Source organism: Zosterops lateralis (genome assembly GCF_965231275.1).
Source record: "Zosterops lateralis genome assembly, chromosome: 26".
NCBI classification, from domain to species: domain Eukaryota; kingdom Metazoa; phylum Chordata; class Aves; order Passeriformes; family Zosteropidae; genus Zosterops; species Zosterops lateralis.
The window spans coordinates 2,145,235-2,272,468 of NC_139786.1; the positions used below are offsets into that span (position 1 = coordinate 2,145,235).

The 127,234-nt window shown below is 47.1% G+C and overlaps 7 protein-coding genes across 9 annotated transcripts; all 7 read left to right on the forward strand.

Annotated features, from left to right (window-relative positions):
• The first annotated feature begins 543 nt into the window (after positions 1-543).
• SIKE1 (suppressor of IKBKE 1) lies at positions 544-5,019 on the forward strand. The gene is made up of 5 exons (XM_083878267.1): positions 544-739; positions 854-959; positions 1,222-1,364; positions 3,155-3,268; positions 3,683-5,019. Exons 1-5 carry the CDS (start codon positions 581-583, stop codon positions 3,761-3,763), a joined length of 603 nt encoding a protein of 200 aa, XP_083734393.1. The 5' UTR covers positions 544-580; the 3' UTR covers positions 3,764-5,019.
• A 1,446-nt stretch (positions 5,020-6,465) lies between these two features.
• CSDE1 (cold shock domain containing E1) lies at positions 6,466-27,371 on the forward strand. Of its 2 annotated transcripts, XM_083878592.1 has the most exons (20): positions 6,466-6,572; positions 9,897-10,340; positions 13,836-14,034; positions 14,686-14,795; positions 15,130-15,222; positions 15,751-15,848; positions 15,990-16,071; positions 16,404-16,532; positions 16,691-16,816; positions 17,535-17,747; positions 19,451-19,591; positions 19,679-19,837; positions 20,159-20,266; positions 20,891-21,066; positions 21,469-21,581; positions 22,226-22,345; positions 22,553-22,731; positions 23,673-23,836; positions 24,921-25,053; positions 26,284-27,371. In XM_083878592.1, exons 3-20 carry the CDS (start codon positions 13,836-13,838, stop codon positions 26,329-26,331), a joined length of 2,391 nt encoding a protein of 796 aa, XP_083734718.1. In that variant the 5' UTR covers positions 6,466-6,572; positions 9,897-10,340; the 3' UTR covers positions 26,332-27,371. The 2 variants fall into 2 exon arrangements, with proteins under 2 accessions (XP_083734718.1, XP_083734719.1); XM_083878593.1 differs by lacking the exon at positions 15,130-15,222.
• A 1,578-nt stretch (positions 27,372-28,949) lies between these two features.
• NRAS (NRAS proto-oncogene, GTPase) lies at positions 28,950-33,888 on the forward strand. The gene is made up of 5 exons (XM_083878373.1): positions 28,950-29,121; positions 29,814-29,992; positions 31,101-31,260; positions 32,480-32,603; positions 33,261-33,888. The coding sequence occupies exons 1-4, from the start codon at positions 29,011-29,013 to the stop codon at positions 32,597-32,599; spliced, it is 570 nt and encodes a 189-aa protein (XP_083734499.1). The 5' UTR covers positions 28,950-29,010; the 3' UTR covers positions 32,600-32,603; positions 33,261-33,888.
• Positions 33,889-39,399: 5,511 nt separating this feature from the next.
• AMPD1 (adenosine monophosphate deaminase 1) lies at positions 39,400-49,750 on the forward strand. Its single transcript, XM_083878372.1, has 15 exons — positions 39,400-39,531; positions 42,271-42,445; positions 43,148-43,313; positions 44,583-44,745; positions 44,928-45,147; positions 45,510-45,639; positions 45,904-46,098; positions 46,303-46,434; positions 46,517-46,680; positions 46,791-46,917; positions 47,329-47,492; positions 47,830-47,950; positions 48,376-48,549; positions 48,984-49,094; positions 49,552-49,750. Exons 1-15 carry the CDS (start codon positions 39,510-39,512, stop codon positions 49,705-49,707), a joined length of 2,220 nt encoding a protein of 739 aa, XP_083734498.1. The 5' UTR covers positions 39,400-39,509; the 3' UTR covers positions 49,708-49,750.
• Positions 49,751-50,231: 481 nt separating this feature from the next.
• Positions 50,232-75,072, forward strand: DENND2C (DENN domain containing 2C; the record flags this gene model as incomplete). The annotated part of the gene is given in 20 exon segments (XM_083878265.1): positions 50,232-50,300; positions 56,429-56,476; positions 56,478-57,352; positions 58,839-58,987; positions 59,511-59,623; positions 59,973-60,140; positions 62,736-62,832; positions 63,478-63,522; positions 65,133-65,314; positions 67,246-67,355; positions 67,830-67,899; positions 68,221-68,298; positions 69,044-69,184; positions 69,822-69,970; positions 70,345-70,522; positions 70,854-70,895; positions 71,823-71,928; positions 72,652-72,891; positions 74,335-74,421; positions 74,933-75,072. Coding segments are annotated over 20 exon segments (2,979 nt in total). The 3' UTR covers positions 74,965-75,072.
• A 615-nt stretch (positions 75,073-75,687) lies between these two features.
• Positions 75,688-79,386, forward strand: BCAS2 (BCAS2 pre-mRNA processing factor). The gene is made up of 7 exons (XM_083878306.1): positions 75,688-75,795; positions 75,877-75,969; positions 76,243-76,313; positions 76,921-77,082; positions 77,752-77,802; positions 78,333-78,413; positions 78,949-79,386. The coding sequence occupies exons 1-7, from the start codon at positions 75,703-75,705 to the stop codon at positions 79,076-79,078; spliced, it is 681 nt and encodes a 226-aa protein (XP_083734432.1). The 5' UTR covers positions 75,688-75,702; the 3' UTR covers positions 79,079-79,386.
• A 1,238-nt stretch (positions 79,387-80,624) lies between these two features.
• On the forward strand, positions 80,625-119,970 carry TRIM33 (tripartite motif containing 33; the record flags this gene model as incomplete). Of its 2 annotated transcripts, XM_083878554.1 has the most annotated exons (20): positions 80,625-81,093; positions 91,968-92,086; positions 92,903-93,050; positions 95,220-95,352; positions 98,129-98,245; positions 100,448-100,562; positions 101,479-101,625; positions 102,848-102,965; positions 104,196-104,440; positions 104,680-104,844; positions 105,675-105,875; positions 108,147-108,279; positions 109,028-109,091; positions 109,394-109,553; positions 110,272-110,618; positions 111,057-111,180; positions 112,132-112,206; positions 113,101-113,253; positions 114,945-114,995; positions 115,078-119,970. In XM_083878554.1, 20 exons carry the CDS (start codon positions 80,625-80,627, stop codon positions 115,288-115,290), a joined length of 3,297 nt encoding a protein of 1,098 aa, XP_083734680.1. In that variant the 3' UTR covers positions 115,291-119,970. The 2 variants fall into 2 exon arrangements, with proteins under 2 accessions (XP_083734680.1, XP_083734681.1); XM_083878555.1 differs by lacking the exon at positions 114,945-114,995.
• Positions 119,971-127,234: the final 7,264 nt, after the last annotated feature.

A 127,234-nucleotide genomic window follows, 5' to 3' on the forward strand; every position in this document is an offset into this window, starting at 1 on the left:
CGGCCTTGGCCCGGCCTCCCCCGGGCTCTCGGGGCACGGGGGGCTCGGGGGAGAGGGGCACAGCCACCGGGACAGGCGGCCTTGGGATGCGTGTGCCGGGGGAGGAGCGCGGAGTCCCCTCGCCCCAAAATACCCCAAAACATCCCAAACCCAGCGAAGGCTCCGGGCTCCGAGCATCCCCCAGGACCGTGCCGGGGGAGGAGCGCGGAGTCCCCTCGCCCCAAAACATCCCAAACCCAGCGAAGGCTCCGACCCGCCCCCGGGAACAGCAGGGGCAGCCCTGGCTCCGCCCCCGCCCGTTGGCCCCGCCCCTAGACCGGCCCATCTGTCAGTTTGCCCCGCCCCCAGGCCCGGCCGTGGCGCTCTAGCGCCCCCAGGCGGGCCCTTGGCAGACCGGCGGGGCCCGCGCCTGCGCACTGGCGGCGCCGTGGCCGCGGGCGGAAGCGGCGTCCCGGGCCCCGCGGGTTCGCGTCCGCCCGCGCCCGGCGGCGGGGCCGGAGCGGGGCCGGGAGGGGACAGCGGCGGCGCCGGGGCCGCCAGGGACATGGGCCCGCCGCGGCGGTGAGCAGCGCCGCCCGCCATGAGCTGCACCATCGATAAGATCCTGACGGACGCGCGGACGCTGCTGGAGCGGCTGAAGGAGCACGACACGGCGGCCGAGTCGCTCATCGACCAGTCGGCCGTGCTGCACCGGCGCGTGGCCGCCATGCGGGAGGCGGGCGCGGGCTGCGCCGACCAGGTGAGCGACCCCCGCGGCTCGGCTCGGCTCGGCCCGGGCGGGGCGGCCAGACCCACCCCCGTGTCCCGGTAGGCCCCAGGCGGCCGCACCGACCCCCGTGTGTCTCCTCGGCAGGGCCCGGGCCCCGCGGCGGAGCCCCCGGACCCGTCCCGGCTGCGGCCGCACGTGGTGCTGGCGCAGGAGAACACGCAGATCCGCGACCTGCAGCAGGAGAACCGCGGTGAGCGGGGCCGGGGCGGTGCTGGGGACGGGGGCGGATCCCGGCGGGTGATGTACGCAGGGGCCCGGGGATGTTGGGCGGGGGGCCCGAGCCGGGGATGTGCCGCGTGTCCCGGCGGGAGGGTCTTGTCAAGGAGAATCGCTGGATGCTCCGGTGGGTCCTGGCTCAGGGGGTCTCCTCTGCCGGGGATCCGGGCAGCCCCAGCGCAGGGATGGGGAGCGATGGGGCTCCTGCCCTGGCCGTGACGTGCTGTGCCCTGCAGAGCTCTGGGTCTCGCTGGAGGAGCACCAGGACGCGCTGGAACTCATCATGAGCAAGTACAGGAAGCAGATGTTGCAGCTGTTGGAAGGGAGAAAACGGGAAGACGCAGAACCAGTCTTGAAAGCCCATCAGGCTAATTCTGGGGTAAGGTGGGATGGAACAGGAGAGTGCTGAAGACTGCCTGTCCCTCGCTCACTGTCATGCAATCTTTGTTTACATTCCTGTAATGGCTGTGCCCCAAAATACATTTTCTCCGAATCCTGACTCTCTTTGGTGGTATTTTTCCCGCTGTTCCTTTCTGAGCATGAAGGTTGTAACAGCTGTCCCAGAGGACCCTGAAAGGCACAATCCCTTCACAGTCCAGGCAGAGGCTTTTTCTTCCAGCCAGGTGGTGACTTCCCTGGGTTAAGCTTAATGTACCTGATTCTCTTTAGTGAAATCAAGGATGTCCAAGTTATCATTCCTGTTCAGTAGCTGTAACAAAGGGGAAAAATTCCTCCTAAACTGAGCTGTGTATGTTTAGTTCTTAAGAGATTTCACCCCCTGATGTTTTTAAATCCAGACACTCTGTGCAGTGGCTTCAAGTGTCCCTTTGTACACAGTGGGCTCAGTGATTACAGAACTCTGAGATGTGGCTGCTGTAACTGCTGCCTGTTTCTTATATTGGTGTCTGTTAACATCAGAATAACGTTAAATTTCCATTTAAAGCCTCAGAATTGTGTTAGGCATTTTTTAAAATGCTGTTTTATCTGAGTAGAGAACAGCAGGTCGGTTCAACCCAGTGACATCTCATACTTTGTAGTTTTTGCATTGGAACTGGAGCCAGCCTGGCTTTTCTCATGTGTTTCTTTGCACTGAGATGTGGCAACTCACTGGTTCTCCTTTCTGAGTTGCTTAACTCCTCTGAAGGTAAGTGGTGTAGCTACATTTAGTTTCCAATGCCTCCCTGAGGGCAAAATTTGCTGTTTATCAAGGTTTTACATTTGAACAAAACTTGCCAATGCAAAGCTGAAAAGGCTCTGGAGGAACCCTTTGAGGGATATCTCTTGTCTGTCTCAATGTCCAAGCAAAATCTTCTGTACTTCAGATTAAGTCCTTGAGTTTTTTTCCTTCCCACCATTTGGAGAACAGTAACAAACTTCTAATGTCTTTAAAAGAACTATATTCTTAATATAACCATCTTCCTGTTTAGAAAAATAATAGTTTAGAAAAATAATCATCTTTCTTCCCAGAAGTCTCCTATGTTCTCCAGCTCTCTTCTGGATGCTCTGATTTGTTTACATACTTTCTGAATAATGGAGTTCCAAACTGAATTCTCTGCTCTGTGATACATTTATCTTCCAGAGGCAGTGTGGGCACTTGAAGAGACTCCACCCTGTTCATTATGTGCTGTATTGCTTTTCAAGCAGAGAATGTTGCTCCATATTGGAATTTGTCAGTGGAGGCTCTGGTCTTACTTGCTTTAGTTTTAGTTTTATGGCTTGATGTCCTTCTGAGATAAGGCTGTTTACGCCACACTCGAAATCTTCTTTGCTTTTATTTTTGGTGTCTTTATAAAGTCAGTCAGGTTTTACAAATAAAGCAATATAAAATTTGCTGCCTACTAATCATGTTCACATGAACCTGAATCTGCTATCTCAGACCTTGGCACACTTGAAATTATTTCCCTTTAAGTCAGGGTGCCTTATCTTGCTGGCTGCTGTGTCTCTGTTCACTGTTTTCACTGATAAAGGAGTGCTGATAAAGGACAATAAAGTACAAGTTCTTATCCTTAAGTATACAAGACTTGCAAGTGCTTGGGAGGAAAGGATTAAAATTCAAAGCAGAAAGAGAGTCCAAAATCAGGAAAAGGGAAGTAAGTGATTTAGAAGGGATAAATTGCGACTGTTGCTTTTGCCTGAACTTACTGAGTGTATTAATTTTGTGTCTTTCAGGAAATTGAAAGTCAAATAGACAGAATATGTGAGATGGGAGCTGTGATGAGAAAAGCTGTTCAAGTGGATGATGAGCAATTCTTTAAAGTTCAGGAGAAACTGGCTCAGTTGGAGGTAAGAACAGAGCCAGATGCTGAAGATAAATCGAGCTTTGGGGGTCTCCAGACTTTCTCTGGATTTTCTATGTTTGTGTCAAGGACTTAAACACTAAAAATGTGGGGATAGGGTGAGGAAATGCAGAACATGATTGTTTATTTTCAAGCCAGTAATGTTCATATTGTATTTATATATCTATATATATAAATAAATAAAGCCGGAAGAACAGAAGTTTTAAATTATGTGGTTCCAATGTGCCAGCACTGTATTAATGCTTGCATTACAAACTGTAATGTACAAACTATGTATCTGTGAAGGAGTGGGACTGTTTAAAGATTAGCATATTTTAATTACAAATTAGCACCTTTCTGTGATAGTCCTTTAGCTGTGAATTAGCTCACTTCTATTTCAGCAAAAATGTTGATTTTGCAGCTTGAAAACAAAGAGCTGCGTGAGCTGCTGTCGATCAGCAAAGAGTCCTTCGAGGTGGGGAGAGAAGATCTGCCAGACTGAAGCCAAGGCCACAAAAACCTCATCTCCAAAGCCTTCAGAGACTGTTATGAAACTACCTGACAAAGATTTGTTGTTTCAGGTGTTTCCTTGTACATTTGTTTTATCTTTAAAGTGTGTGGGCTGTTTTCTTTGCATTTTTCTGAAGTGTTGATGGCAAAAACATGCACCCTTCCCTGTCTTAGTACCTGCAGCACTCGGATGCTTAACACTGAAATATTTGATGTGTCCTCCCTTGTGATGGTTCATTTCCTCTCCCTTTGTTATTTCCTATGAGCTTTAGTTAATAATTCCAGCTGTGCAGATGGCTCTTAAATCCGCCTTGTCTGTAGCTAGAGAACATAATGCAGGTTGTGATTATTGTGCTTGATAGAAGGAATAGGAAATGATTGAGAAAAGAGTGTGAGGGGCAGGGATGTGGTTTGCTTTGGCTGCACAGAGCTGGGCTCTGCAGAGTGAGTGACAGAGGGGCTGGCCTGGCTTTGTCACCTGGCCTGGCTTTGTCACCTGGCCACTGCTGAGAGCACCTGAGAGAACAGCAGAGCACTTGAAGGAGTCACTCCTATTCAGAGCAAACTTTACCTTGTTTCAGGGGTGAAGATTGGACTTAACAACCCTTCCTGCCACGCACATTTTTGAAGGATTAATCTTTTTTAATAGATAGACCTGTCCCAGCCTTCCCAGTGCTCCCAGTTCTCAGCCAGCCCTGCTCTGTTGATGTGCTCAGAGCCTGCAGGTCAAAGCTCTTTGTCCTCCCACAAGTTTGGGTTGGGGCAGAGGGGGTTCAGGTCCGCCTCCAAACCAAACCAGCCCCACACACACAGGATTTTAATGTCGCATCACAGGTGAGTCTGGTTCCATTAGCTACTGCAGGGCCTGTGCTGAGTGGAATTAGAGGTGCAGAGTTGTAGGAGTTTCTCAGTAGGGTGGTATTTTTAATGACACTTTTATATAAAAGATTTGTGTTCTACCTGTGATTGAAGAATAATCTTCCGAGAATGGTAAACATCTTGTTTCCACTATTAGCTTAAATTTTTAATGCCACTTTTTCCCCAAGTGAGACTTTTGATAGATGCAGAAAGTGACTCGTTGCTGTGCTTACTTGAGGGACAGTGAACACTGGAGATGTTGTTAACATTTGGAATACCCAGCCAGACTGGTAGATATAAGGGATTTCTCTACAGGAGTGTTCTTGTATAAAATAATTTTCTATTAGAAATTGTTCAGGAGGGAATAAAAAAACCCAATGGGAAATACTTTCTCAAGTGTTTTCTGTTTTGTGACTCCTAGAGGAATTCCATGCATATTCTCAAGCCTTTTGCACCTGAGTGAAATATTACAATAACCAAAATGTTGGCTTTTCACTTTTTTAATTAACATCATCCAGAATGCCTGTGATGCATTTTTATCTTCACTCTCTCAGTGAGAGTAACATCCCTCCAATTAAGTCCTTGCTGTGCAGCCAGAAAAAAAAAGCAGAAACTAAATAGCTGTTGCTTTGATTGAGTTTATTGTTAATTGGTAGCAGGCAAAAATTGGCAAAGGAAGTTCAAATATGTTAACAGAATATTCTGAACTGGAAGGGACCCACAAGGATGGAGTCCAACCATTGCTCTGCACAGAGCCCAAAATCCCACTCTGGGAATCCCTGGAGTGATGTCCAAACTCTCCTGGAGCTCTTGCTGTTTGGGGAAGAGCCTTTCCCTGATCTCCACCCTAAACATTTGCTCCTGTCCCATTGTAGATCTGGAGCTGGAATCTGTGGCTGTAAATGGCCAGTTGTACATGGTTCACAAGGACTGCTGGGCATTTTCAGAACTTGATCCACTTGTGTTGGACACTGGACTGGAGCATCAGGACTGGAAATGCTCTGCCTTGTCGGCAAAGCGTCTCCCCCTGATTGTTCAATCCTTCAGCACCATGGGAGCTTCAGTGAGCACAAGGCTTGTGTCCATCCCTTGAGCTCTGCCTGCCCAGCACCAAGGCGTCCCCTCACAGGGCCTGGAGCGCCCACTGCCCTGGTCCAGGCCGAGCTCTCCCTCAGTCGGGGTTTTCTTTCTACCCTTCAGACATCCCCTCTCAACCAGGGTTTTCTCTCTTCCCTCAGCCGGGGTTTTCTCTCTCTCTCCCCTCAGCCGTCTCAGTTTCTCCCTTCAGGTCCGGGGTTTTCTGTCTCCCCTCAGCTGGGGTTCTCTTTCCCTTCACTGGGTTTCTCTCCCCTTTATTGAGGTTCTCACTCTCCCGCGGTATTGTGTGTGCCCTCAGCCGGGGTTCTCTTTCCCCTTACTGTGTTTCTCCCTCCTTTATTGAGGTTTTCCCTGTCCTGGGGTTTTCTGTCTCCCCTCAGCTGGGGCTCTGTGCCATCAGCCGGGGTTCTCTTTCCCCTCTCCAGGTTTCTCTCCCCTTTATTGAGGTTCTCCCTGTCCCAGGGTTTTTGTGTCTCCCCTCAGCCGGGCTTCTCTTTCCCCTCTCCGGGTTTTTCTCTCCTTTATTGAGGTTCTCCCTCTCCCAGTTTTTTTTTTGTCTCCCCTCCTCAGCCGTTTCTCCCTCCCCGGGCCGCGGGGGGGCGCTGTCCCCCGGGCGCGTGCACGCGCCCCCCCCCCCCCCGCTCACATCGCCTGTGGCGCGTGCCCGCGAGCGCCACCCGCCGGGCTCCGAGCGCGCACGCGCGGCCCCGCCCCTTCCCCCCCGCCCCCTCCCCCCCCGCCCCCCCGTCCGCGGGCGGCTCTCGCGAGAGCGCCGTGATTTCTCTCCTACGTGCCGTGCCGTGCTGCTCATGGCGGCGCTGGAGCGGGGGCGCTGAGCTGTTGGGGTGAGTGCGGGCCGGGCGCCGCCGCCACCCACCGCCCGCCCCGGCGGCTTCCCGGCGCCGCGGGACCCTCGCCCGCGCATTCTCCGCCCGCACCGGGGCACCGCGCCGGGAGAGCCCCGCCGGGGTTGCGCGCGGTGTGTGTGTGGGGTGGGGGGGGTGGTTGGGGGGGGTGCGGCCTACTAGGCCGGCGGTGCGGGGATGGAGCGGCGGCCGCGGGGTGCGCGCCGCTCTCCGCGGGGCTCTGCTGACCGCACCGCCGAGACCGCGCCGGGACCGGCCGTCCGGGGAGGCGGCGGGGCTGGCGGGCCGTGGCAGGAGGGGGCGGCGCCGCGGGGGCTCCGGGCCCGGCGGGCGGCGGGGCCGTGCGGGCGGAGGGGCGGCGGCGGCTCCCGGCGTGCCGCGCGCGGCCCCGCCCGGCGCAGCGCGGCCGCGGCCCTTTGTGTGCGGGGAGCGGCCGCCATCGCCCCCCTTTGTGTGCGGGCCGGGCGCTCCCCCCGGCCCGGCCCGGCCTGCCCTGCCCGCACGGCCCTGGCGCTGTCACCGGCCCGAGCCGCCCGCCCCCGCGCACGGCGGCCCCGCTGGCCGCGGCCCCGGCGCCGCCCCTCGGCGCGGCCGCCCCTCGCTCCGCCGCCTCCATCTTGGTGCAGCGCAGCCAGCGGGGCCGCGGGAGGGACCGGGGCCGGTTCTCTGCCCTCCGCACCGATACCAGCGCGGGGCTCGGCTCCCGACCCTTTAAAAATCCGGATATTTCTTTTAACTACTTTTCTGGTTTTTATTTTTTCTCCGCGCGTTGTTTACAGATGTCCTTGGTGGTTCTTTATTTCTTTTTTTTTTTCCCGTCATAAATGTATTTTTTCCTGACGTGAAAAGGACTTCACTGCTGTGCTGGTGGCTGCTCTCACAGCTGTCACACACTGCCTGGGCCGGTGCTCGGCGCTGCTCTCCAATATCCATCTGAAAAGAGATGGAGGAGCCTGATCTCCACGGATCTGTGCTGTATGTGCGCGCTGAAATGACAAAGTTTTATCTTCATTAAATTTTACCTCATAGACGGTCATTTCTGGAAACACTGTGTTCTGATACACAGAACGCACATCTTTGCAGTTGCCTGTTTTTGTGAAGAAAAGGGGAAGCAGAACAATGCTGTCATCGGGCAGGTTCCATGCGGGGCTCTGTGGGTGCTGTGCCTGTGGGCAGCTCCGTGTGACTCCGCTGTCATTCAGCGGGATCTGCACATGAAAGGCCTCAGGAGCAGGGCCCGGCTCTTCCCTGTCTTTGCATTAAAGCCTTTTCAGCTGGAAATAAACAAATGCAGCAGGGCAGTGAGACTTGGGGGCTGGGCAGCTGCTCAGGGTGTTTACCATTTGGAGGAGTATTTATAGTAGGTGAATTAAAAAGTAAAGAATTTGTGGCAGATGAGCACAGTGAGATTTCTTTTTGCTTAGTGAGCTTTTTTTTTTTTTTAATTAATAACTCAAACCCATCTTGTTATCAGTCACACTGGGTTTTAATGGAAAAGTTTATGCCTTTACTCCATGACTGATAAAATTAGCTTTAGTCTTATCTGATCAGATGAGATATTTTGATTATTAAATGAAAAAGTGATGTATTTTATGGCCAGAAAAATGATAAATGTAATATGATATGAGTTACATCTCTAGGAGAGCTCTAATAATATCAGTCTAATTAAATGGGAGATAAGAATGTGAGAAGATTCCAAGTGTCTGTGCAGTTCCTGGGATGAAATGTGCTCATTTGAGAGCTGAAATGCTGCCCCAGAATAACACTGTCCTGACAGAGATTGTGGTAACAGTTGCCCCAGTGTAATGCTGAGGTGAGGGAAAAGCAGTGATACTGTTATCTCTGCAATAGCTTTGTGTCTTCTGTTTTATGGTATTTTATAATCTAATCTTTCAATGCAAACCTTTCACACCAGATTTGAGCCTTCACCCAGTTTATTCAGCCTATTTAATGGTCTGACAGGAAAACTCATTTCAGCTGGAAATTCTCAGTGGCGGCTGAAGGAGATGCTTCAGCTGGGGGAAATCACTGAAACACAAACTTCTGTAAAACTGGAGATGAGTTTGCAGGTTTGGGGTTCTTGCAATAGCTGCCCCCACTCAGCATTTTCACTGGGGTGAGAGTTTGAAGTCTCTTTGCAGTCAGATTTCAGTCATTTAAACTCTTTAAAATCACCAGAGGGAATTCAGAGCTCAGTATAAGCTGTGAAATTCACTTTGCTGCTACTCTGGAGAAAATAGGCTTTGTCCATATTTTTTCTCTTTTAGTGTGGGACTTGCGGAATGGTTTGGGGGACAGTTGTGCTCTGATGCTTTTCATACCTTTAGATTTCTGCAGAATTCCACTGAGTATGTGAGGTCAGAGCTGTGCTGCTTCTCACCCGCTTTTGTCCACAAAAACATCCTCCCTTTTTTTTTTTTTCCCTATCTACTGAGTAAGCAACAAACTCAAAACTTGATTTCTTCTCAAGGAAAGCTTCTATCCCTGTAAGGTTTGTTTTGTGTGGTAGGTGGCAGTTTGCTGGAACTGCTTTTCTCATGAACAGACAAAGTGGTGCTGGAAACTTGTAGAGGGAATTAACTGGTTACTGGTGCAGAAAGTCTTCTCGCTGGTGTCAGCTACACAAATATAATTATACTTTATCAACATTGTACAAAAACTGTTTCAGAAGTCCAGAGAATGGTTCTGTGTTATTTTATATGCGGTGTCTGTACACAGAATTGAGAAGTTTGTTAATTTTTATAGAATTCTAAATATGCTTCAGGTATCAGCAGTCCTTAATCTTTGCAACAGAAGTAACCAGGAAATTTTAATGCCATCAATATATACATCGTATTGCTCCTCTGAGGATCTTTGTGAGCACTTACATAAATTAATGGCATAATTTAATAAGCACCCATATAAAGTCATTGATGGGAGGACTAGGGCTTGCTAATGGGTGAAATCCTGATGATCAAAATGAAGTTGTGTTTTAATGGTACACCCTGGGACCTTCCCTGAGATGCCTAAATGTGTCTGAAGAGTTCAGAATTGGAAATACCATCTCACTGGCTTGAAGTCTACCAAGTAAAACTGGAAGTGGGAATGCCAAATGTGTTTGTAAAACAGCTTTTCCTAATGTGAATTAAACCTACTGTATTAAGGTAGAGGAAATGCTGTTATTAATAAGACCTAAAAGTGATGTGTGAGGGGGTTTGGTAGTAGATGGTCTTTAAGGTCCCTTGCAAACCAATCCATTCTGTGATTTAATGAGAATTTCCTTCAAAGTGATACTTAGTGTGTGTGTCTTTCTCCTTTCTCCAGTATGAAGTGGAACAGAACAGAATTTACCACCTGAAACTGCTGCTTCAAGTTCAGATCAGGAAAAAAAAAGAATATAAGTATATACCACATTGTAACAACTCAAGACCAAAGAAGAGGCAACTTAACACTGAAGAAGATACAAGGCTTGATCTGAAACAAGAAGTTTGTGCCTACTCAACAGCTTCAAAAGAGCACGTCCCGACGCTGCTATAGTAGTCTTTGTTTTCTCCAGTGCTGTAGTGAAACTGCCCAGGGCAGCAGCACTTGTATTCTCTAGAGCCTGATAGATCACCTTCTTTTGTTATCTTTTTCTTTCTCTTTTTGTCTCTCTTCCTTTTGTTCCCTTTTATAAAATAATAGCAGTCTTCATCCTTAGAAACTTGTGCTGAAACAGAAGAATCGGCAAATACTACTGAAAGTGCAATATTTGAATATCACTGCGAGGTTGGTGCACGTGGACAAAGTTATTTGTGTGTTGTTGAACTTGGTTCTCACTAAGGTTTTAACAGAAGGGGGTGGGGGTTGGTTAGATTGTTTTTAATAGTTCTTAGTAATAAATTCATTTAATAGTGAGGCCTTGGAGCAGCCTGGGATGGTGGGAATGTCCCTGCCCATGGCAGGAGGTGGAACAGGCTGGTCTTTAAAACCCCTTTCCCACCCAAACCATTCAGTGCTTCCATGATTCTTTGCTGTTATGTTGATTTAGCATGGTGAATTCATAGCACCTGCAATGTGGTTCTATTTAGCAATATTTATAACCCTTAAAAGCTGATTATTGGTGTTTCTTCTAATAACAGTAACTTTGTGGTTCCAATCCCTTTTCTCAAATAATTTATCTTTAGTCTGTTAGTCTTACAGCACAGGTATTTTTTTTTCTTCCTCTGAATATATCTTTTGGTAAGGTTAATATTTCATATTCCAGTTATAAGATGTAGGAATTTGACAATTATCTGGAAAGGCTGCTGATACTTTATAGTATCTTTGTACAGCAAATTTTAGTGCCACCTGAGGAATCTTTGTTTGAGCTGAAGCTGTCAGGCTTTAGAGGAGTGATGAGGAGTTCTTTGTGCTGCTCCTTTAATCTCAGGCTGTTCAAACCATGTCATGTAGTGGTAGCCTGAGCAGGAGGTGAAGCACTGTGGCTTTCTAACTCCAAGAGAGGCTATTCTGAGCTAAATTTTAAGCTGGATTCTTGTCATTTTCTCTCCCTGGTGTACCTTTAGTCCATGTTTGAGGCAGGGAGTCTGTCTGTGGCTTCCCTTGTATCAGAGGTGAGGTGACCATTTGGTGACTCACAGGAGCCTTTGGCTCATTCCAGCTCCCAGAATGGGTTAATGCTCTGGTCTGTAATTCTCCTGGGAGAAGGTATAATAACATATCATTTTCTCTTCCCCCAGCCATCCTACTTGCAGGACCAGTTTATTTTTGAAAAGTATTTCAAACTCTAGGATAGCTTAAAACACTTCAGCTGTGGTGTTCCCACAGGGACATTTTCTTGTGTGGAGTGTCCTGGGATTGCCTTCCTCAAAAGATGAGAATTGTTATCTTGGGATGATGCTGACAGGAACTGGTCACTAAATCTTAGCAGCTTTTTTGTTAAATACTCAGAGAAATTATCTCCTTTAAACTATAATCCAGTGCATAAAAATATGTGATTGTTGTGGCTTTTGTCCTTTGAGCAGCTTAGGCTGGACAGGAGGGGAAAAAGATCTTTGCTGAGGCAACAGAGAGGTGGTGGAACCTCTGTCCTTGGAGGTGCCCAGGACTCACTGGACAAAGCCTTTTTGGCAAGAGGCCTTTGAGGAGGGATGGGCTGGAGTTCTCTGTGTGTCTCTAACAGGGTCTTGTTTTTCATTCGTTATTTTCTGCCATGGCTGTATTTCATGAGTTGAACATGTTGAGGGTATTGGTTTATGCCAGTTACTGCAGGTTGGTTGGGTGAGGATAAGAGGGCAGCATTGATTGATTGATTGATTGGTACTAATTTTTAAGGGAAGGAAAAGTGAGATGTAGAGTGAGGAAATAAGCAATGCATGTTACAGAAATGATATCACAGCAGTTCAGAGAATTCTTATAGAGCCTTGTGTGGTAACACTGTACTGTGAAAGTGCTGAGCAGTGCTGTGGGATGGAGACCATTACACTGTCCTGGGATCCATTGCCCTCCTCATATTACCCTCCCACCTTCTGTTATTTGTGTTTTTCTCCATCTAACCCATGTGGGTCTGAACCAGAAGGGGGGAGAAGACCTCCTCCTCTTGGAGGTAAAATACTGTCAATCTTTACTTTGTGTGCTTGTTTCCAATTTATTTTTTAAATATCTGTCTCCAAGACCAAAGATTTCTGCCCAAGAACTTCACAGCAGGTGTTTTTTGGTGCTCTTTGATCACTTTTAAACTGATTTCCAAACAGCAGAATAAGAATGCTGTGCCTTCTAATCCATTGAGTAACTCACTGGCTGTGTTAGAGTGAGAAACATGACCCTGTTACAAGTTGCTCAGGTGTCTTTTATCTCCACTAAACACATTGCTGAGTAATTTTTAATCTCTCTGCTTGTTGCAGCAAGAAAGCAGAGAACTGATATGATCTCACTCTGTTTCCAAATTAAAACCTCTGGAAACTGACAAATAATCCTGTATATTTTAAGATGTATATTGACTGTTTGGAGAGAAGAGGGTTCCTTCAGTTGTCTCTGTGGAATTGCAGTGTTTAGTGAGGTGTAATACATTTTGTCAGATTTAATTGCTAACCTGTAAGTCCAAATGCCCTGCTTAAATAGGAGGCTTGTACATCAAAAAAGCCAATGAGTTGGTAAAGGGATTGAGAGTGTTTCAAGGGTGAATCTGTGACTTGAAAAGAAAAAAATACCCCAAAACATAAAATGTTTTAATAGATGTCAGTTAATTTAGCAGTTCATTACACCTATAGTGCTATTTTCAAATTTTCTGTGTCCTTCTAGCACTTGAGCTTCTATGCCACAGGAATGTTAAATTCTGATTATTAATTCCATAACTGTTTAATTACTTAATACCACTTTTTGTTATGAAAGACTGAACACATGAACTAGGGAGAAACTATGCAGGGATTTTGAACCTAATTGTGTTGATTCAGAACTGTTGCATTTTTCTAATCACCTGTTTAATTTGGAAGAGCAGATACTTCAGATATTTTCAGGCTCTGGTGTGAAACAGTGAATGTGGGAGTGCTTTGAGGTGTAATACTTGAAAAATGCCAGAAATCTGTTTTGTTCTAAGCAAGCTTTGTTTTGGTGTTACAATTCTGGCTTGTTTTATAAATATGTTGCCTGTATAAATTTTAAGGATTACTGTGTTAGAAAAGCTCAACTCTTTTGGTGGTTTTACCCTGTTTTAAGAACAGAGTAAAACTTAAAAACAAATTTTAGGACTATGTCAGTAACTTACACAAGGTCTTTGTGTTGATGCCTTGGGAAAGATGACCTGGAACAGAGACTGGACAGAGGTAGAGAATAAAGTAGGGATTTATTGAAAGGCCTTTAGGATGCACCTTGGGCAGGACAAGAGCCTGAACAGGGCTACACCAAAATGGTCACAAAATGGACCAGTCATGAGATCTTAGATTTTAATAAGTTTTGGTCCATTTGAATATTGGGGTTTAATTGCCCAATTACAGCTCCAGGTTATGAGCTCTCATCCTTCTTGTTACTCCCTTCAGCCCACTGTTGTTTATGTTTTTGGGCCTGAAAGTTGTCCTTGGTGTGCAGCAGCAAAAGGATTTGTTTTGTCTCCCTGCTCTGTGCAGAGTGACACTGACTGAGCTCAGAGCTGCACCCCTGGGCACCACAGAATGTAAAACACATGAAAGCTCAAACTCAAGGCATCACTGTTACTACATTGTGGGTATGTGAAGGGAGGAAGCTGATGCTCAATGTTGTCCTTTGCCTGTGCTTTGTGTGGCCCAGATGAGCTTTGATCCAAACCTGCTCCACAACAATGGACACAACGGGTACCCCAACGGTACTTCGGCAGCGCTGCGCGAGACCGGCGTCATCGAGAAGCTGCTGACCTCGTACGGCTTCATCCAGTGCTCGGAGCGGCAGGCCCGGCTCTTCTTCCACTGCTCCCAGTACAATGGAAACCTGCAGGAGCTCAAAGTAGGAGGTACCTGAGCTTTGGCACCAGCACCAGCCTCTGGTGCTGTCAGAAAATGCTCTTTGCTGCTTCTGGGGCTGAACTCCAGTGAACGATTTCACTGCTTCTTTCCCGGCGCTTTGTGATACAAACTGCTGTGGAAAAGGAAAAGGTGCAATGTTAGGTCAGACTTGTCTAGCTGAGATGGAGGCAAGTGCTCAGAGTGTGGGAGAATTTACCTCTTCTAAATAGTTCCCTCTTGCTCCCTCTTTCTTTGTTTTGAATCAGTTTGAGGATGGCCAAGTGTTTTTCAGCATGAGGAGGCTGCAACTTCATGCTGATAAATCACCGTGAGAGCGAAGTTTCTAAACACTTTCATGTCCTCTGTTATGTTGTCTGAACTTCAGTGTGGAGTCTGCTGTGCAGTGAGCAAGGCAGGGGGAGGGAATTGCTGTGGAATTACACCAGAATAGTTCATTGACAACAGGAGATAATAAGCAGAAAAACCAGAAAAGTTTTGGAAATTGTGTCCTTCCTTGGTAACAAAAGGACCTGAGTTGCACTTGATTTGTGTTTGGCTACAAGCAGTGGATTAAACTCAGTCATTTAGTGATTTTTTGTAAAAAATCCCCATTCCCAGACAGAACTCTGACAGCATTGCAATGTTTGATTGTCTTGCAGATGATGTTGAGTTTGAAGTGTCTTCTGATCGCCGAACTGGAAAACCCATTGCTATTAAACTGGTGAAGATAAAGCCAGAAATATTACCTGAAGAACGAATAAATGGACAAGTTAGTGCCTATTTTCTATTCCTGCATCATTTCTATCCTTTAGGTTAATTTAACATAGATATTAACTACCTTCAGTATAGTTACACTGAAATATATTTCAGTGTGCTCTGGGTAAAAATTCAGAGTTTCACTTTACTCTGACTCAGTTCAGCCTCTTACTTGGCTCCAAACATTTCTTAGAGCCACGAGGGGTTCTGTGAGATTGAAAATTTGCAATGTGGCATTCCCTGCTGAGTATGTAGTAGAGGATACTAAGATTCATTTTATGTACAACAAAAACCACTCCTGAAATGACTAGCAATGGATTTTTTTTTTTTTTTTTTTTGACTGGTAGGTTGTGTGTGCTGTTCCTCACAATTTAGAGAGTAAATCTCCAGCTGCCCCGGGTCAAAGTCCAACAGGGAGTGTTTGCTACGAACGTAATGGGGTAAAGCTTGCGTATTTTACTTGAACTCTTCACTGATCCATCACTGTGGTCTATGAGAAAAAAAAACAAAAAACAAAAAACAACAAAATAAAAAGCAGTTTAATGTAGGCAATTAACACTGCACTGAACTCTGTGCAGTTTTTGGCCAAAAAAAAAAAAAAAAAAAGCATGCTTTAGTAATTACTACAAAAAAAATATTATTTAGACAGTTTGCTTGCTTATGTCTGTGGAGAACTTCCTAGAGCCAAATAGATGTTCTCTTTTAAACTTATCATGTGTCCTTATCTTGAATTTTAACCTTTAGAAATTGGCCTTTAAAGATGGTCATGTACAAAACCTTTCAAGTTAAGCTGCTTGTTACATACTCACCAAAAACAGCACGATGGAAAAAGAATGTTTTGCATGCCGTGTTTATTATTGTTGATTTTTCTCACTAAATTAAGCAATATTGTTGTTAAAATTGTGTTAATCTTTCTTTGAAACAGCTATTCTGCAAATAGAGTAATTTCAGTTAATGTTAATTTACAGGAAGTATTTTACCTGACTTACACCCCAGAGGATGTTGAAGGAAATGTACAGCTGGAAACAGGAGATAAAATAAACTTTATAATTGATACAAATAAACAGTAAGTTGATTTTTCTTTTTCATATTTTGATTTAGTAGTCAGGCAGAATTTATACCTATTCCAAGAACTATTATATGAAATGCAATCTTAATTATTGTTTCAGTTTTGAATTTACAGGGGTTTTTTTTTATTTTCCTCTAGTACTGGTGCTGTAAGTGCTCGTAACATTATGCTATTAAAAAAGAAACAAGCCCGCTGTCAAGGAGTAGTCTGTGCCATGAAAGTAAGTGATTTTAAGTTCCATTTGAAAATGAAATGCAGTTTTTGAAGAGTGCTGTTCAAAGTAATATTTAAGTTGTTAACAGCTTGGGCTGTGGGTGTAAATTGTGTGAACTGGTTTAAACAGCTCATCTTTGATGCTGTTGCTCTTCTTAACAAAGAAAGTTCCATTTATTTCTATTTCTATATTTCTTGTGGCAGTCAGCTGTGTACACCTGTGAATGCTGTGCTGGGATTCAGAGTCTGTTTTGTGTTTAACAGAACCCATCAAATGATTTATTGGTGTGTTACAATAATGGACAATTAAACACTTTTTTTTCTTTTTTCTGTTCGCAGGAAGCCTTTGGATTTATTGAGAGAGGTGATGTCGTGAAGGAGATATTCTTTCATTATAGTGAATTTAAAGGTGACCTAGAAACCTTACAGCCTGGTGATGATGTGGAGTTTACAATCAAAGACAGAAATGTAAGACGAAATCCAGTAAAACGGAAGCCAAGGTCCTGGGGAATAACTGCTCAGCTCTCTGCTTTCTCCAGATTTAAAAAAAGGGGGAGGAGGTTCATTGGGAAATTCTGTTACTTTCTGTCTTTTCTTTATATGTTTGACTGATTTTGTGCTCTTAGGGTAAAGAAGTTGCAACAGATGTTAGACTGCTGCCTCAAGGAACTGTCATTTTTGAAGATATCAGCATTGAACATTTTGAAGGAACTGTAACCAAAGTAATTCCAAAAGTACCCAGCAAAAACCAGGTGAGTTTCAGTAGTTAAATAAATTTGTGTATTGCTGGTTTGATTGTATTGAATTCCAGTCAAACAGTTGTTCCCCTCTCCCAGTACCTGTTTGTTGCATAAGCATCATGTCAGAGTAAAGATTTACTCTTTTTCTTAATTTCAGATCCAAAGAGGAAGAGTTAGGGTAGTAGTACATGATGGACTGTGTGTTTTCTTTAATGCTTCAAATACTTGCTATACTTTTTGTGGGGTTAGGACATATCCTTAAAGCAAAAGACATGGGAAAAAGGGAAAAATATTTGCTGGGATAAGCCAGATCTATGGATTCTTGTGAGCATTAACAATTAATGAGGCTTTTGGGCTGTAATGTTGGACTTGGAAGAGTGTTCATGAGCACTTTCACTGAGGTTTTAAGTGAGTCTCTGTTAGTGTGGGAAGATTTGGGGTGTTTTGAAAACTTAATAAAAAAGAACTTGCCTTTTAGAAGTATTGTGAGTATGGTTATAAACTTCATCCTTGAAATAGAGAGAAATCCTTCAGCAGGACATGGCTGGGGCTAAAAAAAAAACCTTTAAGCCAACCAAGAGCTCCAAAAGCCACATTACATTGGGCAAATTCCAGATGAGGAGTGGTGGAAATGGACCAGAGCCCAAGCCCAGCAGGATTTATCAGGAGCTTTGTGCTGTTGGCTCCCTGTTGGTGAACTCAACCTTCCCTTGTGTTTTTCTGTCCCCAGAGTGATCCATTACCTGGCCGCATCAAAGTGGACTTTGTGATCCCTAAAGAGCTTCCCTTTGGAGACAAGGACACGAAATCCAAGGTGACCTTGCTGGAGAGTGACCACGTTCGGTTCAACATCTCCACGGACCGGCGCGACAAGCTGGAGCGCGCCACCAACATCGAGGTTCTCCCCAACACTTTCCAGTTTACTAATGAAACCAGAGAAATGGCAAGTATCCATCTCTAAATGTTTCCAGTTCTCGAGGGGAAAGTGGAGGTGTAACATGAGTTGGGGGCTGTCTACAATAAATACAAAAATCACTCGTGTCTTCCGTTGCCTGCTCTGAAATCCACCTCTCGTACCCGCAGTGCAAGCAAGGTGAAAAATTCAGAATTGATGCTCTGCATCTTTGCCTTAAAATAATAAAATTCAGAATGAATGCTCTCTGCATCTTTGCCTTAAAATAATAAAATTCAGAATTCTCTCTGCATCTTTGCCTTAATAAAATTCAGAATTAATGCTCTCTGCATCTTTGCCCTAAACAAATAAAATCTTAACTATTTTTTTAACATTTAAATGAAATTCTGTTAGGAAATTACACCTTAACTGGCTCTCCTGGTTGGTTGTAGCAGATAGAAGTAATGTGGTCTTGAACTGGCAGTTTAAAATTCACATGCTTGGGTCTAAAGAGGTGACTACTCATCTTCCTTAGGAAAACTTGAACACCCTGGGACTACCCTGGTTCAGGTAGTGAAAAGTGTAAATAATTGAAGGAAGGACTGTGAGCAGCTTTTGTATTTGAAGTTTTTTGACCAATCTCTATCTGAGGGTCAAGCACAAGGATGGTCAAGAGTTCTTTCAGTACAAGAAACTCTTTGTGGATTACAGGGACTAAGATGGATGTGCTAATGGGTATTACAGAATATCTTTCATTCCTGTAACTTGGAATGTTGGTTCAATTCCAAGTTGCTTTGCTTTGCAATTTGGAGTTCAGTTACAGTGTTGTCACATTGTGCTGTGAATTATTGTCCCTTGGCTTTAAAAAAACCCTTGAGTTTTGATTTCATCCTTTGAGATTTTGGGTTTCTATCCTATAGACTTCTTATATTTCTGCTCTTGCTACCTACACCTGCCTGCCTGAATTGAGCTGTCACGGGAGTAATAAGTGCTGGCAGCTTCTAGGAGGGTTGATTGGATTGCTGGGTTTTGTGAATGTTCCTAAAAGTGGAAGGTACCTTTGCACTGTCATGCAGATCCTCTAAGCTTGTCCTGAGACTTGCTAAACTCTGTATTAACTGGGTTCAAGGCAATATGTTAATGAATTCTACCTTAATTCTGACAGGTTCTGTTAGTAAGGTTTGTGTTTTTGTCAGTATGTTCTGTTTATCACTCAGCATTCCATCTCTAGTGGTTGTCAGGAAGGGCACTAAACTCCTGTGTCACATGGGAGTGTGTTCCCATAACACACCCACGGGTATGGGAGTCTTGTTTAACCGCTTCTCTGTCGTTCCTTCATTTGTGACTGGAAATCTGATGGTTTGTCTCTTAGACTTTCCTCTGAACACTGATTTTATTTCCTGTTTTTATAAATGGTTGTATGTTTTACATGCTCCTATAGGAGATACAGTGTTTGTAGAGCTGCCCCACTGTGTTCCCTGTGTTGTACTGGCAGGTTCTTTAATTTCAGTCCTTGGTAGTGGCTTAAGTGAATATTCTTCACTTTTCATCATAAGTTAACTTCAGGATTGAGGTGGGAAGAACCTGTCTGCATTTCAGGTTGAGCAGGGCCATGAGCACCAGGCTTTGCAAGGAAGGAAATTGCTTAAACCAAGTGTTTTCCCAGGATTCAGGCCCTCCTGCCACGTGGAGCAGCTGCAGATGGAGGCCACAATCCAGGGATTAAACTGTAATTGTTGGTTTGGCTGTTGCAGGGTGTGATTGCAGCAATGAGGGATGGCTTTGGCTTCATTAAGTGTGTGGACAGGGATGCTCGGATGTTCTTTCACTTCAGTGAGATCATGGATGGAAATCAGCTCCATATTTCTGATGAAGTAGAGTTCACCGTCGTTCCTGTAAGTGGGATTAAAACTCCTGTAAAATCTCAGCGTTTAAAGAAACAATGCACAGTTTATCTGTAACCTGATGGATTTCTTCCCCAGGATATGCTGTCTGCCCAGAGGAACCATGCCATAAGGATTAAAAAGCTTCCCAAGGGCACAGTTTCCTTCCACACCCAGTCAGAACATCGCTTTGTGGGCACTATAGACAAAGAAGCCACTCCAGCCAAAGCCACTAGCCCAAATAAAGGCAAAGAGAAGGTAATGCTACATAAGATTCTAGATAGAATTATTTAAGATTAAGTTTCATGTGAGGAATCTCTTACTGTTTTGTTCTGCTGTTTTAAACAATGCCAGAATACTTAAAAGTTCCAATAAATGCTTCCTGGAACAGGTGGCAATACTTTCATTGCCTTTTAAAATACTGTCTCATGTAATTTAAAGCTCCTTATCCAGAGTTTGGTTGTGTTTTTGAGCAGTTAATGTAAAACTAGTGAGACTCCAATGGGCTGTGCTTGAACTGTGTGTAGGAAACTCTTCTTAAGAGACACTGATTGCTGAATCCTGATCTCTTGTTTGCAGGAAGCTGAAGATGGAATAATTGTGTATGATGACTGTGGAGTAAAACTGACCATTCCTTACCAGGCCAAGGATGTGGAAGGATCTACTAATCCCCAGATAGGAGATAAGGTAAGAGAATTAAGTGTACTATTGGGAAAGGCTGTTCTGGGCATTGTGGGGCGTGAGCTCCTCTTTGCCTTTACTTGGAACAAATGGGGGACAAGGCATGTGTGTGATATCACCTGGAATGTTGTGTTTAAATGAGTCAAAAAATATCCTCTGGATACTGAAGAGGGAGAATATTCCCTCATGAGCATATTAGCCTGAGAGACAATGGAAAAGGGAAAAGCTTGGAGAATTGGGAAGAGCAACAAAATCCTCAGGAGCCATTCTGGTTATTGTCTCTAAAAACCAAAATGAGTGAACTGAGGCACATCCCAGTGTGAGCAGTGTAGGGAAAGGAGGGGATCCCCAGGGAGAGAAAGGCTCTCATGTTTCAGGGGTGAAAAGCTGGGTGTTGGAGGCTGGGTTGCCTTGCAGGTATCCCAGGTGTGGTGCAGCTCCCTGGAATGTAGGAAATGTCAGTGACTGATGTGGTTATGGGAAAGCAGTGACTAGGTAATTACTTTCCTGGAGAGCCCAGGTGCTGCTGCAGAGCTGCACAGCTTCAAAATGAATTTGGGTGTTTTTTGCTGATGGTCATGATTTTCTTTGCACGTTTCTGTCTGGTATTGACCCCCATGTGTCCCCCAGGTTGAGTTCTGTGTGTGTGAGGTGAAGAGAACCGGGCTGCAGACGGCTGTTTCTGTCAGGATGTTGGGACGCAACTACAGCTCCAAGAGGCTCTTGGGATACGTGGCAGCCCTGAAAGATAACTTTGGGTTTATTGAAACAGCCAATCATGACAAGGAGATCTTCTTCCACTACAGGTGAATGGCAGTTTTATTATTCATGTGTCTCTTTGGGGGGAGTGGGAGGGTGAGGAGTTTTGTTGGGTTGTGAGTGTTAAATCCATTTGCACTTTACACACACACACACTATATATATATATATATTATATATGCTTAGATATCTGCAGTTTTATTTATCATGTCTGCTGGACTGGTTCAGGCTTTTCTGTTAGTCAGCTGTGCTGGTGTTCTGTGCCTCTAATTCCCAGGCCAAGAAATCCAGTTGTGTTACATATTTGAAATGCTCACTTTCCTCAATGGAGATTCCTTGTGAAGTAAATGAGGGATTAAAATAATTTCCAGTAACTGATGTGGATGTTGGGTGAGCATCATTATTGTCATGTAAATAAAAGAGAACTGTTTATCATTCTGTTCCTGTAGTGAATATTGTGGTGATATCGATAGCCTGGAACTTGGAGACACTGTGGAATACAGCTTGTCAAAAGGCAAAGGAAACAAAGTTAGTGCAGAGAAAGTAAACAAAACACATGCAGGTAAGGCTGTTACCTGGTGCTTTCTTGCCTGCAGGGCTCTTGACATGTGCTGAGGGGTAAAGTTTGTTAATGATCCATTTACAAACAGAGCTGAGAGCAAGAAGATGCTCAGTGTGGGGTCACTGGTTCCCTGAAAGCTGCTGCCTGTGTTTGCAGAGAACACACAAGCACAGGCCAACAGTTGTGTGCACAGCAGCAATTCTGTGGAGCTTTAGTGTCCTCAGCCCTCCTCAGCTGGGGGTTATAAGGAGAGGCTGAGTGGCAGAAGTGGCCAGATCAGTACCTGCACTCACTGTGCTGTTCCTCACAGGGGAAAGGTGGCAGGAGCAGGGCAGATGGGGGAGGGTATTAAGGACTTGGGGGTGGGGGGAATGCATACTTTAGGATTATTGAATGAGTAAAGTGAGTAGGGAATGCAGTGGAAGAAAAGTGAAACACTTTGATTTGCTTTACAAGCTTCCTGACCTTAAGTTTCTTGAGAAAAACTGTTCTACTTCCATATATGAAACATCAGTATGATTTTGATTCAGTTTTTTGCAGCGCAAAATGTTGAGTCCTGGTCAATCTGAATCACTTATTTAAATCAGTTTTAAAATAAACTGTGATTAAAACATCTTGTTCTTCTATTCTCTGTCTCTTTTCAGTGAATGGTATCACTGAAGAAGCTGATCCAACAGTTTACTCTGGTAAAGTAATTCGTCCCTTGAGGAGTGTAGATCCCACACAGACAGAGTACCAGGGCATGATTGAAGTCATGGAGGATGGTAAGATTGGTTCCTTTTAATTGTTTTTTTTTTCACAAGTGCACAAGTTGAATGCACTGTAAATAGAGCTGTTGAAGATTTTACTGACAATACAAACTGTATCCACACTGCTAACTAAGCTGACTGTAAAAGCAGCATTTTTAATATTGGAAATCTGAAATCTGGTGGTAAAAGCTTCTGAGTTCTGTCTCGTCCTTTCCCCCTTAGGTGAGATGAAAGGGGAGGTCTATCCCTTTGGAATTGTTGGCATGGCAAACAAAGGTGACTGTCTGCAGAAGGGGGAGACAGTAAAGTTCCAGCTGTGTGTGCTGGGTCAGAACGGGCAGACCATGGCTGTGAACATCACCCCGTTCCGCAGGGCCACCGTGGAGTGCGTCAAGGACCAGGTGAGGGGCACTGAGCACCAGGGCCACGGGGATGGGGAAAAGCTGCTCCTGCTGGCACAGGGCAGCTGAGAACCACCTCAGCACTGGATTTCAGGGAGTTGTGCCCAAACAGTTTGCTCTAGGGAGCAGGTGTAACCCAGGTTGTGCCAGGCTCTGCTGTGACTTGAGTAAAGGTGAGCTCAGAGCCTGGTTTGGTGCTGAACCATCAGAGCTGCTGGGCAGCAGATAATTCTGAAGATTTGGGTTTGAGATGTCATAGAAATTGCTCTAACTGGTTTCTACTGCACAGAGTATTTAAAAAATGTTCAGAAAAATAAATAATAAAACATGCACATCCTTTGCTTCTGGAAGAAGCTTCTTCACAGCATTAAGCAGTCAGTGATTACAGCTCACCTGAAACACAAAGGCTGATCTTTGTCCTCGTTGCATCCTGGAATGATTAAAAAGTTAAATGCTGCAAATGCTGTCTGTTTTCACAGATACTGTGCAGCACTAATCTCCAGTCATTTATGGAGGGGCTGGATGGGTATTCCTGGCTTATTACATGAATAGAATAAAAAATAGAAATAAATGGCTTCTTATCCCAGTGACAGGCCAGAGTGGTTGCTGATGTGTAACTTCATAGTGGAGTCTCAGAGCTTGGGGCACTGCTCTTCTCTGTTTAATACTCTGCCAGAATTTGGGGGGAGTTTTCAGAACTTGTTCTATAGACTTTAGGGTTTAAATGTGACTTTACAATGCCAGGAAGAGTGCCTGGATTTCCAGAAGCATTGTCTCTAGACAGAATGTTCTGATCACTGCAAAAATTGCATTTTCACTTCTATTAGGCACCACAGTTTTGAAGTTTTATTTAAAAGTAGTTAAACTACAGTGCTGAGTAAATTACTGCATCTGTCTGGATGCAGAGCAAATCAATAACCTTGTGCTGTGTTGCTTTTCAGTTTGGTTTCATTAACTATGAAGTCGGTGACAGCAAAAAGCTCTTCTTCCATGTCAAAGAAGTCCAGGATGGTGTGGAGCTCCAGGCTGGGGATGAAGTGGAGTTCTCTGTAATCCTGAACCAGCGCACAGGAAAATGCAGTGCCTGTAACGTGTGGCGTGTCTGGTGAGGCTTTGGGATTGAAGGGATTGTCCCTGGCACGGTGTCTGCATCCCAGCAGGGCCCTGCAGGCTGGGCCTGCCTCAGCTGGATGTTCCTGGAGCAGGAGCTCTGTGTTCCAGCTGCCTGCAGGGAGAGCTGCACCTCAGAGCTCCCAGCTCTACCAGGGCATCCAGTGCAGGCAGCAGCAGCATTCCCAGCTCCTCCTAATTATAGATGGTTGTTTCTCTTTCTACCCTATTCTTAAACTCCCCCTGTAGCAGGAATTTGGATACTGCCTTGCAAGTGGAAGTTAATGATAAGGAAACTGATGGCTTTCCTGTGTGGGTGCAGCAGACTCCGCAGTGCTGCCACCACCTCATTCTTGAAGAGCAGCTTTAATTTTTAAATAGAAAACTTGTCTTTTAATAGCTCTTCTTTTTGGCATGACATTTCTTACAAGAGAAGGGTTTAGGGCTTTTTTAACTATATACACATTTGAAGAAAACTGCATAATTTGTATTTTGTTTAAGCTTGAGATAGCACTTCAGCAGTAATAGAAAACTAATGATTGTCTCAAAATTCTGTGTTCCCATCGTCTTCAGAGATGTTAATGCTCTGCTATGATATGCTGGCAACTTGCAAGCCTTTATTATTGCAGTTAAATTATAGAGTCTGAGTTGGGTTGGAAGGGAGCTTAAAAAACCATCTCATTCCACCCCTGCCCTGGGCAGGGACACTCGCCACTCTGCCAGCTTGCTCCAAGCCCCATCCAGCCTAACCGTGGACTCTTCCAGGGATCCAGGGGCAGCCACAGCTCCTCTGGGCAATAGAAATGCAGGAAACACTGGTTAGGTGTGCATGAGAGTAAATACAAGACCTCTACTCCCTAAAGAACACACTCTGGAGAGCGCTGAGCTCCTGCTAGTGCAGAGTCCAGCGTGCACAGCAAGCTTTGGGGCAGGGCTGGGCCATCAGCTGGGTCTGCTGTCACACAGCATCATTTCTGCAGCCTGTAACTGCTATACCTGACTGTGCTCAAGGCCTGTGAGAGCCTGGGGTGCCCTGCCCAGCCCGGGGCTGACCCTGCCCTGTGTGTGCTCCATTGCAGCGAAGGCGCCAAGGCCGTGGCTGCTCCGCGTCCCGATAGACTCGTGAACCGCCTAAAGAGCATCAACCTGGACGACGCCAACGCCCCGCGGCTCACGGTGCTCCGCCAGCCCCGCGGCCCCGACAACTCAAAGGTACTGCCAGGGGGGCTGCAGCTCCTCTGAGGGCTGGGAGCAGCCCTGCTGCCTCTGCTGGTGTAGGAGTGTCCATGGATGGCAGGGAGAGGGAACTCTGCAGAGCTGAGATGTTCTAGAAACACGGGGGTTTATTGCAAGGGTTGTGGGTAAAAAGGGCTTTGCCTTCAGTCACCAGCCTGGGCTGGAGGGAACCCCAAAGAGAGAGGGAGAGAGAGAGATAGGGTATGAGGTGAGGGTGGTAAAAAAGCTAAGAGGGGTAAGAGAGAGGTAAGAAGAGTGCAGGGGTTAGAGCAGTAAGAGAGAGAGATAAGTGAGGTAGAAGAGGTAGACCAGAGCAAGGACCTTGTTACAATACATTATATCTCCTTTTGTGCTGAATATTCTAATTTACAGTGACCAACCGGCATGAGATACAAAACCTACAGACTTTGCCTGCAGCCCATGAGAACTGCTATGTCACAATATCATGCTGTATTCTAAACTCTAAAGACTACTTTCTTATGTACCTTTTCCCTGATGCCTTGGCAGGGTGGAGAGGGGCTGCATTTTTGAGTCCTTTTGTTTTCTGTCCTTCAACCCATCTCCAGCTCATCCCCGTCTTCCTGCCTGCCGTGATCACTTCTCAGAGCTGCCCTTCATTTCTATTTCACTCACAGGTTTTACATCTCCAATATTTCTTGCCAGGCAATCATATCCACAAGCCCTTCCTGTCCCATCTTTCCCAACATTGGTTCAAGTCTGCTTCACAGGCTCCCTTTCCAAGTGTGATGCCAACCTGCCTCTGCTGTTGGAGCTCTGTCACATGGAACAGCCCCGTGCCCTTCTAATTACTGCTGCCTGTGTTGGAGCCTTTCTGTCTTGCTTTGTCTTGGCTGTCTTAGTTTGCTCTCCATTTATAAACCTCAGAGGTAGCAAGTGAAGTCCATTTACCCAGATGTGGCTTTCACACAACGTTCTGCCACTTCTTGATAAGCAGGAGAAAAGTGTCTGGAATCTCTCCAGTGTTTTGGACTACAAAGAACATCCCACAGAACCTGTTTTTCTGAAAACAAACATGACTAATTAAAAAGGTGCTGCTTGGGTGGAACAGACCAGGCTCTGCCTCAAAGCCCAGTGGCAGTGCCGGGTTCACAGTTGGACTCTATGATCTGAAAGCCCTCCTCCAGTGTAAATGATTCCATGACTGTGTGATGCTGGAGCTAAAAGCTTGTTCTGTTTTCCTTGCAGGGATTTGGTGCAGAGAGAAAGATCCGCCAGGCTGGTGTTATAGACTGATCCCAACCCCACGGCGACGTTGGGCCGCGCGGTGGGGCTGGCGAAGGGTACTGAATATCTCCCTGTTCACCCCTTCCTCCAAATTCTCAGAAGCTATTCCACCAGTTTTAACACCTTCTCATGTTATGTTTAAAATTAAATTTACGAAACCATTTTAAATTTCTGCACAGTTGCATTCTGGAGAACTTTAAAAGGTGGCGCCTTATAGTATCACATTTTAGAAGCTTGTTTTGAATGGTGCATTTAACGCAACTGGTAACTGCAATCTCCATTGCCTCTGTGAGTAAACATAGACAGCTCTGCTCGGGCAGACCTTGTGGAATTCTGCACTACAGTTATTATGCTTTATCCTTGTTTTTGGCCAAGGTTTATTATGCCTTAGTGCTCAGTTGCATTATCTTCTTTCCCGAGTGGAAGGAAAGACTCACTTAAAGCTCACTCTGCTCAAATTCTGAGGACCATGTGAGGGTGGAATAAGTTCCCTTTCTATCTGATCTCCACAAACATTCAGATACCTGGAGTTGATGGCCAAATGTTACAGTGTTTTTCCTAGTTCATTTAACTTGACTCCTTTTAGCCAGTCCTTAGAACTACTCAGTGCAAGTCTCTCCCAGGGTCGGTGGATTTTGTAGTGTTCTGGAACAGACAGTGCAGAATTTCATAAGGCTGAGGTGTGCCATCAGTGTGGTAATTTAAATATATTTAAAACAATGCACAAATCTGCTGCTGCTTAGAACACTGCAGCTTCTAAACCCAGTTTCTTTTACTGATTTAAATTAAAAAAAAAGAAAGAAGTTGTGCCTGAAGTGGATACATTTTTTTTTGTTCTTTTTGCAGCCGGCACCCAGTGTACTGTAAGAGAATAAATACTTAGGCTTTCCATAGCTGTATTGAGACTTTCATCAAGGTGAATAGTTGATGTCTGTGTGCTTTTTTTTTTTTTTTTTTGTTTTTTTGTTTTTTTTTTTTTTTTAAATTTTGTTTTGGTTTTTGGGTTGGTTTTTTTTCCCCTCCCCTGCCCCCCTCCCTCCATTTCCCCAGTCACACTTTATCAAGCAAGAAAACTGAATGATTGGTCTAAGTATTACTTTAACCAAAAAGATCAGGAGTTACTTTTTGGAATAGAGGGCAGTACTGTGGTTTGGTTTGGGTTTGGTTTTTTGTTTTCTTTTATTTTTTTTTTCTTTTGGTTAATTTTTCCCCCCCCTTTTTTTTTTTTTTTTTTTTTTTTTTTTTTTTTTTTTTTTTCATGTTACCTCTATTCTCAATTTAGGGTTTTCTTCTCTGGGAGATGCATTATCTTTGTAAAACAAAACATTGCTTTCTCCAATTTTTTTTTTCTGTTAATGGCAAAGAATGGAAATAGAATAAAGTTTTACTGATTTTGAAAAAAGCCTCACTGTGCTCAGCCTCTTCTTTCCTCACTGGGGGCTGTGTTGGACCTGAGTTGTCCCATCACAGGCTGGCTCCTGATTCCTGAGAACTGCTGCCTCCAATTCTCACACCACCCTGGGGGATTTCTGTGTTTTCTCCCAGTTGGCACAAAGCAGGAGCTTCCAGGGAAAGGCCACAGCAACACTCCACTGTATTTATACATTATAACAAACAACATTCACTGGTTACAAATTCCATCACTGCTAATTAGCATCCAATCCTGTATTTATGAGTTTTGTGTCTCCCTTCCCCTGTTTGCAGCAAGGGTCAGTGTTCAGTGATCCCCAGTGCTGGAATTAATTCTCTTTCCCCAGTTCCTGCTCCCTCCTAACCCTAACCCTAACCCCAGCCCCTTCCCCTTGTGATTCTGCTCTTACCCTGAACACAAAACATGAGCCGAGTGCAGGATGCTCACTGACACTGCAGTGACTCACCCAAACCTGCCCAGCTCCAGCTGCTCATTTAGAGCTTTAAAAAAGCACCAAATCTGACTTATCAAACCTCGAGAGGCTCGGTGTCATTCCTGATCTAAAAACCACGGGCTGTGGGCTCGGTGTCCTTCCCCATTAACCCCCCGGTGGGAGCTCCGGGTGCGGGGCCGGGGCCGTTCCCCGTTTAAAGCCCCGCGGTTCGGGTTCGGAGCCGGTGCCGTCGTGTGTCTGTCCTGTGTCCCCTCCATGTCCCTCCTGTGTCTGTCCCGTGTCCCTGGCGTGTCCCGCCTTGTCCCTCCCGTGCCCCGTGTTCTTGCCGTGCACCTGCCGTGTCCCATCTCCCGGCGTGTCCCCCCCATATCCCGCCGTGTCCTGTGTCCCCCCGTGTCCCTTGTCCCATCTCCCGCCGTGTCTCTCCCATGTCCCGCCGTGTCCTGTGTCCCCCCGCGTCCCTTGTCCCATCTCCCGCTGTGTCTCTCCCATGTCCCATATTCTGCCGTGTCCCTCCCATATCCCGCGTCCCGCCGTGTCCCATGTCCCTAGTGTGTCCCGCCGTGTCCCTCCCGTGTCCCATGTCCTCCCATATCCCGCCGTGTCCCGTGTCCCCCCTCCAATATCCCCCGCCGTGTCCCCTGTCCCGCCGTGTCTCTCCCCTGTCCCCTGTCCCGTGTCCGGTGTCCGGTGTCGCGCCCGTGTGGCGTGTGCGGAAGCGGCGCGGGCGGTGACGCGCGGGCGGGAGGCGGAAGCGGCGCGGGGCGATCGCGGGGCGGCGGCGGCGGCGGGGCCGGGCCGGGCCCGGCGAGGCCGCGGGGCCATGACCGAGTACAAGCTGGTGGTGGTGGGCGCCGGCGGCGTGGGCAAGAGCGCGCTGACCATCCAGCTCATCCAGAACCACTTCGTGGACGAGTACGACCCCACCATCGAGGTGAGCGGGGCCGCGGGATGGGGATTGCGGGGGGAACGGGCCGGGCCGGGCCGGGCGGGAGCGGGGCCCCCTCAGGGCCCGGCAGCGCTGCCCGGCCCGCGGCCCTGCCCCGGGATTCCCAAAAAACACCCAAAAAGGCCCCCCCGGGTCTGGGCAGGGCGTGGGTTCTGCTCGCTGCGAGGGTGTTTATAATTTTTTTTTTTTTTTTCTCGTGTTGAGGGATTTCTTTATTTCTTTAAAGTAACAGGAGTTCTGTGTTTTGTAACAAAGGGTGAGAGGGTTTAGAGTCTCGTTTGAAATGGGTTATGTTGGGTATGGTGTAAAATGTCATATTTTGGGGAATATATAAAATATTATTGGTTTAGATATTGGTAGTTTTTCATTAGAGATGGATGAGAATCACAGAAACGAGGGATTTGGGATATCCTGGTTTGGGTTGGAAGAGACCTTTAAAGCTCATCTCATTCCACCCCCAGCCCTGGGCAGGGACACCTCCCCCCATCCCAGGCTGCTCCAGGCCCTGACCTGGGACACTTCCAGAGATCCAGGGACACCCCCATCCTCTGCAAAACAACCAGAAAACCTCCTCTCTCTGTTTTAATCATTATTATTTTTAGTTTTGCCCCATACACACCCCGGGCAGGGCTGGGCAGGGCAGGGCAGGGCTGACCCCACACCTCCCTGTGCTGCAGGACTCATACAGAAAGCAGGTGGTGATCGATGGGGAGACGTGTCTGCTGGACATCCTGGACACGGCGGGGCAGGAGGAGTACAGCGCCATGAGGGACCAGTACATGAGGACAGGGGAGGGATTTCTCTGTGTCTTCGCCATCAACAACAGCAAATCCTTCGCCGACATCAACCTCTACAGGTACAGCTGGGGCTGCCCCACCTGCAGGGACATGGGGACAGGATGAAGCACTGAAGTGTCTCAGTGAAAGCTCAGTAATGGATAAATATTAAATCTCCCTCTTCTTGCAGAAGGTTTTGTCACTGTGTTTTTGCATTGTTTACAGGAGATGCGGTTTTTTCAGTCCCTTTAAAGTTTTTAGCTTTTATTTCCCCATTCACTTTTAGCTTGAGAGAGTTTCTGGGCTGGGCCAGCACAGGAATCACTTCAGACTTGTCCTGACTTCCTTTCAAGGACATGTCCTGACTTTCTTTCTTCATGTTGATAAATAACATGGAGAATGCACAGAATCACAGACAGGGATAGGTTGGAAGGGACTTTAAACTCATCCAGACCCAGCCCTGCCATGGGCAAGGACACCTTTCATTATCCCAGGCTACTCCAAGCCTCAATGTCCAACCTGGCCTTGGACATTTCCAGGGATCCAGGGGCAGCCAGAGCTTCTCTGGGCACCCTGTGCCAGGGCCTCACCCCCACCTTTAGTCAGTTAAGGCTGGGATGGGTTTTAGGTGGGGTTTTTTTGTGTTAATCATACCATCAATCCATATAAATATCTCCAAGGGGTGCCAAGAGAACAGTGTCAGACCCTTCCATGGTGCCCAGGGACAGGGCAAGGAGCAATGGCCATAAACTAAACCACAAGAAATTCCAATTTAACATGAGGAAAGATTTCTTTCTCTGAGGGTGGCAGAGCCCTGGAACAGCTGCCCAGGGAGCTGTGGAGTCTCCCTGTCTGGACACAACCAAAACCCACCAGGGTGTGGTCACCTGTGCCAGGTGAACCTGCCTGGGCAGAGGGGTTGGACTGGGTGATCTCCAGATCTCCAGAGGGTCCTTCCAGCCCCAGCTGCTCTGAAATTCTGTGAATCAGATCCCATTTACAGCTACAGAATGTCATCTCTGAGAAAATGGGTGAGAAAATGGACAGAAGATGAATGTACAAAGTGCTTGGCCATCCTGCTGAGACCCTGCTCACCTTTAATGTGTTTTTGTGGCACAAGGTTGTTTGATCACTGAACTAAACTAATTTTTATGTTTAGAAAATAGTTCCTAATTTTTTTTTTTAAAGAGAGCAGATCAAGAGAGTGAAGGACTCTGATGACGTGCCCATGGTGCTGGTGGGGAACAAGTGTGACCTGCCCACAAGAACAGTGGACACAAAACAGGCCCAAGAATTGGCAAAAAGCTACGGAATCCCCTTCATAGAGACCTCTGCAAAAACGAGACAGGTGAGAGGCTCCCCCTGGGGCTGATTTCTTCCTGGGAAAGACAGGAATGATGTTTTCCCATCTGCTTTTTGCCTTATTTACAGGAAAAGCATTTTTTTCAATCCCTTTTACAGTTTTTACCTTTTATTTTTCCACTCATTCTTAGCTTGAAAGAGTTTCTGGGCTAGGCCAGCACAGGAATCACTTCAGACTTGTCCTGACTTCCTCCTCAAGTGGGTTTTGTTGATAAATAATATAGAGAATAAAAAAAAAAATCCCCTGAAGCTACTAACTAGGGAAGAAATAAACTCGAAATAATAAACATAACTAAAACCAATAAATTCAGAGATAGAGAGACCCGCAGTGGTTTTGTGGAAAATTAAATAACAAGAAAAAATAACACAAGCCCAAAAAAAAAGTTGGAAAAATTCACCTTTACTATCAAAACATTCAGTAAATACAACCACCAAAAACCCCTCTTAATAAACCTCCAAAATCATAAAAAAAAACTCCCAATAAGAAACAAATGCCTGCAAAATAATTCCTAAAAATACAATCCTTATGTCTTAAATAAAAAAAAATATTATAATAAATAAATACCTTCTTATAAAATCTCACTGAACACACAGAAGGAAAAGAAGTCCAGCTACTTTCTACTGCTTCAAATTATATTAAAATTTTGATTGCAGCCAATTCCAGCCCCATTCAGTGCTGGCAGGAGGAGCAGCAGAATTTCTCTCTGGGGAGTGTCAGAGACTGAGCTCACTCACCCCAGACCTGCTGTGCTCTCTTGGCTCATTAATAAAATCCAATTAGCAGATTATGATTGCAGCCAGAATTCCCCAGACTGGACTAATGGGCTTCTCCAAAGCCTCCCTGGCCATGTGGGGCTGCAGCAGGGGAATCAAGGTGCAATCAATTATTGAGCAGCAGCCAGAAAATCCTAAAGAGCTGAAGTCTAAGAATTCTAAAATTAGCCAAGGAATAGTTTGTTTCTTGTGTGGAGCCTCCTTGAGGTTTCCATGTTTATTTTAGTGGTTTTTACCCCAGGAGGAGTCAGGAGTGTAAGGAGAAGGTTTGGGAAATCCATTACATCCTTTTAGGAGCCACAGGATAAGGTGGGTGCTGCTCTTCCTGCAGAATTGTGTCTTTCAAATCCATTAAAGGGCTCTGGGGTGGGCAAATCAGTGATTTCAAAAGCTTCAAGGGGAGAAAACACCTGAGCTTGTGTTTGATCCAGGGTGTGGAAGATGCTTTTTACACCCTGGTGAGGGAGATCCGGCAGTACCGGATGAAGAAGCTCAACAGCAGCGAGGATGGGAACCAGGGCTGCATGGGACTGTCCTGCCTTGTCATGTGAAAAGGTGAGCTCTTTCTGCCTCTTTGCCTTCCAGCAGTTGGTAAGTGTGGTTTAGAAATGCTGGTTTGCTGTAGGAAGGGTTTTCTCTTATAGAACCTGTTGGTTCACAGAGATTTGGATCCTACAATGCTCAAAAAATGAAAAATTCCCTTCTAAGTTGGGAAGAGCATAAAAAAAGGAATTTTTGTTCACATCACCCTTTTGGCTGAGGGGTGGGTGGAACAAGATGATCTCTAAGGCTGCTTCCAGCACAAAATATTCCATGATTTCCACCCATTTCGGTGGTGTGACTTTCTGTGTCATTCCTTTCTGTCCCCTTCCTTTGGGAAACCATTTGGACTGTTTGGGGAACGTGTAATTCCTGAAGAAACTCCTTGAAATGGGAGTTTTTGCGCTCCTGAGTGAGTGACTCCTGCACTGCTGGGTTCCTCTGGAACCTGCTGATTCCAGGATTAACCAAATAAAATGGTGCAAATAATGAGATCTGAGTTCCCAGCTGAGGCAATTCCTTTTAACAATTCCCTGAAAGATGTTGCTCACAGGTCTGAAAACAGACAGAGCCGCTCAGGGCTTGCCCTGCTGCACTGCACACCCACCCCAGAGCAGGACAGAGCTAATTAGTGTTAATTGGATGTGTTTTCTCTTGGCTTTTCTGTTCCAGATGCCAAGAAAACGTGGTTCAGGTGCAGCTGCTGGACGAGCCTCGATCTCCTGTGCTGCCTCTCCTGCTGATCTCTGCAGTGTTTTGGTGCCAGGGACAGACTCTGGGCACCAGAGTTAATTAGCACAAGGTCCTTTTCTGTGCTCCATCTGAAGAGAACATCCATGGCATCTACCTCCCTGCTCAGCTCATGGAGCAGCAGCACCTCTGGACGTGCTGGGATTCTTTTTTCCTCACTGTGTTACCTGGGTTTGTTCAAGAAGAAAAAAAAAAAAAAAACAACAAAAAACCAGTCACAAAAGTGAACTATAGAGACTAAATGCTGTGAAAAAAAAAAAAAAAAAAAAAAAAAAAAAAAAAAAAAAAAAAGATGACACTTTACCTCTAGAGTAAAAGCTAGAAGTGCTGTGTGTCCCCTGTCTGTTGGAGCCCGTGCAGTGCTGTCAGAGGAGTGGCACAGAGTGATGTCACACGGAGTGGTGCCACCAGGAGTGTCCCTGTCCCCTCTCAGCTGGGGCTGTCTGCTCTCTGGGCACCTGTACAGCAAAAGTGCAACATCTCCAGTGCCAGGAGTGCCACCTACCTGATCCTCCATGTCTAATAAAAAGGAAAACCTTTCCTAACTTAAGTGCCTGTTTGCTAAGAAGATTTGAAGTTGTCCCTTGGGTTGAGGAAAAGCCCAAGGACTGGAATTTCTTTGGGAGCTCGTTGTCTCAAGCAGGCAAGTGTGGTGTGGGTGATCTGTGCCTGCCAGGATCCTCCAGCAGGAATTTGGAGGCTGGAAGGTCCAGCAGGCACTTGTGAGACTCTTGGACAAGGGAGGGGACACGCTGCATCTGTGTTTTACTTCTCTTTGTGGGTGGAACAGTTTATATTCTGTATTGTTTTCCTGCAGCATTCAGATCTCTTCCAAGTTGGACCAAACCTGTCAGCTGTTCGTTTTTTAACATGAACTGCCAACATTTCTGGGCAGCTCCTCACTAATTAATCTGGTAACTGGAGGTTGCTTTGGACAGCTGCTATTCAGCTCTCTCTGTAACTTGCAAATTGTTTTTGTTTTTTTTTTTCTGAATTATTTTCTTACCACAGACTGTAAAGAATCTCTTCAAAATGTCTCTAGACTGTAAAATGTAGATGGAGTTTCCTTGTCAGGGAAGGAGTGTGGGGGGCTGGAGGTGACTCTGCAGAAAGTGGTTTCTCCATCCCTGGAGGTGCCCAAGGCCAGGTTGGAGCAGTCTGGGATAGTGGAGCTGTCCCTGCCCCTGGCAGGGGTGGGATGGGATGAGTTTTAAGGTTTTTTAAGGTTTTTTCCACCCCAAACCATTCTGGGGTTCTGTGGTGAAGGGGAGAGCTGCCACAGGCACCTCCTGATTGCAGCATCTTGACAAAATAAAATGAGGAAGGAGATGAGTTCAGGGATTCACAGGAGGTGTGGGACAGGCTGGTGGGAATTCTGGGCTCTGACAGGAAATGTGATTTCTCACAACCTCAAAAATCTGAATTCTTCCTGAACAAAACACCCTCCCCTCATTCCCTGTGTGCACAGGAGTGGTCACTGCTCCAAAACCTCCTTGCACTGCCCTGGTCCTTGTGCTGTGGGGCTGAGTTTTGCTGCTGAGCTCAATTCCAGCTCTGGGGGAGGAGAAGGAGCCCGCAGCCAACAGAGGGAGCGTTTGGTCAGTGCCAGAGCAGCAGAGCAGGGAACTGCAGGGGAATCCGGGTCAGGTTGTCGGTGTCAGTCACATCTTAATTTGGAGTGCTCGATTTCAGAGGGGCATTAGGAATCAGTAAACAGAGAGAGAGGAATTTTTTTAATACTCCTTCACTACTTACAGTCTTAATTCTCTTCTGGGAATGGAGAGGCTCAATCTGCATCACATTTTCTTGATCTGTGATAATCCTTATAAATACTTTTTTTTTTTTTCAATTTATTTTAACTTTGACTGACGTGATTGATGAGAATTAAACCCACAAAAAAAATTAACATAAAATATTGTTTTCCAGCAACGTACACACAGTGCGGGGGGGGCAGAATTGTGGGGACCATTGGAACAAAATTGGAACAAAACTCCTGGGAAATGAGAAAAAAACTTTTTTGGGATGCACTGTGCTCACATGGAGCCAGCAGGGAGTTTGTGACAGTGACATTCTGTCATCCAGGTCCCTGGATTGGGGTTTGGTTTCTTGGGAAAGGCAGGAATTGGTTTTCCTGGCCAGCAGGATTGCTCAGAGCTCAGCTGCCTGTGGCCATGGGAAACCTCTGCCGTTTGATGTTTGAAGGCTGTGGGGTCAATCTGGGGAATTATTTGGGTGGAGGTTGATCATAGCAAGGCTCCACAGTGCTCAGCATTGCTCTGCTTGGCGTTAAAATGGACCAGCTGGAGCTTCAAAAGCTGGGAACTCTCAGAAATGTGTGGGAACTGACTGGAAAATTCATTTCCTTCTCTTTGCTGTTCCCTTTTTCTTAGTCTCTATAAAACCTGAAAAGGGAAAAAAAAGCCCTGGTGAGGATAGGTCTGTATTAGTGTCATTTTTGGAACCTTTAGAAAGGTTTTTAGGAATTTTTTTTTTTCAGTTTTTAGAATGCTGCAGAGCTAAGCTGCACAGGTGATACTCCCAACTCCATCAGTGTAGTTCCAAATCCAGCAAAAAATACAAAATCAGGTTGTACTAGTCAGGAGTGTGAACTGAATGGTGGTAATTTGTCTCACAGAGAGCTCTGGGTTTGGTGGCAGCCAAGAACTGGAAAGACAAAAAAACCCCTGTGAACTTTTGGGAAAATGATTTAGAAGGTTTTGCACAAGGCAGTTCCCTGGAAAAGGTGGTTTAATAGATTTGCTCCAAATCCTGTTATTTACCACAGCACAACTCTGCACTGGTGCCAAGCTGATTTCACTGCCCTGACTGCACAGGACAGACATGAACATAAAATACTAAAAAAAAAAAAGGGTAAAGCTCTTGTTCAGAACTTCCAAGTGCCAATGACTGTGGTGGATGTTCCTGTTGCTGTGGCTGAGCTCAGCCCTGCAAAGAGCCCCTGGAACTCTGGGGATGTTCCTCTCTGTGCCCCATTCCTCGGTCTGGTTCAAACAACTGCTCAGATTCTGTCCCTTGGCCTTGCCAGGACTTTGGATTTTAACCAGGATATTTCAGCTGCCATCACTTCTAGGACAGCTCAGAGTTAGAATTGGGTTTCAAGCAGCCTCAGGCCTGTGGGGGAAGGAAAACAGTGGAAATTTGAATCATTTTCTGACCTGTCTGTGCTCCTCAAAAACCCCAAACCTCGAGTGTGTAACCCTCAGGATGGTTGGGAAATGTTGGCATCTGGACTTTTTTAACCCAAGGGCTAATTTGTTGTTACTTTGTTTAATTATTTGCTTTCAATAATGCATCTCTTTTTGGTTGGAATCGAAGTAAATTATTTTGCTTCTTAAATAACTTTTTTAAAAGAATAAACTTTGAATTCTTTGGTTGTTTTCTTTGGGTTTTGGGCGTGGGATAATGAGTGGATGAAGAGGTTTATCCCAGTGTCTGTGGGGTGAGATTTACTCCATTCTGGTCCAGAGTCCAGATTTAATGACTTCACCATTCTGCATCTTGCAGCTGCTGACTCTGTTTGCAGAGTGGGGTCCCTCATGCTGATTTATATTAAAAAAAAGGAGAGGAGAAGCTTCTTTGTTTGATATTCCAATAGCAAAACCAGCTATTAAGTTACTGCTGTGCCCAAATCATGCTCTGTTAGGTTTTTAAATTGCTTGATTCAGTTTTCTAAAATTGGCACAATTTGCCTTCCCTCCTGCAAAGAAGGCAAATTGTGTCAGACCACACAGTCACTAAATGTGCTTCGAGGGTATTTCTCCTCAAAATCTCGTGTCAGGCATCTGAAATTTGGGAGTTTGCAGCCCTGGGGGATCCCTGCAGAGGATGAGGTGGGAACAGGAGAATTTGCTGAGGGTTTCCCCAGTGCTGGGTGAGTTAATCCAAGGCCCAGCACAGCCAGGAGTGCCCTGGTGAGATCCACCTCATCCCCTGTCTGTCCATACTCCTCCTCTTCAGGAATTTAAACCATTTTTCTCACTGTCTGGGAGCTGCTCCTGTGCTGGGGATGCAAAGCCAGGAGAGCTGGAGGAAGATCCTCCTCAATGCCCCAAAAGTGCCAAATTTCTGCCACCTCCAACCACCTTCCCAAGGGCAGCTCAGGGGTAAGAGGGTTTAGAGCCACTCCAAAGCCTCTGGGTGTGAATCACTCCCTTTCCAGCTGAAAAAAGAGTGGGAAGACAGGCTGTTTGTGTCAGTCCTTGACTTTGCACAGGCCCTGGCTCTAACTTTAGCTCAGCGTGCCCAGCCTTGACTCAGATTTCCACCATGAGCCCACCCAAGCTGACCCTGAGATTAAAAAAGCTGAGGGATCAAGAGTCTTCTCTCAGGAAGATGACCTCTGTATCCTAAAGGTTATTTGTGGTTTCAGATGTGAATCCCAAGAACCCAAGGAGGGTTAAGGGCAGAGGTAATCCTTGTGGGAGAACAAACAAGCTGGAGACAGATTTTTATGGGCCTTGAGTGAAACAGCTGAACAATAATGTGGTGTGGAGACTTTCAAACTTGAGGATGGGTGAGGGCAAAAAGAATTCTGAAGGTTTTATCAGCATGAGAGGGAGACCAAAGCTGTTCCAGCATCCCAGCTCTGCCCTGGTGCTGCAGCTCTGCAGGTTGGAGGGGGGGAAATTGATATTCTTGGGGAATAACAGGGAAGTGGGGGTGAAAGTCCATAAATTCTGGAGAATTTCTCAGTTGTCACCCAGATTGTTTTGAAGTTGTGCCCATTAAACAGTGGGTACATCTCCTCCAGAGAGGTCCTGGATGCTGTGGGGATTATCCCAGCTGGAGAAACTGTGCCAGGTCCAGCCTCACCTCACTTCACTGCCTGTGCCACAAGATTCCTGGGCTCCTAAGGGCAAAATCCATGGCTGGTTATTCCCAGCTCTGTATTTTATTTTATTTTATTTTAATTTGTGCAGGTGACTCTCTCACCTATTCCAGCCTTCTCCTTGGGCAAGACCTTTCCAAATAGCTGTTCCTGCAAAACGTGGCACAGGAATCCCTTGGATACACATGTAATTCCAAATTATATAGGGATAAGGTTAGGGTTAGGGTTAGAGTTAGGGTTAGGGTTAGGGTTAGGGTTAGGGTTAGGGTTAGGGTTAGACAGCAGTGTCTCAGCTCTCTGTTCCAGGTGGTTTTTCTGTTCCCTTCAATGCTCAGGCCAAAGCCACCCTTTAAACCACAACCAGACTGTGCCCAAATGTTTGTCCTATTCCAAGGGCAGTTTTTCATCACCATCAAGAATCGAAGCACAAACAAACAGGGAAAGACTCATTTTCACACCAGAACTGTTTTATCCTCCCGAACTGTTCAGTTCCACCACTGGAGTTACCACCAGGAGTTATCCTGGCAACACACAGGACACAACAAACTCTGGCCTTTCCCTTCTCACAGGAGGTGTTTTCCAGCTGCAGGTGGGATCTGAAGAAGGTTTGAGGACACCCTAAAGGAGGATACAGGACACTCTAAAGGAGGGTCCAGCCCTCAAAGCCAATATTCCACGAACAAAACTGATTATCAGATCAATGTTACGACACAAAGCTTGAAAAGGGCAGTTCCTGTAAAACTCAGGATCAACAAACTGTGACCCCTTGCACTTTCCTTTTATTTATTGGATTCAGCTGGGAAGAAGTGAGGACATCTGGGCAGCCCCGTTGGTAAAATCCAGGCTTTCAAATGGATCCCTCCTTCAGGAAAAATCTCTGAATAGTTCAGGTGAGGGGACATGATTTGTACCTCTCCACAGCCCCTGCTCTGATTTGAGAATTTCCTTTAAACCTTTGATTCAGCACATCAGGTTTAGTCTCTCTTAAACTCCACAGAGCACATTAGAAAGGTGCAGCCGCTCTGGAAAGCAGAAATCTGGCCAGACATGAGGAGACACCCCACAAAATGTAAAATGCAAATCTAACATAAAGAAAAAAGATTAATTAAACTTGAGCCCTGCTTTCACCTGTTTCCGTGCAAGGGCTTGTGGCTGCACTTTAAATAGTCCCACAGTTGATCTCCACTCTCCTTTTAGAGTGGGAGAGTCTGATTACAGGGAAGGGAAAGCAGTAAAATTAGTGTTGGGCTGCCGGGCAGTCACTTGGCCCCTCGTGCTTGGGGACTCTGGGGTGTTACTGAGGCTCTGCAAACGCTGCTACAATGTCCCGGGTGAGAATTCCAGGTAGGTCTGAAAGCCAAGTGTGAGCCAAGGAGCCACAGGGCAGGTTCCAGCCTCACAGCCTGGAAAATTTGGATGTGTGGTGTCCAGGGGACCTCACCGGGGCCTTTTGGGCATTTTTCTTCCTGCTTGGAGATGTTTTTGGATAGACAAGAAATTGCGTTATTGTTTAAATCTTGCTCTGTTTGTACTGAAGGAAAATATTGTCTCTCCTGTGCAGTGTAATGGGTCCTGTAATGACATCATTAAATCCCTGGGGAAGGGCTCAGAGGGACTTCAGGAATCTCTGGTCAACCTGGTGAGGCTCAGACTGGGGAGCTGCAGCCCCGAGGGGATGAGAGCAGGAGCTGGGCAGCAGGACAGGGCTAACCAGGCTCTGCAGGACAGTGCACAGGGTTATGTGACTGTGGCTGCAGAGCCCTGAGTGATAACAGCCCCAAACAGCCCTGACAGGAGCGTGTTTGGAATTGCAGGGCTGTGCTGTCAGAGAAGCTGCTGTTAAAGCCTGGCCCTGCACCACCAGTGGGAGGCTGTGAACCTTCCCGAGTGTAATTTCCATCCACTAAAGAGATGAAAGGTCAAAGCAAACATATCTGAGATGCTCTGTTGGCAAACGAATCCGTGGAGTCAGGATTCCTCAGGCTGGGCTTTGGGAAGTCAGCACCTGCCTGATGCCAGAGCTGCAGCCTGAGCTGCCGCCTCAGAGGGAAAAGAGCAGGGGCTGCACCCTCAGAACTCTGCTGCCACCCTGTCTGAGCAGCACTGAGGAGCTCTGGGGGTGCAGTGTCTCAGCTGTCTGACCCTCCTGGGGAATAAGGGGAGCTGTGACCACAGGGGGATGAACTCGGCATCTCTGCAATGACCACCCGTCCTGAGGGCCACAAAGGAGGGAGAGGCAAGGGCAAAAAAAGAGCAAAGCCTGGTGCTCCAAGTCTCTGGAATATCTGCTTGCCTGGTCAGCAGGAGAAGGCTGAGCTGCCCTCCCTGTGTCCCTGCAGGTGCAGGGAGAGCCCTGCCAGGCCAGCTCAGCACAGGCTCTGGTGCTGTGCAGGATCTGGGATCTGAGAATGCTCCACCTTGGGCACTGCAGGGAAAGCAGGGACTGTGCCAGGCAGGAGCTGTGCCAGAGCCAGGACTGGGGTGGATGGGTGGGATGGATGGACCTGCAGGGGGGTTTGGTTCCACCCTGAGGCATCACCAGGGCTCTGTCGTGGGACAGGCAATGCACAACTTCCCTCTTTGTGCTCCTCAAAGTGACAACTTCTTCTCTGCCTTTTCCTTCCGGCACCTAAAGGGGACACAAGAAGGCTGGAGGGACTTCTCACAGGACAAGGGGGAATGGTTTTAAGCCAAAGGAGGGTGGGTTTAGATGGGATATTGGGAAGGAATTCCTCCCTGTGAGGGTGGGTTGGCCCTGGCACAGGGTGCCCAGAGAGGCTGTGGCTGCCCCTGGATCCCTGGAAGTGTCCAAGGCCAGGCTGGATGGGCTGGGGGTAGCCTGGGATAGTGGAAGGTGTCCCTGACCATCAGATGAGCTTTAAGGTCCCTTCACACCCAAGAAATTCTATGGTACTTTTTAAAGTGGAAGACTTTGGCTAAACTTGTACTTTGCTAATCCCTTTTTAAAGACTGATGAAGTGCTAAGGCAAAAGGGCTCAGATTTTGAGGGGCTGACCACAACAGCTTTTATTTTGTCTCTGTTTTATCTCAAACAGCAGAACAAAAAGGTGAGTATTGCTGGGTCTCTCTATGCTCTGCTGTGTTACTTCCTAGACATGATCACTGGAACCAAGCAGCAGTTACATGATCATGTAGATCATGTAGATCATGTAGATCATGTAGATCATGTAGATCATGATCATGGTGATCCTCCAGCAGCTGGGGAAATGCTATTTCCTGGCAGTGCCAGCTCTGCCCATTGGCATTACACAGAATGGTCCCACCTTTTGGTCCTTTGATACAGCACCAAAATAAGCAATTTGTTAAATATCATTCTGGCACCCTGGATGCTGTTGAGAATCCTCTGCCTGTCCTGCTTTGGTCCTCACCTGTGACTCTGTCCTATGTGACACTCAGTGGTGAGGTCCATCCTTGGGCACTGATCCTCACTTTGCTTCGTGTCGAGCTGCCAAAACCTGCTGTCAGTGCCCCTGTGCTGCCATGCAAACATCTGCTTCTGGGAAAGCCTTGGCTTCTTGTTTTATGGTGTTGTTTTGGCAGTGGAAGGGCTTTTGACCTTCCTTGCCCTCCTCCATAAAGCTCCAGCCAGAGCAGTGTCAGTGGGGGCTCTGGCACCTTTGCAGCCCCATGCACGGGGTTGGGCTGGGGCTGCCCTGGGATGCTGAGCTGAGGGCTCAGGCTGCCAGCTCTGCCCCCATCCACACCTCTGTCTCCCCCCTGGCTGCTGCAGCAAGTGGATTTTGGGCTCCCTGGAGCTATGAGAGCTCTGCCAACTTTCCCCTCTTCCACCCAGTGCATGCTCCCATTAGTGCCCTTCCCAAGGACCTGCTTCTCTCTGGGCCTTTTGGCAGCACTCTTGGACTGTTTGTACTTTTCCTGCTCTACTGGGGGCATCAAGGTATGCCCACAGCCCACCAGGTGTGGCCCAGCCTTGCTGCAAATTTGGGAAGTGGCTCAGAGTCTTCTCTAGGGTGTGGGGGCCATGAGGAAATGGCAGCTGAGTGCCCTGTTCCAGGTGCTGGGGATCAGCTCCCTGTGGGACACTGAAATTCCTCTTTGCAGAGATGGACGAGTCCCTGCGCTCCTTTGCTGAGAAGATCTTCGCCTCCGAGGTGAAGGATGAGGAGGTCAGGGGGGAGATCTCTCACTTTGATGTGGAAGAGATCTGCCCCATCTCCCGCCAGGAGATGACTCTGCACATGATGCGCCTGGAGTCCAGTGCCACGGTGGAAAAGCGGTGAGTTCCCCGGAGCCTGGGCAGGGAGAGGAGCACAGCCTGCACCTCCTGGCCAGAGCAAATGGGGGGATGTAAATCAAGGCCCTTGAGCACAGCTCACACACCTGTGGAATGAATCCTTGATAATCCCATGGTATCTGTCAGGTACTCCAGGATTTCCTCTCCAACTGTGTCCCCTGTTGGACAGGAAGACACCCTTGGCCTGTTCCCTGGGTGTCAGCACAGCAATGGCCACAGAGCTGCTTGGGAGGGAGACTTGGGGACTCTGGAAAAATGCAACTTCCAAAGTCTGTGGCCACTTCGTGTGCTGTGGCCTGTGCTTCTGGCAGTGCCTGTTTAAGGTGCTCAGAGACCACCAGTGAGCTGGTTTGTGCTGGGCCCAGAAATCACCCTGAGCTGGTTAGTGCTGGGCTCAGAAATCACCAGTGAGCTGGTTTGTGCTGGGCCCAGAAATCACCAGTGAGCTGGTTTGTGCTGGGCCCAGAAATCACCAGTGAGCTGGTTTGTGCTGGGCCCAGATATCACCCTGAGCTGGTTTGTACTGGGCTGAGAACACCAGTGAGCTGGATTAGTTGTGCCCAGTTGGAACATGACTCTGGGAAGTGCCCGAGCCCTGCAGCTGTGTGTGACCCTGGACTGGGGCTGTTTGCTGGACTGGGGCTGTTTGATGGACTGGGGCTGTTTCCCTGAGCCTTTCTGCAGCAGGAAGAAGCTGATCCGCATGCAGACGACTGTGCTGGCACCGCCCACGGCTCCGGGCTCTGGACCCAGGCTGGCTGGCCCTGAGGAGGCCAACTCCACCTGCCCCCAGTACCAGACCGTGCCCGACTTCCAGCGGGTGCAGATCACTGGGGATTATGCCTCGGGGGTAGGTAATTCCATGGCTGCTCCCTTTCCAGACTGGCCACCCCTCTGCTCCCTGCCTGTCCCTCAGCAGTGCCCAGTGACACAGGAATCTGTATCAGTGAGGGAGGTGTCTCCCAGCTCAGTCTGTGCCTCACCAGAGCAGCTGTGAGGTGCTCACATCCCCATGGGATTGTGCAGGCAGGGCAGGCTGTGCTCACTCTGTCACATCCTCTCTGCTTGCACACAGCTCTGTCTGTCTGAGCTCTGTGCACACCCAAGGATCCCAGAATAGCAGAGGGAAGTCACCAAGCCCCTGGTGCAGGGTCACCTAGGGCCAGTTGACCAGGACTGTTATCACATCCCGTGCTAATCCTGCCTCTCTCTCCTGCTCAGCCTCCTATTACATTTGTGCTGCTTCTAAGAACCTGCTGGAGGGTTGCTCAGCCTGGAGCTGCACAGCAGAGGGGATCTGGAAATCCCTCCCTGCTCAGGCACTGAGCACATCCCCCTGCCATACTGCCCTAGCTGGGAGTGCTGGTTTCCCAACCTACTCCACTCCAGCCTCCTCTGACTGCCCAAAACACTTGTCTGTGCAGTAAATCAAAAATCACTGACACACAGGGTTACTGCATGTTGTTATTCCTGCTTCAGTTTCAGTCTGAGCTCCAAAAATAGCTTTAATGTTTTGCCCAGGCCTGGCTTCCATTTCAGGGGCAATTACTGATTGCAGAGAGGAATGCAAGAGGAGGTGTCATCAGAATTCCCTGGTTCTGGAACCAGGAGCTTCCCTTTGTCATATCTGGGTCTCTGCCTGTCATCCCTTCCTCACCCTGCTCAGGCAGAGCAGTGGGACATTGATATGATATTATGAGATATATGAGATATGATATGATTATATGATATGACAAGAAATTTGGAGAGGGACTTTTTAAAATACCATGTAGTGACAGGACAAGGGGAATGGCTTCCGACTGCCAGAGGGCAGGGTTAGATGGGATATTGGGAAGGAATTGTTCCCTGTGAGGGTGGGGAGGTCCTGGCACAGGGTGCCCAGAGCAGCTGAGACTGCCCCATCCCTGGAAGTGTCCAAGGCCAGGTTGGATGGGCTGGGAGCACCCTGGGATAGTGGAATGTGTTGCTGCCCACAGCAAGGGCTGGAACAAAATGAGATTTAGGATCCCTTCCAGCCCAAACAATTTTTTGGCATTTATCTTGTGACCAAAATCTCTCTCCACCTGTCTCTTGGACACTCCTGTGTTCCAGCTGTGTGGTTGCCTTCACCCCCTTGCAGGTGACAGTGGAAGACTTTGAAGTGGTGTGCAGAGGGCTGTACAGGGCACTGTGCATCCGGGAGAAGAACATGCAGCAATCTCTGCAGAGGTTCCCCAAGACGCCCTCGCAGTACCTGCGCTCCATCGAGGGCGAGCCGTGGAAACCAAGTGACATTGGCCCAGGTACATCCAGGCACCCCCAAGGCTTCCTCTGGCTCCAGCCTGGGGCAGGGCTCAGGAAAGGGCTGTACAAGGCACTTGTCCAGGCCCCCCCTTGGTGTCACAGTGGTGGGGTGTCCTTACCTGCTGTGTGGGGTCTGGGAGGTTTGGGCTGGCAGCCTTATGGAATTCTCTTTTTGTTGCAGTGTTCACCCCGCCAGTGAAGAGTGGGCAGGACCCCTTTGACTCTGGGAACCTCCCTGAGGACCTGGGATACCACGTGCAGATGAAGGATGGGGTAGTTTATGTCTATGCAGACAAGGCAGCGGCTGAGAGAAATGAGCCAAAGGACCTGCCCTACCCCAGCCTCGAGCACTTCATCGATGACATGAACTTCCTCTTGGTCCTGATTGCACAGGGGCCTGTGTAAGTGCACAACCCACCAGCTGCTGCCTCAGTGGGCAAAGAGAGGTCAGGGCAGCCTCCTTCTCTTCCTGGGAAGAGAGAGGAAACCACTGGTGACACACCTGGCTGCACAAGTGTCCTCAGCCCCTGTCAGCCCTCTTGACTTGGGTCTCAAGCAAAGCAGCGCTCAGGGGCTGGAGACAGGACCTGCAGGAAGGCTCCCAGCTGGCCAGCCTTCCTTCAGAGCTCTGTAATAGAGCCAGGGGAGGCACCTCAGGGAAGCAGGGCTGCCCAGCATGAGCTCCTCCACCCCAGGTGGAATCTGTGTCCCTGTGCTGAGGGGTGAGGACCCCAGTGACTGTTCTGCCCTCTGCTCTCACCAGGAAGACCTACGCCCACCGGCGCCTCAAATTCCTCTCATCCAAGTTCCAAGTGCACGAAATGCTCAACGAGATGGAGGAGATGAAGGAGCTGAAGAACAACCCCCACCGCGACTTCTACAACTGCAGGAAGGTAAAAGGCAAGGCTTAGAGCCCCAGGGACCCTGGAGAGGAGCTGTCATGTCCCTCCTTGGGAATGGGATGGTAGAGTCCATGTCAGCAGCAGCAGCATTGCTCCTGTGAATGGGAACGTGCTGCTTTCCATGCTCTTGGCAAAGCTGTGCCCTCTGGCTGTGTCCATCAGCTGGGCTGAGCCCTGCTCCCCTGAGGGGTTTGCTCACCTCCCTGGGATGGTACCTGAGCATCCCAGCTTGAAGCTGCCCCTCTGTTTTCCCAGGTGGACACGCACATCCACGCTGCAGCCTGCATGAACCAGAAGCACCTGCTGCGTTTCATCAAGAAATCCTATTGTGTGGACGCCGACCGCGTGGTCTACAACGCCAAGGGCGAACAGCTCACCCTGAAACAGCTTTTCCAGAAGCTCAAACTGCACCCCTACGACCTGACAGTGGATTCCCTGGATGTCCATGCTGTAAGTGGAAGGACATTTACAATGAGATCACTCTTGGGCTACTCTTACCACCGTGGCTTTTCCCTTCCCTGTGCAGCCACACTTGTTGTGTGCACTAATATTTGTGTCCCAGCTTCTAGTTTTGCCATTTTGGGTGGTTTGGCTCAGCCCCTGCTCCCTGCCAAGCTGTGAGGGCAGTGTTTGAGCCTCATCTCCCCACTCCAGGGCCGGCAGACATTCCAACGCTTTGACAAGTTCAATGACAAGTACAACCCCGTGGGGGCCAGCGAGCTGCGGGACCTCTACCTGAAGACAGAGAACGCCATCAACGGCGAGTATTTTGCTACCATCATCAAGGTATGGAGAGAGGGGAGGAGAGCAGGGTGAAGCTTTGCTGCTGCTGTGGTTTCCCTTGCCACGGTGTGCTCTGGTTTTGCAGGAGGTTGGATCTGACCTGGAGGATGCCAAGTACCAGCACACAGAGCCCCGGCTCTCCATCTACGGGCGGTCGCCTGATGAGTGGGCCAAGCTGGCCAAGTGGTTCAACACCCACCGGGTCTATTCCCCCAATATGAAGTGGATGATCCAAGTCCCCAGGATTTAGTACGTGCTGTGGAGCTAAGGGAGCACTGTGCCTTATCCCTGAAAGGGTAGTGGGGACAGTGGGCCATGTTGCCCCTCTGGCAGAAACTAATTCCTGTCTGTGTCCGCAGTGATGTGTTCAGGTCTAAGAACTTCCTCCCCAACTTTGGGAAAATGCTGGAATATATCTTTGTTCCTGTGTTTGAGGCAACTGTCAATCCCCAAGCCCACAAAGAGCTGAGTGTCTTCCTACGCCACGTGAGTGTCACCTGGTGATGTTGTTGGGTGTGGGGAGAACTCACGTTCCTGTTTGTGCACCAGAAATGGGGGATTGGCCCTGACATGGAAAATGGCATCAGTGGGCTCTGCCTCGTTCTGGGGAAGGGGTGTGTGTGGCCAGAAGTGTGGGGAAGGGTCAGACTCCTTGGCCTGGCTGCTGTGGGGCTGTGAATCATTGTCCACTCATCTCCTGGGCAGGTGTGAGCTTTATTCCTAGTCCTGGGCAGTGCCTGGGGGGGTGTGAGATCTGCAGCCTTGCCCCACCCTGTCCTTGAGGGGCACAGGGGTAGAGCCGGGCTCTGGTGAGCTGTGCTGGGGCAGAGTGAGCCCACCTGGGCAGGATGAGGTGGGGAGTGTGAGATGCACCTTTTCTGTCCCCTTGCCAAGCAGATCACGGGCTTTGACAGCGTGGATGATGAATCCAAGCACAGTGGACACATGTTCAGCACTAAAAGCCCAAAGCCAGAGGAATGGACTTCCCAGAAGAACCCATCCTACACTTACTACATCTACTACATGTATGCCAACATCCTGGTGCTCAACAACCTGCGCAGGTGAGCCCTGGGATCTGCCAAGGGGCTGCCTCGTGACTTGCTTCAGTTCTTTGATTATTGGTGTGGAAGAAGTGGGGCTCTCCTCACTCTGTATTTGGGGCACCACGTCCCAGAGCAATCCAGACACCCCAGAAAGCAATCCAGACTGGGGAGAAACTTTAGGGATTGCAGAGATGCATCTATTGCACACTCAGAGGAGAAAAGAGAAGGAGCAATGTGCTCCTGGGTCAAGCTGGATTCCTGGGGAGTCTTGGTAGGGGCAGAGCTGGGTCTGAAGTGGGGTCCAGGCACCCAGCCCTGCAGTTTGCCTGCTCTGAGTGCTCCTTCCCTGTGCCAGGCAGCGGGGGATGAACACGTTCCTGTTCCGCCCGCACTGCGGCGAGGCCGGGGCCCTCACACACCTGCTGGCAGCCTTCATGACAGCTGATAACATCTCCCACGGGCTCAACCTCAAGAAGGTACGTGGAGCAGGAGCAGCCCAGGCGTGGCAGAGCAGGAGAAGTGCTCACAAATGCCTCATGTACCTACCTGTGCCTCTGCTGTACACTGACACAGCCTGGCTGCAGGCAGATGTTAAGTGGTTCTCTGGGCTTCTCCACACATGTTTGGGGATGTGGCAGAGCAATGTATTAAATTTTGGGGGTTTAGCCTCACAGACCCATCAAGGAATATGTTTGTTATCACTGGAACCAGCTGAGGTTGGTATCAGACAGCACCTTGGCCTCTTGTGCTCCTTAGCCTGAAGCATTGATTGCTGGCTGGCCCATCTCTCTCCTTGTACACAATTCCCTGGCTGGGACTGGCCTGATCTGAGTGTGACCCTGGAGAGCTGGAAGGTGCAGCAATTTCATCTCTAACGTGGTACCTCTGCTCATCTTTGCAGAGCCCAGTGCTGCAGTATCTGTACTTCCTGGCCCGAATTCCCATTGCCATGTCCCCACTCAGCAACAACAGCCTCTTCCTGGAGTACGCCAAGAACCCCCTGCTTGACTTCCACCAGAAGGGGCTCATGGTGTCCCTGTCCACAGATGACCCCATGCAGTTCCACTACACCAAGGTACAGTGTGAGCTGAGCCCTGGGGCTGGCACTGTGGGGCTGGCACTGTGTGGGCCTCGGGGTTTTTGGAAGCCAGTGGCACTTACAGGGAATCCAGCATATGCTGGGCCATCTCCCCATCCACCAGCAGATGTTCAGGTAGGATATCAGGAAAAACTTCTTCACTGAAACAGGGGCCAAGCATCTGAACAGGCTGCCCAGGGCAGTGGTGCCTGGAAGTTTTCAAAAAACTATTACACGTGGCACTTTGTGATATGGTTTAGGTGGCATGGGGGTGTTGGTTGAAGGTTGGATTTGATCATGAAGAACTTTTCCAGCCCCAATGGGTTGGAAACCAGTGGTTCAGTGAGCTCTGGGACAGCTCCTGCAGAGGAGAGCACCACAGGCTGTGCTGGCAGAGGCTGCTGACTCCTAAACCTGACCCTGTGCTGCAGGAGCCCCTCATGGAGGAGTATGCCATTGCTGCCCAGGTGTTCAAACTCAGCACCTGTGACATGTGTGAGATCGCCAGGAACAGCATCCTGCAGTGTGGCCTGTCCCACGAGGTGAGTGTCCTGTCCCAGAGGGGACAGCGTGTCCTATCCCACAAGGGGTGTCCTGTCCCACGAGGGGACAGTGTGTCCTGCAGTGTGTCCTGTCCCACAGCCTGAGTGTTCTGCAGTGTTTTATATCCCATAAGGTGCATCCTGTCCCACAGAGAGGGTGTCCTGTCCCACTGGGCGGGTATCCTGCAGTGTGTCCTGTCCCATGAGGGGTATGTCCTGCACTGTGTCCTGTCCCACAGCCTCGGTGTTCTGCAGTGTTTTATATCCCATGAAGTGTGTCCTGTCCCACAGGGGGATGTCCTGCAGGATGTCCTGTCCCACGAGGCGTGTGCCCGTCTGGGCTGGTCCTGCCCACGGCCCGAGATTGGTGACAGCTCCGCCCGTGGGCTCAGGGCCTCCCTCGGGCTCTGCCATCGAGGGGTTCTGAGGTCGGTCCCGCTGTCTTTGCCTCCGACAGGATAAAGCGAAGTTCCTGGGTGAAAACTACCAGGAAGACGGGCCCGATGGCAATGACATACGGAAGACGAACGTGGCCCAGATCCGCGTGGCCTATCGCTACGAGACCTGGTGCTACGAGCTCAACCTCATCGCCGAGGGGCTGAAGAGCGAATAGGCGGGGGCCGGACCTCGGGGCCGGGGCCGTGGCCGTGCCGGACTGTGAGGGGGGCCGGGCCGGGCCGGGGCCGTGCCGGACTGTGAAGGGGGCCGGGCCGGGGCTGTGCCGGACTGTGAGGGAGCTGCGGCCGGGGCAGCGCCGGGGCCGGGCCGGACTGTGAGGGCAGCGCAGTAAAACTCCGTCTGTGAAGCGGATCCGAGCGCCCTGAGGGAACGGGGGCGGGACCGTCGCCTGAGTGGCAGGCACGCCAGCCAATGGGAGATGGATCTGTGCGCCTTGGGGCGGGGTAAGGGTGGGATCTCGGTCTGAGTGACAGCCATAACAGCCAATTGGCGACGGCTCCGTGAGCGCCGGGAGCGTCCTGCGAGAGCGGGCCGGGGCCACGGGGAGACGGGACGGGGCGCGCCGGGGGCGGGGCGCTCTTCTGAGTGACGGCCGCATCAACCAACGGAAAGTGGCTGGGGGCGCTCCGGGGCGGGGAGAAGGCGGGATCACAGCTTGAGTGACGGCTACAGCAGCCAATGGGAGGCGGTTCCGTGCGCGCCGGGAGCGTCCTGCGGGAGCGGGGCCGGGAGCGGGCCGAGGCCGCGGTGAGACGGGGCAGGGGGCGGCGAGACCGGGCGGGGGCTGCGCCAGGAGGGCGAGCGGGTGATCCGGGGGGTTTGGGGCTTCCCGCAGTCTCGGGCGGGCTCGGCGTTACGGGCTCTGAGGGGTGCCTGAGTCCCGGGTGCTGGCGGGCGGGCGGAGAGCGGCCGGTGCAGCATCTTCCCCGTGTCTGAGGGGCCGGGGGCAGCAGGTGCCTGCAGGGGAGCGGGGCTGGGGTGGGCTCGTCCCCTCCGCCCGTCCAGACGCCTGCAGGGGAGGGCGGACCAGGCGGGTGATGGCCACAGCCGGGCACACCGCAGGGCCCCGCTGCTGTCGGGGAACTTTTTCTTCCATAGCCCCGGTGAGGCCCGTGGAGCTGCCCGGGGATGCTGCGGTGTCTCCCCGCGGGTTTATCCCAAAGCCATTCTGCTGGAGGTGCCCCTGTCTGGGCAGGGCAGAACCTCCAGAGGGTCTCTCCCACCCCCTTATCACTCTGTGATTCTATACAGAGTTTTAGACACTGCTGGGCTGTGTGGTTGTGGTCTCACTGGATATTTGTGATTTGTTACACTGAGATGAGGGGGGCTCAGTGGTCTCAGAGCTCCTGTGAGTGTCCCCTTGCCTTCCCCAGCTGCACACACACCCCTCTGTTCAGTGACTGTGGCCTGGCTGTGACAGAGCCCAGGCATTGATGGAGCAATTCCCCCCAGCATCAGCAAGTGATGGAAGGACAGTAGAAGAGAAGCAGCAGGAAAACCAGCCCCTGGAAATGTGTATTTGAGCGCTGGTGTCTAGAGGATCTCACCTGGATGTGACCTTGAGTCCCTAGTGCTGTCCATTGCTGCTTGGCAAAATTTTTTTATCTCAGTCTTCCAGGTGTAATAATATAATATATGGATATGACTCAGTGGGCTGCTCTGGAACACATTATCTGAATGGTGTCTGAGAGGTTTTCTGCACCCTTTGAACCTCCTGGGGCAGCTGCCTTGGTGCTGCTGAGCCTTTCCCAAAGGAATGAGTGGTGGATTGTGGCCCATGTAAATCCACAAAGGCTTTGAGACTTTTCTTAGGAAATCTCACCTCTGATGGTGGCACCAAGGAACTGCTCCGGGATAAGTTATGTTTGATTTTTAACTCCATGCCCAGCTTGTGCAGCTGCAGCATTCCTGGGGCTGGCAGCCAGCCCGGGGTGTAGGGGCTGAGTCAACTGCTGTTTGTCACTATTGCTACCCTGGACACTCAGATACTGTGAGTCAGGTTCAAAACCCACGACTTTAAAAATAGGACATTGTGGGTTCCTGTCCATGTGCCCTTTGGTCTAGCAGCCTTCAGGGTTTACATGTTGGAAGTGCTCTGGTTTGGGTTTTTTTTTTACATCTTAAGGAAGAAACATGCTTTCAAGAAGTTGGATTTCATCACTTTAGAAAAAGACAGTCAATAGAAAAGTCTTAGGACCCGTGGCAGAGGCCAGACTTAACCTCCTTTTGCTGTGTAATTTGGATTAGCAGCACATTTTCTGTGTCCAGGGATTGTGGCCATGGATCTAATGAGACAGAGCTGCTCCTCAGCAGTTCATGCAGCAGCACTTAAAGAGTTAATACCTCGTGGTTAGAGTAGCTTTGTATCTAGATGGAAATGACTAAGCACGCTGCATTCCTGAAGAGTTACTTATTTTCATATAAAATCTGCTCCTTTGGTACTGCCCATGTCTCTGAGGCATCAGCATGGCAGAGTTCAGAGGAGCTTCAGGGTTGTCCTGGAGAGGAACAGAACAGGAATAGCTGAGAGCTCTGGAAAGGATCCTTTCCCTCCAGGAATGAGCTGCCAGCTTCCCTAAGCTGCAGAAAACCAGAAACTGCTTTTTATTTGGCCACTAACACAGGAGGCTTGGCGACAAGGACTCTGGGGTGGTTTTAGGGCTGCACAGCTTTCACAAAGAGGACTGAGATTGCCTCAGAGCTGCACGGGCTGGTCCAGGCAGTGCCTGTGCTCCAGGAGCAGGACAAGGTAAGGTGTCAGTGCCTCTGTTCTCTCTCTGTGCCTCTGCTGCAGGGTGCTGGGGGGGCCTGAGCTCAGCACTAGACAAGGATTTATTCTGGAACAGCACTGGCAGCTTTCTCTCCTTGGGAATGTGGTTTCAGGAAAGGGGATTGTCTCGAGGCTCTGCATGGAAAATGTGTAGTGTTATCTCTGGCTTTCAGAGCTGGAAAAAGAGTCAGGGCTACCTGTCATGTGCTGTGAACGTGCCTGATTCTTCTGCTTTGGGAGCTTCCAAACAGCGTGGATCAGAGAGGCAGTCTTTTGGCAGAAATGGATGATGTTTTGTCTAGAAATTCTGTAATTTCCCCCCAAAACTGCTGTTTCCAGTGAAATAATTCAGTGTTCTTAACTACGCTGTTCTCCTCTAAGTGCTGGTGCAGTGAGGATGATAAATTTGGCTTCTCTGGAAATACTGGGAAGCACACTGGGGCCACGGAAGGCGTTTGGAAGGGGAGGTCAGGATGGAAGCAGTCACAAGCCTGGCTATTCTGTGACAGGAATGATTTGTGTAGTGCTTGATACGAGTGCTGGCTGCCTCACCCCGGTGGTCTCTGCCAGCTCTGTGTCCCTGAACTATATTTTAGCCTGTCCTGGACTGCGTTTAAGGGTTACTTAACTTGGATCACACCACCCCAGTGTGCTCTTTCTTCACCAGAGATCTGTCTCTACCCTCGCCTGGGCTCACGTGGTGAGCTGAGCTTAAATGCCTGGTTCTTGCTAGCAAGCCTGGGCAGGTGAGGAGCTGCATTCCTCTCCTCCTTGGATGGATATTTTGGAAGAGACAGTCCAGGGAGCAGCACTGAGCAGGGAGAGCTTTGTGCTTGACTGTCTGTGGATCCCATTAAAATGTTCCTCTGACATTAAATAATTCCCTTGAGTTTGGATGCTCAGGATCCCTTGGGATTCCTGTATTTCCAAGGCTGGGTTGGATGGGGCTTGGAGCAACCTGGGACAGTGGAAGATGTCCCTGCCCATGGTAGGGAGATGAGCTTTAAGGTCCCTTCCAGTCCAATCCAACCCATTCTGGGATTCTGGAATTCCATGTGCTGGGTAAGGCTGAGCTTCTCCTCCATGTTTCTCAGCTCCTGGTTGTGCAGGGAGCTGGGCAGTGGGAGAGGGCAGGAGCATTAGGCCTTGACTTGACCATGGTGTGAGATGAGGAAGCAGAAATGGATGTCTGGCTGCTGAGGAAGCTGCAGCACAGGCAGATTTTGCTGCAGCCTTCCCAACGTGAGCCACAGCAGGAAGGATGTGGGGTGGGCTGGCAGCCAGCAGAGCTTGGGTACAGCAGGGATGGATCCACCTGGAAAGCTGTGCAGGGCTGCTCAGCCTCCTCTGTGCAGTCATTTGTCCTCATGGATGGTGTTGGATGTCAAGAAAAGGTTCTTCCCCCAGAGGGTGGTGGGGCACTGAGCAGGCTCCCCAGGGAATGTGCACAGCCCCAAGACTGCCAGAGCTCCAGGAGTGTCCTGTGCAGGGCCAAGAGTCCCTTCCAATCACATTCCATGATTCTCTGTGGATGTTTCTCCTGGCTGCTGCTCCCAGAGGAGCTCCCAGCTGGAGTATTTGGAGGAGAAAGCAGGCAGTGCTGCTGGGAATCAAGGCAGCTGTGGGCATGGGCTGTGTGTGCTGCACTTGTTCAGTGCTGTGGGTCAAGCCTTGCTCCACTCTGTGAGATCCCTTGGGTTCCTGTCCCTGTGCCAGTCCTGCCTCCAGCAGTGCTGTGTTTGAGGAGCTGGCAGGCACTGGAGGATGCTGGTGTGAAGCTGAGGAGGCTGTTTGAGCCCTGTCCTCCCCTGGCTGTTCCCTGTCCCCAGCAGAGCCTGTCCCCTGTCCCCAGCAGGGCCTGTCCCTGTCCCCAGCAGAGCCTGTCCCCTGTCCCCAGCAGAGCTGTCCCCTGTCCCCAGCGGAGCCTGTCCCTGTCCCCAGCAGAGCCTGTCCCTGTCCCCAGCAGGGCCTGTCCCTGTCCCCAGGCGGCTCCTGGGGCGCTGCTGCTGCAGCAGAGGGAAAGCTGCTTTCCTGTCTGCTAATCAGGGCTGTGCACACAGGGATGGAGGAAGGATGGCTCTGCTCTGGCTCAGGATGTTTTGGCAGCAATGCCTATTTATAGGAGAGGGCAGGGGCCCCTCGCTGGTGCAGGAAGAGGGTCTCCAGTGGCTACGGAAGCACTGAGAACAGGCTGGAGTGCTGATCAGAGACTGAGGGCTGATGATGGAGCAAATATCCCCAGCTCGGGGCTTACCCAGATTGTCCGAGTTTATCCCGTGCACTGCTGAGTGGGAGAGTTCCCAGCAGCTGTCTGGGACATTGGGCTGGGCAATTCCAGCCTGCAGGAACCCACACTGTGGACACTGGGAGCTGCTTTGGCAGGGGGGGAGAGTGCAGAGCCAAGGCTTGGTGCCATCTGTTCCCAAACCATCCCTGAAATCCCTGGGAGCTCTGGGATGTCCTTGACCAGTGAACATTCTCACTATTGCTATCAAGCAGATCTGCCAAGGCCCGTTCTTTGCCTTTAATTGCACTGCAGATGCCTCTGCCAGACAGATCAGATCAGATCAGCAGCTCCAGGGATAGCCCCGAGCCCTGAAATTTGAGGTGTGGTACCAGCAGTGGGCAGGGAGTGGGTCTGCTCTGGTGGGGGCTCTCCACACCCAGCCTGGAGAGTGGGACATGAGCCCTTGCTCGGCAGGTTTAAGCTCCTCTGTCTCCCAGCTTGGTTTGCTGCCCATCCCTGGCTCTGCCCGCTGTGCCAGGCTCTGGTGACTCAGTGCTGGCCGGGCGTGGTGGCACTGCCTGGGGAGGGAGGACACGTGCCCAGGGTGGCAGTGGCACCTGGAGCCTGAGCTCAGCCTAGCTGTGACTCTGGCCCCTGGTCTCACCTGGAGCAGATCTGGCTGCTTTCTGCAGGGATCCTCTGCTTTTTGTGCATGTCTGGGTTTCTGCTGTTTCCCTGCCTTTTACAGGGAGACTTCAGGGAATGTTAGCAGAGCCCCTGGCCTGAGCTGAGCACTTGTCTCCTGCTGCAAACAGAGGTTGTTAAATACAGCTGGAGGGTTGGAATTTCTGAAATGGGATCATTGCCCAGAGAAAGGGAGGAATGGGGCTTGTTAGAGCCTCTGGGCTGCTGCAGGATGAGTTTTCACCTGTGCTGGCATATCTGGGAATATTGGGGATGAGCTGTGGGTAGAGCCAAAGAGCCCCAAGGCTGAGGATGTGCCATGCTGGGCCTGTACAGCCACCCCAGTTCTCCCTGGTGATTACACCTGCATTCTCTGCTGGATTATCTGGAGGATGTGTGCAGTTTCCCCTGGATTACATGTGTAGGAAGTCTCAAAGAGCACAACTCCTGTTTGTGCAGGCTCTGCTTGGGTAGGAGAAGCCAGAGTGTTTCTTTAGCGTTCCTTCTCTGCTGATCTACACAGGGGGTGATTTTTCACTTGAAGATGAGAACTCACCTGTTTTCTTCTGCCTTTTGAAACTCCCCTGGCTGCAAGCCACAGGCTGGGCACCACTGCCCTCCAATCTCTTGGGTGGCAAATTTAGGTCAAGTGTTGACAAACAGAACAGCAGGCAGGTTTTCACTTGTGTTGTGGAGCAAGAGAGCACTGCTGGGAGGAGGATGCACTGCCAGAGTCAGGCTCTTCTCATCCTGTGTGAAGAAGAGAACCTCTTCTTGGTTCCTTTCTTCTACAGCTGCCCTGGTGCCTCGTGTCCTGCTATGTCTGTGCTGAGTGAGGAGCTCAGGTGCCACAGGGATTTGTGTCTACTGCAGGAGGAGCTCCTGCAGAAGGGCTGGCTGAGATCCACACTGCCGTGTTCCTCTGCCATTAAATAATTCCCTTGAGTTTGGATGCTCGGGATCCCCCATGTTTGTTTTTGAAGGCAGTGAAGCCTCAGGTCCCTTTTGCTCACCCTCCCAGATGTGTGCACAAACAGTCCCCGTGGGCAGTGAGCTCTGGAAGCCTGTCCTGAGCCCGTGATGGATGTGATTTGGGGAGGAATGTTCTGCAGCTATTCCCAGGGAGCAGCTGGGAGTTTGGGGTGGGGAGCAAGGCTGGGGTGCAGCTGATGGCTCTTGTTTTTTCACCCACAGGTCGGAGCAGCCAGCCCGGACTCTGTGACACCACCAGGCACTCTGGAGCTGTGGTACCAGCTTTGATGTGTGCAGCACACGGGAGGAGGTGGGCAGGGCTGGACATGGGCTGTGTGTGAGCACTCTGGGCCCTGCCATGCACCCCACAGGGGCTGGGGACGGCGGCTTCTCCCGCGCGGCCGTGCAGACGCTGTCCCGCAGCCACTGCCGCAACATCAAGCAGAAGATCTCCCAGTGGGAGGGCAGGACACGGCGCTGCCCCAGCAAGGAGAGGCAGCAGCCCAAGGACTTTGGAGTAAAGTATGACCCCAGCTGCAATGCACTACCCAGAGTGAAGGGAGAAGGCACAGAGAACGGCAGGAAGGCTGCCTCCAAAGATCCAAAGAGCCTGGGATTGGATTTCAGGGAAGATGCACGGAGCTGCTGCCAGACTGGGGACTGTGGGGGCCCAGCTTCCCGAGACAAGCAGAAGGGAGAGGGACAAACAGCCTTCCAGGCCCCGGGGCTGGCACTGCCCCCAGGGAACTTCTATACCTCACAAGCTCTGTGGAGGAGAGCAGATCCCCTCCTGCCCGGCAGAGCCCCTCCTGCTGCCTTGGACCTCCAGAGGAAACAAGGCAGCTCTGGCTCCACGGAAAGAGAACTGCAAACCAAAGGAGTGGACGCTCTCTGCAGGGCAGAGAGGAGCTTGGGGAACATTTACTCTGAGGTTGAGGGGCAAGAGGAGGAGTCAGCTCCTGACCCACCACCCAAACCCCGCAGGACTTTCCGGTACCTGGCAGAGAAAGGTGCTGGTGCCCGTAGAGATCCCAGTGCCACCAGGGAAACTCCCCTGCAAAAACAGTGTGGGAGAGACTTGGTGCCATCCTCCAACAGCCCTGAGAAGAAAATAGCCAGCAGGAGGATCAGAGGGAGAGCCCAGAGGTACATAATTCATCTCTTGTTTTTGAAACATTTCCTTAAATCACTTTCTAGATGGGTTTAAGCAGCTTGTTTGGCATGGTGTCCTTGTGGAGGTGCTGCTAGTGATGATGCCTGTTTTCATGGGGAAAGGATGTTCCTGAGTGCAAGTATCCTGCTTTTGCTGCTGACAGTCTTGCAAAGAAAGCTCCAGGTTCCAAACATAAGTCAGCTCACACCTTAGAACAGAGCAGACTGACAATGTGCTGGCCCCAGGGAGAGACCTGCCTGCTCCCTGCCTGCTGCTTGCCCTCAGCTGCAATTTGTGGATGGCAGAGTAGCTTTCTCTTGGGGCACTGTGGCTGCTGAGTGTTTGGCTTTCCTGGGAGAGAAGGATTCTTTTGTTGCTTAAGGCTGTGGCTGCTGCTGTTACAGTAGGTTTGGCTGGTTCTCCCTCTTTCCCATACCCTTCTGAGGAGGCTGATGCAAATCCTGCTCACAGGTGAACTGCCTGTGCTAGACTGGTGTGCACAGTACCAGCAGAGATGTGGCTTGAGGTTCTGAAACCTTCCACCGTGGTGAAGTGTGCAGCAACAACCCAAATTTGATGATGATGGTGATGACAGGCTAAATCCCTGCCAGCTCCTCTGTGACCTCGGTGCCCTAATTTCAAAACAGTGGCTTAGTGGATGGAAATGGCAACCCACAAATGCATGAACACCCTGAGCAGGAGAAGCCAGTAGGAAGCAGTTCTCTGGTTCTGAGCTGCTGCAAATCTGCAAAACATGGTTTGGGTTTTTGCCTCTGACAGGATGGGTCTGGCCATGCCTGCCTGGAGTGTGCCTGGCCATGGAGCCTCCAGCTCCCTTTCTTACCTAACAAACCTCCCAGAGTAAGTGAGCAGCACTCACTTGGTGTGCTGGCTCTGACTGGGATCATTTTCTTCTTGGCATCTTGTGTGGTGCTGTGTTTTGGGGTTGTGATGAAAATATTGGTAACACAGCAGTGTGTGACTGTGCTCACACAGGGCTGGGAGGGGACAGCTGACCCCAGGGGTGTTCCTGACCCTGTGGGGTTCTGCTCAGCAGTAAAAACTGGGGAAGAAGCAGGAAGGGGAGAACATCTGGAGTTTGTGTTCCCAAGTCACCCTTAGGCATGACAGAGCCCCTGGGCATGGCCAAACTCCTGCCTGCTGAGGGAAATAAGGAATTAATCTCTTGTTTTGCTTTCCTTGCTTGTGCAGCTTCTGCTTTACCTTCCAAACTGTCTTTATCTCGACCCATGCACATGTTTTATCTCTTTTACCCTCTGACTGCCTCCCCCATCCCACGGGCTGGGAGTGAGGAGCTGCTGCCTGGGGTTTGACCTCAACCCTTGGAAATGCAACTCCAACTCCAGAGTGAAACATCCGTGTTCTGGATGGCCCCAAGAGGGGCCACACTTGTGTGTGGACTGCAGACAGCAGCTCAAGCAGGTGCCTTTAGAACAAGTTACCCTGGTTTTCCTCTAGGAAATCTTTTGAGTTTGAGGACATCCAGGGCTTCCGCAAGCGGCCGGCAGCCAACGGCTCCCACAGACCTCGGGAGGAGAGCAATGGCACTGCAGGAGCCAGGCTGGTCTACACTCAGTCTGAAGACAACATCTACGAGGACATTATCTGTATGTGCCTGTGCTTCTGGGGGCCCCCTCGCTGTGGTTAAGGGTGGCAGTTGTGCTGGGGAGGGAGGAGTGAAGGTTGAGGCTCTTTCCAGCTCTGGGGCTTTTAAGGTCATCCCCCATCTGGGGTTCTTTGTTGGTGTTGGTGACATCTGCACATGAACTGCCTGATTTCAGATGTCACGGGAGGTCACTGCAGTTGGCCTGTGCTAAACTGATTTCTTTATTAGCACTTGGAATCCTTTGCTTGAGTGTTGCACAGAGAGCAGCGTGAACACTGCCAAAATGAGCTGCTTTGCAATAGAGCTGCTTGCTCTGCAGGGGAAGAAAGTGTTTTGTTCTGCTGAGTCCATGTACAGTCTGCCAAGTTGATGGCAGTGGGTTAGAAGGATGTGGGAACCTCATCCTCTCAGACCCTGTTCAAGTTTGGCAGACAACTGCACACTCTCCCCACTTATATCCCTGGCAAAAATTACAGGGCTTTATCTCCTTTCATAAATCCCCCATCCAATGTTTTTTTTTTCAGGTCCTACAAAAGAAAATGCTTATGAAGATATCAGAGCCCTGCCCTTGCCCCTGTGGAAGGTCCCCTCTGTCTGGAAGCTGCCCCCTCCCAGGAGCATCAGCAGGGCTCCCAAGGTAGGCTGGGGGGATTCAAGGCTCAGGTGTTTGCAGAATCATTCCCACAATGGCCCTTGTTTGTGCTCACCCCCAGCCTCATCCTGCACACTGCAAGTCATTGGTTTTATTGCTTGTTATTAATGTACATAATATATAATGTAAATAATGGACAGCCATGGCAGCTGATTAAGCTGCTAAGGAGCAAAAGAGCAGGACCAAAAGAGATTTGGTGAGATGCTTGAGTGGGGAGGTGGGATGGAAAGCTCGGCAGAGCAGATTTACCAGCTGTGATCTGACTCCTCTGCCTGTGACCTCAGCCCAAAGCTCCATCTCACTCTTAACCTTCTCTTCTGCTTCTGTTTTCCAGCCTCCCCCAAAACCTCCCTTCCTCAGCCGTAAGTCCCTGGAGCTGAAGCCCTCCCAGACAAATTTCCACGGGAAGGTGGGGAAGGAAACCTCTCTCCCTGTCACCCTGTCTGAGTGGAAGCTGTTCCGAGCAGTGGAGGCTGCCAGCAGGAGAAAGAACCTACCCTGGGTGAGACTCAAGTGTGAAACTTCACTTCTTGCCTGGCATTTCAAGCTCTTGGTGCTTTGCAAGTGCTTTTTAAGTGGCCACAGAGCTGTGGGCCAGGCAGGGGATTGCTGCTTGGCACTGCTGCTCCTGCCATTCCCTCTCCGAGTGGCAGGGCTGGTGTTTGGGCAAAGGAGTGCCATTTCTGGCTGGGACAGTGGTGTTTTTGTTGGCCAAGAACGGGCAGACAAAGTGCTCAGTGTTGACCTGGAGGTCAGAGCTGTGTGTGAACACAAGCCCTTCCTCGTGCTTTGTCCCCTAAGCCTCGTTCCCAGGGTTTCCATGGAGTGTTGTGCTTTTGGAGAGCTCCAGGGGCAGCTCTGTAACACTCTGTGGACGTGTCCCCTGCTCCCAGTGACTTCCCAGACTGATCCTGGTGTTCCACTGCAGGCCCTGAGCTGTGGGATGGTTGTGGGGCCTTTGGTCACTTGGAATGTTGGCCTGGAGTTGTGGACTGGCATCAGGAGTAGCTGTTCCATGGTTTAAAAGTGCAGAAAACTCTCAGGGATAAGAGCATTTCACAAAGCCTAAATTCCTTCAGCTGTCCCTTCTGGCTTCCTCCTCCTCCTGCCTGGCTGCAAAGACAATTATTCTGCTGAGGCCAGAGGGGTGAGGAAGGCTTTTCATCCACCTTCACACTGTTCTGACTCTCTTTTGGTGCCTTGGGAGGGTTTTCTAGATCCTCATGTTGGTTTCCAGCTCACATCCCTCAGTGCTAAAAGGCCCCACATGCTGCAGAAGGGCAGCTGTGGTGGCACTTGGTGCATGGAACTCAAATTCCAAGGACTTATTTTTGCTGTGGTAAAATCATTTCACTTCAGCAGATCTTCATTTCATCTGAAAATCACATGTATTTGCTCAGATTGCACAAGACTCTGAGGTAGAGTTGGACAGCTGCAAAGGACTTCTCAAACCTTTAAAGTGCTTTGGAGTATCAAGTAACTTCTGTCTGTGTTTTTAAACAAAAAAAACCCTAGGTCTGGAAAATCAGGAAGGAGATGGCAAGATTATAAAAATGCTGTGATGGAGACTATCTCTCATTTGGAGAGGGAAAATAAAATGTTCTCCAAAAGCAAACCTGTTCCAAAAATCTGGTAACAATTTACATGCAGGAAGAGCACTTTACTCTCTCCGCTCATGAGGAATTGAGCCAAGGTTGCTTGAGAGGTTGAGAAAAGGGCTGGGGGTCTAAAAAGACAAAACTTTCTGCCTAAGAAACCCATGGCTGCCTTAAACACACCCAGGGTGGTGACTCAGCTGCACAAAAATCAGGACAGAAATGAAGATCTCCTAGGTAAGGCTGGCTAAAAAGGGAAAGAAGGCAGATTTGGCAGGAGGAGCACTGCTCTCTGCAGTGGGCTGTTTGTTCCCTGCAGCTCCCTCGTGCTGGGAGGGCTGGCTGAGGCAGAAAATGGGGAGAAATTAATTGGAAAAGGAGAACCTAAGCCTGGTTTGCTGCTCTGGGGATTAAACGCTTGAGCTGAACAAACAGGTTCTCTCTAATATATTTCTTTTTATGCTGTATTTGTGATGACAAACGGCTGGGCCCCACCCTCCTGTGTTCAGTTTAATGAATTCTTGAGGCAGGAATGAACTTGACCTGCTCCCTGCATTTAGGGTAAATCCTTCTTCACATGAAGCCAAAGCCGCCTTTGATGTGGGGAGTCAGGAGCCCCTGGGGCAGTGGCAGGTGAGGGGAAGGCACAGAGCAGGGACACAGAAAGTGTCAGGACTTTGGCTTTAAGGCTGTTGTGACCAGTGGAAGGAAGATTACCCACACAGAGTGTCAGAATGCTGACCCTTCTTTCATGTCTGTGCTTAGTCTGCACTGGGTTGTGCTTTTTCCCAGGTTTTTTTCTTCCAGTGGAGCAAGTGTGTGGTCCTGCAGCACAGACTCACTGCTTTGTCTTCATTTGTGCAAAATCACAGGAAGGTTTGGGTGGAAAGGCCCTTAAATTCCACCTCATTCCACTCCCTACCCTGAACAGGGACATCTTCCACCAGAGCAGGTTACTCTGAGTACATCATCCTGTCATTCCAGCAAACACCTGGGACAGAGCCTGTTCTGTGCCTCACTTGTGCTTTAGGAAACTTCAACTGACACCCAACTACAGCAGCAAACCCAAAAAACCAACCCAAAACCCAACCCCCAAGTTACAGTGGGAGAGCTCTGCTTTTTCTGGGCTTGGAAGGAATTGGGAGGCTGGGGATTCTGAGTCCTCTGTGCAGGAGGGTTTGTGAGATGTTCTTGCATAGGAAATGGAGATCTGATGCCAGACAGTTTGTCACTTCTATTTGGGAAGGCAAGTGTGACAATTTCCAGAATGCTGGTACAGTCTGGTGTCAGCTTTGAGCTGTGCTGACAGGGATCCCTGTCTTGCAGCAGGAATCTGTGCTCATTCTTTACCCACTGAGCTGGGCTAGGAGGACTCCAGCCTCTGAGCCAGGGTTCCTGCAGGGTTTGGGCAGCTTTCCCCAAGTCCTGGCTGGTGGCTGTTGTGCTGTCTGGATCTTTATCTGAACCCCCACATTAACCCCTGTTTCTGCTTTGGATTTCAGCTGGTCCTGAAAATACAGGAGATCTTTGATTCCAAACGTGGAAAGAAGAAGGTGAAGCTGCTCAGTCCTGCTGGGAGGGAAGCAGCTCCAGTGAAAGGTACTGGGGTCTCCAGCACCACTGTCTGTGCTCTGAACACCTGGAGTGGCACAATTCCTCTGCCCCTGGCCTGGCACCACCATCTCACACTGACACCACAGTGCAAACCCCAGACTCATGGCTGGAATTGAGCTTTCAGCTCAAGGAACACTTGCCTGACCCAAATTCAACACTGTCACAAGGGGAGCATTCTGGGCTGCTGGTTGAAAGTGCTTTTTCAAAAAAAGCAGATTAAGGCAAAAAATCCTCTGAAAACCACTTGGCACATAGACTACCACTGACTGCTGCACTCATTGTCTGTGTGCCTTGTTCTGATCGAAATACACAATTTATGGTGTATTTATAGTTACTCTGTTCAGCAGCTCTGTTAACCTCAACCAAGCAGCTGGTTTGTGTTCTTTGCCCGTGTTCAGCTGACCTGCAGGTCATTCACTGGCAGCACTGGCTCAGTATCAGCTCTGCTTTCTGAAATCTGCTGCTGTAACACATTCTGCAGCTGCCCTTGGCTGATGCTTTGGGCAGGATTGGTGGGCAGCCCCGAGGGATGTTGATCTGATGAGTCTCAGGTTCTGTCTCTTTCCCAACTCTGGGTGTTGCCCATCTCCCTTGTGCGTGGCTAATAAGTGAAAACTGTGCTTGTTTCAGGTGAAACCAGCGGGAACGAAAGCGATACGGAAAATCAGCCCAAAAGTGAGTGAATCACAGGGGCTGGTCCTGTCCCCACAGCACTGCACCCTTGGCTCAGCCCTGGTGGGATGAGCACACTGACGTGTGGGGATCTGCTGAGACAGGGACTGCGAGCTCTCAGAGGCCACATGGCCAAGCCTGGGAGGTGTTGCTGTGACAAGCCAACCTCTGTGTCCTGCACTTTCCTCTGAGCCCTTGAGGTTTAATGCCATTCATCTGCCAGTCACCAGGAGCAGATTCATTTTTGGGTTGGACATGTGGCTTGTGGGAGGTTGTTCCTGATCAGTTTTGCTGCTGCTGTTTGAGGTTATTTCACTCCTGATTCCTTCCCTTGGTTCTGTTTTATGTACCTTTCCTCTGGGGAGAATTCACCTGGGTGTTTGTCTGGTTCCAATGTCTTGAGTTTGATTGTAGACCCAAACTCCAGACCTGAAACACCTTTTAAAACAGGTTTTAGCTTCCATGTGAACACAGATTAAACAGAAGGATCCTTGCCCAGAGCAGCTGTGGCTGCCCCTGGATCCCTGGAAATGCCCAAGGCCAGGTTGGACAGGGCTTGGAGCAGCTTGGGACAGTGAAAGGTGTCCCTGCCATGGCACTGGATGAGCTTTAAGGTCCCTTCAACCCAAACCATTCAAGGATTCTATGAACTATTTTAGATGTTTCATTTATTTGGAGGGAAACAATCAAAAGGCTTTCACTTGGAATGGAAAGTGAAGTTCCATTTCTTTATGTTAAGGAGAGTAGTGGAGAGTGAGGAGTCTCAGCAGAAATACAGTGATTGAGTCACTGCCTGATGGAAGAGTTGTTTGAGAGTGTCTGGAATGTGTCACAGTGCCTGGGCCCCAGGAATTCCTGACATCAGAGGGCTGTGCCTGTGCTTGTGAGCCTGTGCTGCCTGTCAGGACAGCCCAGCCTGGGGGTGTCCTTCCCAGGGAGCTGCCTCTGCCTCTCCTGAGTGTCTCACAGAGTCCTGGCAGCTCCTGACCTGGTGCAGCTGGACTTCCCTCCCTGGTGCCCCATTGTGTCACTCTGAGATGTGTAAGAACATCAGGGCAGCAGGAGAAATTTCAGTGTCTGGAAGGGGGGATTTGCAGAGAATTCTCTGCCAGGCCAGTGCTCTGTGTCTGAATCACAGAAATCCTGGAATTGTAAAGGTTGGGAAAGAGCTCTGAGGTCATCAAATTCAATCATCAACCCAGCAGCACCACCATGCTCAGCACTCAACCACATCCTCAAGTGCCACCTCCACACATTGTTAAAACTCCTCCAGGGATGGTGACTCCACCACTGCCCTGGGCAGCCTGTTCCAGTGCTTAACAACCATTCCAGTGAATAAATTGTCCCTAATATCCTTCTAAACCTCCTCCAGTGGAATCTGAGGTCATTTCCTCTCCTCCTGTCCCTTGTTCCCTGGGGGAAGAGCAGCTCTGTGCATGAGGAGCTGCCACAGGTGCCCCACAGTCCAGGGACAGCATTGGGATGTTGGGCAATTCCACCCATCCCTTTTCCCCCTCCGAGTCCCCTCCTGTGCCCTGTAGGTGTGTGGCAATGCAGCCACAGGGATTTATTGGGATTTATTTGGATTTATTGGGATTTATTCCTCTCCCCAGGCCACCACAGGTGCCTGAGGCACTCGACCTCCAAGAGGAACCCTCACTACCAGACCTTGGAGAGGGATCTCATTGAGCTCCAGGAGCAGAGGCTGTTTGAGCTCTTTGTGGTGGTGTCCCTGCACAAGAAAGCATCTGAAGTCACCTACACCCCACACATCATCCAGCAGTTCCCCACCAAGGTAGGAGCTGTGTGGAAACCTCTCCAGGGAGCTGCTCAGCCCTATTTCCCCTCCTGAGCTACCCTGGTCAGGATCTGGGCTTGGAACTTGCTCTGTTACACACCTAAAGTGTACTCCCAGGAGGTTGTTGAGTATGTGTCTTGATAATGAGTTTGCTGTCTTTTTTGAACCTACTTAATTCAAATTTCATGAAGCCGTGGGGTGTTTGATACCAGCTGAAGGAGAGGAAGGAGAGCAGAGCTCTGTCCCAATCCTGGCAGTCTGTCCTTTTTAAACAAGGAGTAAAGCACTGATGGTGCACAGGAACTGGAATCCCAGGGCTTTTATTCTTATTTATCCTGTTTTGAGAAAGAATAATAATAATAAAATGGCCAAGCTGTTTGTACAAGCCCCCAAAACCAGGAGAGATGTTGAAGTTGAAGTGCTGTAGCTAAACCAAGCCCTCTGAAATAAGCTGTTCAGCCCAAATGAGTGACAAAACCAGAGTGTGACTGAATTATGGCTCAGTGTCTTGAGTTGGGAAGATGAGATGGAGCCTTGGTGTTTCTGCGGTACCAGATTGAGATGAATATTCAGTTGTCACTGTCACTGGGCTCATACCTGCTGCCTTCCACTGGAAACAGAACAGAGGCAGGAGTTCTGGCTGTGCCATCAGGAGAAAACCAGGGATTATTGAGCAATCTGCACATCATCCACATGGAGGAGATTTCAGATCCACTCAGGGAGGTTGTGTAGGACCCCAGCAAGGTCCCACAGTGTCCCAGTTCCTGCTGCCTAAAGGATTTGTGTGCTAATAACTCCAGTGTCTTAAGTGTGTAAATGCCTTGGGTTCACAAGATGAATAAGGAGCTACAGCCAGAAAGAGTGAACAGTTTTACTTTAGTGGTAAAATTGAACACACCCAAATAATACCTGCTAAAAGTGCAAACTTTAGGGTGATGGGAGGAAGAAAAAAATGCAGATTTGGCTTTTCCTTGGTGCAGCCTCTCAATCTGAGGGGCACTGCAGGGTTTTCCTCCTGCTCTTTACTGGCTTTTATAAAGGCACTGACACAAAGAATTTATTTTCTCAGTGTTTATTTATCCTCCGCTCAAATGAAAGTGTTTTGGTGAGTGACTTTAGATGGCACAGTGTGTCAGATTGGGTGTCTCCCTGCTAATATTAGCTCTGCTTCCAAGTAATCTGCTGTCACCCTCTGCTTTGGGCTGTGAGCCCAAGGACATCTAAGCTTTTTGTACAACTGTTACTCTGTGAAAATGCTGTTCTGTTTTCCTAACACTTTGTGCTGTCACAGCTTGGGACACTGGAATAGCCTGGATGTGCTGAGTGTCTAAAATCAGCTTGATGGAATAAACTTTCCACTTCTTGGGGGCATTTCCTACTTAAATGTGTAAAATTTCTTTACACTAATTACAGAGTCTCTTAACTGGACACTTTTCTTTTTTGCCCTTTCTGGGCAGTTTGGAGCATGGAAAATGTCCTGGAGTTCTTGAGGGATTTGAGTTGAACCCACATGTGATGTGTGTGAAATATGTGATTCAGGGACAGTTTTTGCACTTCAGTTATGAGTGTTCTGCACATCAAAAGCTGAACACATTCCTGTTCCTGTTAGTGTTTTCAAATCTCCCAGGGGTAGAACCAAGGCAGGCTGGCCCAGCCATCATTTGGGGGCTCATTTCTACATTCATTTCCCAATAAATTTAGCCATCCTTGTATATCCTTACTCTGTCCTTAACAAGCTGGGTCATTTTATAAAGATCCAGTCAGCAGGAAAAATGCAAGAGGGAATCTGCTAATAGTCAGAACATGCTCTCCTGTACCTGTGTGATGGATCAGCCTTTGGAAGAGTCAGGAAGATACTTTCTGTATTTTAAATGCTGCAGCTGTTGCACCAACTCCAGTGACTTCAAATGCATCTGTTACCCCTCCAGCCTGAACATCCCTTCAGACCATCAAAGGACACTGAAGAGAGGCTAAAGGTCATTCCCAAATTCTGCTTTCCAGATCCCAAAGACTGGTTCCCTTCATCAGACCTTAAAAGGTAAAGACTTAGTTTTGAATACTTGTGACTGAGACAGGCAATGCTGAAAGATTTGGAGTGTGCCAGAGGAGCTGCAGCCAGAGCAGGGGAAAAGGGGAAAGGATCCAGAAATCCCTGTGGCAGGAGGGAAGATGAGGGATGGAGCTGGGCTGGAAGGCTGCTGCTGCCTTTCCTGTAAGGAGGAATTTGTCCAAGGCCAGCTCCTGGGGCTGGAAGAGCTTCTGCTGCTCCTTGGCTGAATGGGGGAAGCAGCTGGGAAGGAGGAGAGGAAAAAAACCTCAGTGAGAGCAGCTGGGAAGGGGGAGAGATGGAAAAGCTCATGGGGTGCAAGTTTTTACCCTGAACACATCCCAAAAATCCTTCTAATCATGCCTTGGCCCCTGTCAGCACGACCAGAAGGAGTCTGTGTGCCTTGTCAGTCACTCCCCTGAGCTGTGTGGTGAATTTAACCCCAACTCTGCTTTGGTTCCCCAGTGAAACCTTTTCCTTTGTGCTGACGGGGGAGGATGGCAGCCGCTGGTTCGGGTACTGCAGGAAACTCCTGGTGAGCATCTCTGAGAGGGCTGGGGGTACAGAGAGCACTGTCTGGGCACGACTCAGGGCTGCTTTCCCACCTGGGTTACCCATCCTGTGCTCTGTGCTGGTGCCAACCCTTGGGATGCAGAGGGAAGGGTCACGATGGTGCCCAGAAATAGCGAAACGGGCGTGAAGCAGCTCCTGGAACTGGGTGTTCCTTGAGAACCTTCACAGTCATAAGTGCAGGGGAGGCTGCAGCAGGAGGAATTCTGCAGATCAGCTGCAGTGTGGGTGCTGGGTTGTTCCTTGCCCCCCTGTTCTCAGCAGAGCTGTTGCTGTTGCCTTTCAGCCAGAAGGGAAAGGGAAGCGCCTGCCCGAGGTGTACTGCATCGTGAGCCGCCTGGGCTGCTTCAACCTCTTCTCCAAGGTGAGCTGGCACAGCCTGTTCCCTGAGCCCTGACAGCCTGCAGCCTCCACAGAGTAACTGGGTGCTTCTGCCAGGCTTAGTGATTGCAGCTCATCCCAGGAGAGTGCTGCTTCCTCCCTGTCTTTGCTTTGAGCAGGAAATTAAATCCTGGTGCTGAGCCTTGTCAGCCAAGACACAAATCCTTCAGCAATTACTGCCAGGAATGGCCCTCTAATACCTGGTGTTACTGAGGGTGCCCCTTCATCCTCTTCTTCTGTGACTTGGAAATGGAAAATCAGTTTGGGATGGGGTTGGATCTCCCCTGGTTTTTTGTAGCACCATGAGGAGGGGAGATGAGGAGGTGAAGACTGGGGAAAGCTGCTGCAGATAAAGGGCAGCTGTTGCAGAAGAGTACAGGGACAAGGTTTAGTGAAAGATGGTTCTGATTGTTGGAGCACAGAGTTTCAGGGAGGTTTCTTGGCAAGGGGGTGGGGTGTTGCTCCTCTCAACTCCTCTGAATAATGAGAATTTGATTAACTACATACAAGACATTTCCTTCCAGTAGCAGGAGACAGGAGAGTTGTGCTCACAGGAAGCTGTTCCTGTTTGATTGTTCAGACGTTTGAGATGAATTTCACAGGGGTCCCAAGTGAGGTGGGAGGGGGCTGTGGCTCTGTGCTGGAGCCTTCTCCAGGGGAATGCTGTGATGGATTCTCCCCTCTGGTGAGCAGCAGCAGTGACCCAAGGCCCCGTGTGTTTCCTGCAGATCCTGGATGAGGTGGAGAAGAGGAGGGAGATGTCCCCAGCCCTGGTACACCCCTTCATGCGCAGTGTGATGGAGGCCCCTTTCCCCGCCCCAGGACGCACCATCACCGTCAGGAGCTTCCTGCCAGGAGCAGGAGATGAGGTAACAGGGGTCAGGGGGAGCTGCCTGCTCTCTGTGGGGTCTCTGAGGCACAGAGACTCTTAGCAAGCTGCACAGTGGTGCCTGGAAATCATTAGCGTGAAGAAAACATCCTGAAGTTGAAAGGGAGACTGTCCCAGAAACGTGTTTGCTGTGGAATCATCTACCCTGGAAGTGATTCCCTGCTTCTTAATGAAGGGTTTCTGTGCTGCCCCATTCCAGTTGTCTGGGGCATGGGATTCTGTGTAGAGTCATGAATTCAGAGAATATCCTGAGCTGGGAGGGACTCACAAGGATCATTGAGTCCAACTCCTGGCCGTACACAGACACCCCAAAATCCCACCCTGGGCATCCCGGGAGTGACGTGCAAACACTCCTGGAGCTCTGGCAGCCTCAGGGCTGTGCCCATTCTCTGGGGAGCCTGGGCAGTGCCCAGCACCCTCTGGGGAAAGAACCTTTCCCTGATATCCACCCTAAACTCCCCTGACCCAGCTCCAGCCCTTCCCTGTGTCCTGTCCCTGGTCCTGCCCCTGAGGAAGAGCTGCAGTCTGTGGTGAGCTCTGACCTCAGGCCCCACTGCTGCAGGCTGAGGTCCCTGCTCTGGGCTGTCCCCAGCTGTCCCCGTGGTGTGTCCCCTCAGGTGATGGAGCTGTGCCGCCCCTCGGACTCTCGGCTGGAGCACGTTGACTTTGAGTGTCTCCTGCAGTGCCTGAGTGTCTCCCACACCATCCGGGTCTTTGCCTCTCTCCTGCTGGAAAGGAGGGTCATCTTTGTGGCTGACAACTTAAGGTAAGTGTGAGTAGTTCTCTCTGAGGGATGCTGGCACTGGATGTTGTTGTTTCTTCTGCTTTTGGACCTGTCCCATGTCCAAGCTTGTCTAGTTTTGCCATTTGAAAACCTTCTGCACTCTCCACGCAGCATGTGCATGCCTAGAATTTGGAGTATGCTGTTTACACAAGAGGAGATAAGGGAATGTTTCCTTTTTTGCCTCTTTAGCTTGGGTTGATGGTAGTTTTAGCTCTCCGTAACTGAGTTCAAAAGTGGCTGCATGGATCCTCTGCTGATGCACACACTGTACACGAGTGGCACCCGCCCTGAGCCTTTCCAGCCTGTCCTGAAAGAGACACTGACCACCCTTCCCTGTGCTTCTCCCACCTCTCCAGCACTCTGTCTAAATGTGGGCACGCTGCAGTGGCAACCCTTTACCCCTTCACCTGGCAGCACACCTACATCCCTGTCCTGCCAGCGTCCATGATCGACATCGTGTGCTCTCCGACCCCCTTCCTCATTGGCATCCTCTCCTGCTCCCTACCACAGCTCCAGGACCTGCCCATAGAGGAGGTGAGGATATGTGAGACACACAGACAGTGTCAGTGGGATCAGGTTGACTTCTCTGGATTAATCTCTGGGTTCTGTCTGGGTATAAACTCTCAAACTTCTCCGAGCCATTTGGTGAATTTGCTGGATAAATGTCAGGATGTTCCAGCATTTCCCAAAGTAAATATTATTCACTGTTCTCAGGGACAGGCTGCACTTATGCAAAACTTGTGTTTTGTGTGTGACAGCCCTATTTAAAAACATCTCACATTTAAAAAAACAAATTAAAACCCCGTTTTTTTCTATACAGCAACATACCTGGTTATGAGTCAGTGTGTTTTCTGTGTCTCCTCAGGTTCTGATTGTTGATCTTTGCGCTGACAAGTTCTTGCAAGAGGTGAGTGAAATAACAGTCCCAGTAACTGATGAGTTTGTGCCAGGAAAAGACATTGATGAAGGAAAATAATAAAAAGAAATCAGGAGAAGCTGGTGTTCACATGGAGACCTCAGTGGCAGAAGAAATACCTTGTAATCCTTTTGAACTGGGAGAAGGGAACAGGTTTACAAATCCTCGTTGCAAGGTTGAGGTTGCAGGAGGTGGAAAGCTCTGCAAAGCCAAAGATGCAGCTTGTCTGAGCTGAGTTTAAAAACTATTCCTTGGTTTCTTATGGCAAGGAGATCCCTTAAGATTCTCTGCTGCTTTCTGTCTGTCTCTCCCTGTTCTGTACAGCACTTTCTCATCCAGCTGGGGGGTGTTTCTTGCTTTGGGTTGTTGTTTTCCCCAGGAGTGACAGTCCAGGGAACAAATAACCAGAGTTCACTTGGGGTTCTCTGCTGAACTTCCCCAAAAGTGCTTCTGCATCCCCAGACCAGTAGCTATAAAAATACTGGGGATTTTATTACTAGTTCAGGATATTTGCTTCTCCTTTTCCTTGCCTCACTGTTCTATTTTGCATTGCAGCCTGCAACTGGAGAAAGGTATTAAAGGATTGGGGGATTTTTTTTTTAAACCATATTATTGAGACCTGTTGTATTTCCTCAAACAGACTTTTCTTGGTTTTGTGTGTTTTATTGATGAAATAAGCCTGAATCTGTGTGGTGGCCAGATGTGTGTGTGTGACTCTAATAAAATGTACTTGGGGCATGCTGAGCAAATGTGTTTAATTTCTGTGGCTGCAAGAGAAATAATTTGAGTCCCTTAAGATGTATTGCAGAATAACTGCCCTCTAACTGCTTCAGGCATGTAATGAATATTTCTAATCTGCCTCCTGGTTCTCCTGCTGATGAGAATAACACAAAAATCCTTCCTTGGCTGTTCCTGTAGGTATCAGATGAGGATGAGATCCTGCCCCATAAACTCCAGGCTGCACTTGTACAAATCCTGGAGGAACGGAGTGAAATCCTGTCCCATGGGCAGAGTGACACACCAGGTACTTTCTGTGAAAAAGTTTCTATGGAAAAGTGACCACGGAGTTGATAAAAATTGAAATAAATGCTAAAACGTGACATTTTAGCTGTTTCCCTGTGATCTTGCTGAGAGAACATCTTGTGAATGTGTCAGAAGTTTGGTGTGCTGACAGTTCCTCTTTTCACAATTAGCAGTGTGCAGAATTGTAGTTTCCTTTGGGCCAACAGGATCAGTTCCTGTGCTTTGAATTTTATTGTATTTTTTTAAGTGGCAGAGACAATGTTTTTCTCAGAGAATGTAGCAAGTTTCTGTATTTTGGAGTGTAATCTGGGCAATGAGAAACTTAAAAACCTTCAGTGGCTTGAAAAAAATGGCACCAGCAAATTATTTAATTCCATAAAAACAAAGTTTGTTTTCCAGACAGTTTGTCTTCTGTAGTTTGCCTAATTCTTGAAGAGAATTAAGCTTAGCCTGTTAGGAGCTGACAGCTCATTACACACCAGATGTTTGACAGGGAAAATGAAATTATGGATGTTTTAAATGCTGGAAAAGCTTTAGACCTGAACGTGTCCCAGCTGCAGCAGGGAGTTGACATTGGGAAATTGAATATTTGAGCTGAGACTTCTTCGATATCAATCATGCAGAATTTCCTAGTCTGAGATACAAAAAGTGATTGAGGCCTCTCAAAAAGCCACTCCTCCTTTTAGCAGAGGAATGACTAAAGTGACAGACATCCTCCCCACAGGTGACACAACCCTGAACTCGCTGGTGTCAGAGGCTTTTGTGCAGTTCTTTGTGGAGATCGTGGGGCACTACTCCCTGCACATGAACGTGACGGAGAAGGGCGAGCGCGTCTTCCAGCGGGAGCCCTTCCGCAAGTCCCACGGCTCGCGCACCGTGCGCCACTTCCTGCACTGCTTCATGGAGACACAGATGTTTGCAGGCTTCATCCAGGACAGGGAGCTCAGCAAGAACCTGGTCAGAGGTACCTGTGCCGTCTTCTTTCTTGTTTTGGTGTCACCTTCTTGGTTTGTAGGAGCGTCTGTGGATGGCACAGGGAGAAGGAACTCTGCAGAGCTGAGATGTTGTAGAAATATGGGGTTTTATTGCAAGGGTTGTGGGTAAAAAGGGCTTTGCCTTCAGCCACCAGCCTGAGCTGGAGGGAACCCCAAAGAGAGAGGGGGGCAGAGAGATAGGGTATGAGGTGAGGGAGGTAAGAGGGCTAGGGCAGGTAAGAGGGCAGGGGTCAGAGTGGTAAGAGAGAGAGCGAGGACTTTGTTCCAATCCATCCTATCTCCTTTTGTGTTGAATATTCTAATTTACAGTGACCAACCGATGTGAGATACAAAACCTACAGACTTTGCCTGCAGCCCATGAGAACTGCTCTATCACCACATCATCCTGTATTCTAAACTCTAAAGAGACTTTTCTTATCCACCTTTTCCCTGATGCCTTGGCAGGGTGGAGAGGGGCTGCACCCTTGGCTCCTTTTGTTTTCTGTCCTTCAACCCATCTCCAGCTCATCCCCGTCTTCCTGCCTGCCATGATCACATCTCAGAGCTGCCCTTCATTTCTATTTCACTCACAGGTTTGACATCTCCAGTATTTCTTACCAGGCAATCATTTCCTGTCCCATCTTTCCCAACATTGGTTCAAGTCTGCTTCAAAGGCTCCTTTTCCAAGTGTGATGCCAACCAGCCTCTGCTGTTGGAGTTCTGTCACATGGAACAGTCCCGTGCACTTCTAATTACTCCAAAAAATTCAGTTTATAAAGCAAAAATGTAGGAATGTACACCCACACCTGAGCAGGTGTTTCCATATAGGGAAGGTTTCAGTTTCACCCCTTGCCATACTAATAAGGTGAAAGAGCCAGAAATTTATATGCTCTTCTCCCTGTAATTGGGAGGTGCCAAGCAGAGACAAGTTGGACACCTGGGCCTCAAAAACCTGTTGCCAATTTCATTGGGCAAGATGCCAATGAGCCCTCCTGGACAATTAGTTATTTAAAAGACTGCACAGAACTCCCTGAGGCTTTTTCAGACTGCCTTAGCCAGTGCAAGAGTTCTCTCTGCACTGTGTTCAGCTTATATTTCTTCTGTGTGATGCTGTTTGTTGTTTTTGTCATTATTAAAACCTTTTATTTTACAAAGCATGTCCAGAGAAGTTATCTTGCTATTATTTTCAGCCATTTCTCTGCGAGGGCTGGCCCCCCAAGAGGTGATGGACCTTTGTGGGGTTTATCACATCTGACCCCACTCAAGATTCCATCACAAAGAATTTCTGCACCTCTCTCCTTTCCCCTCGATCCTGCAGCTTGCACACAGGATTTCCTTTTGTGGCCTTGTTAATCATGATGCCACGTGCTAGAAGGTGGAGTAACTCATTTGGTGAGTGATTTTTAATTTTTTAATTTTTTTTTTCTCTTTAGGCCTTTTTGAGGTCCGTGCCTTGGAGCATTTGGAGCGTATTCCAGAGACGGAACGAACTGGAATGAACAAAATCCTTCGCAGTCTTGGTAAAAGAACCACCTCTTGCTTTTGTTCATTGTTAAAACTTTCTTAAATTAATTGCAGCTGTTGAATAATTAATTTGTTACAAAGGATATGAAGGCTTTTTCTTTGCCTTCTGCACCTGTGCTCTCTTGTTTACATTTACTGCTTCAGTGAACACTGGACACTGTGTGAGATTTTTCTTTTCTTTTTAAGCTTTTGTATCTTGAGATAAGGTTTGTGGGAGTTGCTGCTCTGTTCCTTAACTTTGGTCCTGGCTGAGGACATGCAGGTGGCCATGGGTGGCTTTCCACCTTGAGTTCCTCAGCTTGATGAGTGTCTCCAGCTCATCCCACAATGATTTGGATGGGAAGGGACCAATTCTGCCCTGGGCAAGGGCACCTTCCATTGGTGCTCCAGACTCCAACATCCGGCCTGGCCTGAGACACTCCCAGGGATCCAGGGGCAGGCACAGCTTCTCTGGGCACCCTGTGCCAGGACCTAAAGCTCCTAATGCTGTTTTTTTTTTCTCTGCAGGCAGTAAAATGAAATTCCTCCAGAAGAAATGACCGGGTGCTGCTGCTGGACAGCGGCGGGAGGGGGAAGCACCAGGAGGGCTGAGCTGGGCCCCAGCACGGGGATCGATAACAGCCCATGGATCAATTACAACTCATGGACCCCATAACAGCCCATGGATCAATAACCAGTTCCATGGATCAATAACAGCTCATGGATCAATAACCAGTTCCATGGATTGATAACAGCCCCATGGATCAGTTACAGCCCATGGACCGATAACAGCCCATGGATCAATAACCAGTTCCATGGATCAATAACCGGTTCCATGGATCGATAACAGCTCATGGATCGATATCACCGATTCCATGATTCAATTACAGCTCATCGAGCCAACCCTTCACGTGTCTCCGTTCCTTAAGGGGGCGGGGCCTGGCCGAGAGGGGCGGGGCCAGGGCTGGAGTCGCTCCGGGTGTGGCGGAACCGAGCAGAGAGAGGGGCAGGGGCGGGGCCAGGGCCGGAATCTCACCGGGAGAGGCGGGGCCAGGCCTGGAAACGCTCCGGGAGTGGCGGGACCGAGGCTGGAGTCAAACCGGGAGGGGCGGAGCCTGGGCTGAGGGGCGGGGTTTGTGCCAGGAGTGGGCGGGGGTTGTGCCGGGAGTGGGCGGTGCTTGTGAGGAGAGTGGGCGGGGTTTGTGAGGGGGAGTGGGCAGGGTTTGTACCGGTGCCGTCCGCGGTCCCGCCGGGCGTGACGTCATTGCGCAGGCGCAGTGCACGCCGCCGCGGCCAAGATGTCGGGCCCGGGGCTGGTGGCCGGGGACGTGGTGGTGGATGCGCTGCCCTACTTCGACCAGGGCTATGAGGCACCGGGAGTGCGGGAGGCGGTGCGTGCGGGGCCGGGGCGACGGGGAGGGGCCGGGGCCGCGGGCGGGCTGCACACCCGCCTGACGCCCCGTGTGCGTTAGGCCGCGGCGCTGGTGGAGGAGGAGACGCGGCGGTACCGGCCGACCAAGAACTACCTGAGCTACCTGCCCGCGCACGACTACAGCGCCTTCGAGGTGAGCTGGGGCGGCCTGGCAGCGCCCGGGGCCTCGCCGTACCCCGGCCGGGCTCCCACTCTGTCCCTTACCTGTGCCAGCCCCTCACCTGTGCCAGCCCCTTACCTGTGACTGACCCTGCCTGTGCCAGACCCTGCCTGTCCCTGTCCTTCCCCGCATCCCCCTCTGCTTTGCCCACCCCTCCTGTGTCTCTCCCCCGTTGCCTGTTTGTGTCCTGTCCCCATCCTCCCCACCACACCCCACTCCTGCCCCTCACAGCCTCCTCCCCTGCAGACCGAGATCATGCGGAACGAGTTCGAGCGCCTGGCGGCCCGGCAGCCCCTGGAGCTGCTCAGCATGAAGAGGTGAGTGTGGCTCACCTGGTGCCTGCCTGTCCTGGTTTAGGATAAATTAGGGGAGAACCCCTAAAAGGGAATCCCCTAAAAACAAACCTCCACCACCCCTCCTCCCCCCCCCCCCCCAGCGCTGGGTTTGGGAAGGAATTTCTCTTGGAGGAAAAGTGGAAAAAACTGGTTTATTGATAAATGAAAAAACACTCCCCCACCACAAGGAAAAGGAAAAGCTCAAGTTACTGTGAGGAGGGAAGGGTGCAAAGCTTCTTCCACGGGCCCTGGAGATTCTCAGACTTGTCAGGTCAGGTCCAGCACTGGTCCAAATCTTCAGGGAGGTGGGGGGAAAGAAAGGGAAAAGGAAAAAAAACAGAAACAGCGAAAAACAGGCAGCAGAGAGAAAAAGCAGCAGCCAAAACGGCAGCAAAGCGGCGAGTGAAGCAAAGCCAAGCAGCCGAGAGAGTGAGAGAGAGAGAGAGAGGCCAGCCGAGCCAGCAGCAAAGTGCCAGCCCTCCCTGAAAGGGGGGACAGCTGTTGGACATAACAAGGGAGTCCACAATATGGGATAGGAGGCACCATCAACCCAGAACACTGCCCTGGGTGATCCCTGTGCCCTTTGCAGGTACGAGCTGCCAGCCCCATCCTCTGGCCAGAAAAACGACATCACGGCGTGGCAGGAGTGTGTGAACAACTCCATGGCACAGCTGGAGCACCAGGCTGTGCGTATTGAGAACCTGGAGCTCATGTCCCAGCACGGCTGCAATGCCTGGAAGGTGTACAACGAGTAAGGCCTTTGTGTTCTGCTCAACACAACCTTCTGTGTTCAATTTCTTTGTATTTATTATGTGTAAATTCAGTGGGGATCTCTAGAATGTAACTTGGAACCCCTGTGAGCTCTGAGTGAAAGGGGAGTTTGATCTCAAAGCTGTCTCTGTGGCCAAGAAACTGCATGTGTTTTAATACACATTTAAGACATCCCAGTCTTGAATGTTGTGGGTTATTGTTGATTGTAGTGGGTGTTACTTAAGGCTAGTGATGGCCTGTGGAAGGATAACCCAGTAGTGGAAATGAAGATGAGTTATTGCAGATCCTGGGCTTAGCCTGGAGCCATAATAAAGCTGCTGCAAAAGCCAAGGAAAGGTTGTAGAGTGTGACTGCAGGAAGCACTGGGGCTAATTCAGATGGAGAATGTTCATGTCCACTTTAGAGAAGGGTTGGCTGAGCCTTAGATAAAAGATCAGGCCAAAGGAATGCCAGACTCAGCTCAGAGAGAAGGCAGAGGGTTCCTGAGCTCAGGAGAAGGGGAGCAGGTAAAGGATCTGCTGGCTGGGACAAGGTGTTTGGGTCGCTGGGGCTTATTGAATCCTTAACTCTGAGAAGTTAAATGTCAAATGAAATAGGGCTGATTTGGCACTCGTGTGTTTTTAATGCTTTGGTTGCATTCTGTCATCAGGCACCTGGTTCATATGATAGAACAAGCCCAGAAAGAGCTTCAGAAATTGAGGTGGGTCATTCTTATTCTTGTACTGGAATTGGAAGTGAACCTTTCTCTCCCCCCAAGCTGTACAAAGGAAGATCTCTATGCTGGCTGGTTAAATGCATGGTCACAGGGAAAAAGACTCAGTAAAAACAATAATTAAGAAATGTGACCCTGCCCTCCTCAAACAGATACATTCATTGCGTCTGTTCTACTCAAAATTCTGTGTTTGGTTTGTTTGAACCTCTGCTCTGGGTTTGTGGAATCCTCCCTGAAATGTAGAGATGCTTTCTTTTCACTGCTGGTAATTTAATGTGCAGGTGTCTCTGTAAGAGCATCATCCCTGATGTTGGGTTTGGCCTTTCGCTTTTACTTAACTCAGGGTTCTCTGTGAGCCCAGCACAGGGATTTGTCCATCTGGATTTTGTCATTCCAGTCTTGGCTCCACAAATATTTTCTGCCAGTATTTCTAGGGATTGAGTGTACTTGGAAATTAGCAGCAGCTACTGCAGATGCTAAAGAAATGAGGAAGTAAAACTACATCTTTTTCTCCCCAGGAAAAACATTCAAGACCTGAACTGGCAGAGGAAGAACATGCAGCTCACAGCTGGGGCTAAGCTGAGAGAGATGGAATCCACGTGAGTGTTGACATTTCTCTGTTAAACCCTTCCACAAGTTTCTCCTTTGCTTGAAATGTACTTGAAATTCTTCTTCCACTCAAAATTCAGTGATCCTTTGGTGCTGCTGTAAGATAGTATTGCTTTGCAGAAAAAGTTTTGAAGTATTTGTAACTTGGTTTCATATTTTTATATTTATTTACAATATATTTACTGAGGTTGAGTGAATCAACAGATGGGAACAGGGTATATTTATTAGCTGCTTCAAATTTCCTAAATTGTATTAAACTCTCCTTTTTTTCAATATTGGCAGTTAGGGGATGAGTCTAATCATGAAATTTTTTGTATTATCAGATTTAACACGGTTAAAAATTACTCATTGTCACTTTGGTTGTTCAAATGACCATTGGTGTCAACTGAGGATTATCTTATGTTAAGAAAAATACTGCATTATTTGGTGTTTCTGCTTGCCTTGGAGCAGTGGTTGTCTTTGATTTTAAACCAGAGGACTGTTACATAACATTTAAAGTCTCTTTTTATTTCTTTTCCCTTCCAGGTGGGTCTCTCTTGTCAGTAAAAATTACGAGATTGAACGAACTATTGTGCAGCTGGAAAATGAAATTTCACAAATCAAGCAGCAGCACGGGGAAGCAAACAAGGAGAACATCCAGCAAGACTTCCAGTGACTTAATCCTGACTTGCCTTAGTGCAGCACGTGTTAAAAACTACAAACCAGGCACTTTGGAGATGCTGTGCCTGTAGGCACCTCTAGTTGCAGTTGTGTGAGGTGGTAAAAAGGTGTTTCCACTGTTCCTTTTCCTTGTTTTTAATTCTAGGAGGAGGTAGAGTGGACTCAAAACATCCTGTGTAATGTATTAAACGTACTGTGAATTGTTTCACTTTTTATAGACTTAAAGCAAGAGCTCTTACACTGAAAACAGGAGCTTGTGTTGTTGTGTTTTCCCCTATGCCTTTAATAAATCCTGTTTTGCTATTTGGTTTCTGCTTTGTGTCCAAGGTCTGGGGGCTGGGCCAGGGGGACCCCAGAATCCCCCGCAGGGGCAGTGAGGGGGGAACAGGAATTTGGGGTGGGGGAATCTCTCTGCAGCACTGGGGCCGTGCAGTGCCCACTCCAGTGCCACCTCCTGCACTGTCCCTCATCCCAGGGCATTATTCCTGATCCTCCTCCTCTCCCTGCCCTGATCCCTGTCCCCATGCACTGACTCCCATCTATGTATCCTGGTGTCCTTTTCCCTGTGCCTGTGTGCCATTCCCCATCCCACTGCTCTCTTCCCCATCCCACTGTGTTATTCCCAATCCAGCTCTCCTATTTCCTGTCCTGGTGCCCTTTCTCCATCCAGGTCCATTATCCCCATCCTGGTGCCCTATTCCCCTTTCACATGGGTATTCCCCATCCCAGTGCTTTTTTCCCCCATCCCAGTGGGTTATTCCTTATCCCAGTGCCCCATTCCCCCACCCCCGTGCATTATGTCCCATGCCAATGGCTATTCCCCATCCCGCTGGCTATTCCCCCTCTTCATGCGTTATTCCCCGTCCCGGTGGGGTATTCCCCTTCCTGCTGCGTTATTCCCCTACCCCATGGGTAATTTCCCAGCCTGTTTGTGTCATTTCCCGTCCGGAGGGTTATTCCCCACGTTATTTCCCCGGTGCGTTATTCCTGGTGCGTTATTCCCCCGCCTGATGGGGTATTCCCCAGCCTAGTGCGTTATTCCCCAGCTCAGTGCATTACTCCCCTGCCCCATGGGGTATTCCCCAGTCCGTTGAGTTATTCCCCGTGCGTTATTTCCCCGCCTGATGGGGTATTTCCCAACCCAGTGGGTTATTCCCGAGTCCGGTGAGCTATTCCCTATTGGGAGTTCTCCGTTCCCCATTCCCGGTGCTCTATTCCCCATTTGCGGTGCGTTTTTCCCCATTCCCGGTTCTCTCTTCCTCCTCCCCGTTCCCCAGTCCCGGGGGCGTTCCCGGAGGGGCGTGGCCATTCCCCTGCCGCCACCGCCCATTGGCTGAGCCGCCCCCACCACCGCCCAATAGACTCTCAGCCCTGCGCCCAGTGAAGGCCCAGAGCCCCGCCCTCCCCGTGACGTCACGGGTCTCCCTCCCTGCCGCGCCGTTGCCGCGGGAGCGCGCGCGCGTGCGCGTGCGCCGGTCCCGCCCGGTGACGCGGTGACGCGGCGCGTGCGCGGAGCGGGGGTCGGGTTCAAAGGAGGAAACATGGCGGAAAACAAAGGAGGCGGCGGCGGCGGGGACGCGGCCGCCGAGGCCGCGCCGGGCGGTGGAGGCGGCCTGGAGCCTCCCGCCGGCTCGCCGTCCGCCGCCGCGCCGCCCGAAGAGCAGGAGAGTCCCGGAACAGCGGCGGCGGCGGCGGCAGTGGCGGAGCGCGGCGGAGGAGGAGAGGCCGAGGCCGAGGCGGCGGCGGGGCCCGGTGCGGCGGCGGCGGCGGCGGCGGCGGCGGCGGCGGGGCCAGGCCCCAGCCCGGTTCCTCCGCTGACTCCCGCGGCTCCGGCGCCGTTCTCGCTGCTGGACACGTGCGCGGTGTGCGCGCAGAGCCTGCAGAGCCGGCGGGAGGCCGAGCCCAAGCTGCTGCCCTGCCTGCACTCCTTCTGCCGCCGCTGCCTGCCCGAGCCCGAGCGCCAGCTCACCGTGCCCGTGCCCGGCGGCGCCAACGGCGACGTGCAGCAAGGTGAGCTCGGGGCTGGGCCGGGACCGATCCCGGGGTCGCGGGAGGGGAGGCAGGACCGGCCCGGGCTGGTGGAGCTGCCGGGATTGGGGTGCGGATTGTTCCACCGCAGAAAACAGGGACACGGAGCTGTTGGTCACAGGGATGGAGCAGCTCTGCCGGGAGGGAACTGCGATTGTTCAGCCTGGAGGAGTTCCAGGCCCCCGAAAGGAGTCTGTCATAAAATTAAGGACGGAGTTTTTAGCAGCACCTGTTGCGGTCGGACTGGGGGATGGTGGTTTTAAACTGCAGCAGAATCGGTGTGGATAAAGTGTGAGAAAGAAATGTTTGCCGTGAGGGGGTGAAAACACTGGAACAAGTTGCTCAGGGAGGCGGTGGAAAGGTTCAGTGTCAGGCTCTGAGCATCCTGCTCTGGGGGACGTGTAGGGGGGTTGAATTATTGACCTTTAAAGGCTCTTTCCAACCCCAAATATTCTGTCATTCTCTCCTTCTGTCTGGTTTGTTTTGGGCGATTCAGGAAGGGGGTGGCAGCTGCTCTGTTCTATAGCAATGGGGGTAAAATGTGTCTCATTAAATTCAGATTCACCGTTGTTACACTTTTACCTGCCCAGGGAACACTCTGTGCACTGCACCTGCTTTCCTGAGCGCTGACATAAATCCTTGACCTGCTGTTTGTGCCCCGGGGGCTCTGCCTGGACAGAACTTGTGCCAGGGAACAGGGCTGCACTGCTCCTTCCATGTGTTCTGGAACAATCACAGCTTGAGTTCGAGTTTTCTTCTCTAATACATGGTCAGGGGTGGAATTGGAGAGCTTCTGGAGCTTTAGATGGGGTGACTCACAGGCTGTGGTGTGCAGACCAAAGTAGGGCCCTGAGAAGTGGTTTTGCAGGTCCTAAATGGGCTCTGTGGTCAGGGAGACCTTGTTTGGCGACACCTTTGCACTCAGGCCTTCCCCAGTGAAGGGATTAACCTGGTGTGGTAGAGATTTCTTCACCCAGACTGTTCAGAAGTTCATCTAGGATGTCCTCTTAGAAAAGTCATTGGTTTTAAAAAGATGATGTCTTAAATATAGTTTGACAGTGCACTCAGTAAAGCACTCAGATGATCTTGTGATCCATGATTTTAAATTCCAGGTTCTACATTTTGTGTGATATCAGAGTGATTTGGTTTGGAAGGGATTTTAAAGCTCATCCAGTGCCACCCCAGCCCCTGGCAGGGACACCTCTCACTGTCCCAGGCTGCTCCAAACCCCATCCAGCCTGGCCTTGGACATTTCCAGGGATCCAGGGGCAGCCACAGCTTCTCTTTGGCCTCCCCACCCTCCCAGAGCAGTGGCACACACAGAATGTGGAAAGCAGGGTTTGTTTTATTAGCAATTAGCAGGATTATCTGAGTCCTGCTGTGTCTGTAGGATACAGGTGTGAGAATAAACTGGGATATCACTCCTTGTTGTACACATTTTAAGAATGCTCGTTGGTGTGCTTTGGTGTAGAAAGAGTTTCATGTTTGGACTGTTGCAGTAAAAAGTTTTAGATGATGAGAGCAAGGTACAGGGAATTAGAGGATCTTTCTAGTGGGGCTGGGCCTGGTTAGTCTGGAGAAGGGAAAACTGAGAAGGGATCCCATCAATCCCTATGAATATTTCCAGGGTGGGTCAGAGGATGGTGTCAGCCTCTTTTCAGTGGTGCCCAGGGCAGGACAAGGAGCAATGGCCATAAATTATAACTCAACAAATTCCACCTGAATGAGAAATAAATTCTTTCTGTGGAGGGTGGCAGAGCCCTGGAGCAGCTGCTCAGGGAGGGGGTTAAACCCACCTGGACACAGCCCTGTGTCGCTGCTCCAGGGCTGGGAGATCTCCAGAGGTGCCTTCCAGCCCCAGCTGTTGTGGGAGTGTCCTGCAGGGCTGTGTGATCCAGCTGTGCATCCAGCTGTGGTGGCATTTCATGCATGAACACAGGACTGGCAGCTGAGGATGGACCAGGGACCAGCAGAGACATTTTTATGGGCACCTTGAGAGTGGAATCAGCAGCACAGGAGATGGTTACCAGCAAATGAGACAGAAAATGGACCTTTCTGAGCCTCCTGAGAAGCCCCACAGTGCTTAGTCACACAGGTTCCTTCCCTCTTTTGGTCCTCACAGAGTGTGAAGTGTTACTTCCACTTCTGCTCATTCTCAAGTCTCTTTCATGACGAGCAGGTGCTTTTTCATGAAGGAAGAATTAAGGAGAAGTGGTACCTGTAGCTGGACCTGAGGCAGGTTAGTTACACTTTGCTGCAGGCTCTCACTGCTGGATTGTGTGATTTTATCTTTCAGCATCTCTTCACACAGACCAGAGAAGCACAAGTGATATTTTTTCCTGGTTGCATTCTTAATTAGTTTCAGAGTTTGCTCGCTGAGAGCTGTCAGGATTTAAAATAGTAATGTGTGTATTTATTGGGTAACAACTGCGGTAATGTGAGGTTGGTGCCTGCAGAGCAGAGTTCTCTGAGTGACACTTTTCCTGCTGGAGCTCCCTGTGCCCTCCTGGAGAGAGTTTTGTTGGGGATGGATCAGCATCTCTGCTCCTGCCAGAGCCGCTGCTAAAGAGGGCAGAGGAATCATCTCAATTCCTAAAAGTTACTTTTTTTCTGCTTTAGTCAGAGGTTCTTTATCTGAAGTTGTGGTTTGCTGTATTAAAAACAAGCACTTGATGGGTTCATACCAGTTTTGCTGGTGAAAGGGATTTATTTTTCTGTTGATGACATTTTTCTAGGGAAAAAAATATAGAAGATTCTTGTTTTATCTATTTAAAACATATGCATTTATTTAACATGAAAAGTAGCATTTCATACTCAATTTAACGTCTTCATTGGTTATGGGAATGTGGATTTGATTTGGTGGATAGATGATTTTGTGGTGGTGTTTCAGCTGGACTCCTCCTTTCGGGTTGAACAGGTTACAAGAAAATTCCTGCATTGGTATCACAGTATCCTGAAAAAGAAGAAAAAAAGCTGATTTCTAATTTAGAGATTTCAGACTGTAACAGATACTGTAGAACAACTTTCCTGCACCCACTGCTGCTCCTGCTGCTGGGGGAGAGGTTGTTTTGTGGTTTCACTGCCTGGATGAGATATTTCCAATCTCTTGTAAGGAGATTATCTCAGCAGAGAGGGCGTGGGGCTCTCCCAGCTCCTTGGGAATGTCACAGGCACGATTAGGCTGGAAAACCAAACCAAAGGAGCTGAAAAAACCTCCACAGTTGGTTGTGTGTGTAAACTGAGGAACAGCAGCACATTTACCCCCAGAGCTGTGATGTGTGATACCATAAACTGGTTTGATGTGCTCAATTCAGCTCCTGTATTAATCACACTTAAAGTTTGTTTTTTAATTTGCTTTGTTAGAGGAAGACATAAAAACTCTGATGTGTTTGAGGATGTTGATACGTCCCTTACACTGAATTTGGTGGCAGTTATTGTATTTTCAGTCTAGAAGAATGAAAATTCCTGCATCAAATAAGGCTGTTTAAGCTGAGTAAATGCAGCATCTTAAGTTTTATTAAATGTGAGTAGATATCACCTGAACTCTCTTGGTTCTTTACTTTTCTCCTGTGTTAATAAATGAGGTTCATGAATTTGTGCTGGAGCTCAGTATGAGTCTTGGAAAATGTTCAGTTCATATTCTGGAATTAGTAAAAATGTTGCTGTGAAACTTAATTTTCAGTCTAAATTAATAGTGCATTGCAAAATATTTCCATCTGAGCACATTAAGGCGTGTGTTATTTTTATAAAAATTAATATCTGTGGCAGCTGTAATTTAGCTGTAATTTTTCTTTCTTATTAAATATAATATATTGTCAGTTCAGTGTGTGATAATTGTGACATAATCAAGGACTGTTCAAAAAAAAAAAAAACCAAAAAGCTGAGTTAGGAGCGAGCCTTGAAAGCAGTTAATTTGTTATTTTTTTTTCTTAATGTATTTTTATTCTGACAGTGTTGATAGTATTTTTATTCTGATAGTGTTGCTCCCTTGACCTGTGAGGCTTTTTTTTCAAGGTCTAATCACTGAAATTAGAGCAGGATTTTGATGTATGGCTGGGCAGAAATATGCTTGGACCTTTGCAGTGCTGAGAGAAATAAATATTGAGCACATGGATAAATCCTTTGGAGTTGTCACCCAATAAATGGGAGCTGGCAGGGATTCACTCCTGACAGGCTCATTCCCAGAAGAGAAGCTGGATTTACTGGATTGCACAAGTGCCTGCAAATATTTCCTGAACTGGAAAGTTTCATTTTTTTTCATTGTCTCTGTAACAGTGTAAATGTCTGACAGGACAGGACTTTAATTATCTTTAATTGTCTTCCAGTCACTCATTATTTCAGTGGGGGGAGTCACTTCAGGCTGGTGTTGCCACCTAATCCAAGGCTGAGTGTGGAGCCAGATTTCTCCAGTGATGCTGCTGCTTGTTCGACAGAAATTGGGATTTGAGGAGGTTGTTTGTCAAGGGGATGATGTGACAGAGCTTTTGTGGTGTCTCACAGGTATCGGCAGGATTTGAGGCCATTCTTTGGCACAAATGTGGTTCGGAGTGGGGCATCACCTGGGGTGGGGCATCACCTGGGCTGGGCAGGGCCAGGTGTGCCCGGCCCCACCCCTGGCCTGGAGCCGGTCTGGGGACAGGAGGGGACAGGAGGTGGCAGGAGGTGGCAGGAGGGGACAGGAGGTGGTAGGAGGGGACAGGAAGGGACAGGAGGTGGCAGGAGGGGACAGGAGGTGGTAGGAGGGGACAGGAGGTGGCAGGAAGGGACAGGAGGGGACAGGAGGTGGCAGGAGGGGACAGGAGGTGGCAGGAGGGGACAGGAGGTGACAGGAGGGGACAGGAGGTGGCAGGAGGGGACAGGAGGTGGCAGGAGGGGTCAGGAGGTGGCAGGAGGGGGCAGGAGGGGGCAGGAAGTGGCAGGAGGTGGCAGGAGGGGTCAGGAGGGGGCAGGAAGTGGCAGGAGGGGACAGGAGGTGGCAGGAAGGGGCAGGAGGTGGCAGGAGGGGACAGGAGGTGGCAGGAAGGGACAGGAGGGGACAGGAGGGGGCAGGAGGTGGCAGGAGGGGACAGGAGGTTCCTGGGAGCTGCTCCAGCTCTGTGCTGACTGCTGTGATGAGCAGGGTTGGACCAGCTCATGGGGAATAGAAATCCCTTTATTCCTGTTTGCACTGAGTGTCCCTTTGCTGTCCCCTGGCTCTGCCCCTCTCCCAGTTTGGGAGCCTGTGCCATACTGGGAGCCCTGTCCTGGCCCAGTGTGGTGTCCTGGGCTGCTGGGCGGGGTCAGGGATGTCTGTCCTTGTCCTGCTGCTGCAGCCTGGGGCACTCTGCTCTCTTGTGAAGAATGTACTAATGACTCCTGTTGCACCTTCTTGTCCATAACACACTTTAATTTATTTTAATCTCAGAATAGGTCCAGGCTTATCTGGATTTTATCATTTATAGCTTGTTGAGGTAATGTGGAAAATGTTCTCCAAACAGGTCCAGGGTATCTGGATTTTAGCTTAGCATTTATTTTAGGGTATTAAGAGAAGTCGAAGTTATCTTCTTTATCCTGGTGTTTTTATAGTTTCAACACTCAGAATGTTACAAAACAACTAAAAAACTGATAAAGATTTTTGTGCCAGACATCAGAGCTGATGTTAAAGGAGTTGGATCTTAAAAAAAATAGAAATTTTAGTGTGTAAATAGAGGTGTTCAGAAACACAAGTGTTTGAATAAACTTTGAATTTATAAATTTGAACTGCTGGAAAGACTCCCTATGATTTCCCAGTGATGGAGAGGATCTACTGGGTGCTGCTGAAGTGCAAAGTGATTTTTTGAATCTCTTATATTATGTGCATGTTCTGCCCTCCCTTGTTCATGTCCATGATCTCATCAGATCAATAACTCTCTTAATTATTCCATTATAGCTTTTTTTCAGTGGGGTTGGGTTGTGATGTGTTTAAGTTGATTGAAGCCAACAAGTGATTGTGGTGCTTCTTGCAGAAGTTCCTTATTTTCCTTGAGCTCCTGTGCTGGTTTTAGGCAGTAGAAGAGTTTCCATGGCTCCCTGTGTGTTCCCCTTTTCTTTCACCCCACCTTCCCCTTCTCTCCCAGGAGGTTTCTGGGGTGTTTGTAAACAAAACCTGAAAAAACCAGATCGAGAGGATGGTTGTGGGTGGATTTGGTGAGGGAAAACAGGTTAATTCTTACTGGCTCAGGAAGCCTTGTTGGGGTAGGGCTGGTCTCTGAAACAGCAGAGGGGATTCCACAAGGAAATGCCCAGAAGGGTGGGCAGGGAGCAAAGAAGATTCAGAAAATTCCATATTTTCTTTTTTTCTTGTGCAGCAGCAATGGGTGTGAGTTGAACACACATTGATTCCTGAATATCAGCCTGGAGTGAGGACAGAAACCAAAGATTTGACATGAGTTTTCACTGTTTTGATCTCTGTTTTGATCCTCCAAGACTGGAAATACAGAGAAATCAACATTTCCCCTCCCTTCACTGTGGCTCTCAAACATCCTTGAAATTTGGCAGTATTTTAGTATTTTTGGTGTTGATATGTCAGCCTGGAGAAAGCAATTTCACAGAAGGTTTTTAATATTTGTCTTATTGAAACCAGTTCAAGATGAAACCTGTTGAAAAAAATTACATGTTTTGAGGTGCATTCAGAGCAACATAGTTACCCTTGAGAAGTGTTAAATTAAATATTTAAAAGGTATTTACAGAGTTCTGAGTTACAATTAAGAAAAAAACTTGTGTTGCAGCTTTAGGTGTGAGTTGGGAGTGGCAGATTAAAAGCTTGAAATCTGAAAGTTTTTAGTGTTCCATAGTGATTTATTTCTGGATTACGATGCAGGGTTTTTAACAAAAATCAACTTTCCTCCTCAGTTTAACTCCAGTGGTGCTCCCTGACATGTTTTGATGTGTGTGGTCTAATTCTGAGTGCTTTATCTACCCCATAAGCAGTTAAAAGGATTTACAGAGATGCTGCTCTCATTAAATGTTCTTAAAGTCTTGGATAATTCAGGGAATCTGAAGTGCCATGGAAGGAGATGAGGCTGCAGTTGTGAAATCTCTGTGCTCACACAGAACCTTGAGGGCAGAGCTGGAGCCTCCAGGAAGGTTCTTCTTGTTGTCCTTGGGTTCACCAGGGCTGGGATCATTGTTGGGATGTGCCACAATTCCCATTTCCATCAGAGCTGCTCCTGTAGTTCCATGGGATGGGATCCATCCCTGACCACACTCCTGTGTTTTTCTCAGTGCTTTGTGTTGATTCTCTGCTCCTGAAAATCTCTGTCTGTCTCAGAATGTGGCACAAGGAATTTGGGAGGAAATTTCCTTCCTGAGTCCCAGAGTGAGAAGATGAAGCCCATGTCCCTCTGAGCAGGGTTGGCTTTTCCTGCTTTTTTTTGTTTTTGGAGACTCAAAATCCACATTTCCAGATAGGAAACAATTCCTCCTCCTCCCTTCAGTCAGCCTTGCAGAGTGAAAGGAAAAACAAAACTCCAATTTGGGCTGAGTTGCACAAGGAAAGCCTCCAGGAAGGTTCTTCTTGTTGTCCTTGGCTTCACCAGGACTGGGATCATTGTTGGGATGTGCCACAATTCCCATTTCCATCAGAGCTGCTCCTGTAGTTCCATGGGATGGGATCCATCCCTGACCACATTCCTGTGTTTCTCTCAGTGCTTTGTGTTGATTCTCTGCTCCTGAAAATCTCTGTTTGTCTCAGGAGACTCTACAGGAGTGTGGCACAAGGAATTTGGGAGCAAATTTCCTCCCTGAGTCCCAGAGTGAGAAGATGAAGCCCATGTCCCTCTGAGCAGGGTTGGCTTTTCCTGCTTGTTTTTTTTAATTTTATTTTTTTTTTGGAGACTCACAATCCACATTTCCAGATAGGAAACAATTCCTCCTCCTCCTCCTCCCTTGCAGGGTGAAAGGAAAAACAAAACTCCAATTTGGGCTGAGTGTTGTGTGTGGCAGCAGATGGGGACAGGGGATGTGTGTGTGATTGGAAATATTTCTGTTATTCTGCAAAGATTGGAAATATTTCTATTATTCTGCAAAATGTGGGACCAAAAGCAGGATCTGATCTAAACTGTGCATCATTCATTGGGAATAGGAGAGAAAGGAAGGGGAATGTGGTGCAGAGAGACCTGTGGAAAAGGGATAAAATGAATATTTATACTCCTGGTTGTTGCAGGTCTTACACACTTGAGGTGTGTGATAGAAATAAATGGAAAAATGAGAAGTGTGGGTCCTCTAAAGTAAAGCTAAATAAGTTTGAAAGCTCATTCTTGTTATCTTGTAAAATAGTTAATCATTTCTTGTGGCCTTTTAGGTCCAAAGGATGAATTTTCTTCATGGAAATTTCTTCTCCCTGAATTTCTTCACGGAAGTGCCTGCTGCAGTTTGCAGGGTGAATTATTCTGTTTTTCAGGACCTGAATCCTGTCTGTGTTCCTGTAGTTAATGCTGAGGGCAGGATTTTGGTGGCAATGCTCTGTCAGGCACAAAGGAACTGCTGCACTCAGTGCTGTGGTCACAACTTCCTGACAGAAACTTCCCTTTTCTTCATTGCTGCTTCTGGGAGCAACATTTGACAGCTCCAAAATAATGTAAAACCACCTCTGAGGACACAGGAAATATTGCTGGTAATAATTAGGCTTGAGGGAGATGATAAACCTGATGTCTGACCTTTGTGTGAAGGTGTTTTATTCTAATCCAGCTGTGATTTGAAAAGTGAGATTTATTTTTAAACAGTAGTTTTTGTTATGTGATAATACTTTTGGAAAGCAGAGTTACAGTGGGAATGTTTGTACCAGGATTAATGAGTTTGATTTGTTGGATGCAGAAAAACAACGTGGTGAGTTCTGCTGGAGTATAAATAGAATGATATTTTTATATTTACTTTTATTTTTTAATATAAGTTTGTTTTGTTGTTTTGTTTTTTTTTTTTTTTTTTAATTGAAACTGATAGTGAAAACTTGTTTTTCTCACAGGTTATATAAACATTTAAACCTTTGCTTATCCTAAAATACATCCTCACTAAATATTTGCAGTAAACTTTGTTAGCTCACAAATTATCTCAAGTTTTGACAGCTAAAACTTTCTTCTTTCTATGTAAATGCTATTTCAGTGTGATTTTCTCTCTTTTCCCTCCTGCCTCACAAAATTAGCCACATCTGTATCTTTTCAATACATTCAATTTCTGGTACAAATGGCTCTGCAGTAATTTGGTTTTTATTAGATTAAAAGACCAGGATATGAGATGTTTAGTGGCTCATGGATTATTGGAAAGCTTTTATTGGAAATAAAGGGTGTTGAGATGTGAAAAAAAGGAGTGTGATGTGCTAAATGAGAATTGCAAGGACTTTTCTTTGGGTTTTCATCTCTTGAGGTGTGTGCAGGTTTTATTTGAATGTGGAGGTGCAGAAATTGTGTGTTGGGCACAATCCAGGCTCTCACTGGGATCAAAAGACTTGATTTTATTGAAGCTTTGATTGTATTGAAGACTTGATTGTATTGAAGCTTTCATTTGGTTTTATTGAAGCTTTTCATTGGTTACCTTAAATCAATGAATTGATTTTGAAATAGCCAATATTTGCCTTATTTTTTTCTTTTTTTTTTTTGCCAAAACCCCAAATTTCCCTTCCAGAAAGGGCTTTTCATCTGTAGAATTTGACTTGTCATTTCCTAGAGATTACAAATCTTGACATCTCCTGTTTTGTTGTTTTTTCCTGAAATATTTTGTGTGTTTGACTCAAGGCAGCACTAAAAAAAATGAGTTTTGGTTTGGATGGAGTAGTTTTAATGATAAATATCTGCAATTTTTGTTCTGTAAGTGCATCCACATCAGTTGCTGGGTGGTTTTCAGTGGATATTTTCCATCTCCTGCTCTCGAGGTGTGTTTGGTTTGGTTAAACAGGGAATTTTTAGTTGGATTTGTGTTGCTCTGCAGTGAATCTCCTGTCATTAATTTCGAGCACTTGAAAAAATTACACCACTCCATTCTTAATGTAATTAATCTCCCTGAAATAAGTCCTACTGTCCTAATTGAATATCCACAAAGGAGCTGAGTCTCATTTAATTACACTTCTCAAAGTTGTTTTAGTGTAGAAAAATAACCCAATGGCTTGGAAAGATTATATTCTCAATAAATTGTATAGAAATTTGATTTAAAATCAAATTATACTTCTGTGAAGTGTGTGTGACCCACTACCTAAGTTATAAATAAGTTTTCAAACCTTTGTGGGGGTTGTTAATAAATATCTTTAAATATCAATTTGGTTCATGTAGTAACTTTCTTTGCAGCTCTGCTGAGGATTTAAAACTAATTTAATGATTACAAAGGATAACAAAGCAGGATGGTGGTATTTTATTGCTTCATCTGCCTCCCTGAGTTAAGGAAATAGATAATATTAGAAATCTACCTGGGAGAACACTGAGACACCCCCTGGCATTTTCAGGAACATCACTGAAGTTTTGTCTTGAGACAGGCTGGACCACAGACTGTTCTAAAAAATAATTAAAAAAAAAAAAAAAAAGTGTCTTGAGTTTCGTAATCTAAAACAAACAGGGGAAAAAATAAATATTTGCTTGGGGACAACAAATACAGGATTTTTTTGGGAAGAAGTAGGAAAAACTGAGTGTGATGTAGAAATTATCCCAACTATGTTGGTAGAGGGTTTTTTTGGGATTAGTTAAAGGAGTGTATTTTGGGGTGAAACCAGTTCTACACCTGTAAAGGCTGGTTTTTAATGCCAATATCACCATGGAATTCTTCACCCAGGTGTTTAGTGTGTATTTTGTGCTCCTGGGCTCGTGGATCTGTGAGTTTTGCTGCCCTAAAAGCCTGTGGGATGTTTTGTTTTGCAGTGGGGGTGATCCGCTGCCCCATCTGCCGCCAGGAGTGCCGGCAGATCGACCTGGTGGACAACTACTTTGTGAAGGACACCTCAGAGACCCCCAGCAGCTCTGATGAGAAGTCAGAACAGGTATGGACCACCCTGCCTGCCCCAGCCTCGCATTTCTGGGGCTCCCCAGGATGACTCTGGTGCCTTTTCCCTAAGCATGTTCTGATTTCTGGGATATCAGTGCTCCCCAGAACAATTCTGGTGCTTTTTCTCCACTCCTCCTGTGCTCTCTGGGGCTGTCAGTGCTCCCCAAAATGATGCTGGTGCCTTTTCCCTAAGCATGTTCTGATTTCTGGGGCTGTCCATGCTCTCCAGGATGATTCTGGTGCTGTTTTCCCACCCCTCCTGTGCTCTCTGGGGCTGTCAGTGCTCCCCAGGATGATTCTGGTGCCTTTTCCCCACCCCTTCTCTGCTCTCAGAAGCTTTCAGTGCTCCTCAGAATGATGCTGGTGCCTTTTCCCCAACCCTGCTCTGATTTTTAGGACATCAGTGCTCCCCAGGATGATTCTGGTGCCTTTTCTCCCCTCCTCCTGTGCTCTCTGGGGCTTTCAGTTCTCCCTACAACAATTCTGGTGCTTTTCCCCACTCCTCCTCTACTCTCTGGCACTGCCAGTGCTCCCCAGAACAATTCTGGTGCTGTTTCTCCAACCCTTTCTGCTCTCTGAGGCTCTCAGTGCTCCCCAGGATGATGCTGGTGCATTTTTCCCAACCCTGCTCTGATTTTTGGAACATCAGTGCTCCCCAGAACAATTCTGGTGCCTTTTCCCTAAGCATGCTCTGATTTCTGGGACATCAGTGCTCCCCAGGATGATTTTGGTGCCTTTCCCCCCCTCCTCCTGTGCTCTCTGGGGCTTTCAGTTCTCCCTAAGAAAAATTCTGGTGCCTTTTCTCCTGCAGGTCTGTACCAGCTGCGAGGACAACGCCAGCGCCGTGGGTTTCTGTGTGGAGTGTGGGGAGTGGCTGTGCAAGACCTGCATAGAAGCTCATCAGAGGGTCAAATTCACTAAAGACCACATGATCAGGAAGAAAGAGGACGTGTCATCAGGTGAGATTTTTGGGGTATCACTTTGTCCTGCCTGTTCCAAGAGCTTTTTCTCTTTATATGTTACAAGAGATGGGGAGGATGATGGAGATAACGACCAATTCTGTGTGTTTTCCCCTCAAGATTTGTGAAAAATAAAATAAAAAGTTACCAGTAGCTGTAAAAAATAGAGGAAGAACTAAATTGATGACAGTGATATTTTGTCCAATGCCCTTGGAAAGGATTTAGATCCATTCTTAATCATCTTTCTGCTTAAATGGTTAAGAACAAGTAGATGATTTAATCATCTTTCTGTTTAGATGATTCTAGAACAAATAGAACTAAATGGAGGGGTTTTGAATGCTCTGGAGAGCAGTGGCATATTGATAATCTTAATCATTGTCCAAAGAAATTAAATTAAATTAAAAAAACCCAACATTTTGTTGTATTTTGTTACAAGAATTCTCCCTGTAGAAATGTATATTTATGCTTATAGTTGTTACCTTCAATAAATTGTGTTACTTTGTGTTGATATTGCTGAGTAAATGTAGAATTTGAATGTATTTTAGGTTTAATCTCTCAGTGAGCAAAATTTAATATGTGAAGTGTGTGTAGAGTTTGTTTAAGTGTGCAGCCTTATTTGAATTAAATACTTAAATAATTTATCATTTGTAGCCTATTGAGATAATGTGGAAAATAATCTCAGAACAGGTCCAGCCTTATCTGGATTTTATCATTTATAGCCTGTTGAGGTAATGTGGAAAATGTTCTCCAAACAGGTCCAGGGTATCTGGATTTTAGCTTAGAAAATCCTTTTTGTAAATGGGTTAAAAGTTTTGATTTAAAGATTTGTGGGTTCTCCTCAATCTGGATGTGTCTGAGGAAGGATCATATTGAGGAAGAGAGATCTCAACACTTTGCTCTCTTCGTTTAAATTCATTTAAAATGAGTTAATATCTTCAGAATTGTTTTGTTGTAGCCTTTCAAAGGAACAAACACTACTTTTCTTTCTGTAAATTATGTAATAGTTAAAAAGTTTGAGCTGAGTTCTTTTAGACAAGGCTCTTATTTCATTTCACCCTCAAATAAACCTAATTTTGGAGAGGCTTCTCTTTATGTCTTAATGAATATTTCTAATAAGAAATATTATCCATTTAAGATAAAATGTATTAAGATGAGAAACCCTTAAATTCAATCTAATTATAGGAACCAAGAAAGAATTACTGATGTTTTTTTACAAGGAATGCTCAATTGTGACTCTCAGTGTGATGTTACAGCTCAGTTTTCCCTTTGAAACCTCCTGGGAAGGGGCTAAAAAGTGACTGTTCCAATAAATTAAATTTTCTCTCAGAAATTTTATTTATTGGGATTGTGGGGAAGGGCTGGTCACTGTTTTTTTTCTTCTTCTTAGACTCAAAGATGTGCCCTGGAGACTTTTAAATTTCTCTCAGTGAGTGGCAGCTGTAGGTTCATCAGCTCTTTCTTCACAATAACTTGCATGTTATAACCAGCTTCAGAAACATTAAAGAGTGAGGGAAATGTTTTAAACCCTCCCTGCTGTACCTTCCAAAGGCTGCTTTCCTCTTTGCTAAACTCAAAATATCTTCAGAACACTTTTTTAGTAAACCCAGAACTATTTTTTTTACCATTATTTATTATTTGGGGGTTTAAGTAACTCTTAACACAGGAAATATTTGCTTTGCAGTTCCCACTTTAGTTGTGTTGGACTAAATGAGGTGATAAGTGTTTGAAGGGATAACCTAGAAAACTCAGGGGGTAAAAAGTAAAAAGGTTTAAGAGGTTTGACCCATTCTTCAGTGTGTCAGAGGTGAAAATAAATATGGAATTAAATTATAAACACAGATACACCGTGCTGGTGTTTGTGTGCAGCCTTACAGGGCCTTTTGGGTGAGGAGAAAAAAAAAGGAAATCCTCCTTCTCCTTGAATGAATAAAGTGAAACCAGCTATTAAACAGTGGCACTGTAAATCACAGAGTCATGAAGGTTGGGAAATCCCTCTGAGATCATCCAGTGCAACCCCTGACCTGGTGTACTCACAGTGACTTTAGCCTGAGAACAGATCTGGAGGTGCCTTTGCCAAGCTCTTGGTTGTTACTGGAAATCAGTTCTTTTGCTCTTCAAATTGTCTCAATTTTATTTTAAAATGCACCAATGGTTTATTTTTAAAAACAGAGGCCGTGGGAGCATCTGGTCAACGTCCTGTTTTCTGCCCTGTCCACAAACAAGAGCAGTTAAAACTTTTCTGTGAAACCTGTGACAGGCTGACATGCAGAGACTGTCAGTTACTGGAGCACAAAGAACACAGGTACAAATATTCCTCCCGTGTTTTAACTCCTGTGCTGTGCTGTCTCAGAGGATGAAATGGCATTGATGTGAACCAGTTGTGTTGGAAATCCTGCAGCATTTACTCCTTGTTGGACTGAAACCATCCCTTCTTGCAAAGGAGAAAACCTGTGTGTGGAGTGATGACAACTTGGTCAGTTGGTTGAGATTTTTCAAGTTTCTTGAGATTCAAACCAAGATAAGCTGAGGAGGTTTGGTGTGTTAATTTGCCTGGCAGTTCCCAGTGCTGCCACTTTGTTCAGGACTTGAGTGGAAATTTCTGCAGCTCTGAACACCTGGTCCTGTAAAAGAAACAAAAGTGATAGAGTGAGTCACGGCTGAGGTAATTTTCTGAAAGGCCATATTTGATTGTGCAACAGTCTTCAGGGGAATTTTGTAAAGGAAAGTCTAAATTTTGCCTCTTAATTTAGTATATTCTAGTGCAGAGAGGGGAAAAATGGTTTGGGTTTAGTTGGTTAAAAGTTGCCTCATTCCAGGTAAAAAGAAACGCTGCTAGAAAAAGAGTTGGGAATTTTTTAAGACACATTCCAACTTCCTGCTCTCTAGCAGCTCTGTCGTGTAGTTGCTTGAATGTCTGAACAAATATTTTTCAGTGTTATGATAGAGAATCTGGGGGTAACACATTTATCAACCACTGCTTTTCCTTAACTCCTCTCTGTAAAGGTGTAATATTGAATTTACTCCTGTTTTTCTCAGAGCAGTGATTATTCTCAGACTGCTACAGCAGCCTGTGGAGAACTTTCACTTTTGAAATTATTATTATTAAATTACTAACACCCTCAACTATTCCTGCTGTGTTCTTGATCATAAAATATCCTGGATGTCACACAGGGTGCTCTCCTGGGACAAATTCACTAACTTGGTCCAGTTGATTTCCTTTCCATCTGTTTTGTGCATGTTGCTAATGGATTAACAAGTGGATCTTGTCCTACTTCCCTGTGCTCTTCCAGAAGGAGAATTTATTGTTATTAATGTGCCTTTTTCTTGTAGAATATTCTTTCCACATGGTTCTGTGTGCAGGTGTGAATTACAGATGATTAAGGCACTGCTTTGTCTGCTTGAAGCGCAGCTGAGGTTTTGTGGAAAGTCATGCCAAATGGAAAAATAATTGATTTTAATCCCCTGATTATTTTTTTCTTACCTGAAATCCCAACAGTTCACACCAAAGGAGGGGGAATCACCATTTCAGTAGAGTCAGAGTTTCAGTCACAGAATTCCAGAATAGTTTGGGGTTGTAAGAGACCTTAAAGATCCTCCAGTTCCTGGGGCAGGGATTGTTGGGAATTCTGTAGAAAATTGACAATTCTTTTAGCAGCCTGATGTTCTGTGATCCCTCTGATTTGGGTAGTTTCCAGTCCACACACTCGGGAAACTGGAAGTACAATACTGGAAAAAAGAAAAGTATTTTGGTTGTAGCAAGACCTGCAGCAAAATTTTAGCAGCACAAGCTGAATGTGATTTTTAATTTCTCCTTCAAGTTGAAATATGAGTTTGAATTTAATGAAAATATTTCAGAAAATCAGCAGCTCCCAAATATTTAAAATTTTGCTGTCACTTGGCATTAAGAATGCTATTCTTTTTTTGTATTATAGTATCTAAAATCTCGTGCTGCTGCAAGAACTTTAGACTTGTTCTTAGAAAAAGCAAAATTCCAACACTGAGACTGAAGAGGCTGTTTCTAGTACAAACTGAATTAACAGGAGTAAAGTTGTTTTTGTTGCGAATGATGTTCTTTGTCTGAATCCCTGTTATCATCATTGTGAATCATTTAAATAAAAAAAATACTGTTTTGCTGTGAGTTTGATGACAATCCAGACAGATTTTCCTGTTGGATTGTGGCAGAAGACAACACCTACTTTCTTTTCCATTTTCTTTGGGAGATAATGTAGGTTGCTTCATTAATTGCAGGAATTTTCTTCCAATTTGAATATTGAGAAAACATTGCCAAAGTGTTCTGAGACCTTGAGTTTCCCCTGTTATTAACAAATTATATTTCAGAAATATGACATTTCTTTATTGCAAAGACAAGACTTACAAAATGACTGTTAAGGATCCTGGATTTTGAACAATTGATGAGAAAAGATGGAAATGTGCAGCTGCTTAATTCAGAGGCATTTTGTTTCTGTTGCATTGATAATTCCAAAATGTTAGGAAAAAACCACCTAATTCTGTTTTTTTTCCCTCAGTGTTGGTACTTGCCCTCTTTTCAGCTGAGATAATGGAAAGTACCTTTGGTAGCAGCTGTTTAATGAGGAGCTTGGAAGGAAATGTTCTTCCTTCTTCCCTTGGAAGTGGCAGAGGTGGAAAAAACTCCCAAGTTTTTTAATAGGGGAATTTTCTCCAGATTAAATTAATGCAGTCAAATATGAGCAGTGTCATCTCAGCTGAAAATCTGGGAAATTTGGGATAGTTTAGGGGGTGGTTTTTGGTGTTCTTTAATGTTTTAAGCTGCATTTTCCTCTTCAAACTCAAAACTCCTGTTCCATGGCCTGGGAAATGTGGCAGTGCATCCCTGTGTGGTTTTGGAATTGATAATTTCCTACAGAATTTCAGTCTTCTGGCCATTAGCAAAGGACTTTATCAGCATTTTGCACACTGGTCAGAGTATGCAGAGTCAGATTTTTATTAGTGTTTTGTCATATTTTTTCATAATTTCATGGCTTTGCACCTGAACTGGGAACCCTGAGTTCCATCCCAGTGCCCTGTGGTAATAACCAGTGTCTTCTCTTGTTGAAAAGGTACCAGTTCCTGGAAGAAGCTTTTCAGAACCAGAAAGGTGCAATTGAGAACCTGTTGGCCAAACTTCTCGAGAAGAAGAATTATGTAAATTTTGCAGCTGCCCAAGTTCAAAATAGGTGAGTTCCCCAAAATGATCAGCTCTAGTTCACTGCCTTTTAATGAATGGTGGGATTAGAATAACACAACTGGAGTTAATTCTGTATCTTAATTACTATTCATAATGTTTATTTCCTTCCCTACAAGACTCTGCATCTCTTGGAAGTTGTAACAAGAAATAAATGTTAAAGATTATTTCCTTTGTGACAACTTCGAGTAGAATCAAAGTTGATTTCTTACACTTTGGGGATGGGGGAGAAAAAAATAAATAAAAAAGCAAGAAAACCCATCCTATGGTTTTCTTCTAAGTTAGCTCTAGGTAAAAAAAAGGTTGAAATGTTAAAAATATTATAATGTTTCTGCTGAAGGCATCTGACAACTGTGTAACAAAAACTTGGTGTGAATTTGAATAGGAAACTGTGGTCGGTTATGGGGTTTTGATTGGGGTTTTGTTGTTTTTTGGTTTTTTTTTTTAAGTAGCTTCACTTAAAGATTTCCAGGGTTATCTGAAATTCAACCTCACATTAAATACCCAATGTAGAGGCAGAGGGAGCAGGTTGTCTCTGCTGGTTTTGCACCCACTTGGGTGATGTGGTTGTGCTGCTGCTCAGGGAATTCCACCCCAGTTCTCAGTGGGTTTTTTTTCTGCAGCTTTTAGGTCATTTGCAAAATGACACATCTGGGGGTGGAAAGTACCCAGGGGCAGGAGGAGGATGTGCAGCAAAGATAGAAAGAGAAGTTCTGATGCAAATTTTTAACTCCTTGTGGTGTCATCTACATTTAAAAAATAAAATAATAATAATAAAAAAAAGCAGTGTAAGGGAGGAAGAAAATACAGCATGACAGAGGCAAATGTGTGAAGAGGGAAGCAGTGAAAATTGATATTTTTATGTGCTAATTTTCGATGGCAGTCTTTGAAAAGACCCAAAACACAACACCATTGTGAAACACAGAATTTTTACACACTTGGAGAGACAGAAACACAGTCACATAGGCAATAATTAAACTGAGAGCTCAAGAAATGCCAGAAAACATTTCTCTGATAGGAATTCCAGGCCAGGGATGGGGTGATGCACATATGAGTAATTATAATTACACATTGTAATGGTGGGGGGTTTTTTTTTGCCCAAGAGTTTTTGAATTCAGTGAATTTCTGCAGTGTGGGATTGAGTTGTGTCAGGATCTCAATTTTCTGCTGAGACAATTCATTCCACTGCTTTGCTGCTGTGCAGGACACAAAATCCATCATCCTAAAAACTTCAGGGAACAGGAAAAATAAAGTTTTACTACAATTTGTTGTCAGTGTTGGCAGGAAATGGTCATTGCCTGTGATGGTGGAGCACGAAAGTGTTGAAGGAACAGCTCTGCTGGAATAATTGTTGGGTGCCAAAGCCAAGGGTGGATGCCCTGGAGTTAATGAAGGGTTGGTTGGGTGTTTTTTTGGAGTAGGAGACCAGGTTGTGGTGTCATGAAAAACCAAGTGTGTCCCAGGTGCCTTAAAGGGCTTTGAGCCCAGCAGTTCATCATCAGTGAGTGTTGGTGCTGTGAGTGACATCAGATCTTTGATCTGGCAGCAAAAAACCTCTTCCAAAAAAGACAATTTAAATCTTTACATTGACTCATGACAAATAATTGTGCTGCAGTGTGGTCTTGTTAGATGAAGGCAGTGTGGGACCAAATAAATCCAGAATTTTCACGAGTTTAAGAAATTCAGTGTTTCAAATTCTGTGGGCAGAGCTCAAGGTGATCTGTTTGAGTTTGAAGAAGCTGAAAATGCACTAAAACTGAGGAAAAATGAAGAGGGTATAAAAATCTGACAGCTAGTGGTAGTAAATCACAAGAGACTAATAGACTAATATCAGACACATCATTAATGAAATGTTTGTCTTTAATGTGTATTAATTACAGCTCTGTAATAACTTTTTTGTTACAAGAGAGGAATTAATTTGAAATTCAGGGGGTTGATTTCTTTTCTGCTTAATATAAATTACCTTTAAAGCATCAGATATAAATTTTTCATAGTGAATGACCTGATTTGGATATAAATATATAAATGGACATACAGACACATGTGTTTTTTGGCTGGTTATTTCTCTATACAAAGTGTGTAAACTACAAGGATTTCACACTATTTGAATTAAAACAAGTTGTGAATTTGTATTTGGCAGTGAAGTGGAAAGTGACTGACAACCCATTGCTTTTTTGTTTGTTTGTTTTTTTAGGATAAAAGAAGTAAATGAAACCAACAAACGAGTGGAACAGGAAATCAAAGTGGCTATATTCACTCTCATCAATGAAATCAATAAAAAGGGAAAATCTCTCCTACAGCACCTTGAGGTACACTTGAAATAAAAAGCAATGGTTGTGTTGAGTTTCCAGTTCCCTGTTGAGGATTTCCATTTGAAAATGGTTTGTTTGGAGGGACTGCAGGTGCTGAGCTGCCTCTGAGTGCTGTGCTGGAGTTAAATCTCATTTCTCCTCTCATTAAAGCTTCAGTTTTGTGTCTGTGCCTCGTATTCAGAATTGAGCTCATTGTAAAGAAGTGTCTGAAAATCTCCTTTTCATGTGCTGTTTGCCATATTTCTGAATTATAACATTGAATATAATTCTAAGGTGTGTATAATTTAACAGTTGTCTCAAATTTCCCTAAATTTCCTCAAATTTAAAGTTCATAAAAGAACAGACAGAGCAATCTCATGTATTTGTACAATAAGGTGTAATGCTGGTATTTAAAATAAATATATATAATACAGCATCATAAAGGAGACCACGAGTTCAAGCATCCTTTCCAGATGGCACATTCTGAGTAATTGCATTCTGGCTTTTATTAAAATCCATGAAAAATTAACTTATTATGACCGTTTTATGTGAGGAGAGGAAATCCCTTGTAAGAAGTTGGTTCAGTGCATATGGCCCAGCCTGCCGTGAAAGATTTAAGATCAGATGAATCACAATAGATTTTTCCTGGTTAAGGAACAATTATTTGGGAAAGAAATCGAATATTCCTGGAAGAACAAAATGACTTGATCATTAGTAAGAGAAATAATATAAAATTCCATGAAGTTTGGCTTTTCTTTTTACCCAGCATTTATTAAAATTTTCTCGGGACATTTTCCTTTTGATCCAAAACCTGACAGCGAGTTTGCATTTTCCTCCTAGGTCTTGAAAATAGGAATAAACCTAAACAATAATAATAAATAATAAGTAATAATAATAAATAAAAAGTAGTAATAAAGTCTCTGTTTCTTTGCAGAATGTGACCAAGGAGAGGCAGATGAAGCTGCTCCAGCAGCAGAACGACATCACTGGTCTGTCCCGGCAGGTGAAGCACGTCATGAACTTCACCAACTGGGCCATTGCCAGCGGGAGCAGCACTGCCCTGCTCTACAGCAAACGCCTGGTGAGGGGTTCCTGGGAGTCTGGGGTGTCCTCAGCTGGGAGGGAATCACCCTCAGGGATCATCCAAACCCCTGCCCTGCAGAGAGAGCCCCAAAAATCTCACCCTGGGCATCCCTGAGAGCATTATCCAAACTGTCTCTGGCAGCCTCGGGGCTGTGCCCATTCCCTGGGGAGCCTGGGCAGTGCTCAGCATCCTCTGGGGGAATAATCTTTCCCTAATAACCAACCTAAACTCCCCTGGCACAGCTCCAGCCCTTCCCTGGGTCCTGTCCCTGTTCACAGAGATCAGCATCTGCTCCTCCTCTTCCCCCCATGAGGAAGCTGTAACCCAAACGAGGTCTCCCCTGAGTCTCCTCCAGGCTGAGCACCACACAGCTCCAGCCCTGCTGGAGGTCCTGTCCCTGCTCACAGAGGTCAGAGCTGTCCCTCTGCTGCTCCTGAGGAAGAAGCTGCAGCCCCCAGTGAGGTCTGACCTCAAGCCCCTGCTCTCCAGCAGAATAAAGTGCCCTCGTGTGGCTTCACAGACCTGACTCTGCAGTTCCGTCCCTATCCCTGTGTGCAGAGAGGAGAAAAGTTCCAATATTCCCAGGGTGAGATAAAACACAAAGTCAAGTGTTGGTAGCCAAAGGGTAATTCACTTTTATTGACATGAATCCACCCAGTTCTGCATGTGCAGGTCATTCACCTGCAGGCCAGGGCAGTGCTCACCATGCAAATACAGACCATCATTCTGACACCAACTTTCTCAGTCTGGGAATGTGTCCTGAGCCACAAACACAGAGGGGCAGGGGAATCAAATATATCCAGAGTGAGATTAAAACACTAATGGGGTCAAATGTTGCTAATCCAAAGGCTACACCCAGTTGTTCCATGGCCCTTCATGGCACCATATCTTCAGACAGAGCCAAGTAATTGTGCAACAATTCACTCTGTACCATAAGGGTTTAGGGAATGGGGTCAGCTCTGTGAAGGCACCTCAGTGTTTCACTGGAGTCATTGCAGTGATGTTGTGGTGTAACAGTGCTGCTCTGCCATCCTCTGAGTAAAGAATTTGTACAACGTGGGATTTTCCTGATGAGTTGAGAATTTTCCAGGCTATGAACCAAACCTGCTGCTGCCAGTCCTTGTTGGTGTTCCGTGGCCTGAACTCTGTGTGCAGACACACATTTGTTGTTTCTCATTGTTCGTTTCTGTGTGACAGCAGAGTTTTTGTTCTGTCTCAGATAACATTCCAGCTGAGGCACATCCTGAAGGCTCGGTGCGATCCCGTCCCCGCTGCCAACGGAGCCATCCGCTTCCATTGTGACCCCACCTTCTGGGCCAAGAATGTTGTCAATTTGGGTGAGAAAACTCTGTTTGTTTATTCTCTGATATTGAGAAAACTTTGTTGAGTTGAGGATATTCATCCAACAGGAGTGAGTGCAGTGAAATATGTCTCTTAATGCATAACCCGTCCAGTCCTGATTATCCTCCTTTCCTGCTTTGTTCTTTCTATTAGCAAAGCTTTCTCTAAATGGATATTGTTTTCCAGTGGGAATGGTTCTAGGAGCCCTAATCACAGGGTGGTTTGGGTTGAAAGGGACCTTAAACATCATCTCATTCCACCCCCAGCCATGGGCAGGGACATCTTCCACTATCCCAGGTTGCTCCAAGCCCTGTCCAGCCTGGCCTGGGACAATTCCAGGGCTGGGGCATCCACAACTTCTCTGGATTGGACATTGGATTTGTGCCATATTCAATATATTCAATATAATCACTTAGAGTTTGCAAAGTACAGGTTTTGAATGAGAGAAGAGAGCAGAGCACAGTGAGACACAGATACCTGTTAGCACCTGTTTGTGAACTACTCTGTTGGATAAAAATCTCACAGAAAATCTGATAAAAATACCTGGTTTGTGTATACTCACACCTTGCTCTGAGTCCACCATCCAGGTTGGGGTGTTCCTGTCTTTAGGGGCAAACAGGAAACAGAAAGGAAATTGCCAACCTTAATAAAAAGGGACATGCAGATTCCACTGAGTCCACATTCACAGTCAAAAATCAACATTTTGCCTTTCCATATAAAAATAGGAGTTATCTGGAGAGGCAGCATGGTCAGTGACATTGGAACAAGACAGGACTTGCTTGTAGCAGAGTTTTGTGTTGTGTTTGTAGAACCTGTTCAGAGTCACTCAGTGGTGGGACAGTCCCATATTTCTTCCCAGGCTTTGCTTCTTTAGACTTCAAAATTTTATGCTCAACATGTTTGTTTTCTGTTTCATTTCTCATCTTGTCAGTTTCTTGTGAACACACAGAGGTCATTTTTGTTTGTTGTGGCTTTTAGGTTGTGCAGTTCTAGTTCTTTCACTCTTCCCTCCCAGACCATGTTTTAATTTTTCTTGTAGTTCTTGTATTCCGAGTTCTCTTTTTGCTTTTGTCATGTATTGAAGACATAAAGGGGAATTTTCAGCTTAAATTGTGCTGAGAAAACTGCATTAGAAACATCTAAATATTCCAGGCTTTGGGGGATGATGAGATCTAACTATTGATTGCTTCTTTTGGGTTTTTTTTTTTGTTTGTTTGTTTTTTTAGGTAACCTGGTCATTGAAAATAAACCAGCCCCTAGTTACACTCCCAATGTAGTGGTTGGGCAAACTCCTCCAGGAACAAACCACATCAGCAAAACTCCAGGACAAATCAATCTGGCCCAGCTACGACTGCAGCACATGCAGCAGCAAGTGTATGCCCAAAAACACCAGCAGCTGCAGCAGATGAGGATGGCCCAGCCATCTGCATCCGTGCCCAGGCAGAGCAGCCCCCAAGTCCTGCAGCAGCAGGTGAGTCCTTTGTGTTCTTATTTCACCTTATTTCACCCATAACACTGAGATTTTAAAATTGCCCTGTCGAATCTAAACTTACAAAGCAATTTATAGACTAAAGTCTTTTGAGATTTGAGATGCTTTAATGTGACGGCTATTGGCTTTGCTTGATGTTATGTTACTACTGCTGTGGAAAGAGATGGGCTTCTTTTCTCCATGTTAAAAGCACAAATTTTAAAAAACCCAAACCCTTGCAGCCTCCCAGGTTGATCAGCATGCAGACCATGCAGAGGGGTAACATGAACTGTGGGGCTTTCCAAGCACATCAGATGAGAATGGCTCAGAATGCTGCTCGTATTCCAGGAATCCCACGCCACAATGGACCTCAATACTCCATGATGCAACCTCACCTTCAAAGACAAGTATATCCTGTGTACACGCTTCATTTGTGCCATTGTGCCAGATTTCATTCCAGTAGATGGTACCTCCAGCTGTAAATGTGTTTATCTGTCCCCCTGTAGCTCACAGCTACACACATTGATATGCTTCTGTTCCATGTTGCATTACTGTGCTGTGACAGTTTTGCTGAACGTAAGGAAATTCAAACCTTAGGGGTGGAAATGAAATCCGGTGTCTGTATCACAGCTTAGTTCTGGGAAGCAAAACGTTTCTTTTTGCACTTTTCAGTGGCATTCAGCTGAAAAGAACATTCAGAGGTTTATTAGAGAATAGTGAAGTTCAAAGTGATGTAGTCGAGGGGTTTTGATTAAATCAGCTGCTGAAGTGTTTTTAAATTCACACCTGAAGCATTGATGCAGAGCTCTGCATGCCATTAAGAATAAAAATCCTTGACAATGAATGTTAACGTGACTGAAATACCAAAAGTGACTTTATATTACTCAAAACAGTTACTTTTATCTTAAAAAAAAAAAATTAGGCAATTTTTGCAAATGCAAAAGCTCTCTTTGAAGGAAGTGGAAAGTTTTCTTTAAGAAAACACAACTCTATACAAAACAATTTGGTGGAAGAAAGTGCTGTCTGTTAAAAAACCAAGCCACATAAAGTATCCTTTTCCTTTCCAAGTGAAGAAGAGTATAAGAGTTGCTCTGCCCTCAGTGCTGGCAGGAGCTGTGCTAGCTGTGAGCGTGAGCTTTGCCCCCGTTGGGTTGAGGTCTCTCCCTTTGGGGCGGCGTCGGCGCCGAGAAGCCGCGGCGTCCCCGCGACCCAACGCCGGTGTCTTGTGTCTCCCCAGCACTCCAACCCCGGGCACGCCGGGCCCTTCCCGGTGGTCTCCGTGCACAACACCACCATCAACCCCACCAGCCCCACCACGGCCACCATGGCCAGCGCCAACCGCGGCCCCACCAGCCCCTCCGTGTCGGCCATCGAGCTCATCCCGTCCGTCACCAACCCGGAGAACCTGCCCTCGCTGCCGGACATCCCTCCCATCCAGGTGGGTGCTCATTGATCCCCTCCCTCCCTGCTTTGACACTCACCAGGTACCAAGGTGTCATGAAATAAAGATAGTTGTCTCCAAATACAAATCAGAAGGTTTTATTTACAATTTGTTCATCCCTTTTATAACACGCTATTCTAAGACACACCATTGGTCTATAGAAGTGACTCCTCTCCCTTGGCTGAATAACAGAAATAGCAACCAACTCCTGTTGTTATGGGAAAGGAATATTGTTTACACAAGGTTGTTTTGGGAAAAAGAAAAGCTGTTGAAAAGTTTCCCTTGAGAAGAGCTAGCTCAGAAATTATTGAGTCCACACCAGGGCTTGGCCATGGAATGGCGTAATTTAGATGATTTTTTTTAACCATCTAAAATTGTAGAATTAAAATCTTCTGTTGCTTTTTATCTTCTTTCCTGCTAGAGTCAGGATTAAATGCTCAAGATGGTGTTGGAATTAATGGAAATTTAGATTTTAAGGTTTTGGTATTTAGTAATATATGTGGAGCAAGGTGGAGACTTTAAGGGTGGAGGTTAATTGTTCTTTTTTTACCTTCTTCTTCCTTCTTCTTCATGGTTTTGTGTGGTTTTCTGTAATTGGGTGAGAAAGGTCCTCATTGCAGGCCTTGTGTGGTCATTTTTGGGTCAGAAATATAAATAATAGAGGTGTCACCTCGTTATTGGGTAATTAGCATTTAAAATACCTTGGAAAGAGTTAGAACTCTCCATTTTACCTCTGTTCCCTTATCTTGCTAGTTACAGCTCATGCCTTGTGAGTCTGTGAAGAGATAAGAAACTATAAACAGCCAAGTCTGAACTCAAAAACCTTCATTTCCCATGTCTTAATCCTGACCTGGGCAGAGAAAAAGAAACCAGAACTGTAACAGATGATATTTTGTGTTTGGACTCAGATGTTTATTAATTTCTATCTATATTTTGTAATCTCACAAGCTGTGAGTTCTCCAGCCCTTCCAGTTAACAAAGTAAAAAATGGCTGCTCTCTCTTTCTTAACAAGGCCTTTTAAGGATAAACAGTCTAATTAAGAAATGACACCTAAATATTTTTTTACTTTTAATCCAATAATCAACCACCTGTGGCCCACAATGTGGGCTTTTCTACCCAATTACAAAACACCACCCAGACCATGAAGAAGAAGGTAAAAAAGGACTCAGCCTCCACCCTAAAACTTCCACCTGCTTTTCATATATATTACTATATTCTAAAACCTTGAACTCTGTTTTCCACCCTGTGATATCACACACTTATTTTCAAACTCCACACCCACAATCCCAGTGCTGTTAATCAATTTTGGAAGCCTTTTTCATGGCCTCAGGTCTAATGTAATGTTTTTTTGGAGGTCAGTGCCTGTCAGCACAGAAAATCTAAAATTCTCAGTGCCCAGGGTTCCTTCTCTTAGACATTCAGTTGTTTTATCCATAGAGGGTTGACCTGCTCCACCTGGTAACCCTCAGATTAATCAATATTTAATATGTCCTGTAGTAAAATTAAGACTCTAATTAATCTCAAGTACTGTGTTCACTTCCTTTCTTCCACAAGATTCAGCTGAGTATGTGAAGCTCATCACACACCAAATTAGAAATTTTGAGATAGTCCAAAGCATTACCATGGGACTTCCAGGTGCACTGAAAATGCAGAATCCTGCTAAGATACTCTTCTTTTTATTCCTGTTCATGTTCTGGATTTTAGTTGGATTTATTGGATAAGAAGTGTTAGTCCTTCAAGCACAGTCATTAAAACCCACTTAGAATTCAGCGTGTTTCAAACCCATTATTGCATTTAACACATTTAACAATTTAGGCAGTTATAGCAACAGGATCCCTGTTTCCTTGGGTTTAACAGGTACTAAAATCTGTTTGAGGAGTGAGTGGGAGATTTCCCATCACGTTAAGGAAAGACAAGATTGTGGTTTCCCTTCACATCTTCATTATGGAATAAATTCTGCAGCCTCAGTAATCTGGTAATTCATGCCTAACACACAGAGCAGCTGGGAACCAGAGAGTTTGCAGTGACTTTGTGTAAGTGCTGCCCAAGGTCATACTGGAAAAACTCAGATTTAGGAGCTTTTGAAAAAAACTTTACTTGAAATTTTCTGATTTGACAGTCTGATTAAAAATATTTACTGATGTCCTGAATCCTTGTAGGGAGAGGGAATTCCAGTGAAGATACTGATCACAGTTTAAAGGTGTGGAACTGGTATGAGAGTTGATTTAAACCTCTCTGACTGGAATTTTTTGTTTTTTCCTCCTTAGCTGGAAGATGCTGGTTCCAGTAGTTTAGATAATCTGCTCAGTAGATACATCACAGGCAGCCACCTCCCCCCACAGCCTACGAGCACCATGAATCCCTCCCCAGGACCTTCAGCTCTGTCTCCAGGGTCTTCAGGTAAATCTGATGGGTTTTTCTAGAGATTCCACAAAGTGATTGGTATTTCTGCTATTTAAGTTGAAAATAATTGCTTTCCCTTCCTGCCAGAAGGGAAGAGATGTTTTATTTCAAATTTGTTTTGCTCAGAAATAGATTCTGCTGGAAATTTAAATTTTACCCTCCATCAGAAATGTCTTTATAATAACAAACTGCCAGCACATTGATGCAATATTCAGATCCATACAGAGACACTGGCAGGGTCATTCTGAGCAGAACTAATTAATGGTAGAGCTTTTCTTATGCACTTGTGACTTTATTTATTCCAGTACCTAATTCTGAGTTACTTAAACAATGAAAATGTCTATTGCTATGAGTAAAAAGATTATTTCAGTTCAGTAAGAGGAAATCCTTCCCTGTGAGGGTGGGGAGGCCTGTGTTTCTCAAAACCTTCATGCAAACCATGCAGAAGTTGCTTTTTGGACTTTTTTTGTTGGCTCTCAGTGCATAAAACTTGAGGATGTAATGGGCTTAAGGCTTTAGCACAGTTTGGATTAGGTAAAATAATTACTGGCACTCTAAGAACTGTGTGTTGTCACTTTTTTATTTAATGTGATGTGCTAGATTTGTTGTGATCAAAAGAGGAGAGAACAGCTGCCTTAGGTGACTTAATAAATGAGAATATTCCTGCAGCAGTTCTGGGGTTACTCAGCACTAGTCAGTGAATGTAAATTTGTACCAAATCAATTTTTGTGCTGCTTCTTGGCAGGTTTATCCAACTCCCACACTCCTGTGAGGCCCCCCAGCACCTCCAGCACAGGCAGCAGAGGAAGGTGAGTGTCACATTAACACTGTCAGGCTAAAAAATAAAAAAAAAAAATCAAGGATGAAGAATTCCAAAAAAAAGAATTGGCAAATTGTGTTTTGTCATAACTGTGAGCAAGGAATGCTTACATGAAGATTTGTATTTTTAATTTTTTTCCCTGCACTATGATTCTCCCGTGTCTTGTAAATTGGAACTGTTATAAATGTTCTGACACCCTTTTGCTTTTCTTTTGGGAAACAGTTACCTGAATTTCTTTGCCCTGTTGATTTAACCTGTTATTTATCTCATGCTGTGCTGATGTGTTTGCAGCTGTGGCTCCTCGGGCAGAACTGCTGACAAAACTGGCCTTGGCTTCAAGGCTGACCAAGTGAAAGTAAAACAAGAGCCAGGCACAGAGGAAGAGATCTGCAGTTTCTCAGGAGCAGTAAAGCAGGAAAAAACAGAGGATGGCAGAAGGAGTGCTTGCATGGTAAAGTTAGTTTATGCCCAGTGTGTTGTGGTTTTCCTGGCAGCACGTTTAAGAATTTGGAAAGATAAAAAAAATCCAATATTTTTACTCTAAAGCTTCATTCTATTTTCTGTTCATTCTATATTTTCTTCATGGTAATGCTCTGCCAGGCACAAGGTGGCCTGTAATGTAAATTTAACCTTTAATAATTAAAATGAAGTGTCATTTGCTGCTTTTAATCCCTAATTAATAAAAGCTCTGAGTCACCATTGATAGTAGACATTCCCACATAGGTAATTGCAATTCAGAAAACCTCCAGTCAGTCAGATGTTCTTAGACCAAAGTATAAATCAAATAATTAGCAAATGAATATTTTTCAGTGTTTCCCAGCTATGCTTGATTGAACAGGAGTGTGTACAGGGAGCAGGGTGGTGGAGTGGAGGATTTTTCCTAATGAAAATGAAGTTGTCATTAACAGCTTTTAATGACTTAGTGTGTTTGGCTTGTTAGAGCATTTCTCATGTTAAATATCAGAAGAAATGAATGTGTTCTTCAAAGAAAGAACATGTGGAAAAGCAGTTTTGTGTGCAGCTCAGCTCTTCCTCATGATTTTGCATAGTTTTTGGGATGTGAACATGGTACCTTTGAATGGTGGGAGACTTTTAAATTCCACCACAACAGGCAGGAAGATGCTGCTGTCAAATCAACTCTGATTTTCCCTGTGCTGCTTTCACTCCAGCTCAGCAGCCCCGAGAGCAGCCTGACACCACCACTATCCACCAACTTACACCTGGAGAGTGAACTGGAAGCTTTGGGAAGCCTGGAAAACCACGTAAAGACAGAGCCAGCAGAGCTGAGTGAGAGCTGCAAACAGTCCGGGCACGGCCTGGTGAACGGGAAGTCGCCGGTGCGGAGCCTCATGCACCGCTCGGCACGAGCGGCAGGAGAAGGGAACAACAAGGATGATGATCCCAACGAGGACTGGTGTGCTGTGTGCCAGAATGGAGGGGACCTGCTGTGCTGTGAGAAGTGCCCCAAGGTGTTCCACCTCACCTGTCACGTCCCCACGCTCCTCAGCTTCCCCAGGTACTGGAGATATTTAACATGAGATGGTGCACGGGACCCAAATTGGTGTTTCCTCCAAAAGCAGCTTGTTCTGGGTGGTTTTTTATACTACACAAATAGGACATTGCCTAAGTTGTTTGTGTGTAGCTGATCAGGGTTTATCTGATAACAGAATCCCAATCTGTTTATCTGTGTAAAGTCTCACAATGCCATTCTGTTGTGTAAAGTTCGTTTTAAGGCAAGGTGAGAAAAGTGTTCCAAAGCATCATGTGAGGGCATGAAAAATAGCTTTGACTGGCAGAATTATTGTGAGCATTAAGGGTCATTCCTTAGCTTTGGGTGTCCAAGTCTTTGCTGCAGTAGAATGTCAATCTTTAAGAGTGAGTAAAATCCATTTGTAGCCATCACTGATGAGAATTTATCCCTGGATGTCTGCAATAACTGTGTTTTTCTCTTTAGTGGAGAGTGGATATGTACATTCTGCAGAGACCTGAGCAAACCTGAAGTGGAATATGATTGTGACAATTCCCAGCACAGCAAGAAGGGGAAAACAGCACAAGGCCTGAGTCCTGTGGACCAAAGGGTGGGTCTCAAACCCGCAGGAATCTCCTTCCCAGGAAAAAGGGTTTTCTCACATCAGCTGCCCTCCTCTGACTGGAGATGGTTTGGCTTTGACTGAAGCAAATTAAACATAGTTATGGCTTTGCAAAGCAACCCAAAATGATTAATGAGATTTTTCCTGCTGTGGCCACATCTCCAGGTGCTGTGGGAGTGCCCAGGGAATTGGGACTGTGATCACTTACGAGCTAAAATTCAGCATTAACACATTCTTTGTATTTAAATGCATCATTTAACATGCACTTAATTAAAAATCCTTTGCATTCAGCATTGGTGTCACCTTTATAAAATAGTTCTGTGAGCTTGGTGTGTTGAAATGCATTTTGTGAGAAGTGCTGGGAGTATTCAGATGCATTCTTGGGGCATTTTAATGACCTTGACAATCAGAATTATTTTTAGCTTTATTTTTAACATTGTGTAGTGTTAAGAGTATTATCAAATCAAATTCCTCTAAAGGAATTACAAGCAAAGCAAGGAAAAATATTTCAACAGGGGATTTATAGAAACACTCTGGCTCTGCTTTCAGATTGTTCAATTTTCTTGTGGGGAAAAATCTGCACCTCAGTCCATTTCTGTTACATGGAGTTGGACAAAAGCACTAGAAGTGGATGTAGTTTGCATTTTATTTTTTATTTTGCTGTATATTAGCATGTCTCCATGCTTGACTTCAGCCCTAGGCTTTTGATTAGGAGGGAGAAAACAAAGAGGAAATTTGTGAACAGTAAATGGGATTCTGTCTCTCAACTCTGCCCTCCTAAGAACTTTACCTTTTTAAATTAAATCGAGGGGATTCCATTTTAACTTTCTAATATTAAGCCTATTTAAAGTACAAGCCTGTTTAAAGTAGGGAGGTATGAATCTCTGGGTTGGGGATAAATGAAGAATATTAACCTGAACCTGTTTATTTCTTTATAAGAAATGTGAACGCCTCCTGCTTTACCTGTACTGCCACGAGCTGAGCATTGAGTTCCAGGAGCCAGTCCCAGCCTCGGTGAGTCTCCTGAAAAAAAAACAACCTGTGATTTATATTTATTCTAACAGCCCTGAGAGTCTGGAGCTGAATTTGGGGAAGGAACTGACTGCTTCCACCAGGAGAATGTCTCCCTGAAAGTCCTGGCAGTCATCCAGCATTTCCTGGGTCTGAGAGAGGAGAAAACTGATTCTGGAGCTTCTCCAGGCAGATGCTTCACTCCCAGTCTCAAAAACAGATATTTAAAAATACTCCCAATTAGCAGTTATTGAATGAAATGTCTCAGCAGTTATTGAATGAGATGTCTCAGGATACCCACGAAACTCAAAATGCTTTAGGAGAGCTTTTTGTTTCTTTTTGGATAAACTTTTGAATGAGAGGAGGGAAGGAGCTGCTTTGACTCGTGTGTTTTCAGCTGTAAAAGAAGTAACTGTAGTGAAAAGCTTTGCTGTGCTGTGGGAAACACTGAAGGTTAGAAAGAATCAAAGAATCCCAGAGTGGTTTGGGTTGGAAGGGACCTTAAAGCCCATCCAGTGCCACCCCCTGCCATGGGCAGAGACACTTTTCACTATCCCAGGTTGTTCCAAGCCCCTTCCAGCCTGGCCTGGGACACTTTAAAGGATCCAGGGACATCCACAGCTTCTCTGGGCACCCTCCAGGGCCTCCCCACCCTCACAGGAAAGAATTTCTCCCCAATCTCCAATCTCAATCTACCCTCCTTCCATTTAAAACCAATCCCCATTGTCCTGTCACTCCACACTCTTATAAAAAACTTTTTTAAACAGTTTGAGGAAATTGTTTTCTGCTTTGCTGAACGTGCCCGAAATGTGTGATGAGATGAAGGGATTGACACCTTCACTGTAGAAATTCAGCTGTAGCCATTCAGTGATAAATCAATGTTGTTTTTTTTTACAGATACCAAACTACTACAAAATCATCAAGAAACCCATGGATTTATCCACAGTGAAGAAGAAACTGCAGAAGAAACATTCCCAACACTACCAGACCCCCGAGGACTTCGTGGCCGACGTCCGGTTGATCTTCAAGAACTGTGAAAGGTTTAATGAAGTATGTTAACTTCCAATCTGAACACCATCTGTGATTTTAGATGAATTTTAGATGAATTTTTGATGTATTTTAGATGAATTTTTTCAACCTGGTTGTGCAGCTTATCCTGTGAAAAGCTCTGCTCCCAATTGTAACTTCTGCTTTTGGAGCAGATATTGAATCAGACACTTAAAAACCAACCAAAACTCAAGGCAATTGCAGAATAATTTCTCATTTTTAGCTAAATTGGGAGAGCAGAGGGAACTTCTAAAATGCATTCAGTGGTACCTGTGAGTGAGGAGCAGGGTGACCTGGTTACTGTGCATCAGATTGATTGTAGAAATGCTCAGGAAGTGCTTTAAAGACAACCAAAGAGTCCTTAAAAGTGTCTCAAGCTGCCCAGGTAATTGTTTTACACTCATGGAAGAATCTGTTGAGAAACTTCCTCTACTGAGGAGAAATCTGCCTTTCTGATATTCTGGTTTTAGTATCTCAAACAGGCTGAATCCAGCAAAGCTTTGTGGCCATTATGGCTTTTATTAACCTTCCTGCTTGAACTCCTTGGTGGTTGGGCTCTCACAAAAATCAGTTTTCAGTGGATAACTTGGGTATGGGGTCGTATTTTTTACTAATTTTGCAATGATCCCATCAGATAATGAAATATCCCTTATATGTGAAATGTGGCTTGGGGAGATAAATGACCTGAGTGTTACTGCTAGTGGAGCAATGGAAAAAATTATCTGGATATCAAAAAAAAAAAAAAAAAAGGTGATACTGTGCTGAAACAGAGTAGGAGCTAAAAGAATTCCTGATCTCTGAGATGCTTTAAAGCAAAGATGACAAAAGGCATCACAGGGCATGGCTTTCTTCTGACCGTAAAAATACAGAAAGAAGCCAATATTTTTATTTCTCTGTAAAATACAACCTGAGCTTGCAGTGTTTTGGATGCATTTCTGGCCCCAAGCAAAAGGAAACTGGAGGAACTGCACAAAACTCCAATTAAAACCTCCCTAGGAAAAACCAGGGTCAGTGATGTGATGCTGGAACTGCATTTGGGACTTTGACAGCCCCAATTTCTTGATGTCCCTGTATGAGGTTCATGAATTAATTAATTATGGGAACTTCTCAATCAAGGGAATTAATGAAGCATCCACTGTAGAGGAAGGAAAACATGCTGCAGCTCTTAGAGACCAGAGTAAACAAGGGAGGAAAGACTGAGGGATGTGATGATTTTTTTCTTACTCTTTTTAAAAAAAGAAAAAAAATGTGTTTCAGTTTGCCTGGCTCATGGCAAAAGTTGAGTCACTCTGACCTCTCACAGCAGCATCATGTCGAGTGTCTCTAAGCCCAAAAGTTTTTCCAAAGCAGAAATCCAAAGTGGGGGAATCCCCAGGAAAGAATCTCCCCTCCAAAGGAGATTTTCCCACAATCCTGTCCAGGCAACTCCAGTTTATCCTGAAGAAAGCAAGTCATGAGTAGAAAATTGGCTGGGAGCCACTTGTACAAAAGTTGTGTGTTCTGTTGAAGGTTTATTTAGCACCTAAGACTGTTTTAAACCTGCTGCCTGAGTTTGGGAACTAAAGCTGACAAACCATAACAAACTGTGTCGTTGTTATGGGCTGACTTTAGTCATCCAAATCCTGTGCGATCTAAAAGTAAACTTTAGAAAAGGATTATAATTTCATTTCTTTTGACTCTGGTATCCTTTTTAGATGATGAAAGTTGTTCAAGTTTATGCAGAAACACAAGAGATTAATTTGAAGGTAAGCGTTTCAGACCATGCACACTTGGTGAAGGGATGTGCATTTCCAACGGGTGAATATTCCTGTCTTCTTTCATCCACAGGCTGATTCAGAAGTAGCACAGGCAGGGAAGGCAGTTGCATTGTACTTTGAAGATAAACTTACAGAGCTCTACTCAGACAGGACCTTCCAGCCTTTGCCTGAATTTGAGCAGGAAGAGGATGATGGTGAAATAACTGAGGACTCCGATGAAGATTTTATACAACCACGTAGAAAACGCCTAAAATCAGATGAGAGACCAGTGCATATAAAGTAATCTAATGAGATGGACCTAAAATTTATTGTAAAAACTGTTATTTAAGTGTTCCTGGAATATTATCATGCCTGCAGTGGCCATCTTGAAGAAGCTGATAGCTTTTTAAACAGTATTAGATAACAAAAAACACTTGTACAGAAAAAACATTCGCATCAAAAGGGGAAAAAACCTGTATTGTAAATTTTTGGTGGTTTGTATTTTTATTTTTTTTTTTTCCTTGATTACTTGCTATATTCTTTCTTTTCCTGATGGAGGGGACAACACTCATCCTGCTCTCACAGACAGAGGTGGAGGAAGGTTGAAGAGAAGCAGATTTGATAGGAAATGTTGCATGTACAGATCAGAGTGCAGTGACACCATCTGCAGGACTGGAGCCACTCAGTGACTTGGACCTTGCAGTGTAAACTGTGAGCAGAGCTCCTGAAATCCCCTCTGTGTCCACTCAAGTGTGTGTTGGTCATTGCTTTGATCATCTCATTGAAGCAGGATTGTGAATAACTGATCTCCTGTGTCGCTCCAACTGTTGACATTTTGCTTTCTTTACTCCATTTTATGTATAGCAAAAAGGAACAAGAAAGAAAAAAAAAAAAAAATCATTAAACTGTTCTGAATGGGCGAGTGCAGGAATGTGAGGTTTTGGCAGATGAAAGGCTAAAGCTGCTGGCTCCAATCCCTTCCAGTAGGACAAGGTGTATTTATTAAAAGTCCTGTACCCAGAACATTTTAATGGCATCCATGGCAGAAGTCTCAGTGTTGTCATCTGTCCCTGACCCCCCTGACGAGGCAGAATGTTCTCTCCAGTATTCATTCTCTAAGTTTTCTGTACTTAAAAATCTAGACTGAAGAGGTAATAACTGGTTGGGGTGTTTTTCCAGTCTTCCTAAATATCAGTTTCTAATAGACCACTCGGCAAACAATAACCTATTAACTACCAAATGTGTAAAATTTCCTGTATTCACTTTGTCTTATTTGTAAATAGTGAATTGAGATTTTCTTGCAGGTCAGCAACATTTGCTGAGCTGTTTTTAAGCTAATATGTATTCTTATTGATTGTTCCTATCAAGAAAAGATTTGTAATATATGCTATTTCTAACATTGCATTCATTTTTGAGGTTCTGTCTTATTTTTTCTTAGAGTACTTCTCAGAATTTTTCTTCAGAAGCAGCTTGTGAGGGAAAAAAAAGTGCAGGAAGATTGGAATCAGTCTGAGTTTGGGTTGCCTGTCCATCCATTGAACAAAACACTTGCACAGGGTTTGGCCTTGAGTGGTTTGTGGTCAAAGAGTGAGAGCAGAACAATTTCCCAATTCCCTCAGTGACTCCCTGGGGCACCTCAGCAGTCCCAGAATTCCTGCTTAGAAATCATGGAATCACGAGGAGTTACAGCTCAAAAAGTTAGAAATAAATACAATTCCCGGCCTTCATATTGATCTTGTTAAAGGAAGTTGAAGAATTGATGTACCCAGTGAGCTCGAGGTGGCAGATTCTCAGTTTGCCATCATTTTGTGTGGATCCAGCAATTCAGTGGGAGATCCCTGGGCTTTGGTTTGCTCAGCAAAGCAATTCCTGTGGCACTGCGCACGCTTTGCCATCACGGTAAAGAGAAATATTTTAGCACAACGTCAAATTGAGAAATGCTCTAAGCAATCTTTATGCAAATCACTGCAGATTTGGTTTCTTTCAGAAGAACCAGGTCTGGGTACCTTGGGATTCTCCCTTTTGCAATAAACGAGGGGACTGAAGATGTTTTTAACTTCCAGCTCACTTCTTTACTCAAATGTTACACTTCAAACTCAAAACTGGTTGGGCTTTGTGTTTTTTAATTTCTCAGACTTTACCAGTGCTGTTTTAAGTTTTATTTTTTTTTTTTTACCAGTTTGTATGTGAAAGGAAAAGGAATTCCACTTCAACACATTAAATTGACAAAGGGCAACAACTTTGCCAGTGGAAAGGCTGACGTGTGAATAGGACACTGGTAGTGACAAGGGATCATTTCATGGCTCTGTGTATTGCCTATTTATGCATTTCTAGTTTCTCAGCTTCATTTTGCAAAAGGAATATCATTAAAATTATCATGAAAATAAGATTCTGTGAACTCTCTTCACTCGGGGCTCCTGTTTTTTGGGGTTTTTTTATGGCACTTGTGGTACCTTTTGAGCTCTTCCCCTTGGGCTGCAGGTGGGGATTGGATCCTGCAGAGACCCTGGGGATGGGCATGGGGGGATCCCAGCAGAGCTCAGGGGGAAGGGCTCACCCCAGACCCTCCAGGGAGGCAGGAACAGGATCTTCTGCTCCCCACCCAGACCCCAGAGCAGTTCCAGTGTTTTGGGACAGCCTTTTCTTCAGGTGGAGAACTTGCTCAGCATTTTCTGCACACCAGGAGTTGCAGCTGAGCTGGACTTTACTGAGCTGGACTTTACTGAGCCTGAATTCTGCCCTTGCCCAGACCCCACTGACCCTCCAAAACTGCTCCTCCCATCCTTTCCCCAGTGCTCTGTAGGATTTTCAATGTGTGCAAGAAACCTCAAGTGTTTTTTTCACACAAGGAAACAAAACATTCTCCTCTCCTCGTTCCCCCTTCATTTTTTTGAACTCCCCCAAAGCAGCAATTCAGTGATTGTTTTGAAAATTCTATCGGAAATTATTTGAAAGGGTAGATAAACTCTGTTAATCCCTTCCCTGATCCTGCAGTCTGGGTGTTCATCAGAGAAACTGGGGAGGGTTTGCTCAGTGGAAACAATTTTTGGTGCCTCTCTGTTTTTGCAACTCATTCAGGAGCAAATTACTGGGGTTAGGATTAATGAGCCATTAATTCTCTGGGCATCCTCTCTGTGGTTTTACCTGAGGAATCAGAGGAATTTCCATCAGGAAATCCTGTAAAACTCTGATCCCACAGAGGGTGGCAGGAGGAATCTGGAATTGGTGTGACTCTGCTCTCATTTAAAATACTCCCAAAAAAATCCCTGTCTCTCTTTTGGTCAAGAATTTTTGTTGCTCCTGAAGGTTTAAATTAATCCAAAGAAAGAAGAGGCAATTTGCTTTTGAAATCAGAGTGGAAAATGCTCAGTGTGAGCTGCTCTCTCAGCACAGCTGGTCCTGCCCTGCAATTCCTGGTGCTGAGTGGGAATTCTGCACCTAAATGGGCTCAGGGCTTTGATTTAGCTGGAATTAAGTGACCCAGAGCACAATGAGGCAAAAAAAAAAAAAGTTTTTTTCCCCAACTTCTGCAAACAGAAATGCTCAGTTAGGAGTAAAAATGTTGTGTGGGATGTCACTGTGACACTCTTTGTGCTGGAGCAAACATTTCAAACTAATGGAAAAAATCCTTAAAACGAGCCCGAATTTGTGTTTTATCACCTGGTTGTGGCTGACCTGGAAAAGTTTAAGTTGTTGCAACAGTGTTTTTCAAGCCATGTGTGTGTTGTGCTGGGAAATTGGCTTTTCCCTGTTGGCTTTTCCTTGTTTTTTCTCACTCTCTTCCTCAGAAAAAAAAAAAAAAAAAAAAAAAAAGCAATAAAACTGCTTTGTGAGCACGACAGGAATCCTTTCCTTTAGATAACAATTTTATAGGGAAGTTTGTATGCAAATCACCAAGCCTGGCTTTTAAAAAATAAAAATGTGCAGCAATTCCTGACAATATAGAGTGTGGCATTTTATTAAAAAAAAAAATGGGGAAAGTTCCGTATTTTTTTAAGAAGTGGCTGTTTTGGAGCAAATAATGGAGGTACTTTTTAAAAAATAAAAATGTAAATGCTGCAGTTTAGGCAGATGGCACATAAGGATTGTATCTTTGGGTACAGTGATTTATTTTATCTTCTCAAAATGTGTGTGTGCAGTAACTCTTCCACCTACTTCCACTTGCCTTGTGGGGATCCTTTTTTTTTTTTTTTCCTCTGCTTTTTAGTGTAGCAGGATCAAATCAACTTTCCAAAAAAAAAAAAAAAAAAAAAATTGCAGTTAATTTGGGGAATCTTTATTACAAGTGAACTGTGAAATGTCTGAAATGCAGTTTGGGCCTTTTCTGTGGAGTGAAATCACAGCTCGAGGCTGCTGCTTTTAGAATTTGTAGGATTTTTCTACCAAAACAGGTACTGGAATATTTTACAAGCTGGACTTTGGCAGGATTCAGTCTGGCTCCTCTGTGCTCACCTGCAAAGGAGGGATTTTTTTTAAGGCTCAGAACACCAGGACACATGTAAATAATCCTATACAGATTTGTGCAGTGCAAAGCTTGTTTTCCATGTAAAAATTCTCCTGGAAGGGTTAAATCATGACATTCTTTGGTTCTTCAATTATTTCCTGCTTCCAGTACTGGGGCTGGGCTCATTTTGCACATAATAAACTTGCCTCATCTTTTAATATGATTCTTCAAAAATAAAAAAACAAACCAAGTGCTGTTTCTGTGATATTGTATTATCTGAATCATCCTATTTAACTTTTTTTTTTTTTTTTTAAAGTTATCATTTCTAATTGTTCTGTTCCTGTGTTCTTTTTGCTGGTGTGTAATTAAAAGACAGAAAATTTTCTTTCCCTGGTTATTTAATATTTTAGCTGCCTGTAAATACTTCTTGTTAAGTGCTCTGGAATGTGCTGTAGAAGTTGTATTAGCTCAGTTTAAAGCATTGTTTGGAACCCATTTCGGTTGCTTATTTCTATTAAATTACCAAAATCATTCTTTCAATTTGAGTTTCTTTCTTGCACATCGTCAGATACGGATCCACACTTGACAAAATACTTTCCTGCAGGGTGGAAATGGGGTGAAATTCGGGCTGCAGGAGCCCAGGTGAGCCCAGCTGGGGCTGCACAAAAGGATTTGTCATATTTATCTAAACCTGGGCATGAAACACAAGGGCCTGGAATTTGCAGGCAGTGAAAAAGCTGCACACCTGGAATTGTGCTGTGTCCCCCCACCTGGGGCTGCACTTTGGTGGATGTTCCTTGAGCTGCTCCTCCCCAGCCACTGATAAATCCCATTTTTGGTGAGGATGTTGCTGCTGGAGCAGAGTCCTGACTCTCCTGCTGGGGACCAAAGGCAGGACTGAGCTGGGCAGAGCTCAGCCCATGGCCCAGCTCAGCTGCAGCTCTGCAGGGACATTTCTGCCTGGTTTGGAATATTGGATCATGCAATAACTGCAGCTCCTGCAGTGCCCCAGCTCAGCACAGACCTGCAGGGAGGAAGGAAGGAAGGGGGGTGAGTTTGCACCTCAGCTAAAATTCTCCTGGGGTGATTTCCCTGCAGCCAGAGAGGAAAAGCTCTGGTGGCCTGGAATGTCTCTCAGCCTGGGGGTGAGTGAACCACAAACCCAGGTGAGGGCTCTGATCCAGGCAGGTCTGTTCTGTACCAATAACTCCCTCCAGGCTGTGGCTCATAACAAACTCCAATTTTTTTCTCTTTCCTTGTTTATTCTGTGGTGGCTGAGCATCACAGAGTCTCCTGGATGTGTGTGCTAGGAAAAGGTTCACTGAGCTTCACTGGAGCTTCTGTTCTTGCTGAAACAAAGAACCCCCTGCACTCCCTGCTGCACCTGCCGGGCTCTGCTCCCTGCCCACAGCTACAGCTGAACCTTTTGCACCTCCAGCCCAAATCCTGGCAGCACAACGTGCTCTGCTGGGCACCAGTGGGGCTGAGTGCCCTGCTCAGCCTCCCCTGCAGCTGCCAGAGGGGCAGGGAGGTCTCACAGGGGATTTTATTTCTCTTTGCCAGGCTGTGTGAGCCCCCCAGCTCCCCCAGCCCATCTGCTGCAGCTCTCTGGCTGTTTGGTGCTGTTGGCCTTTGTGCCTGGCCTGGCATCTGCTGTTTGCAGCTCCTCTGTTTGACTCCACTCAGCCTTGCTTGGATTTTCTTTCTCTTTAATGCCCTGGGTTTAATTCTCCTGGCTTTAATTAATTCTCCTGGCTTGCTCCAGTGACACTGAGCTGTTCCCCCCATCACTCAGCGCTGCACTTCACTCGCCAATTTTCGTTTCAGCCCAGGGTGAAAAAATCCCATCCCAAAAATCCTACCAAGGATTAGAAATGGCTGCTGAACAAGCCCTTGGTGCCATTGTAGAACTCACATCTGCTACAGAATCCCAGAATGGTTTGGGTTGGAAGAGACTTTGAACTCATCAGTGCCATGGCAGGGACACTTTCCACCATCCCAGGTTGTTCCAAGCCCTGTCCATGGCCACCTCCAGGGCTGTGGATTTCTCTGGAGACACAGATGATTTTGGACTCACTGCTGTCTGAGGGTTGAGATGATGAGCCTGAATCTCCTCCAGAGCACTTATCAATCTCCCTTATCAACCTCCCTCTGAGCTCTGGGTGTCTCCAGTGCCTGAAGAGGCTCCCAGGGGCTGGGCTGCATTTCTGGCTGTTCCTGTGTCCTTTGCTCAGGGCTGGTGGAGCACATTGAGCAGAACAAACACTTAAAGCTGAGCAAAGTGCTCTGCCAAATCACCCTCCACCGCCTCCCCTGGGCTGGCTGATCCCCACCTGGGTCAATGCTCAGGAGAGGGGGAGAGGAGAGGGGATGAGGTGAGAGAGGCAGAAGAGCTGAGAGGGGTCAGAGGGGTAAGAGAGAGTGAGGACCTTGTTACAATCCATTCCATCTCCTTTTGTGTTGAATATTCTAATTTACAGTGACGAACCGGCGCAAGATACAAAACCTACAGACTTTGCCTGCAGCCCATGAGAACTGCTCTATCACCACATCATCCTGTATTCTAAACTCTAAAGAGACTTTTCTTATCCACCTTTTCCCTGATGCCTTGGCAGGGTGGAGAGGGGCTGCACCCTTGGGGTCCTTTTGTTTTCTGTCCTTCCACCCATCTCCAGCTCATCCCCGTCTTCCTGCCTGCCATGATCACATCTCAAAGCTGCCCTTCATTTCTATTTCACTCACAGCTTTTACATCTCCAGTATTTCTTACCAGGCAATAATTTCCTGTCCCATCTTTCCCAGCAGGGTGGGAGTGTGGGGGGCTCTGTTTAACCCCCCACACCCCCTGTGTGAATTAACCTGCCTAGAATCTGCAAATTAACTCCTTCATCAGCTCATTCCCCAAAAATCTCCTGCGAGGATCAGGACAGCAGATGGTGCTGTGGACACAGAATTTTTCCTGGGGAAGGAACTCTGGGCTCTGTGTTCTGCTGAGATTACCTGGGGTGTGAAGCTCGGAGATCCCCCCATTGCCAAAGAGCAGAATCCCAGAATCCCAGAATACCAGAATCCCAGAATCCCAAAATCACAGAATTCCATAATATCCTGAGCTGGAAGGGACCCACAAGGATCATCCAGTCCAACTCCTGGCCCTGCACAGACACCCCAAAATCCCACCCTGGGCATCCCTGAGAGCATCCTCCAAACTCTCCTGGAGCTCTGGCAGCCTTGTGCCCATTCCCTGGGGACTCTCTGGGGGAAAAACCTTTCCCAAAATCCACCCTAAACTCCCCTGGCACAGCCCCAGCCCTGCCCTGGGTCCTGTCCCTGCTCACAGAGATCAGAGATCAGCATCTCCTCCTCTTCCCCCCACAAGGAAGTTGTAACTGCAATGAGATCTCCCCTCAGTCTCCTCCAAACCAAGAACCACCAAGAAACTTCTCATTTGAGATCTCCTGGATGCCTGTTGGGTGTGTTGATCCTGCTTAGAGCTCAGGACACTGAGTGTTGATAACAACTTTGGGCTGGGCTGGACTTGCCCTGTGTCCATCTCTTGTCCTGCTGCCCTGCACTGGGGAAGAAAGGGAGGATTTAACCACCTGGGATGAGTTAAGAAACAGGCAGAGCCAAAACTGGAAATAATGAGACATTTTGGCTCTTCTTTCCTCACTCACTGATGAAGATCTGATGGGGCTGTGGGTACCTGGGTGTGCTGTGAGTCTCCTGATGAAGCTGCAGGGTGTTCCTGGTTTTCCCAGCCCTGTGCCCTGTTCTCCTGCCCTCTGCAAAACCTGATTAATCAGTGTGGAGTCAGCATTGAGTCCTCTCTGTGCTCTCTGGGGGTTCTCTCTTTCCCAGTTTGGTGTCCAGAGCTCAGCCTGCTCTCTGTTAACTCCTCAGTGTCCCAGTCCCAACAGGAAATTTGGTGCTGGGTGTGCTGCTGGTTCAGGGGGTCACTCTGGACAGTTTAATCTCCTGCCCAGTTATCATCAGTCCAATTCTCCTGCAGATCCAGCCCCAGGACCATCAGTGTGCCAGGCCACCTTCTTTGCTGCTGGCTGTTGAAAACTGAATTCTGTGGGAAGTAATTCGGTTATGCTGGTGGGTCTGGAGGCTCTGCCCTGCCCTGTGGTTCCAAATCTCTCTCTTTGCCTTTCCTGGGTGATGGGCACAGCAAGTGGCTCCACAAGGAAGGATTTCTGGCTGCAGAATCATGGCTGAGCTGTGATTTATGGGGTCACATTTCTAACATGACAGAGCTTCATCCAAATCAAGGCCTGCACCCTCAGTTACCTGATGAGTTCCTTCTTCCTTTTGACTAAACAATGTTATTTCCTGTTTGCTCCTGGGTCCTCAGAGTCCCAGAATCACAGAGTGGTTTGGGCTGGAGGGGCTTTAGGTCCATCCCACTGCAGCCCTGCCCTGGGTGCTGTGTCAGAGATGTCTGACTGTCACCTCAGCTGATGAACTCAGCAAACAACACTCTGCCAAAGCCAACAGCAGGGTGTCCTCGCCTCCTGTCACTCAGAGCCTTGGGAAATAATGTTATCAGTGAGGAAAGATATTTAAGGAAAATATAAATAAATAAATCTCAGTGCACTGTTTTGGCCCTGGGATCTGATGTTGGGAGGAGGAACCAAGGCTCCAAAGAGTCCCCCTACACCAGTCTTTTCTCCAGGGGGAGTCCTCCTGGGCTGGAAATTTTGTGTTTAGTAAAGCAGCCTGGAAATGTCTCCTGGGAGTGTCCAAGGCCAGGCTGGATGGGACTTGGGGCAACCTGGGACAGGGGAAGGTGTCCCTGCCATGGCAGGGGTGGCACTGGGTGAGCTGTGAGGGCCCTTCCCTCCCAAAACTCTCCATTGTTGTGGCCTCTGCAAAGACACCCCCATGGCAGACTGGTGCTCCTCTTTTGGGGGATGTGGAGCTCTGGGGAGAGAAGATGCAGCAGAAAGCAAAGCTGGAAAGGCCCAGGTGCTGCTCAGCTCAGCTGAACCAGGTTATTTCTCCACAAGGCTCGTTGGGGACACCACTGCCAGCACATCTGTCATTTAGGATTCTGTCTGTTGTCACCTGTGGAAGGAGATTATTAAGCAGGGAAGTGATTGACAAGGACTTTCTCTTTTTTTTTTTTTTTTTTTTTTTTTCTTTTTATTAATAGGAGTATTGCAAATGCTGCTCTGGGCTCCCAGGGGAGCTCCCTGCAGAGGATGCTCTGAGGGTGAGCTGGATGTGTAAACAACTCCTCCACTCACATCCACACACTTCTAACCAGGAAAAAAAAAAATAAAAAAAACAACAAAACAACACTCAAATTGTTGGCTTATGAAAGAGGTTTGGGATGGCTGAATGGGATGAGCCACAGCACATTCCCAAGGGGTGGGAGAGCAGGAGGGAGGTTTGGTCAAAGATTTGGCTCCTTGGTGTTGGGTGGGAAGCAGCAGCCCAAGGAAAAGCAGCTCCAGCACATCCCTGCTCCTCTCCAGAGGCTGCTGGAGCAGGTTAATCAAAGAGCTCTCAGGTTTCTTTTCACATGTTAATATTCTCCTGAAATAAAAACATTACAGCGTTTTTTCTCTCCCAGGCACAATTGTGCACCACGGGTTTTGTTTTCCCTGTTATAAAATACTGCTATTTTTATTGCTTGTATTTCCACTGGGAGAGATTAAAATAACCAGAATACAGCAGATACTTTGTTAGTACACTGGGGGCAAAAAAAAAAAAAAAAAAAAAAAAAAAAAAAAAAAAAAAAAACTTATAACTCCTTATTTCCTATTACAGACAGAAACTTAGAGTGGCCCTTCCAGAGGGTTCAGATGAAGGATATCCTGCTTTGTTTCCATGAAAACCAAGCCTGGGTTTAAAGCCTGGGTTAATTCCAAGGAATGTTGGGGTTTGGGACCTCCTGCCCTCCCTGCCAGGTGTCTCTGGGAGTGGCTGCAGATGGATGTGTTCAATCCCTGACTGTGCAGACACATGGAATTTATCCAGGCCCTTTTATCCATCCTCCCCTCTTCTCTCCTGCTGGAAACGCTGCTGAGATAAATCCATATGCTGCGTGGCCTGGGGATGTTTCAGATCTAAAGATCCCTCATTTCATGGCTGCTGGAGCTGGGGATCAATGGCCAAAGCCTTGTCCTGCTCTGGAAACCCTGAATGGCACCTGGAGCCTGCTGGGATTAAATGTCAAAGGGCTCCTCCTGCCTCCCTGAGCTGCAAAACCTTCCCAGGAATCTTTAGCACTTTATTACCAAGGACAAATTTTAATCTCCCTTCTGGGCTCTGACACCACCACTTTATTGGCCTTCAGAGAAAGCGCAGTCTTTTAAAAATAAATTATGCAGCGCTGCTGGTGGAGGTGTCCAGGCACAGAGGGCTGGAATGAGCTCCTAAAAGCAGCAGTTTTTCATCTGCTCTCAGAGGAAAGATGTGTTAATCCTGATCATTAACATTTAGGCAAAGACCAGCTTGGGCCACTCTGACCTGGGCTGGATTAATTGTTTGAGCCAGGGTGAGGAATTGAAATGGGTTTAATCCCAGCCTAATGCTGGTTCCAGGGATTTGCTGCAATAATTTATGTTGTAAATAAGCCCATCTTGCCAGGCTGAACAGAGGCTGACAGTCCTGGGAGGCACCAGGTGCCAAGTCAGGGAATCATGGAACACCCTGAGCTGGAAGGATCCACCAGGACCATCCAACACAACACCTGGCCCTGCACAGACACCCCAAAATCCCATCCCTGGAGTGGTGTCCAAACTCTCCTGGAGCTCTCCTGGCTGTGCCCATTCCCTGGGGACCCTCTGGGGGAAGAACCTTTCCCCAAATCCACCCTAAATCTCCCCTGGCACAGCTCCAGCCCTTCCCTGCCTCCTTGGGCAGGTATCTCAGCCAGGCCAGGCTCTCAGTGGGAATAAAACTCATTTTATTGAGGTTGCGGCTTGTGTTAAAGGCAGCTGTGGAAGGTCAGAGCTCATCCTCCACCTCCCCAGCCCAGCTCAGCTGATACCATCAGCCCTCTGATGCTGCTGGAGCACAAATGGCTTTTTAGAGCTTCCAGCCCTGCCAAATCAGGCTCTGACTCTTCACCTTGAGGAGATGCAAAGATCCCAGGTCAATAAAATGTGTTTTAAAAGTCTCAGCACCAGGAAAGAGCTTTTGGTGGCAGTCCTGCCTCTGGAGCTCTTCCTGCCTGGATGAACACAGCTCCAAAGCCACCTGGCCCCAGTTTAGTGTTCAATACAGCATATTCCAAGATGCCTCTTGGAATTGGAGCTTTTCAGGACACAGAGCCACATTTCCTTGCCCTGAATTCAATGAAGGCAGCCCAGAATGCGTCTCTGGCACTGCAGGGCAGGAGTTGGCAGCAGGGACTGCCACCCCCCGCCACCATGGCCTTTGGGCTGAGCAGTTTCCTCCCAGGCTGTGCCCAGGAGGGAAATGTGTTATTTATCTTTAAACTCCTCATCTCACAGCGTGCTCATGGTGCAGTCCAGGGATTTTCATTTTAGTGCTACAAATTCAGCATTATCCTTCCCTTCCCTTCCCTTCCCTTCCCTTCCCTTCCCTTCCCTTCCCTTCCCTTCCCTTCCCTTCCCTTCCCTTCCCTTCCCTTCCCTCCTCTTTTTTCCTCCCTTTCTCCCTCCCTTCCAGGATATTCCAGGAGTGGAGTGTCTATAATCTAAAAACTCCTCCCAAACCCCAATTTTCCACAGGGAATGAAGAGCCAGGAGTCACTCAGAACACACACAAGGAGAGAACCAGCATCTCCTTTACATTTCTGCTGCAGCAGAATTGACACTTAACACAAA

Bases quoted from the DNA above. Each gene is read 5' to 3' on its own strand.
- SIKE1 (XM_083878267.1), top strand. From the start codon at position 581: ATGAGCTGCACCATCGATAAGATCCTGACGGACGCGCGGACGCTGCTG. The intron at 740-853 runs GTGAGCGACCCC...TCTCCTCGGCAG, and splicing joins GCGCGGGCTGCGCCGACCAG to GGCCCGGGCCCCGCGGCGGA. The intron at 1,365-3,154 runs GTAAGGTGGGAT...TGTGTCTTTCAG, and splicing joins CCCATCAGGCTAATTCTGGG to GAAATTGAAAGTCAAATAGA.
- CSDE1 (XM_083878592.1), top strand. From the start codon at position 13,836: ATGAGCTTTGATCCAAACCTGCTCCACAACAATGGACACAACGGGTAC. The intron at 16,072-16,403 runs GTAAGTGATTTT...TTCTGTTCGCAG, and splicing joins GAGTAGTCTGTGCCATGAAA to GAAGCCTTTGGATTTATTGA. The intron at 20,267-20,890 runs GTAAGAGAATTA...TGTGTCCCCCAG, and splicing joins ATCCCCAGATAGGAGATAAG to GTTGAGTTCTGTGTGTGTGA.
- NRAS (XM_083878373.1), top strand. From the start codon at position 29,011: ATGACCGAGTACAAGCTGGTGGTGGTGGGCGCCGGCGGCGTGGGCAAG. The intron at 29,122-29,813 runs GTGAGCGGGGCC...CCTGTGCTGCAG, and splicing joins AGTACGACCCCACCATCGAG to GACTCATACAGAAAGCAGGT. The intron at 29,993-31,100 runs GTACAGCTGGGG...TTTTTTTTAAAG, and splicing joins GCCGACATCAACCTCTACAG to AGAGCAGATCAAGAGAGTGA.
- AMPD1 (XM_083878372.1), top strand. From the start codon at position 39,510: ATGTCCCGGGTGAGAATTCCAG. The intron at 46,099-46,302 runs GTAAGTGGAAGG...TCCCCACTCCAG, and splicing joins ATTCCCTGGATGTCCATGCT to GGCCGGCAGACATTCCAACG. The intron at 49,095-49,551 runs GTGAGTGTCCTG...TGCCTCCGACAG, and splicing joins AGTGTGGCCTGTCCCACGAG to GATAAAGCGAAGTTCCTGGG.
- BCAS2 (XM_083878306.1), top strand. From the start codon at position 75,703: ATGTCGGGCCCGGGGCTGGTGGCCGGGGACGTGGTGGTGGATGCGCTG. The intron at 75,796-75,876 runs GTGCGTGCGGGG...CGTGTGCGTTAG, and splicing joins CACCGGGAGTGCGGGAGGCG to GCCGCGGCGCTGGTGGAGGA. The intron at 76,314-76,920 runs GTGAGTGTGGCT...TGCCCTTTGCAG, and splicing joins GAGCTGCTCAGCATGAAGAG to GTACGAGCTGCCAGCCCCAT.